Source organism: Equus quagga, chromosome 4 (assembly GCF_021613505.1).
Source record: "Equus quagga isolate Etosha38 chromosome 4, UCLA_HA_Equagga_1.0, whole genome shotgun sequence".
Lineage (NCBI taxonomy): Eukaryota > Metazoa > Chordata > Mammalia > Perissodactyla > Equidae > Equus > Equus quagga.
The window spans coordinates 48,849,409-48,993,587 of NC_060270.1; the positions used below are offsets into that span (position 1 = coordinate 48,849,409).

The window sequence follows — 144,179 nt, forward strand, 5'->3', positions numbered from 1 at the left end:
GCTTTGCTTCCTCAGCTCCCTGTGCCTCCAGCCATTTAGTGGTTACGGTGCTCTTTGTAGAATTCTGATATACCATAGCATTTTTCTTTTTTACTTATGTAATGAGCCCCATGTGCCCATCATCCAGCTTCAACAATTATCAGTATTTACCGATCTTGTTTCATCTCTACTGCATCACCTATTTCTTCCTGTACCCTCTACCTTTTGATTATTTTGAAGCAAATCCCAGATATTATATCACTTATTTCATCTGGAAATATTTTGTCACACATTTCTAAAAGATAACTGTAAAAAACAAAGTCAAAATACACTATGGCTCTTAAAAAAATTAATAATTCCTTAATATTTTCAAATATCAATATACACATTTTCCTAATTGTCTTTTTTTTTATTTTTTTTTTATTGATTTTATTTTATACTTTGTCTAAACCAGGACCTAAATAAGGTCCACACATTGAAATTGGCTAATGTCTCTCTTAAATCTATTTTAATCTATAGGTTCTCCTGTCTCATATGTGTACTAGGAGTCTCTCTCTCTTCCCTCTCTTTCTCTCTCCAATTTTTTGAGGAGACTAGACTTTTCATCTGTAGACTTTCCCACAGTCTGTACTTTGCTAATTGCATTTGCTTGTTGTTTAACACATTCTTCTCTCCCATGTATTTCCTGAAATATAATCACATGTAGAGGCTTGATCAGATTCAGTTTAGATTTTTATTTTCATCCTCTTCTTTCTTTAACAAGAACTACTCCATAGATGATGGTCTTTGCACCATTAGGGAAATAAGTCTGATTGTTTCTCTTTTTGTGATGTTATTAGATATGTGATAGTTGCCTCAATCCATTAATTTATTAGGAAAGACAAAATAATCTGTCATGCCTTCATTTTTTTTTTTGTTTTTAGCCAGAACAATTCTATAAAGAGAAACTTCCATTCATCAGTTTTTTTTGTTTATCCTGTGGTACAGGAAAGGCAGTACAAATGCTTGATTCCTTCCCTTTTAATTCCAGTTTTCAAAATGAGTTGGTTCCCTAGTATCCACTAAAGATGAACAGTGAAATGTTTTTTCACTGTGAACTCAAGCATTTAAATATATTTGTGTTTCAACCCATTGTAGTCATTATCCTTATTGATTCTCAAATTGTTCTGTCTTTGGTCAGGCTTACCTTATTCAGGGTAGGTCCTGAGTCCCTTTAATATGAGCCTGGTGATCTCTGATAGCACCATGCTTTCTAATATAACACTGGCTCCAGCTTCATCTTGTATATTCCAACTCTGGACCTGAAATTAGCCATTTTTCCAAGGAGCCCATGGAGAGAAATAGCATCCATGGGAGAAATAGCATCATACCTTGGGTTCTTTTAGTAGGAAAGAGTAGAGACCACATTCAGGTACTACTATTTTTCAGGTATAATGTAATTTCGTTTGTCATTCACCAGCTTGGTACACTATTGCATGCCTAATACCTCTCTTACAAGTTTTCTGACCCTGCCTTCTTCCATCTCCCTATTTGCTATTAACAAAATGATTACTCTCTCTACCAAAAAAAAAAAAAATTGTTCAAAAGCATCTCAAAGTTACCAAATGAGTAGATTCGTTTAAAACTGAAGGATCAGAAGGAAATATTTAGAATTGACTTAAAATGTCTCCTCACCATGATCTCCTTCCAACTCTGTAGAGTCAGAGAGAGCTTTGATAGAAGATCGAAAAATTTGTGCAAAAATATGCTTGAAAGTCGGCAATGACACCATTAGGTTTTTTTTTTTTTAAGATTGCAAATTACAAAAGGGAAAATGGTACCTTTAGAGTGGAAAAATCTGGCAGAGATGACCTTAGCCAAGTGATCAAAGTTAATAACACCCGTAACAGCACAATTGACATCATTTGCCACCTCATGTGGTACTCTGAGGACACGTTTATGTAGTATTCCTCCCAAAAGGGCATTATCTGAATCATGAGGAAACAATCAGACAAACCCAAACTGAGGAACATTCTCTAGTACAGTAAACCTGTGCTCTTCAAAAATGGCAATGCATGAAAGAAAAAGGGTGAGACGAAGGGTCTGTTCTAATTAAAAGAGACTAAACTGATGTGACAGCCAAATAAATACAAAGTTTATCCTGGAGTTGGAAGGAAAAAGTTGCTATCAAAGACAATATTGAGACACTTGGCCAATTTGCGTATGGACTGTATATTGAATAATACTTTAGCAGTCTTGAATTTCCTGATTTGGAAAAACAAACTATGATTATATAAGAGTATGTCCCTGTGTTGGGGAAAAACACACTGAAGTATTTATTGCTAAAGAGTCATCATGTTTGAAACCTATTCTCAAATGGTTCCATAAAAATAAGAAAAGAATAGGAATGTGTATGATATGTCTTTTGTATATTCCATATATACAGAGAGAAAAAAATGCACACATGGTTAAATGTTAACAATGGGTGAACCTAGGTAAAAGATGTGGGATTTCGTTGTATTATTTTTGCAACTTTTCTGTATATCTGAAAATTTTCTTAATTATTTAAGAAGATCAAATAATTCATTTTCACTATTTAATTTTGTTTTTTTATAACTTAGTTTTATTTCTAAAAAACTTCATTTTATTTCGTATAGCAATTGATTTTAATGTTACATTTAGTGTATATAAACACATTGTTCTACGAGGTGTTTTATGTCTACATATCTTTGTATTTGAAATGCTTTATATTTTATCCCACAGTTTATTTTATGAATTCTTAACTCTTAAAACATACCACATCAGAAGAAAAAAAAGACAAAGATTGGCAACAGATGGGGCCAGCCCTGTGGCTGAGTGATTAAGTTCGCCTGCTTCGCTTCAGCAGCCCAGGGTTTTGCCAGCTTGGATCCTGGGTGCGGACCTAGCACCCTCATCAAGCCATGTTTAGGTGGTGTCCCACATAGCACAACCAGAAGGACCCACAACTAGAATAGACAACTATGTACGGGGGAGCTTTGGGGAGAAGAAGAAGAAAAAAAAAGAAGATTGGCAACAGATTAACATCTGCTCAGGGCCAATCTTTAAAAGAAAAAAAATATACCACCATCATATAAATAAATATCAAAATACCAGTATTATTATTTGGCTTTTATGTTTCAGTCAGTAATGGCAGTGGGAACCTTTAACTCATGAACTAGACAAGTTCCGCTTCAGGAAATTGCTGAAGTAGTGGAAATCAAGAAGATCTGACTTGTAAGCCTATGGTTAATTGTTTAAAAGCTGCACTTCTACTTCCACCTCCTTGCTTCCCACTCCTCTACCAACGACCTCTCAAATGTTTGAGTGACGTAAAGATTAATTAAAAGTGTTTGTGGTTGCTTTGTAGGATGGTTTTTCGTTTTTGAGATTTTAGATGCGTGCAAACACTGAAGTCTCCCGTGGTAGTGGGGTTTCTGTGGAAAGCCAGAGCCAGGTTTGTTAGTGCCACGGGAGAGCTTTGAAAGTGCCTCTGGGGTACGCCTGCGTACCAGCGGGTCAAGGACCAGGTCTTTGACTGCTTTCGTGTATGTCAGCGCTAGCATCTAGTATTCTGGATAATTGCCTTTTACAAAACCCCTTAGAAGTCTGGGCACGGTGATGGTGTACATGCTTTTAGAATACACGAGTGCAGCCTGGCTCTTTCTTCTTGCCACAATAAGAGAAAGTCGGTGATATCAAAAACTGCCTTTTTATAGCTTAGGTTAATGACTGGGTTTGTTTCTTTAATGTCATCAAGAAGCTAGTATTTGTCTTTTTAAAAAATCTAGTGTGTTAGCAGTTAGCTGGAGACCAAAAATTTTTCGCTTAATTTTGTTCATAATCAAATTTTAAAACACATTGTTTGTAATCATGAAAAACCTAAAATAACTTTTATGCCTATTGGTGGGAAAATGATTAAATCAGTTACAGTATATCTGTGTGGTTGTGAAGTGATTAAAGAGACTAAGGTAGGTCCATATTTTCCAATTTGGAAAGATTTCTAAAACATATTAAGTGAACAAAAACTTGCTGAAAAATACTTATAATATCCCTTTTTTTTTTTAAAGCAACTATATTTGCATTGTGTACATAAATGTACATGCTCCAGTATGCGTTAATAAAGAAGCCTAAACTGTTTAATAATGCAGAGATTTGGGGTGGGAGGAGTGCAGGCAGGAGGGAACTTACACTTTTAGTCTATGCATATTTTTATACTTTTGTATGTTTAGCATTTTTAAGCACCAAGAATATGTTAAGGTATTAGTGTATACTTATACAAATTAATTTGGATTGCAATTTAACTATGAAAAAATTACAAAGAGGATGTAATCTAATCGGTGCAAATGATATAATTTCTTTTAATAGCTGATATGCATTCAGGATGGTTACCTGTCCCTGCTGACAGAAACCGGTGAAGTCCGTGAGGATCTGAAGCTGCCGGAGGGTGACCTAGGTAAAGAAATAGAAGGAAAATACAACGCAGGTGAAGATGTACAGGTAAAGACCCATGGGAAGATTGTTCTTTTTAAACATTTTTGAAAAACTTTGGCCTAAACTAGTTAGCATAAAATACTAAATGTGAAATGTAGCTTTTAAATACTGCAGAAATGTTGGAAATGATCTGTATAGGGCAGTTTTCCCATCATACCTTAGAGACCCGTTACCAAAGAAAGTAACAAAGTTCATTTTTTGCTACATAGACGTTGTCAACCCCAAATTTGTTTTGGAGATCAGCCTCGGAGCTGTTTTTCAGGATGAGAAAGGATGCTCTGGGGGTACTAAAGAGTGAAAGTGATTGACTCTGTCTTTGTTGTAGCTTTCAGAAGTGTAACATCTAATAAGTATCGAAACATTTATAGCTCTTCTTCTGCCTGTTTTCTGCAAGTTTTCTTAAAAACCACAATTTGAGAAATTTTGCTTTGGGAAACTGTAAAGAAAATAGATTATTTGGTCTTGGAACACCCCTTTCCAAAGTCAATATGTATAAAATATCCACAAATATCTAGTATATAATAAATTAAATATACCCTACATATGTATTGCCTTCCGAATAACTTTTTATCTGCATTTTTCCCTTCTAGGTGTCTGTCATGTGTGCAATGAGTGAAGAATATGCTGTAGCCATAAAGCCCTGCAAATAAATGGGAACATCAGGCGTGAGCAAACTTGAGGTCTGGATCAACTGCAGATCTGAAGTTTGGTTCTAAGTTGTCACCAAAGCTATGGCCTTCATAAGCAACCTCATTTCTTTTTTAATTGTTCTGAAATTGTGCTGAGTTAATTTTGCAGGCAATTAGTAATTTAGAAAAATAATCAAGATGTATAATTCTTTTTTTTAATTTTGTAGGTGTCTTTCCTATAACATTCCTGTGGTTTTCAGTATTTGAGTCCAAAAAAACAGATAAGATAGCTTCAGCAGATGTGATTTGTCTGAGCAAATCATTCCTGAATTTTAAAAGATAAATAAACCAGGGTTTTAAATCAAGCGATGTAGCATCTAGTGGTATTGAAGTACCACATTTAAGTTGAATCGCTCCACATTAATTTCAGACTTGGGAGTTTATGGATTGGAATTGTCACAGTTTCAGCCTGTGTGTGGTCAGCACAAATCTTGAAACAAAAATCATGTTGTCAAAAAGTGTCAGTGATCGTGGTAGCCATGTGCAGCCACCTGTATTACCTCAGCTGTGCTGTTCTTGGACACATCGCTGGCAGCCTTACTGTAATGTTGTGTATCGTGATTTTGGCACCTGCTTGTGGTTGATGGAGAGGCCTTGAACTGTTGGGTGACTGTTAGCAAGTCAGACTGCAAAGAATAGATAAGGGACAGTGGCAAAGGGAGTTGATTAAAGCTATAGGTTTTTATTTGAGGCCTTTGTAATCAGCGTAAAAGTGGAACGTTTCTTTCTAATTGTGTTTTTGCTTTTACTTTTGTTCTCTCTCTTTCTCTCTCTGTATTTAAAGGAGTGACCTGCTTTACAGGATACTATGCAGTGCTTTTTATCAATTATGTTGAATAAATGTTGGTATTTATAGTAGTCACACCTTTTCAACCATTTTTAAGTAGATAATTTTGATGTTCAAGTATTTATTTGTCAGAAAAAAACTGGAAATCCTAACTTTAAATTGATTTGGAACATTTGTTAAATTTATGTACATTTTTTATAACGTGAAATGAAAGTCAATCATGGAAGAAAAGTTACTTTATGTGATAATTATTATTTTACTTATTTTAAGAAGTATATGTATTTTTTATCTGATTGTCATGTACTTAATTCAGTTACTGGTGTGAGATATAACCAAGAAAGAATTCTAAAAACTGAATTGTTTTAAACAGTGTTATAGGTGACATTTCTGCCACATTTCTGTTTAGTCTTTTGGATCATATATAGCTTATTTCCAGAATTCTAGACATTATCACAGGGTTTGTGAGGACCTTTGACTAAATAACAATCATTATATTGGAATGAAACTTAGAACATAATCACTATTTCAGTAATACCTTTGTTCTCTAAGACTGATTATAAGACCACTCCCATCATGCCTTGACTTCTGAAAGGCCTTTGTTCCTATCATCTATGATACTGTAACTGATCTGATCAGTGACTGGAAATGGCATTAGGAACAGAAGATCCCAAAGTTTTAGTTACTTAATTTGTGCACATTTTTGGATTTTGTATTGGCCTCAGCAAACCCATTTGGAGAAGAAGCAAGATACTTTAAGAGAAATGCAACTCGAATTCTAAAGCACAAGAAATATTGAGGTTGTAATTAATCATTGTTAGTGTAACGTTTTAGCTTTTGCCCATCTAAAGCACAATTAGGAATTAGGCTAAATTCTTTCCAGTATTCCATTTAAGTATCTACTGCATACTGCTCTAGATTTTTAGTACTCTGTAAAGTGTATCTTACTTGTTACTGGTTGGCATTGTTACCCACAGGAATTATAGAAAGTTATCAATCTATGCTGCTTGCTGGTCGATCATATGACCGCATTTAACCATACTAGTGTTCTGGTTTAGTATTAATTCTGGATTAGCATGCCTTTGTTCTTCCTGACTTTGTCAAACTTCACATAGATACATTTTCAATTGTGAGGTAAGCATATATAAATCATAATAATGCATCTCTTCATACTTTGAATAGCAAAAACTATTTATGCATAAATATGTCATTTTAAGTACTATAATGAAGTGTAAATATTCTTCTGATGTATAATTATAAGTATAGATTTTAAAGATACAGGACTGTTTATTTTCACATAAGTCAATACATGTTTCTCTAGAACAAATATTTCATTTCGTAAAGCTTTATAAATTGTATTAAAAGGAAGCAGGAAAACATATTTTTTAACATAGAACAGAAGTGACTTCATTCTTTTTTGACATCAGAAATGTTAAAAGTTGATTCCTAGTATTTGTTGTACTTTTTTGTAGCAAATGTTAAATGTCACAAGTTACCATGTATAGAATGTAGACTGTCACGTTGATAGATTATACAGTGATGTACCATTTTTGTCAGCAGGCATTTCACCAATTTATATACAATACTGTATTAACAAGTGGAATATTTGTTGCTTTCTAGAACAACATTTTATTTCTACTGTGAAGACTTTCTTATACCTTACTTCCTACAAAGTTGTATACCCTCTGAAATTGATCAAATCGTTGCTGCTTTGACTTAGCATTTGCATCATAAACATAGTTATGATATTTCTTTCATGCTCCCCTCCAAGGGCTGTCAGTCACTTGAAATTGTTGCTAACCAAGCTCTTGAATCCGTTTCCATTTATGGTACAAAATTCTGTACCAGTGCTTTATTACAGTTACCAAAACTCTCCTGCAGCCAGAGCATGATATCTTTGAGATGCTGCAATAAAATGTTTAGGCTAGAAAATTTGGGGACACAGTTTTTCATTATAGCACAGTGTGTGTGTGCGCATGTGCACACATAGCTTTGAATGTTTGTTCTTTTTACAAAGTCCTTCCAACTCTTAAAAGTACTGTAGTTTGGTAGTGCCTCAAATGTTGGTAACATTTTTTTTTTAATTTACAACTTTTCCAGAATTTGTTTTTGTACTTCAAAGTTTCTCAATTAGATTATTTCTAGTTGAGCTGTAATTTGAATGCATTGTTCTCAGGGCTGTTTGTGCTAAGAGCTAAGAAGTTTCATTATTTTAAAGCTAACTGCCTGAAAGTGTATTGCAAAATTTTACCAAATTGTAGTACAGTGATACATATAAATAAAAAATGCTTAATATCAACATCCTTAAAGCATATGCTAAGTATTCAAGAAAAAAATGGGAATGTTGGTAACATCTGTACTGGAATCTTGCCATATTTTTTTCATTTTAGAATAGAATTTGGTACTCTTATCTTAGAACCCTATCCTTAATGATATATCTGAAGCATTCCTTTGCATGGACCCCAAAGATAGTTTCAGAGCCAGACATTGATGTAGTGATTCTCAAACATATTTAGGGACAACGGATCGAAAATTCATAAAGCTCTTTTTGGGTTCATTAAAATGTTTACATTCTGAATTCTGTAATACGAACTAGGAACAAATTTGCTATGAGAAAATATGGTTCTTGAGCAGTAGAGCAAACCATAAACATATGTCCATAAACAGTGTATTATACTGAACTGATCAACAGTTTAAAATTTTCTAATACCATTTAGGCATATTTCATAGTTTTCAAGCCTTTTTTTTCTCGTAGCATTCAGACAAGTAATAGGCAACCAAAGCTTAAGAAAAATTTATTGTGGAAAACCTTAAAATTGAGAAAATTCAATCTATCAACTTTATTAAATTGTTTCTCCCTGAATTGGGTATGTGGCATCATTATTTGATTTTAGCAGGGAACATAGCTTACGGAACACAGATGTTCTATGGGAACATGGCTTGAAGTCACTATATAATTTAATGTTTTTCCATTACATAAACATCTGAACATCAACTTAACTACCAAGTGAGGTCAAGTGCCTGAAAAGTGCTGTATCCATCTAATTAGCACGTTCTTCTCTGAAAGACGCATCTTCTAGCAGTGCACATCAGACTTCTCACCTGCTAGAAACAGACTTGTTGCCAAACTTTAGCATCCACCACTATTCTTCTCTCCTTAGATCAGGTTGGAATCTATTTTACAATTGAAAGAGAGGTTCTTTTATTTCTATAAAGTCCCTAAAACTATTTCTTGGTATTGGGAGACTTAAGTTTATCTTAGTTCAAGATTGCACTTTTTAAAAACTCTGGACACCAATCTATTTTCAGTGATGACTGTACATCTTGTCATAAGTCATAGTTGTGATCCTTCTTGAGAGAAATTCTTTATTGTGCTTAATATGTACTATAAATAAGCACTCTTGTGCTTGTTACAAAGTATGATGCAAATTACTAGTTCTATACTAGTATAATGAAAATGACTAGTTCTATATTGTTCTGTACTTTTGTCCTCCTCTCCAAAAACGAAATAGTTGAAATGGTATTGTCTTATCCAGTGGCACTTTAGTAGTAATACATTTTATTTGTCTTAGGTATAGGAGAACTCTTGCTTTTACCTGCAGATACTCATGTTTTAGCTAAAACTTTAAAATTGTAAGATATGTAGTATGGGTATCATAATTGTGCATTTTACATTTCAAAAATGGGTAAAATTCAAACGTTATATATTTGTTGATTTCATCAGTTATATTAAATAAAAATAAAGTTAATTTAACAGCTTGCACTATTCTTGTATATATACATTCCTAAAAACATTTTCATACTAGAAAATTGTATGAATTAATGTGTATATCACTGTTAAAAGAAAATCTAACTTTTGTTTTTATTGTGCTTTTATATTCTAGGTCCTTACTAGAGAGCACCCTAGCTTTATGGCTGAGATTGTTAATTTCTAAATTTTAATTCCAGATTTAGGTACAATTTTATTTCTATTTTTAGATTTCTAGTAGCTTTTTAAATATGTAAAATAGTCATATGGTTCAAGATTCTATAGGTACAAGAGTAAAAACATCTTTCCATCTTTATCTCTTCCTTTGCATCCTTCCAGAAGTACTTAACGCAAGAAAGGTTAATGGTCCCTCCCCTCCCCTGGCCTCCCGGGCTCTGAGTTCCTTCCTTCCCTACCAAGGTTGCTGTTCTCTTTCCAGAGCAATGTGAATGGTGTGATGAGTCCCCTGCAGCAAACCCTTCATCCTTTTTCTAATCCTCACTAAGTCTAGTCAATACCATCTGTAAGATTCATCCCTAGATGGCACAGTGGTTTTTTTCTTTTACACACTGTTCTATTCTAGAACATCTCTCTCACTCCTTGATGTGAGCCATGCCAAGACTACCATGGCAGTTGTTGCCTCATATCGATGACCAGCATTACTGATATCTATAGCCTTCCACATGCAGCAAACATAATGGGCAGTAAAAGAAGCCCTTGATTGGAGTCTTCAAGCCCTCAGCCCCACTCTTTTTGCCACTTGCAAATACCAGTAGCCCAGTTTCCCAGAGGAAGACATGGGAAGGAAAAAAGAAGACTGAAAAGGGGCTAATTATTGTGTTACCTGTCAGCTTGTCTGAGTCTTTTCTCCCCTGGCCCCAACCTCATAATTTCATTCTCCAAATAGGAGCTGTCCTCTGGAGTTGCCACATTTAGAACCCATGCTGCCAATCTAGAATGTGTGTTCCACACTTTGTGTGTGGGAACTTAACACATCTATTCCCACAATACATTCAGCAGCATCAGTTACAACCACTGGGTGTGTACTGGCTCAAAAGGACCTACCTACAAGGTTATATCAATCTGTTGCCCAATTTGAGAGTTATTTCTGGATCCAGTTAAAATAATGTTTTGGCCACACCAGTGGGCACTTGACTTCCAGCATCACAAGGACTTGTGTCCCAGTGTTTAGAAGGGTGAGTAAAGGCTTGGCAACCCCAGTTGTCATCAGCTTCCCAACACAGATTCTAGTTAACTAGCTAACTAGTTAATTCTACCTAACACTGATAGTGTATCTGCCTTTTTTTTAATCACAGTTATGTTTGTGAGTTTCACTTAAATTGTCACTCTAGTTCATTTTAATTGCTGTACAATTAATGAGGTAAATCTTTTGGAGACATATATATCACTAACATTCTGGTATTAGAGAATATACTTTTCTTTCAAAGGCAAATAGAATTTTCAGAAAAAAGGATATTTAGGGCACAAAACAGTTTCTATAAAGTAGAAATATTAAAAATAACACTGATACCAACCCCAAATGAAAGCAAAACTAGAAAATAAAAAGACCCTTCTACCTGAAAATTTAAAAACCTATTACATAATTCTGTGATTAAAGGGGAATGACAAACAGAAATTAAAGAACTCCTGAAAGATAATGATAATGAAAACACTGTATATCAGAATCAGTGTAAAGTGGTAAAGAGGAAAATTCATAACCTTAACATCTATATTAGTAAAAACGAAAGAATAAACATAAGTGAATTAAATTCCTAAATCAAACAGCAACTAGAAAAATAACAGCAAAATAAACCAAAAGAGAGCACAAGGGAAGAAATGATAAAAGCAGAAATTAGTGATGTGAATAGAAAAATAGCAAATTTTAAAAAATTAAACCAGTAGCTAATATATTTATGGTAAATAAAGGAAGAAAGCACAAATGTAAAAAATGAACAATGATGAGGAATGACAAATAATAAAGAGGAAATAGGAATAAAACAAACTTTATGCAAATAAATTTGAAAACCTAGATGACATGATTTCTTAGGAAAATATTGTTATTAGAATTGACTTCAGTAGAAATAGAAAGCTTAAACAGAACAATTTTCATAAAAGAAATAGACAAAGTTATCAAAAAACTGTCCCACAAAAAAAAGCCCAAACTAACCAACCAAAAACCAAAACCAGGCCAAAATACTTTCACAGGAGAATTCTACCAGACCTTGAGAGACCAGAAGGTCCCAAAGTTACATAGATTGGTTTAGAGCATAGACAATGAGAACTTCTAAATTCTTTTTATGAAACAATAGTGATACCTAAACTTGATAAAGATAAAAATAAATATAAATATTCATGTAAATATCCTGCTATACTATTAGTGATTAGACTCAAACACCATATGAAGAAAATAATACACATGCCTACATGAGTTTATATCAGAGATTCAAGAATAGTTCAACTAGGAAATCTATTAACATAACTCACTCCCATAGGAAATAGATTAATATCTTAGGAAATCTCTCTTAATACTATTCAGTGTATTAGTAGGTCTAAAGGGAAAGATCATATTTTCTCCATAGATACCGGAAAAAACTTTAGATTAAAAAAATCCATCCTCAAAAAGTCTCTTGACAAAATAGAGGTGAATGAATAGTTATTTAACATAAATATCTATGTTTATATATGTTAACATGGTATGTACATAACATTATATGTGTGTGTACATATATGCATGCATGTATGTTTTGTGTACAAAATTCCAAAGTTAGCCTTTTACTTAATGGAAAAACACTAAAGGCATTCTCACTAAAGTCAAGAACTAGGTAAGAACGCCCTCTCTCTTGACCACTATTACAGTGTTCTGGAAGTATTAGCCAATGCTATTAGACAATAGAAAACAATTAGACACATAGAAATGTAAAAGTAAAAGAAAAAATAAAACTTGTCTATTTTCAGATGATCTGAATAGTATACCTGGAAAATCCAAGATAATCAATGATAAAGCTAACTCAATAAAATTATTTCTCTAGGTAGCAGGATATAAGATTAGCATGCAAAAATCAGTAACTTTTATATACGAAAATAACCAATTAAAGGTAAAATGGGAGGAAAACCTTTTTTACAGGAGCAACAAAAAGATAAACTATAATGAAGAAACATAGAAAGAAATTTTCAAAACTCAAATGAAGAAAACTATAAAACCCTCCTGAAAAATACAAAATTGACTTAAACAAACAGAAAGACATTCATTATTCTTGGCTGATAGCTCAACATCTTTAACACGCTAGTTCTACCTAATTTAATTTATAAATTTAATGCAGTCCCAATAAAAATACTAACGAGCTTTTTTATGGAGTTAAAGAAATTGCTAGAAAGTTCATAAGGGAATATAAACATGCAAGAATAGCTAGGAAAATACTGAAAAGAAAGAGCTATGTGTGGGGACTAGCACTACCAGAAATTAAAACCTACTACAGGGGCCGGCCCTGTGGCATAGTGGTTAAGTTTGGCGTGCTCTGCTTCAGTGGCCTGGGTTCATGGACAAGATCCTGGTCATGGACCTACACCACTCATTAGCCATGCTGTGGAGGCAACCTACATGCAAAATAGAGGAGGATTGGCACAGATGTTAGCTCAGGGTGAATCTTCCTCGCCAAAAAAAATCACCAAACAAAACCTCCTACAAAGCTTCTATAATCAAAAGAGTGAAGTTCTGGCAAGTGAATGAACAGACCACTGGAATGGAATAGAAAGTCCAGAATGAGACCCAACTACATATAGAAATTGAGTATATGATAATGGTGGTATTCCAAATCACTGGGCAAAGATTAATTTAATTACATTGTGCTGGGACAATTGGAAAAATTAAATTTGGAAAAAATAAAATAGAACAGATTCTATACAACTTACACAAGAATAAACTCCAAATGAAGCAGAGGTCTAAATGGAAAGGATAAACTGTACAAGTCCTAGAAGAAGACATGGGTGAATTTCTCTATAACTTGGCTTCTTTTCAGCTATGACTAAAAATCCAGATACAATAAAGAGATTTAGAGATAGAGAGAGAACAAATGATAAATGGAGCAAAACATTAATAATAGGTAAAAATAGGTACTTAATTTATGTATTTATCTGTATACATTTGTGTGTTCTTTGGACTATTTTTACAATTTTAAGTGTTTGAAATTATTTCTAAATAAAGTTTTTTAAAATTTGAAAAAGTACCATCCAATTTTCATAAATGCATGTAATTACTTATGTAATTTAAAGGATATGGATATACACACAGTCACAAACATGCATGCCCCCAAAGCATTAAATAGCTGTTTATAAGCACGTGGGATTTTAGATATTTTTATGCATTATCTTCTTTACTTCTCTATATTTCCATTCATGAGCATTTCTTTTGGCATAGGAAGGTAATAATTTTGTTAATTTAAAAACTCTTCAAAATATTATTTATAATAGTGAAAAAATGGAAATAATCTAAATGGCCACCAATAGGTGAATGACTAAGCTAAAAATGGCAAGTAATAAAATTAAGCAGTGAAAAAAGATACTTGTTCTCATTTTAAAGGTTGACCAATTATTCAGAACTCCTGTGGCACTGTATAACAAGAAAATCTTACTTCTGAAACTGAAATTATTAAAAATAATAAAAACAAATTAAGTTTTCCTAAATACACACTAAAAGATACATTAAAGCAAGCATACATTTTTTAATCATAGTTTTTAATGCTGTCTAATCAAATTAGTAAAGAGCAAGTGACTTCAGTTCCTATTTCCCCTTAGTTTTCATTTATGAGTATCTAACAAAGAACATTCATAGGTTGGAAGAGTTAAAAGCAATATTCTTAAGTGGTAATAAGTTTCTCCTCAGCTCCCCATTGCCATTTGCACAGAAGGGCTGGAGCCCGTCCTTTGCCAAAGCTGTGCAGTTTGCTTCCACAGGACTGTTTTTGCTGCTGTGTCATTTGAGTATATTTTTCTGGAGATGGGTAGTGCCATGTCTCCTGACATTCAACATGCTCCACTTTGTAGCACATGGCGCAGAAAGAAAAAATACCATAAAAAATACTTTCAAATGGTATTTTTACTACATATACAAAATCTTATTTTTTTTTACAATGCTTCAGTGGTGATAATATTGATGACTGGGAAGTTTGGGTAAAGGGAAATTTACAGATTCCTGTTTTATAAATCAGCTTCTAGCAAATGAGATAGGTTTTTTTTTTCCTGAGGAAGATTTGCCCTGAGTTAACAGCTGTTGCCAATCTTCCTCTTTTTGTATGTGAGCCGCTGCCACAGCATGGCCATTGACAGATGAGCAGTTTAGGTCTGTGCCCAGGAACTGAACTCCAGCCGCTGAAGTGGAGCGCTCTGAACTTAACCACTAGGCCACCAGGGCTGGCCCATAAGATAGGTTTTAATAATTAATAAGTAAACCTCAGAGGTGCAGACATTGTGTACTTTTAATGTAAGAGTGTGATCCTTTGTGATGTTAAAGCTGAGGTTTTCCAAAAGAGAAGACTGTAGGAATAAGGAATACCATCTGATCCTCTAAGAAACTGTGTAATGAACAAACCCAGGACAGATAGAGAGCTGGAGCAGGAGCCGACATGTGAAATACAAATGCAACATGACACAGAACTGTGTTCAGGGCCTTGTTTGCCTAAATGTCATAACATTTTTTCATGGTTCAAAATACATATTGGTACTTATATGGATAAATGTTTATTAGAATATTACAGGTGGCATAGTGGTTAAGTTCATGCACTCCGTTTCAGCAGCCCAGGGTTCACAGGTTCGGATCCCAGAAGCAGACCTAGCACCACTCGTCAATCCATGCTGTGGTGGCATCCCACATACAAAATAGAAGAAGACTGGCACAGATGTTAGCTTGGCAACAATCTTCCTCAAGTAAAAAAAGAGAAAGATTGGCAACAGATCAGGGCTGATCTTCCTCACCAAAAAAAAAAAAAAAAAAAGGATCGTAATTAGTCTTTGGGTGGTGAACATGATGTAATCTACACAGAATTCGAAATATATTACAATGTACACCTGAAATTCATATAATATTGTAAACCAATCTTAAAAAAAAGAAAAAAGAATATTACAAACATTCATTAAAATATCTATAATATTTCCAGTACAAAATAATAGTGTGGATTTTAAAGTTTTGTGTTGACTACAAGGTTTATGTTTTTGCAGGTGTGCATTGATTTGCATATTTTCAATTAGAAAAATAATAAGGGTTGTGAGAATTGTCTCTTTCCCCACTGTTCTGAAGTGCGATTTGCATGCATCTGTTTCTCCACTCTCTATTGTATTGGTCTGTATGTCTAAACTTGAAACAATAACCAACTCTCTTAATTATGGTATTAAAATAATCTTAATCTGTAGAGCAAGTCTTCCAACTTTATCTTTCCTTCTTCAAGTATATTCTGGCTATTCAAGTATATTCTGGCTAGTTATCTGTGTCTCCATACAAATTTTCATTTTTTTTCTTAAAGATTGGCACCTGAGCTAACAACTGTTGCCAATCTTCTTTTTTTTTCTGCTTTTTCTCCCCAAATCCACCCCCCCACACACACCTGCCGCAGTACACAGCTGTGTATTTTAGTTGTGGATCTTTCTAGTTGTGGCATGCAGGATGCTGCTTCAACATGGCCCGAGGAGTGGTGCCATGTCCGCACCCAGGATCTGAACCGCTGAAACCCGGGGCTGCCAGCGTGGGAACTTAACCACTCTGCCACAGGGCAGGCCTCTCCATACAAATTTTCAAATTGTTTTGAAAGAAAGGAAGGGAGGAGGGAGGGAAGGAAGAAAAGAAGGGAGGAAAGAATGGAGGGAAACATCTGTTAAGCTATTGTTTGTGATCCCATTGAATCTATAATTCAATTTGAGGAGAACTGATATTTGCATTATGCTGGGTCTTCCAATCCAAGAATATTGAACATCTTTCGATTTACTTGGTCTTCTTTAATTTCTCTCAATTATATTTTATAGTTTTGCATAGAGGTTTTGTACATCTGTTATTTTTTTCCTTAGGTATTTGATATATTTATATTATTGAAAATATCTTCTTTAGCTTTCATCTTCTAATTTGTTGCTAGTTTATAGATATGCAATCGATTTTTGTACATGAACTCTGTATCTAGCAATCTTGATAAATTCACACATTAATTCTGAGAATTTATCCATGGATTCTTTTAAATTTTTTTACATACACAATTACATATCAACTACAAATAATGACATTATCACCCAACTTACTGCATAACATATTGCTGGATGTGGTTTGCTAATAATATATCTGTGATTACAACATAAAATATACAAGATGTGTGATTGCTGGATATGGTTTGCTAATATATCTGTGATTATAACACATAATCACATATCTGTGATTATAACATATATATCTGTGATTATAATATGCATATCTGTGAGTATAACATATAACATTATAACATAAATCTGATTATAACAATTTCATGAATGAGATTAGACTATAATTTTCCTTTCTCAAAATGTCCTTGTCAGGTTTTAATATCAAGGTTATGCTGGCCTCACAAAATAAGTTGATGACTGAAGGAATTTGTGCAAAATTGGTGTCTTAGCCTATTGGCTGCATGCATTTGGTTTATTTTGGGAAATGATTCTAGGTAACAGAGTAAGGAACTGGGAAGTGTAAAACTGGGAGGGAGCAAAAGCAAAAAAAAAAATGTGCTGGGGACAAATAGGTTTAGTCCTGCTGAGATCTTCCATGTAGTGATGTAGAATGTACTTCTGAACTGTCCACTCAACAGAAAGAAGAAGGGAGCAGCAGCCAGTTTGGGGCAGGTGTGACTTGACAGCATCTCCCCACATATTTTTCACCTACCCCATGTCTTCTCTGACCTGAGGCATGGGATGCTTGTGGGAAACTCCCCATGAACACTCACTCACATGTGTACAACCTGGAAGTACAAGGGAGTTAACACCCATGGACAACCACTGACGAATAGGGGACAGGAAACTAGGGATAAACGCTCTCCTCTTCTGGATTAAAAGATAAATTGGAAGAATGTGAGTTTGAGCATAAAAGGTATTTGTTACAATTGGCATTATTTCTTCCTCAAATGTTTGGTAGAATTCACTGGTGAAGCTATTTGGATGTCTTTCTTGTGGGAAGGTTTTAATTACAAATTCAATTTATTTAAAGGATATAGGACTATTCAGATTTTCTGTTTTTTCTTGTGTAAGTTCTAAGTTTTATTTTTCTAGGAATTCATTCATTTCATCTAATTTGTCATATTTTGGCATGCAGTAATTTAAACTATTCTGTTATCATTTTTAATTGCCATGTAATGTATACATATATAGAAAATGCACAGATTATAAGTTTACAGCTTGATGAATTTTCACAAACCAAACATATTCATGTAACCATCAGCAAGATCAAGAAACAGAATATTACCAGCACTCCAAGCCCACAAAATAAACATGATTGTATGTTTAGATTTACTCACAAGTTAGCCATTTTCTTTGCTTGCTAGTTCTTTTAGCATATAGACCTTTCTGGGATCGTTTTTCTTCCTCCTGGAGTATATCTTTCAGAATTCCTTTACTAGGGGGTCTGTTGGTAGCAAACTTTGAGTTTTGTTATCTAAAAATATCTTAAATGCATCTTTACTCTATAGTTTTATACCTTGTAGCTCTAGGTAGACAACTGTTTTCTCTGAGCACTTTGAAGATGATGATCTTCTCCTTCTGGCTTCCACTGTTGCTGATGTGAAGTCAGCTGTTAATATAACTCCTGTTAGTAAATATTTTGCCTTTTCTCTCAGGATGCTTTTGAAGTAATTCTGTCTTTGTGTTTTGAAGTTTCACTACAATGTGTTTAGGTGTGCAATTCTTTTAAATTATCCTGCTTGAGGTTTACTGGGCTTCCTGAATCTGAGAATTCAGCCAAATATTTCTCTAAAATTTGCCTTTCCCCCATTTTTTATATTATATCCTTTTAGATCTCCCATTTGATGTAAGTGGAACATTGTTATTCTGACATTCTTGTCTCAACCTACCTTTTATATTTTCTATCTCTTTGCTTTTCTATTTTGCATTCTAAGTAATTTCCCATTCACTCATTTTCTCTGCAGCTCTATCTACTCTCATGTTTAACTCATTTACTCTTTCCAAGTAAAGTTTTTCTGCTTTTAATTTCTAGAAGTTCTATTTCATTCTTTTAAAAATTCCTGGCCAATTTTGATTGTCCCTGGTTCTCTTATCATGTTTTAAATACTTTTAGCTTTTAAACATATTAAAGATACTTATTTATATTCTGTATGTTGTAATTCCAATGTGTACAGTCTTTTATTTGGGTCTGATTTTACAGGTTTTTTGGGTTGGTTTTCATTCATGGTGGCTTGTTTTGCCATGTATTTAGTGATTTTAAAAATATTGCCAGCTCATATTTCTGTAAGTTTATCTCAGGGAATACCTTGTGGTTGGATTTAAAGTACATTTCTCCAGAGAGCATTTACATTTGTTTCTGCCTGGCACTACCAATCCAAGCACACTTTAAACTACATCTTTAGGTTTCAGCCTTTTCATGCTATTTGAGCAGAGCTAATTCTAGCCCAAAACTCATATAAGCATGAGGGCTTGTCATTTCTGCCTCCAAAAAATTCTTTCACTTTTCCACCAGCTTAACCATACATTAGAAATTATCTATAAAACTTATTTTACCCAGTTTTTTAAGGTGGCTACATATGGAGGGGCTTCTCTGTGAATCTAATCTGCCATATTGTCTTTCTATATTTTATTTTACTGATCTATTCAGCTCCAGTATCATGTAAATTCAATGACTGGTGTTTATAATGTAGTAGAAATATATCATATTTTACAGTATCTTATACTTGAATAGCTGGAAAGACAACTTTCCCTCTTCTAAATTGTCTTGGCTGTGTTGAGACATTTATTATTTCATATGTTTTAGAATCTGTTGTCAAAATAAAAAATACCTGTGGGGTGTGGACAGGCCTTGTGTTAATATATACTTTGTGTGTATTATTTGGAAAGAATTGAGTTATTTATAATATTTAATCTTACCATCGGCCCATTTCTGGTGAATATTTTTCTTAAGATTTTTCTTTCCTAATTAAGAGAAATCTTTTTTTTCCACTATAGTTTCTAACTACTTATTCTGAGATTACTAGTTATTTTGAAACACATATGTTGTTTTTAATATTCCCTTTGTACCAATGGCTTTTTAGTTCTTAAGGGGTTTTTTGTCATGACATGGAAGGCTGCCAAAAACAAGCAAAATAAAATAATAAGTACCTCAGTTAATGGATTATTTTCAAAATATCCAATAGTACAAGGATCATTTCTGCTCTGCAGCCTGGGCAGCTCTTGAGGAGAAAATACCAATTGCTCTTTTTTTCCCTTAATGTTTGAAAAAGAAATGAAATTATTGTGATTCTTGACGCAACCAGCCAAAAAATCTTCTTGAAATGGATTTCTTCTAGGAACTCAACACCTCTATTCAGACCCTACACGTCATATACTTCATTAAAGCATAGTTCCCACTATTCCTAATTGCTGTCATAAAGGACACACAGTTTTCACTTTCTAGGGTCACTCTCCAAATTAACAAAAGCCCACCCCATCCTCATCCCTGCCCCCTGCTATGATAATTTCACCTCCACAAAAAATATTGCAAAACGCTGAGAGGCATGCCACTTTTCTAATCAAACGTCAGTTTACAATCCTTCAAAGCTCAAAAGCTATTTTTTCCTTTTGTCATCAAGACTGTCAGCACCCCACATCCACCCTTGTGTGCCTTGTACATTTTAGTATTTAGGTCTTAGCAAATATTCGTGGAATTTTAATTAGGAGGCATTTTGGATGGCAGTCAGGAGTCCTAGGGTTAACTCTAAAACCCATGATAAAATAGAATAAATTATACCCAGCGGTGAACAAGTGAGCAGTACGTGTTTTTCTCTTAAAGGTTTATTTTTTCTTTTCGAGAACCCAGTTTATTTTGATTCCCCCGAAACACGGGTTTCCCTCAACAGTCATCTAGAAAACAAGACTTACAGACAAAACATAGACATAGAAATAACTTTTTCGCTGAAGTATTATAATTGCAATATAAGCCAGCCAATCCCAAAGCAACCCGAGACACTGCCTTGCCCGGATTGGAAAGAAGATCCAGGCGATTAGTGAAAGATGATTTGTGCATCCCTCGGGTGTGTGTATCTGGGAGGGGTCTCCCAGTAACAGCAGAGGCGACTGTGGTCAACGGGCGTGTACCGTCACCAGCGGAGAACCGAGAATCCTTTCAACCACCGCCGGAGGCGAGCGCTCCCAGGAAACCTGACAGCCTACCGACCCGACGCTCCCCAGCCACGCCTCCGGTTTCCTCGGCTACTGGCCTCCGCGCTCCTCCCCAACGCCTCTTCCGGGAGGCGGCGAGCTTACGCTCTCGGCGCGTGACGCAGCACGCTTCGGTATAAATAGGGGCCGCGCGCCGCCACTTCCTCTCTGCTCGCACGGCCGGCTTTCAAGATGGCGCCGGTGAGTGAGCGGCTGCTTGGGGGGCGTGTCTTACTCCGATGTGGATGGGTTTTGTAACTAACGAGTTGAGGACGTCGCATTCGAGATATAGAAAGGGTAGAAATGCAGACTGGGTCAGGGACGCGACCAAGATGTAAAGATTCTGAGTTCTTTCTCCGAGATTCCTGGGGCCTGCCACGAGGTCTGGTGGAGCTGGAGCTGGGCCCGGAAGTGGTTTGGGGGGGCGGTCGTGGGAGCGCGGGGAGGAGGAGGCACGACGGTGGCCGGGGCTCGTGGGCCAGCGTTCTGCCTGTTTCTTTGCTGCCTCGCGCCTGGTGTTGCTGCTGCTCCCCTCTTTGTTTGCACCAGGAAGGAACTGCGGGCTCCCGGGCGGCTCTGGCCTTGCCTGCGCGGAGGGCGCCGCGGTGGCCGAAGTTTCAGAGAACTTTATAGCAAGTCGCGACTCTTAGGCCTTTATAAAAGCATACTACAAAGACTTTATTTCCAATATTAATAAGGGAACCAGTAAGATGTTAAAACCCGTCCAGAGAGCATTTGAAAAGTTAGGTGTTAGCTGTGTCGGCAATTTACCAAAAAATGTTAGGTTAGAACTGCTGGGTTACATACAAAGCTAGATAATGTCCAAGAGAGCCATCAACCCTCTCGGGTTATCTGTTCACCGGGCAGAAATTATTTCCGTCTCCTAAATTAACTAATGCTCCCAACAGAGCTGTAAATTGCTCAGTCAAGCCCAGCTCCTAGTAATCTCTTACCAGTTCTAAGTTTTGGATAGTTGTTTTTTGGCACAAAGTTACTCGACTAACTGAGAAAGGTAATTGGTATTAGTACCTGGTAACCATTTGGGTGGATCTAATTGGAAGATGACGTTCTCAGATAAATACAGATTTTCTTTTTTCACTACGTTGCCTGCACGTCTATTGTTAGTGGCCACAGAAACATTTTACTTGTGTAGCCTTATTAGGTCCTATTGGTCTAAAAAGTTTTGGGTGTGAAAAACAAGTTCTGTATGTTTTGAAAATTAAAAAAGTCTTGACCAGACTCAGGTCCCCCTCCCCTCCCATTCCTTACATAAATATAGCAGCATAAGGATTGAGTTGTGGGGATGTAAGTGGGTGAAATATCATAATCTGGCATGGGATTGAATTGTATTAGGTGGTGTACTGGTGTTCTCCAGCTGCAGTGGGGATAGCAGTAGAAAAGCAGCGCCTGGCCTATGGTAAACAGTACCTGGTAATTTAAAATTGAACATCAGTCTGGAAAACAATAAACAGCCATAAAGCTTCTCTTGAACAAAATGGGTTTGATTAGAGGTTCAGACCAACCTGGGTGGGTGTTTTAGTTAGCTTGCTGTGGAAAGTAGATTGGTCCCCTTAATCTTTTCCAGTTGTAAAAATAGGATTCCTTGGAATCTTCTGATGAAGGAAACTAACAAATACTTTGAGCTCAGAAGTTTTGCATTTGTGAGACACTGTTGGGGTCAACAGGGAAAATTTTCATCGGATTTTGAAAAAACTTAGTATAAACCAAGTTAAGAAGGTACCTCTCCCCTTCTGACAGGCTGATTAAAAAAAGGTAGTGTATGTCCTTTATCAAGCAATTTTTAGAATTTTGCACTATTACATATATATAACCTCACAGTACATTATGCACCGTTGCACTGGGACAAATTTTTAAATTTTGTATATAAAGTGGATAAATTGTTTTAGAATCCTAATTATGTTAATTTTCTGTAGCAGAAAGACAAGAAGCCTAAGAGGTCAACCTGGAAGTTTAGTTTGGACCTCACTCATCCAGTAGAAGATGGAATTTTTGATTCCGGAAACTTTGTAAGTATTACTCTACTGAGCTTGTTTTTATCATTGTAGTAGAGTTCTTGATAATGATTTAAGTATGTAATACTTGAATTTAACCTAAGCTCTGTTCCTAGGGTACCTTCCCTAGTGAATATCTAGGGTTTTCTTCCCTAGTTTTGCATTTTTTATGTTTTAAAATAGGAACAGTTTCTCCGGGAGAAGGTTAAAGTCAATGGAAAAACTGGAAATCTTGGGAATGTTGTTCACATTGAACGCTTCAAGAACAAAATCACAGTTGTTTCTGAGAAACAGTTCTCTAAAAGGTTGGTATTTATTTTCCATAATTTGGTGAAATTATGGTAGTTGTGGACTATTTTATAGACTAATCCTGATATTCTTCATATATAAGAATGCATATGTTGATTAGGTTAGTGAGACTTCAAAAGTGCTTTGAACTTAAAGACCTACATGAATGGAAAACATATTCAGTAATAGTGCCAGTTACTTAGGCTGGTTGCCAGTGTAATTTATTGCTGAAATACAGGCAAGTTATGTCCTGGGCTCCTGTCCAGTGAATTATAGGCTCTGTACTCTAAATCGTATATAAGCTTTAACAATGTTAGGTGCTGTAATATTAGAATATATTGCTAGAAACGTGTCTAATGTGTAACATGGGAGTAATGTTCAACTTAATATAAGCATTTATATTTTTAAGGTTTGGTTGTTTCTTTAGTAGAGGCAGTCAATGAAAGGTAAAGTCTCTAACATTGCTGCCAGTTTCAGTTCATTCAGTTTACTCAACAAGTGTGAAATACTTTACATGGCAGCACTGTTGTAGGACTGGGTAGCTCAGTGAACAGCAAAGTACTCACCACCAAGGAATTTAAATTCTAGTGGAGAAATGAAACAATGAAATGCATTGTAAGTAGTTGATAAGTACTGTGTATGTGCATAAAGAGGGTTGCAGGGTTGATGTTTTTAGATGAGGTGGTCAGAGAAAGCACCTAAATGAAATGTAGTGAGCAACGCAAATTAGGGAATTGATCATTGTAGCTGAAAAAGACTGGTGGTGGAAACTGAAGATTTAGGAGCCTATTGTGGTGAGATGGTGGCTTGGACTAAGGTGGTAGCAGTGTATTCTAACTGTATGGTCATGGATCAGTCACCAGGGATTTGGAGATGAAAGGTCATATCTGTCCTCAAATAGACGTGCAGATGATTATAAAATTCAGTACTCTAATTGCTGTATTGAAAGTAGAGATAGGGAGGGCACGAGAATTTGCAGAGAACCTGAGAATGAGCATAGTATTGCCAGTGGAATGAGGTATTCCTAGCAGAGGGAGCAGCATTAGAAAGGGTAGGGAGGCTCGAGAGGAATGCTTGGTTCAGCATTACTCTAAAGTGTAAATGGCGCAGAATGGCTGGAGTGATGTTTTTAGACCATGCTGAAAGCTTTTTTATAAGGTCTGAGCCGTATGCTAGTTGGGAGGCTGTCAGTAATCTTGAACTTGTAAGTGGATTCAGCCCTTTTGACAGGTTGCCTCTTGCTGATCCAACGCAGGATTGAGGTTAAGGAGGTTGATCCTGGTGAAGGGAATGTTGACATTTAGTATATAAGATACTTTGAGAATGAAATTGTATATTGTTTAATTTAAAAGTGTTGTGGATGTGGCAGTAACACTAAAAAGGAAGCTACTGTTACTGCTCTCCTGTGTACTGGCTTCTAACAAACAGTATCAGTTTATTTTGGGGAGGTGAGAGAATAAGGGTTTTATAGGGCGTACACTGATTATAATTGAGGTTGAGAGGTTACCTTACTTACACTGGTATCCCTGGCAACCTTGCATAATACTTAATACAAATGAAAGAAAATAGTTGGGAGGGAACTGAGGACACAAAGGATGAATATTATAAATGCGTTTCTTCTATCTAATAAGCCTTTACATAGTAGGTATTAATGAAATTCATGTTTTTATTTTAAAGGTATTTGAAATATCTTACCAAGAAATACCTTAAGAAGAACAATCTTCGTGATTGGCTTCGTGTGGTTGCATCTGATAAGGAGACTTACGAACTTCGTTACTTCCAGATTAGTCAAGATGAAGATGAGTCCGAGTCTGAGGACTAGATGAAGCCCCTCCTTGTAGAGCTTTGCTGACTAATAAAGCAAATGAATCCTACAAGAGAAAGAAACACTTAGAAATGGACATTCAGTTTATCAGTGAATAAAAAACATACTGTTTAGCTTCTGTCTCTTGTTTAAATAATTTAAGTATATGCTGTTTACAGGATGCTGGCTTTCCTTTGATAGTTTCTGTAAGCAATATTTAAATAGCTTATAGCTAGTGGATTTTTTTCCAGGATTTCTAAAATTTATTGCTTTTATCAAGTTAAAGTGTTATATAGGAAATAATGAAGTACAATTTTGGGTATAACTGTATAATATATAATTTACTTAGCCATTTGGAATCCTTCCTGTCTCCTTTCTCAATCCCCCTCACTGATCATTCTGAACGTGTTGGTCATTTATTGCTTGAAGCTTGTCTGGATGGACCTTCCCCCCAGTAAAGTTGCCTTTGAGGGCTTGTTCAGAATGGTTTGGCACAGTCCCAATTGCAGGTGGGAGGGGAGGTCCTAGAGCCAGATCAATTTCTTGGTTTCCCAGTGGTCCCAGGTTACGTGGTGCCTTTTTCTACTTTTAATCTGAAAATGGTGGTATCAGTATCCCAGGTACTTAGGTGGATTAGGTGGGCCCTGATACCACTAGACTCATGTCGCCAAATAGGTCTGGACCATTACCACTTAATACACAGATTTACATAATTGGTTTTGGGAATGTGTGAAATACTGATTTCATTAAGAGTTTTAATTCTCTTGATTATTTTCTCAAGAGCTTGTTTTGATGGTCTGCAATGTTATGTACTGCTGTGGTGTAGCAACTCCTTGGTTCTTTCCCAGACGATTGTAATAACTTACTAACAGCTCTCCCCCATTCTTTGAATTGTTCATGTTTTCCACCAGTAGTCACCAAGATCCTACTGTGCCTGCTCTGCTGAGCATTAAGAATACAATGGAGTAAAACTCAGCCTCCTCTGGGATGGTGAGGTAAACACTGACCAAATAACATAAAAGCTGTTCAGTACAACAAAGGAGGGGTTTATAAAAGGAGTTTGATCTAGTCGAGGAAGGTTACTGAGGAAAAGTCTAACCTGATCTGGCACAGGAAAGGTAATACCTGGGTAAAGAGCAAGGATGTTAGAGCTGGAACGGCATAGGTCAAGTTCTCAGGACTTGGGGAATCTGGTTGGCATAGAGTACCTCTGCAATAGAGTGATTGGTTATGTGAAATATCTGGAAGGTAGGCACAAAGGAGGCAGTGCAGGACAGAAGTCTTATGTTTTAAGAGGCTACTTAATTTAAATTGGAGGGTGATGTGATCCAGTTAGAGGTGCATTTTGGAAAAGATCGGTTACTGTGTTGTGGAGAACAGTATTCAGTGGGGTCACATTGGATGTAACAGACAGGCTATGGCAGTATCCTGTGGATGATGGTAGACAGGACTGGGGTATTGGAGATGGGGAGGAGTAGGTTTTAGATTTTTCAAAGGATAAAATCTGTGGGACTTGGGATGGACATTGGTGGTGAGGGAGAAGTGTCAAGGATAGCATACAACTAGCTAGATGGTGGCGTTGGCTGAGTTGGGTCACAATGGAAGAAGGCAAGTACGTAGGGAAAAAGTTCAGTTTGGGCCCTACTGAGTTTGAGGTCCAGAAGATGTCAAGCATGCCGTTGAATATATAGGGCTAGAGTTCAGAGTAAGGATGTAGGTGGCGTCTGCCCGTCTTCTGCACATCGGAAGTAATAAACAGTGGTGGGGGTGAAATTGCCCATGGAGAGTGTAGAGTGAGGATCCAGTGTTGCAAATATCAACTGCTGTCTTCATTCCTCTTCTAGAGTAATCTTTCAAATAGATCTGGTTGTGTTATTCACGTGTTTAAAATTCTTTAAAGTGCTATAACATTTATTTTGTGTGCTAGGGCCTGGGTACACTATGCCAAATAAGATATGCATGCCATTAAGGAGTTGGCAGGTTAGTTGAGACAAGCAGATTCGTTTATGTAATTTACTGAGAGCCAACTGCATGCTAGGATTTGGGATACTCCAATATAAAATAGAAACACTTGTCTTTGTGAAGCTTTTACTCCAGGGGAGGAAGACAGACAATAAAGTAAAATGTATGGTCAGTGGTGGTAAACGCTATGAAGAAAAATAAGGGAGTTCGGGAGTGTAGGGAGGAAGGAGTGTTGCACTTTGAAATAGGGTCAGGAAAGACTACTGAGGAGGGCTCATTTGAGTAAAGACTTAGAGGAGCTAATGGATCCAACTAGATATCTGGAGGAGAAGCACCCAGGCGTAGAGAACAGCAGAACAAAGGCAGGAGTGCTGCTGGTATATTCAAGGAACCACAAAGAGGCCTCTGTGAACCTAGCTGAGTGTGTGATGCAGAGTGGAAGGAGGCGAAATTAGAAAGGTGTTGGTGTGTGTATGTGCATGGGAGGTAGGGGGTTGGGTGTATTAGTTCCATTACATCAAAATGTGGCTTAAAACAGTCAACTTAGTCTTAGTTTCTGAAGATTGGGGATCTAAGGAGCAATTTAGCTGAGTGGTTCTGGTTCAGGGTTTCATGAGGTTGCAGTCATGCAAAAGTTAGTAAACTGCTGCCTGTTTTTGTAAATATAGTTTTGTTGGAACGCAGTCATGCCCGTTATTTTTCTTAATGTATGCAACACTAGAGTTAAGTAGTTGCAAAAGGGACCATATGGTCTGCAAAGCCTCAACTATTTACTATCGGGCCCTTTAAGAAAAACTTTCCTTTAGTCTTGACTGGAGCTGGAGGATCAGCTTCCAAGCTCACTCAACAAGGCCACTGGTAGAAGAATTCAGTTTCTTGGCAGGTGGACTCTGCGTGAGGCTGCTCATGATCTGGCAACTGGTTTTACCCAGAACGAGCAATCCAAGTGAGAGGGAGAAAGCAACCAAGATGGAAGCTGTAGTTTCTATAACATAATCTCAGAAGTAACATATCATCACTTCTGCTTATTCTATTGAACACACAGACCAACCTTGGAACAGAGTGGGAGGAGGTCACATGAGAGTTGAAGACCAGGAGGTGGGGATCATTGGGGGTCCATCCTGAAGGCTGGCCACTACAGGGGTGTCAAGTAGGGAGAGCCTTGTAGGCCCTTCTAAGTGCTTCAGCTGTTTTTCTGAGTACTATGGTGAGCCACTGATGGACGTGAGCAGAGAAGTCATGACGTGACATATTTAAATGAAAGATTATAGTGGAGGACTTTGTTACTCTAAGAAGTTATAGAAATTCAGAGCATCTCAATCAGACTAGGCGTTCTGGGCAGGTGCCTTTACAGTTTGGAAGCTGACTTTATTCTGAGGGGCTGAGAGATTCTCAGATTTTCTTTGCCTTGCAGGGTCTCTGTATCAACTGGAAAATTTTGTTTTTAACTTTTTTTATTTTTTTAACTTTTGTTTATCATGGAACATTTCAATTATATTAAAAAGTAGAGACAACTTGTTTAACTTTTTTTTTTTTTTTAGGAAGATTGGCCCTGAGCTAACATCTGCCACCAACCCTGCTCTTTTTTGCTGAGGAAGACTGGCCCTGAGCTAACATCCATGCCCATCTTCCTCTACTTTATATGTGGGATGCCTCCCACAGCATGGCTTGACAAGGGGTGCCATGTCTGTACCTGGGATCTGAACTCCAGGCTGCTGGGGCAGAACGTGCGAACTTACCCGCTGCGCCACCAGGCTGGCCCTAAGAAAACTTGTTTAATCTGTATTCTTATCTATTCCCCACATCCCCAGGTTATTTTATTATATTTTTTCCTCCCCAAAGCCCCACTACACAGAAATATATCCTAGTTGTAAGTTGTTCTAGTTCTATGTGAGCTGCCATGACAGCTTGGCAACTGACAGATGGGTGGTGTGGTTCCGGGACCCAGAAGTCAACCTGGGCTGCTAAGGCAGTGAGTGCAACAAACTTTAACCACTAGGGCTTCAGGGCTGGCTCCTGCCAGGCTATTTTAAAGCAAATTCCTGACATACCATTTCATCCATAAACTTCTGTTTCTCTATATTTTAGTTTCTAAAAGAAAGCACTCTTTAAATTTAACTACCATACCTTTATTACACCTATAAGAAATTAACAATATTATTCAGTCTAATCAGTATTCAAATTTTCTCAAATATCTCGTAACTTTTTTTAAAATTTCAGTTCATAATAGTTTACATCATTGTGACATTTCAATTGTCCATTATTTCTTGACTGTCACCACATAGGTGCTCCCCTTCACCCCCTGTGCTCACCCCTTAGTCCCCTTCCCCTGGTAACCACTGAGCTGTTTTCTTTGTCCATGTGTTTGTTTATATTCCATATATGAGTGAAATCATCTGGTGTTTGTCTTTCTCAGTCTGGCTTATTTCGCTTAGCATAATTCCCTCCAGGTCCATCCATGTTGTTGCAAGTGGGATGAATTTGTCTTTTTTTTCCCTGGCTGAGTAGTATTCCATTATGTATATATATATACTGCATCTTCTTTATCCAATCATCGGTCAATGGGCACTTGGGTTGTTTCTTTGTCTTAGCTATTGTGAATAGTGCTGCAATGAACATAGGGAACATATGTTACTTTGGATTGTTGATTTCAAGTTGTTTGGGTAGATACCCAGTAGTGGGATAGCTGGGTCATGTGGTAGTTCTATTTTTAGTTTCATGAGGAATCTCCATGCTGTTTTCCATAGTGGCTGCACCAGTTTGCATTCCCTCCAGCAGTGTGTGAGGGTTCCCTTCTCTTCACACCCTCTCCAATATTTGTTATTTTTAGTCTTAGTGATTATAGCCATTTTAACTGGCAGAAGGTGGTATCTTAGTGTAGTTTTGATTTGCATTTCCCTGATGATTAGTGATGTTGAACATCTTTTCATGTGTTTTTTAGCCATCTGTATATCTTCTTTGGAAAAATGTCTGTTCATATCCTCTGCCCATTTCTTGATAGGGCTGTTTGTTTTTTGTTGTTCAATTGTGTGAGTTCCTTATATATTATAGAGATTAACCCCTTATCAGTTATATGATTTACAAATATTTTCTCCCAGTTGGTGGGCTGTCTTTTGGTTTTGATCCTATTTCTTTGCCCTGCAGAAGTTCATTAGTCTGATGAACTCCCACTTGTTTTCTTTTTCTTTTGTTTCCCTTGTCTGAGAAGACATAATATTTTAAAAGATTTAAGTTCGATGTCAAAGAGTGTACTATCTATATTATCTTCCAGGAGTTTTATGGTTTCAGGACTTATCGTCAAGTCTTTGATCCATTTTGAGTTTATTTTTGTGTATGGCCTGAGATAATGGTCTACTTTCATTCTTTTGCATGTGGCTGTCCAGTTTTCCCAACACCATTTATTGAAGAGACTGTCTTTACTCCATTGTATGTTCTTGGCCCCTTTGTTGAAGATTAGCTGTCCGTATATGTGCGGTTTTATTCTGGGCTTTCAATTCTGTTCCATTGATCTGTGTGTCTGTTTTTGTACCGGTACCATGCTGTTTTGATCTGAATGGCTTTGTAGTACATTTTGAAGTCAGAGATTGTGATGCCTCCAGCTTTGTTCTTTTTTCTCAGGATTGCTTTAGCAATTTGGGGTCTTTGGTTGCCCCATATGAATTTCAGGATTCTTTGCTCTATTTCTGTGAAGAATGTCATTGGAATTCTGATTGGGATGGCATCAAATCTGTAGATTGCTTTGGGTAGTATGGAAATTTTAACTATGTTTATTCTTTCAGTCCATATGCATGGAATCTCTTTCCGTCTCTTTATGTCGCTGTCTATATCTTTCAATAATGTCTTATAGTTTTCATTGTATAAGTCCTTCACCTCCTTAGTTAAATTTACTCCTAGGTACTTTATTCTTTTAGTTGTGATCATAAATGGAATTGTATTCTTGAGTTCTCTTTCTGTAAGTTCATGATTAGAGTACAGAAATGCAACTGATTTTTCTAAGTTGATTTTGTACCCTGCAACTTTATTGTAGTTGTTAATTATTTCTAATAGTTTTCTGATGGATTCTTTAGGGTTTTCTATATATAAGATCATGTTGTCTGCAAACAGTGAGAGTCACTTCTTCACTCCCTATTTGCATTCCTTTTATTCCTTTCTCTTGCCTAATTGCTCTGGCCAAAACCTCCAGTACTATGTTGAATAAGAGTGGCAATAGTGGGCATCCTTGTCTTGTTCCTGTTCTCAGGGGGATGGCATTCAGTTTTCCCCGTTGAGTATGATGTTGGCTGTGGGTTTCTCATATATGGCCTTTATTATGTTAAGGTAATTTCCTTCTATCCCCATTTTGTTAAGATTTGTTATCATAAATGGCTGTTGGATCTTGTCAAATGCTTTTTCTGCATCTATTGAGATGACGGGGTTTTTATTCCTCATTTTGTTAATGTGGTGTATCACATTGATTGATTTGTGGATGTTGACCCATCCCTGGAATAAATCCCACTTGATCATGATGTACGATCTTTTTGATATATTGCTGTATTCGGGTTGCCAATATTTTGTTGAGGATTTCTGCCTCTATGTGTTCATCAGCAATATTGGCCTGTAGTTTTCCTTTTTTTGTGTTGTCGTTAGGCTTTGGTATCAGAGTGATGTTGGCCTTGTAGAATGTGTTAGGAAGCTTTCCATCTTCCCTAATTTCTTCGAATAGCTTGAGAAGGATAGGTATTAAATCCTCTCTGAAAGTTTGGTAGAATTCCCCAGGGAAGCCATCTGGTCCTGGGCTTTTATTCTTTGGGATGCTTTTGATTACTGTTTCAATCTCTTTCCTTGTGATTGGTCTATTCAGATTCTCTATTTCTTCTTGATTCAACTTTGGGAGATTGTAAGAGTCTAAGAATGTATCCATCTCCTCGAGATTGTCCATTTTGTTGGCATATAGTTTTTTGTAGTATTCTCTTATAATTCATTGTATTTCTGTGGTATCTGTTGTTATTTCTCTTCTTTCATTTCTAATTTTATTTATTTGAGCTTTCTCTCTTTTTTTCTATGTAAGTCTGGCTAGGAATTTTTCGATTTTATTTATCTTCTCAAAGAACCAGCTCTTTGTTTCATTGATCCTTTCTACTATCTTTTTAGTTTCAATATCATTAATTTCTGCTCTGATTTTTATTATTTCTCTCCTTCTACTGACTTTGGGCTTTGTTTTTCTTTTTCTAATTCAATAAGTTGTAGTTTAAGATTGCTTATTTGGCTTTTTTCTTGTTTGTTAAGGTGAGCCTGTATTGTGATGAATTTTCCTCTTAATATGGCTTTTGCTGTATCCCATATGAGTTTGTATGGTATGTTTTCATTTTCATTTGTCTCCAGATATTTTTTTGTTTCTCCTTTAATTTTCTCAATGATCTATTGCTCATTCAATAGCATGTTGTTTAGCCTCCACATCTTTGTCCTTTTCTCAGCTCTTTTCTTGTAATTAATTTCTAGCTTTATAGCATTGTGATAGGAAAAGATGCTTGTTATTATTTCAATCTTCTTAAATTTATTGAGGCTTGCCTTGTTTCCCAACATATGGTCTATCGTTGACAATGTTCCATGAGCACTTGAGAAGAATGTGTATTCTGCTGTTTTGGAATTCAGTGTTCTATCTATGTCTGTTAAGTCCATCTGGTCTAGCTTTTCATTTAATTCCACTGTCTCCTTGTTGATTTTCTGTCTAGATGATCTATCTATTGATGTCAGTGGAGTGTTGAGGTCCCCTACTATTATTGTGTTATTATTGTCTTCTTTTAGATTTGTTAATAGTTCCTTTATGTACTTTGGTGCTCCTATGTTGGGTGCATGGATATTTATAAGTGTTACTTCTTCTTGGTGGAGTGTCCCTTTGATCATTATATACTGCCCCTCTTTGTCTCTCTTTGCCTGTCTTATCCTGAAGTCTACTTTGTCTGATGTAAGTATTGCAACACCTGCTTTGTTTTGTGTGCCAATTGCTTGGGGTACTGTCTTCCACCCCTTCACTCTGAGCCTGTGTTTGTCAATGGAGCTGAGATGTGTTTCCTGGAGGCAGCATACTGTTGGGTCTTGTTCTTTAATCCATCTCACCACTCTGTGTCTTTTTATTGGAGAATTCAATCCATTTATGTTTAGGGTGTTTATTGATATATGAGGGCTTAATGCTGCCATTTTATCACTCGTTTTCTCGTTCTCCTGCATTTCCTTTGTTTCTCGTCCTGTGTATTTTGGTCTACCAATCAAGTTATGTAGTTTTTTATGTTGTGTTTCTTTGTTTTCTCCTTATTTATTGTGTCTCTGTTCTGCTTTTTTGTTTAGTGGTCACCCTGAGGTTTATATTCAAGATCTGTGGACAAGATAGTCCCTTTCCTGATGGCCTCTAATTTCCTTAGACTAAACTGATTCAGTCTCTTTCCTCTTCCCCTCCTAAGTTGTTTTTCTCACATCTTATTCCATCTTGTGTTGAGTTTGCAGTGAAAATGATAAGATTATCTTTGTTTTTGGTGTTTTCCTTCCCTTTGTCTTTAATGCTATATTTGAGTATTTGCTATCCTGCTCTGATTCTGTCTACCTATTTAACTCCTTACTCTGTGCTTTGTAACCCTTTTCTCGCCACTCCCCCCCCTTTTTTTTCTGGTATGAGGTCCGTCTTGAGGATTTCTCGTAGGGAAGGTCTCGTGGCTACGAACTCCCTTAGCTTATGTTTGTCTCGGAAGGTTTCATTTATCCATTGTATCTGAAGGATATTTTCGCTGGATAGAGTATTCATGGCTGAAAGTTTTTGTCCTTCAATGATTTGAAAATGTTATTCCAGCTTCTCCTAGCCTGTAATGTTTCTGCAGAGAAATCCCCTGAAAGCCTGGTGGGGGTTCCTTTGTAGGTTATTTTCTTCTGCCTTTGCTGCCCTTAGTATTCTTTCTTTGTCATTCAGTTTTGCCAATTTCACTACTATATGCATTGGAGTAGGTCTTTTTACATTGACATATTTAGGAGATCTGGCAGCCTCTTCTACATTGATTTCCTTCCCTAGGTTTGGGAAGTTCTCTGCTATTATTTTTTTTGAACAAGCTTTCTACTCCATTCTCCTTCTCTTCTCCTTGTTGGATACTTATAATTCTTATGTTGCATTTCCTAATTGAGTCATATATTTCTTGGAGACTTTCTTCATTTCTTTTTAGTCTTAGTTCTCTCTCCTCCTCTATCTGGAGCATTTCAATATGTCTATCTTCAATTATGCTGATATGCTCCTCTATGGTGTCTGCTCCAGCATTCAGGAAATCCATATTTTGTTTTATTTCTTCCATTGTGTCTTTCATCTCTAATATTTCTGGTTGATTCTTCTTTATAGTTTCAATCGCTTTTGTGAAGGAGCTCCTGAACTTGTTGAATGGTTTCTCTACATTCTCTTTTACCTCGTTGAGTTTTTTGTTGATAGCTGTTTTGAATTCTTTGTCACTTAGATTACATATTTCTGTGTCCTCGGGACTGATTTCTGGGTACTTGTCATTTTCTTTCTGGTCTGGACATCTAATATAGTGTTTGATGTTGCTAGAGGCTCTGCTTTTTCCCATCCTGGCATTATTAGGTTGCAGTTACCACCTATTGCCACTGGGTGTGGGTCAAGAGCCCCATATTCTGAGCCCTCTGCCTTCAGCGGAAATCCCAGGGCCTGGAGCCCCTGAGTGGGTGGGGGGAGGGGTAGTTTCTCCTGCATGCTCCCAGAGTTTTCTCCCTCTGCTCTCCTGGGGTGTTGGCTTGATGAGGTCACCCCTGCCCGACCCCCCACCCCCCTGAAAGCTTTCACCCTGGTAGAGGGCTTCCCTCTAGGCTGCAAGAGCCCTAGGGAGTCCTTGAAGTTCCCAGGAACAACTGTCCTCTCCCCTGTTCCTTCCCTCTTGGAGGCCTCCCACTGTCCCAATTGCAGTCTTTAGGGGAGGAAGTGAAGATTTCTCTTACCTGGTTCTACCTCCTCTGAGGGGGGGCTCCAGCCTCTCTGCCCTCTGTCGTATGGCTGTGTGGATCTCTCCAATGTTTTTTTGTGTTGAGTTTGGATGTCCTCTGTTGGAGTATGAATTTTTTTTCACTGTATATTAGAGGGGGAAGATTTATGCAAGACCTCACTCTGCCATGATGCTGACGTCACTCCTCTCATAACTTTTTAACTGTGCAAATCAGGATTGTAATAAGTTCCATGTGTAGCAATTAAATGGTGTCTCTTAAGCCTCCTTTAATCTAGAGGCTCTCTCCCCTCTGAAATTCATTTGTTGATCAAACTGGGTCATTTGTCCTGTAGCATTTCCCACAATCTGGATTTTCATGATTCTCCACCTACCAGCCCCAGTGATGTCATTTAACATATTTCTCCATCCACTGGGGTTCCTGTGAATTGCTAGTTAGAAATAAAAACTTGCTCAAATACAAGATTCAAGTTTGATTTTTTTGGCTAGGATATTTATAGGTGTCACTGTGCACATCTGTTAAGGGGTATGTAATGTTTATTTTCCTCTTTTGTCACATTAGCACCACTGATGACCACGACCTAGATTCATCATTTCCCTATGGATTGCCAAGTGATGATACTCTAATTCTATCATTCTTTTCCAATATTAGCTGGAATGCCCCTAAAAGAGGTACTTCCCCTCATCAACCCTTAGGTACAGTTCCTATAAGAAAGATTGGATAAGTGCTTGCTTCTTTTCCTTTATGTACTAATTGTTCAAGTTAATTCCCGAGCAGATATCCTCTAAAAAGGTGATCAACGAAGGGTTTTGTTTGTTTTCTGGTTTTGTTTTGTTTTAGTATTATACTGAACCCATAGGGTAAAAATGTCTGGTATGTTCTAATCTATTGTAATTACTTTTATTGATACTCAAATGGTCCCATCTTTGGCCAGTGGGAACCTCTTCAACTTGACTCCTGAATGCTTTTGACGTGACCTCATTAGTGGTTTATTGCTTCCTTGATTTCTGGTATGCTAAGATGTTCCAGGTTCTTTCAAATTTCCTTCCCCAGATCTGGAATCGTCCGTTTCTCCAAAGAGCTCTGGATCATGTTCTAGGTGCTAGAGGTGTGCTTTGCTACCAGGTTAGTCATTGTTTCTTGGCCTTTTCAGTAGACAGAAAAAGTAAATACATTTTTGTTTTTCAAGAGAAAATACTTAATGAGTTTATACTGATGTTTCCAATTCAAATTCAGCATGACTGGGTTTTTACCTCATCTGTTTTATTGCTGGATTTCTTTTTTCCAGGCTGAAAATTTCAATGACACCAATGCAAGTACTCATTTGCTTTATGTCACAATACACACATGATAGTCTCAAAGAAGTATTACCAAGGTTACTACCTATAATATCCTTACTTTGCAGTTTAAGATTTTTTTGCAGTTCCTTTTGTCCTTGTGATATATTCCACTAGGAATGAACAAGGTCCCATGTTTTAAAGTTACCAGAAATGAGTCATCTCTCTGTGATTATGGCACAAACTTCATACACAGGTTCATTTGTTTCATTTTACTTTTGATTTTTAAAGTTTGTTTAAAATCTTTTTGTATTTTGTAATTCTGTAAAATATTTACAAGGTTCCAAAGTCCAAAAAAAAGTATATGTAAAGAAATCCGCTCCTGTATTAGTCTCTTCCATTCTTTTTCCTCCTTTCCTCTGTAGGGAGCCATTTAAAAGGAAAATTGTGGTTTATCCATCCATTTGTGTGTGTGTGAGGAAGATTGACCCTGAGCTAACATCTGTTTCCGATCTTCCTATTTTTGCTTGAGGAAGATTGTCGCGGAGCTAACATCTGTGCCAATCTTCCTCTACTTTATGTGGGATATTACCACAGTGTGGCTTGATGAATGGTGCTTGGTCCATGCCTGAGATCTGAACCTGAAAATCCCGGGCTGCCAAGTGGAGCGTGGGAGCTTAACCACTACACGACCGGCCCCTGGATATGGTTTTTTTAAGACACATATGGTCCTTGGGAGTAACATATGGCCCCATGATGAGGTACTTTCTAAAGCTTTTTTCTGCCCTAGAGTTCTATGATTCAAAGAACTAGACTGAGAATCAGGGATGTGCTATCTCAATTATGATTGATTGAATGTTTTCTCCCAAGGCAGAGAACCATTAACGTACAACTGCTCTTTCCCTATCACTCTGCTGTGGGAAGTGTGAATTACACAGCTCCCACACATGGCACAAATGTGTGGTCATTTATTTCTGTTCTGCCCTGTCCTGAGAGCTTATGAGTGACTTAGATGTGCTCTCTTCACTCAAGGAGCCGGCAGTTCTAATGGGGGAGGCAACTTTACAACTTAGGTAAGTGTAGTTAGTGCCACAGTAAACATATCACAAGATGCTTTGGACCTGTACCATAATGAGTGGGAAAAGGCATCCAGGAAAGCCTTCTGGAGGAGGTGGCTGACTCTGAGCCCTCTTTACGGATGAAGGGAATTAATGGGGCAAAGAAGGAGCAAGGGATTCTAGGCTGAGGAGGGATGGTGATGGTGGCTGCTGCTCATTGAGGGCCTTCTGTTATAGAATCTTTACGTATTATATTTCATTTAATCCCTACGGCCATCCTTCAAGTTAGCTATTATTTCCCTTTTACAAATCAGGAAGCCAAGGGTTTAGAGTGATAAATAGTCTACCTATGGTCACAGAGCTAATAATTTCCAAATTGGAATTAACCCAGGTCTATCTGACTTCAGTGCTCATGCTCTGTAAATGCCTTAGTGTAAAAATGTTTCTAAACTTCTTTCTGCCAGGCAATCTTTTCTCACAGTGATGCGCATTCAGTTGACTCCATTCAGCTTATTAGAAGAATCAAGGATTTTTTTATCTGCCTGAGATCCACAAACTGGCTTAATAGAGGTTACCTGGTACACATCTTTGTTCTAATAAAGTTAATCATGGGAGCTGGCCCACTGCTTTCTAGAAACAGCATGGAAGATTCTTCATTTCATCACTCCTATACTTTTCGTTGAGACGTGAAACAAGCTTTTACAATGGCACTTTTTCTCTCCTTTTCCATCTGAGGTCCCAAAACTGAAAACAAAACTGAAGGTGCAAAATATTCCCACTTTCCAAAGTGAGGTGTTTACAATCTCTGCAGAGCTCGCGAAGGAGGTGCTCAGGTTCCAGTTCTGCAAGCCTTAGTTTACTATCTTCTTCCAAGACATATGAGACGTTGAAGACTCCTGGGTGTTTGACTCATCCTTGAGAAATTAAGGCCAAAAACAGTGGCTGGAGCAGTTTACCTCCAGCAGAGCAATGAGAGGTGCATTTTCGCAGATGCAAGGGTGAACAAGTGTTTCTCCTGGGCCAGGAAGGGTCCATGGGGAAGGACCAGGCCTGGGTCAAGTTTTTATCCACCTAAGAGGGCTACTTGGAAAAGAGCTGGGATCCCAAACAAAAAGAACTGGTGTGGGATGGACCATCCAAATACTCAGGGGCTATGGGTAGTAAGTGGAAAGTCTGAGAAAGGCATTGCCCATGTCACAGATGTTGCAGCTAAAGATTTTCGGTGCTAAATCTTTGAGAAATTCAGAAATGTATTCTGAGAGAGAAATAAGCCTTGAACTTTCTTTTTGTCCAGAGAGCCACTCCGCCAAACTGTAGTTCTTAAGTCAGACCTTTTCTGCCCTTTCCTTTTCTCTCCCAGCCCCTCCCTTTCCAGCCCAACCCTCGAGGAGCCAGAGGCAGCTGCTGATGTTGGGGGCGTGCTCACTTGGAATTCCCTGGGACACATGTTAATACCACCACCTTTTCTTTTTGCTGAAGCTGCTGCACTGCAGGAGCTCTGACACTTTGACAGAATTTTCTGTTTAATTGTTTTACTCACTCACTGGACTGGGGACTACCTCAAGGTCAAATTTATCTCTGTGTGCATTGTTGGGTAAACAAACCTACATAACTGCAAAAGAATCCCAAGCCAGATAATTAACATTACCTTTCATCCATAAACATAGAAGGAGCAATCAAGGATCACCCACAATGAATAAAACAAGCAACATCAAAGAAAAACTATTGGCATGAGCAAATTGAAACAACTGATCCAGAAACAGAAATGCAAGGAACGCAAGAAAGTTTTCCTCAGCCTAAGGAAACTTGGATGTTCATAGTAAAAAAAGCTGACTGTAAGCCCGGCAGAATGAAGGGGAAAGCTCATATTTATGATACCGAACCTCTTACTGTCAAGTTCATGTGCCTGGTGCACAATAAGTCAATCACTGAGACATCAGGTGCTTGGAGATGGAGAAAGGTTTATTCAAGTTGGCCAAAACAAGAAGGTAGGAAGACAGGTTCTCTCAAATATGCCTTAACGAAAGAAGAAAGCACATATATTATAAAGCTAAGGGGGTGTGGCAGGAGGAGTTTCAGAGAAATGAAGGGGAATTGTGTTGCTTTCACTCAAGATAAGCCCTTAAGGCAATCTGACTTCTGGGCATCAATGACTGCTGGGGGCTGGTTATCTGGTGATCATAACTTCCTTGAAGACCTTTTTCTTCTGAAAACAAGCTCGTAAATCCTTGTGACCCTTGAGTCACCCCTCAGGTTAAACAAGAAAACAGAAGATTAACTTCTTTCATCTACATCTGTTTGGGGAACAAGGTCTAAATGTAATGTAAACATGAATTTGTACAGTAATCCTCAGGTACCTGGGTTCACTTAGAAACATCCTGAAGAAATTTCAGAACTCCAAAGGATAAAGAGAAAATCCTAAAAGCTTCCAGAAGGAAAATAAAACAAAACAGTTTACCTACAAAGAAATAATCTTGAATGGAACCTAACCAAGGTCTCACTAAGGTTAGCAGCAGGAACATCTGAGTTTCGGTCCTAAACTATCCTTCGTCAACTGTGAAAGTCCTTTACTCTTCCTGGGCTTCATGTCCTCTTTAAATGAAGAGATCAGACTGAATGATTTCTCGGGTCTTCTTCAGCTCTGACCTGCTGCCAAATCTTATTGCTAAACTCCAAAGCGGACCTGGCCATTGGAGCTAACCTACTGAATCCCAGCGGGCCACTCCACTCCACGACTCTGCAACACACACAGTTGATTTTTTACTGCCTTATGCATTAAATGATCATGGGTGTTTTCTTCCTGGACACCTGCTAATTCATCAACTCAATCTTATTTCTTGAAAACAGGAATTGTTTCCAAGAATAGTACTATGTAAGTAGAAGACACACAAGAATACCTGCTGAATCAATCTATCGGCAAACTTTTATGAGCATCTGCAGTGTGTTTTGCACCAAACAAAATCCTAGCATTCTGAGAAGACCATTCAAATCTCCTACTCTAGTGTTTATCAGAGTCTGTGAAACAGGACTCTAGTGCCATGTGATAATAGGTAGTAGAGGAGCAACAAAACACATGGGAAATGCACGATTAAGCAAAATTAAACAACATTTCCTCACTTTGGGACTTTTCACATCTTTATTTGTGAATCTCCATGCATTGGTTTAGAAAAAGATAGAGCATTTCCCAAACATACTGCGTCATAGAGCACTTTTATTTCCCAACTCGAGAAAGCATATTGAATCTCTAGGTCCATCTACTGGCTTACAAAACTCCAGTGGATAAGGAACATGTTAAATGACACCAGGAGGCTTCAATCAATCAGCCATATCCAGAATGTGAGAGAAGTTCTACAAGATACAGTCACACACTGTATAACGTTTCGGTAAACAAGGGAGTGCATATGCAAGGGTAATCCCATAAGGTTATAATGGAGCTGAAAATTTCTATCACCTAGTGACAGTGTAGGCATTGTAAGGTGGTAAAGTGTAAGGTGCTATATTGCTCACATGTTTGTGGTGATGCTGATGTAAACAAACTTACTGTGCTGCCAGTCATATAAAAGTATAGCACAGACAATTACGTACAGTACATAATACCTGATAATAAATGACTATGTTACTGGCTTATGTATGTCCTATACTATACTTTTTATCATTATTTTAGAGTGTACTCTTTGTACTTATCAAAAAAAGTTTGCTGTGAAACTATGTCATGTTATGCCAGCAGCAGCCTCATGCATCTCGTGTTTACCACGTTTCTTGATTGCATCATTTTTTCTTGTGCTTGATTTAATCTCATTTTGTCTTGTTCATCATGGCCACTAAGTGTACAAAACCCACTGCTAATGTTGCCAGTAAGAGGCCACATTGAGTGATTGACCTGGAAATGAAATTAAAAGTGATTAAGGACTATGAAGGTGGAAAAGCAGTGATGGTTATCATTCACCAGTGAGGCGTGTCCCATTCCACCCTAGCTATGGTCATAAAGAACAAGAACAAAGTGACAGAAGCTGTTAAGGGGTCTGCTTCATTGAAGGCAACATGATTAACAAAAGTTTAAGAAGGGCCTGTATCAGACATGGTGAAACTTCTAATGACCTGGATTGAGGACCAGACACAGAAGCATATCTCTCTCAGCACCATGACGATCACAGCTAAAGCAAAATTTGTTTGTGATGTTGAAAGGAAAGGCTGGACTTGACTACAATGTTGAATTTACTGCTAGCTCTGGGTGGTGTAAACAATTCAAGAATCATTATTCATCACATAATACGAAGGTGAGTGGTGAGTCTGTGAGTGCTGATGTGAAGGCAGCGGAAGAACTCTAGATAAGCTGATTGTGCGGTAAAATTACTTTCCAGAACAAATATTCAATGTGGATGAAACCTCCCTATTCTGGAAACGAAGGCCTGAAAGGACTTTAATTCATGGGGAGGCCAATACAATGCCAGGTTTCAAGACTTTTAAGGACAGGATAACAGTCTTTCTTGGGGGCAATGTTGTAGGCTACAAATTGAAATCCTTTGTGATCTGGCACAGTGAGAAGCCCAGGGCCCTCAAGCATATCAATAAGCACACACTGCCAGTGTACTGCAGGAACAATTAGAAAACATGGATGACCCAGCACCTCTTCCAAGATGCCCTCCTGAGATGCTATGCCAGCAAAATGGAGAAGTACTGTGTGGAGAATAACATACTTTCAAGATTTTTCTTATTGTTGCTAATGCTGCTGACATCCTCCTTTATTGGTGATCTTCATCAATATCAAAGCAGTGTTTCTCCCTCCAAACATCACCTCTTTGTTCCAACCTATGGATCAAGGAGTTACAGCAGCTTTTAAGGCCTACTACCTGAGGATGACCTTTGCCCAGACTATTGCTACAACTGAGGAAGACACTGAGAAGACACTGATGCAATTCTGGGAGGATTACAGCATCTATGACTGCATCAAGAACCTTGCTTGGGTTTGGAGTGATGTCACCCAGGAGTGTATGAATGGCATCTGGAAGAAGACACTCAAAAGGTTTGTCCATGACTTTAAAGGATTTGCCAAGGATGAGGAGGTTACAAGAAGGCTGTGGTTGTGATGGCAAACAGCTTTAACCTGCGTGTGAATGAGGATGACATTGAGGAACTCCTAGCAGTGGTTCCTGGGGAACTGTCTAATGAGGAGTTGTTGGAATTTAGAACAGGAAGGCATAGCTGAAGAAGAGGCAAGAGAAAAGGAAACTGCAGGAGAAGAAAAATAAGATCTCCCAAGAGAATTCACGGTGAAGCATTTAGCAGAAGCTTTCGCAGACTTCAAGAAGCTCCTTTAAAAGCTTGAAAACATGGACCCCAACACCAAAAGGTTTTCATTAATAGAGAAGGATGCTCATGGTGCTTTGTCTGCTTACAAGCAAATCTATGATGTGATAAGAGATTTTCATATATTTGTTGGCACCATTCGTGTAAACACTAATCTTTACATATTAAAGATTTTGTTCTTATTATCTTTAAATTAATTCAGAGTATGGGGCATTGCTCTGGTCTCTGATGTGTATCCACTAAAGCAAAAGATTATCAGGAATGAAGACCAGATGTCTGCCCCACCCAGAGACCAGCCCCTGTATAACTGGCCTGTAGTCTTCGTTCTGTAAGATGGGCTTTAAGGACACTAGTCCACCATCTTCCATCTTTGCTGGAAAAGATGAATAAACCCTTTCTATTCCACCAACTTGCCTCCTGATCTTTTGGCTAGACTTGCAGCAAGCAGAGTGAGCCCATTGCTTGGTAACATATTGAGGTATATGGGTTCAAAAACTGATTTGGCTTGAACTAAAGAAGCCTGATTTATGGCCTATAAAACACACATTGCACATGTGCTTTAACCATTAAAATAAGGAATGCAGTCTATTGAGATAAGAATGCATACTTCCCTTTCAATGCCCTGTTAATCCCTTTCTGGACATCAGGATCATGTTGACCTGCTGGTTTGCAGCTGAATACCTCTTTGAAATTTTGATGACTATGTATCCTGGGCATGTGTAATGTACCTCTTTTTTTTTTTTTTTTGAGGAAGATTAGCCTTGAGCTAACATCTGCCACCAATCCTCCATTTTTAGGCTAAGGGAGATTGGCCCTGAGCCTACACCTGTGTCCATCTTCCTCTACTTTATATGTGGGACGCCTGTGACAGCATGGCTTGACAAGTGGTGCATAGGTCCACACCTGGGATCCGAAGTGGCAAACCCTGGGCCACTGAAGTCGACCATACAAACTTAATTGCTGCACCACCGGGCTGGCCCTGAGCATGTGTAATATATGTTCTCTGTTCTAAAAAGGTGTAAGACTGTACTGGAAACCATGCTTCTCCAGAATGCTTTCTTCCTTTCTGGAAAAGCCCTTTCCAGATGGTAATCCTCACTCTGGCTCAAGTAAAACTCACCTTCTCTCTCTTATCTATAGAATGGTTATCGGTTATTTTGTGTCAACAGATGAAAAAAAGAAACAAACCAAGCAAATCACCATGGACATATTTCTGAAAAGAGTGGCACCTCCTCAAGAGCCTCAGGCAGGTCCTTCAGGAGTATTCCAGAAGAAGGCATTGTTACCCTAGGAGATGACGAATTCATGCATTTTATTGCCCCTGAAGACCTTCCAGTGGGACAAGATGTGGAGCTGGAAGACAGTGATGTTGATGATCCTGACTCTGTGTTGGTCTAGGCTAATGTGAGGGTTTGTGTCTTAGTTTTTAACAAGAAAGCTTTACAAATAAAAAACAACAACAACTTTAAAAATAGTAAAAATCTCATAGAATAATGATATAAAGAAAAAATATTTTTGTACATCTGTACAATGTGTCTGTGTTTTAAGCTAAGTATTAGCACAAAAGAGTCAAAAAATTTAAAAATATCAAAAAGTTTAAAAGTAAAAAAGTTACTGTAAGCTGAGGTTAATTTATTCTTGAAGAAAAACATTTTTTTATAAATTTAGTTTAGCTTGTGTACAGTGTTGATAAAGCCTACAGCAGTGTACGGTGATGTCCTAGCCTCCACATTCCCTCACCGCTCATTCGATGACTTACTCAGGGCAACTTTCAGTCCTGCAAGCTCCATTCATGGGAAGGGCTCTATATAGGTGCGCCATTTTTAAAATCTCTTATGCTGTATTTTTACTGTAGCTTTTCTATGTTTAGATACATGAATACTTAGCATTGTGTTACAATTGCCTACAGTATTCAGTACAGTAACATGTTGTGCAGGTTTGTAGTAGGAGCAATATAGCCTAGGTGTGTAGTAGGCTACACCATCCAGGTTTGCGTAAGTACACTCTATGATGTTTATGCAATGATGAAATTGCCTAACGACACATTTCTTAGAATGTATCCCCATCGTGAAGCAATGCATGACTGCAAATGACCACTTTGTCCAACAACAAAGCAATAGTATTAACCACAAGGGATGGGATTGTTACAGAATAAAAAGACTTCAGAGAAAAATCAACCAAATATAATATGTGGACCTTTTGGGATTATGATTCAAACAAATCAAATGTAAATAGATATTTTTGAGGTGAGCAAAGAAAACTGAACATGAATTGAGTATTAAAATATTTAAGCATTAAATATTTAAAAATTTAATTATTGTTAATTTTATTGGGTGTGATAACGGTATTATGTTTATGCTTTTATCTGTTCAGAGAGTCAACCTAATAAACAGGTAAACTGAGGCAAGCTCAAATTACCAGAAATTGAGTTTATTTGGGAATAGCAGAGGAGTTGCAATTCGGGACACACAAACTGTAGCGAGCTACAAGCGAGTCTGGCGAGGGTGTGGGGCAGGTTGTATTTGCCGGCCAGGAGTGCAAAGACGGGGACGTCCAGCCAGAGTCCAAGCAGTAAGCTCATTCGCTTGAAGATGGGGAGGGATTCTTGGCAGATGTTTGTTCATCGATCAGAAGATGAGTTTCCATCTTCTGTAAACCCGCCATTTATGGGAAATCTGTCTCTCAGTTCCTAAGTGTCATTTTCCTGAGGGCACATGAGTGAGATTCCCCATTTCATATCCTCCAGTTCCATTTTTGATTAAAATTCTTTCACAAAGGACCCTTACTGAAATATTTACACATAAAATGATAAAACGGGGCCGGCCCGGTGTCGCATTGGTTAAGTGCGCACGTTTGGCTTTGGCCGCCCGGGGTTCGCTGGGTTCGGATCCCAGGTGCAGACATGGCACCACTTGGCACACCATGCTGTGGTAGGCATTCCAGTATAAAGTAGAGGAAGATGAGTGAGGATGTTAGCTCAGGACCACCGTTCCTCAGCGAAAAGAGGAGGATTGGCAGCAGTTAGCTCACGGCTAATCTTCCTCAAAAAAAAAAAATAAAATAAAATAAAATAAAATGGCTGGGGTTTTTCTTTTAAATATATACCTGTAGTGCTTTTTTCCTTGATGTGAGTTTTTGTTACATGGGTATGTTAACTTTGTAAAAATTTGTTGTCCTTTACACTTATGTTTTATGTGCTTTCTGTCTATAAGTTCTACTTCAAAACTTTACAAAGCATTTAATTTATTGGATTTTTGACTTACAGATAATATGTAAAGATGGTTAAAAAATCTATTTATACGTAAAAGGGTATACAGTGAAAAATATGTTTTCCTCTCCCTGACCCATTTCTTTTCTCAGAGTCAATGACTATTACGAACATTCATCTGGAGGTATTTTTATGCATGTACAAGTATGTACGTGCAAGCATGTCTTGGAGATAATTCCATGTCAGTATATATAGATATTCTAAGTTTTAATAGTTACATGTTATTTCATTGTGTGTATTATCATACTTTATTTGACTGGTCACCTAGAGCTGGACAGTTAAGTGGCTTAGTTTCTGTGATTGCACATAGTGCTTCCATGACTGTCCTTGTCTATAGGTCTTAGTACTCGTGGGTTTTGAAGTGTTAATAGATGTTGCCAAATTATTCTTCAAAATGTTTGTACTAATTTGCCTCTGTTTCCACCCACTGGCATGTATCAGAGCACTAAAGTTTATAATATATTGATGCATAGATAGTAATGCCCTCAAGAGGGAGATATTTTCCAAATAAATTGACCTTTGATTATACTAGTTCTTATTCAAGTACCTGAAACAAGGAAGACATGGTCTGTTTCTTTATAAAATTAGTATTGAGTAATGTCAACTGAAGTGCTTCCAGAACAAAAGATTCTTCCCTTCTAAATGGTGTGATAAATAAACATAAGTTTGGAAAAATAAAATCAGTAAGAAAACTTTGAATTATTCTTATTTAACAAGAAGGCTAAAGAGATAAACTCAAAATTTTGAAGGAATAAATTTTTTATTTGATGCCATTTCTCTCTGACTCTACTCTCAGCCCCTCATTTCTCTTCTGTTATATCGTGCCATTATTTGTTTAAAAAAATGCATGGAAACCTCATGGGCAGGCTTTTTTTGTTGATGGTGAAAGCTATGTTTTGTTCAGGCTCAGTTTAAGTGCTGAGTGGAGACAGCAGCTGAGAGAGCACTTCTGGCACAAGGTTAGTTTGGGCTCATTCTGGGGAAAACATTGGAGCAAAGGTCCCTAGTCCTTGGGGGAAAGTAGGTGGCAGTACACAGAAAGCTTCGTAACCTTTAGTGGGTCACAGCCTCCTTTAATGAGGATTCTCAATCTCTCCCCAGAAAAATGCACACACCCAATTTACACAAGGTTTTGCATACCATTTGTAGGGGAGGAAAACTTTTCCCTTCTTTCCTTTCAGGTTCTTTGGCTGTCCTAATAATTAAATTGACATAAGACAGATTAACAGGAGAAAAACAAATTTAATTTTGTATGTATGGGAGCCCCGTTAAATATGAGATTCAAAGAAGTTACAAAGTAGGAAGCTTTGATACCTTTTAGATAAAGAAACAATAAATTGGTGAAGAATTGACAAGACGAAGGGGCTTGAGATGGTAATTTAGTGAAGAAGTAACAAGATTTGTTTATACAGTCTTCTCAGCGCTAGCTTCCCCAGCTCTGCTGGTATGGATGCCTCCCACCCTCCTGGTCCAGGGACGGCACCTTTCACATGGGAGATTTATTTCCTGCTTTCAGGGGGACAAAGAAGGATCACGGTGGCCTTTCTGCACCAGCTGTTTCTCAGGTAATTCTAATTCAAAATAATCAACATGGCAAAGTAGTGTATTTTGGGGTGGCATATTCTGCTCCCCTTCAAATTCATAATTCTTTATAGGCCTATAAAGCCCATGGCCTGGAGGGCTTACACAGGAAGGACCGAGGACATGCAAGAATCTCTGGCCAGAACTCATAAAAAGAATAGCTAATGTTTTTGGGGGCTTTACCTGTAATGACTTAGTTGGTACTTTAATTTTCCCATCTGATAAATAAAGAAAACCATGCACAGAAACTTAAAGTAACTAATCAGGAAATGGAGAAGCCAGAACACAAAACTGCTGTTTGTGGTTTGGCTCTAGAGCCTGAGTTCGTAATCACTTCGAGAAACACTTTATAGAATGTTGACGCCCATCACTCCAAGATGGCTAGAAACACACCTGTCGTCCAATGCATTTGGATTTGGTGGCACACAGCAATGAGAGAGTCTGCACACCATGAGGCACTATGGGGGCATCTTGGTATAAAGGTCTTGAAAGGGGTTTATTACAGAATCGCAGCTCGTGTTAGGTGATTTAGGGAGGGTTTAAGGCAGCAGGAGTTTGCTCAAGGTTGAGTGCTATCAGGAAGTAGGAGTCATTCTGTGATTGGGTTTGTTTATGAATCTTACCTAGGAGATGGAAAGAATAAATTAGGGCTGAAGTCGTAATAATAAAGCAACAGTAGTCCCTTATATTAGCCAGAAAAAGGGACTATTTAATCATTTTTGTGGTTTGGACAGTGTTCTGGTTTCTGTCTGTGCTCAGACATGATTACCAAATTGCCTTGATTTGTCTTGCTCTTTCACGGTCACAGAGTGACTTTGTCTGATGTTAATGTTTTGTGAAATTTTCTGTGTTTAACAGGATACTTTGGTCTGCCTGTGAGTGCCGGGCCAGCTCCTTGCTGCTTTTCTCTTTTTCAAGAGGTAGGACTCACAAGGTTGCAGATGACAGAAAACCCAAACCAAAATGACTTAGGCCAAAAGGTAACCCAGGGCTACATTCCCTTTAATTATATATAGCATATTTTTATAGATTAATTAATTGAGGGTCAGAGCGATTAAGCAGCTGAGCTAGAATCTAAACCACCTACTCTCTCGGTCTGATTCCACGGCCTCTGTTTGTTCCACTACTTCAAGGCACTAAAGTATGAAGGAGCAGAAGGAAATGGAGTTATGAACATCGTGTGAATGGAAGGGACTGGGGCACAGTGAGGAAAAAGGTCGGATGGGTAGGGTGGGGTGAGAGTAAGGAAGAAACTAAAACATAGACCTGTGTTTTTGGGCAAGGGAATGAAATGGTAAATGCCATGTTTTAGGAAAATTAGTCTGAAAGTAACATGCAGAATGTATTAGTTGGGAGAGAATGAAGACTAGGAAATCAGCAAAAAAGAAATTAGCAAAGAGACCATAACAGTCACCGAGGCAGGAGGAACTGAAGGTTTGGTCTGAGAGGAAGGAGTAGGTGGACCCAAGAGACCCTGGTTTCGTTTATTTAGATTAGTAAATATTTATTGATGTGTTCCCATGAGCCAAACATGGTACTCAGTGCTAGGACTACAGTGGTAAATAAGACAGACCCAGTAGCTGCCCTTGCAGAGCTCACAAAAGCACCAGCCGGTCTGATGATGGAATGGAGAGAGGGATGAAAGAAAGCAATTTGAACCTGGAGGTCAGATTCTCAGAAGTGAAGACAATTCTTATTTCTGGTTTGATGTCATTGAGTTTGAGTTTTTTTCCTGCTATATCTTCTTAGATGAAAGTTTAACGGGTGGGTTAGAACACCATGATACAATGAAAAGAAGTGTGATTTCTTATATGTCAGAGTCTCTAACATCATAGGTTAGAGAATCACTTCCCTTCAATGGGGCCTGGTTTCCTCAAATGTAAAACATGTGGACTGTCTTAGGATTCACAGGGGCCTAACCCTGGCTGCACATTAGAATCAATGGGGGGAGTTACTACGCAATTCCCAAGCCTGGGCCTTACCCAAGATCAGTTAAATAAGAATTTCTGTTGGTGGGCCCAGGCAGTAGTATTTTCTAACTTTCCTGGATGATTCTACTACTCAGCGAGGGCAGAGAACCATTGGTTTAGATAATCTCTAACGCCCTTTCCGTCTCTGAAGAGGCCATGATCTCAAGGGCAGAAAACGAAACACTTTCAAGGTTACATTTTGTAGCTGAATAGGGCATAGGGTAGGAATGAGCTTAGGATGCTGGTGGTTATGTATTTACACTTATAAATATATTTATTCCACAGTCCAAATCTAAGGAAAAGAGCAGATCTTGCAAAAACTCTGACTAAGGACCTTTGAGTTCTAGTTGACTTCAAAAAAAAGGAGAGGCACAGAAAACCATCTAATGTGTGTGTCACCTACACACACTTTATAGTTTTACTAACACTTGTAGAAATACTCTTAGCTCCATGAAGGGCTGTAATTGGATATTTTTTCCATTAGATGGAGCTATATCTTTGTTACAGGAGAATTTTATGCATTTTATAAAAGGAATGCTTTATAGATGATGAATTTTAAGGTGGAACAGGAAGGAACTGCAAATTAAAACTGTTTTTCAAGTAGTCATGTTATTTCTAACTTTTGAAATATCTTGACTTGTTAATATGGGTGCCTTTGCATTGGTCTTATATTTTACACACTATTAATATAAAGAATATTTAATAAAACTTTGTTTTTTGTGTCTTTCTTCAAAAGGCACAACCCACGCTCTCCTCCTAGAAGAGTAGCTGTTCATAGTATTTCAGTTAGGATATTTCTAGATGGAGATCCACAGTCACTTGTTTCCAATTCTGAAATCCAAAAAGCCAGATTTTGAAAATAAAAAAACCAGGAAACTCAGTTGAATTTGAATTCTAGATGAACACTGAGTTAACTTTTCTGATATAAATGTGTTCTATGCAATATTTGGGACATATACTAAAAAATTAGTTGTTGTTTATCTGAAATTCAGATTTAATCGGGCATTCTATATTTTGTCTTGCAACTCGTTCTGAAAACCAGATTTGTGTAATTTGTTTGATGGGAAAATGTAACCTAAATTGATGTGAGATTATTTATAGTCTTTACCTCACACAGTGTGAATATTTGTATCTATCACTGCAGAAATATTAGTGTATTTGATTATGGATACTGCCCCGAATGCACTGGGAATGTTACATAATAAATGACATTTGTATCACATTATTTTTTAAAATCAGAAAAGCAGCGAATTCCAAAACACAGTTGTCTCCAGGGCTTTCAGAAAAGAGATTTTGAACCTGTGATAAATTCTTTTTTAGTAAGCAAAAAAAAATAAGTATGCAAAAAGTTATTTCTGAAGTTACTGTAAGAAATAACAAAAAATTCCAAAATTAGTTCATTGTAGGTAGTATGACTGGAAATAAACCTTCTAATTTCCTTTTGAAAAGAATGTCTTGGTTTTCTGCTGTCTTCAACAAGTCAGAAAAATAATGTAGAGGACAGGGCACCTACAGCTCAAACTGAAAAAACAGTGGAGAAATCATTCAGTCATCCCCAGGCAACACAAAATCACCGCGGACTCTGAACGACAGGCTGCCATCTTTCCTCTCCTTCAGACAAAACAAACCCTATGGAGGGAGACTGCCTCACTTCCTTGGCATTATATTCCAGAATGTTGTTACTTTGCTACTTGGGAAATGCCTTGTAACTTGTCTTAAATCTGTCTGCTTTCAGTAGATATTTAAGAGTCAGTGTTAATGACCGTTAAAAGAACAGCTCATCAACATTTTACCTTTACCTTGTTAAATAACTAATGATTTTCTTCTCAGATTTCTATTCCCAGCTTAAATCATTTCAATTCCCTTCAAATTTTTTTTTGATTGTAACCATTTACTAAACTTCATAATTATTATATAACAACTAGCCTTAATCTTGTATGCATTGATGTATTAAAGGCATCATATATAGACATTTTAAAAATATATACATACATTTTTTAAATATATACACGCATCCAAGAATTATGCTCCAGAACAGTCTCAGTGTTTATAATGTGTCTGCTGGGTCTTTTCCTGCTAGCTCTTTTTATACCAAATCAATATCTTCCAAAAATGTTGAAAATGGGTTTTTGCCAAATGAATTACCTAGTGTTCCTTTTATATATATATATAAATATGTTTTGCCTCTATCTTCCAACTTTCCAAAATCAACTTAAAATGTTTCAACATGCCCTCACGTTGTCAGCAAAGTAGTGGCAGTCTGTGTCATTAATTAAAAAACAGTACTAATCCTTTGGTTGTACATTCATAACGTGAATCATATCCAAAGGGAAAAGGTCTTCTTTAGGACCATTGTGTGAAGTGGTCTTCTCACAATGGATGTCCAAATATGTACAAAATAAATATTATATAATATAGATACATTCAACAAAGTTTTGATCATGCTACATGAATAATTTTTTATCCTTATTTTTTAGTTAATATTGTATAATCCCTTTCCCAACAAACACTTTTTGTTCAATGCCTCATACAGATTTACCATAATTTGCTTAAATCATTTCTCTGTTATTGAACATGTTGGTTCCTTAAAATTATTTACTACTATAAACAGTAGGGCAATGAACATAATGTTTTGTTTGTAAACATTTGGGACTTTTTAGCATAAATTTCCAACAGTTGAATTGCTAGGTAAAAGAATGAGGGACAATTTAAGGCCCTTGACACATATTGCCACATTTCTTTCTAAAAGGATTGTGTCAAATTATATTTTAACTGGCAGTATAAGAAAGTGGGTCCTAAGGATCTCGAATACAATTGTCAGATGCCTAAACAGGATGTTCCCTTTCTTAATACTTTTTGATATGACTCTTTACTCAAGATTTTTATTTAAAGATGACTAAAAGCATTACCTGGAAACGATTGAATCCACCTTGGTAAGGAAGAATATGCAATTGACTAAGCCTAACGTTGTTATATGGGTTTTAGTTAGTATAGAGTTAGATGTACAGAGAATTTCTGATGTTGATTCTAATCTCTCTTCATTAAAGAATGGTGAAACTAATCCAAGATGGCTGATGCATTGCGTGGGGGCCTGTGGACAGCCTTTGTGGCCTTCTTTGGAGGCAGAGAAATTGATGGAGGACAATCTGCCACCTCTCCCTTCTTAAATTAGCATTGAGGTTCCTTGTGGTAGTCATTAGGCCTGTTCCCAAACATTCCACTTCTCCTCTTTCTGGGCCATGGTGAGAATGCACATTTCCAACTCCCGTTGAAGCTAACCACGACCATGTGACTTGCCTGGGCCAATGAAATGTGAGAGCAAAGTGACAGATGTCACTTTTGGGTGGAAGCTTTAAGAGGCAACGTATGTTTTACTCCTTCCCCTTTTCGTGCCTGGGTGATTGTGGAAGCGTGCATTAAGATGGTCTCTCCATCAGCCTGCATCCCTGATCACTGAGTGAGCAGAACGTCCTTGCCAATCTGCGATCCAGGCCTACATGGGAGCAAGAAATAAACGTTGCTGTTTTAAGCCCCTGAGATTTTTGAAGTTTGTTTCTGCAGCAAAATCTAGCCCATTCTGACTGATACACCCCTTACAATCCAGCTGCATATGGGAGAGTGGCCTCTTTCCCCATCTACCTGAGTCAGAGCACATGGAGGTCTCATTCCTATAGATAAGTGCCTAGCAGCTCCCACTGCCAGTGCAGCCACTATGCATAAGCTAGCTTTCCCCCTCACCACGTCATACCTAGCTTTTGCTTTGTCAAATGTGTTTCTTCTGTTCAAAAGCAAGAAAAGGGAAGCATTTTTGGGTTACAGGCAAGGATGTAGAACAAACTGGAAGCATGGTGCAGGGGAAGACGTTGAGAGTTTGCCAGAAGACGTATTTTGACCAGTATTTCCCCAGAGCCGGGCCTGATCATTTTTTCCGCTTCATTCAGGTTCATCACTGTTCTCCTTCTGTATCCCATAGTTGCTCACGCCTCAGGCGAGTCACCGTTCCCTTACTTGATAAGGACTAATAATGAGGGTGCAGGTTTCTCTTTTATTAGTCTCTCTTTTTTCAGTTCTCAAGTCCAGATTGTAAAGTGTAGAATCTTCACCAACTGTATTTCTATTTCTATTGCCCCATCACACAATTTATTTACTACTGCATGCGTCTTTAGAAATGTTGGAGGTTAAGAATGTGTGGCTTAATGTTACTCTGCATAAATGCTTGATGCCTGAAAATGATTTCTTCTTCTTATGTGACTGATACGTAGGATATATAAGCTGTCCTAGCATTTTTTTTAAGGGAGGAAATTTCAAAGTTGGACTTGAACTTGAGATGTTTTCCTTCATTATTAAAACAACGAGACAAATAAACACAAATATAATTAGGAGGTTATTTCTTGCCTTGCATCATAAAAGCCATCTCTGTATTTGTATCTGTCTGGATTTTGAAGTTTGGGTATTTCGCACCCATTTTTGTGAGGGTTCTACAGACATCTTATGATTGTACAAGGAAATAGACATTGTATAGTAGTTTAGAATGAAGCTCTGGAAAGAGAACGTGGGTCTGTACACCAGACTTCCCTCCGTATAAACTGGGGATGATGAAACCCATCATGAAAGCTTGTTGTGAGCACTTAATGTGAAATAACAGGAGAAAATAAAATTGTTATTCATAATCCCCCTTCACTTTTTAAGAAGGCTTTTAATTTGCTGACAACTGGGTATATAATAATGCAGGTTGGGGGTGAGAAGAAAAGGGAGCTGGTGGGGCTGGGGGCCTCTGGAGGATGGAGGGTGACAAGGAAAACCCCAGCTGGCACAGAGCTGGAGAGTGGGGGAAGAGTCAGCTCTGATTTGGATGTTGGTAGTAGTTAACTGAGGATGCGTAATGTAAGACCTCTTTTCTGTTTCCCCTTTGAAATCGGTAGTAAAGTCTACTTTTTAAAACAAATCTCAAAATGTTAGGAATGACTGTATTTCTTGTATAAAACAGGGCAGAGGCCTAAGTACTTACTGGCATTGGGCCGAGACAGAGTCAGCCTGTAAGGATGAGTGACAGCCTATATCTTCATTATGAAGGAAAACAGTGCGCTGCCTGGCAGGTCCAGGAGTCTAAAAACCCCTCTGCACCCGTTGTCTGAGAGAGAAGAAGGTGTTTTGTAACTGGAAACAACAGTGGACATTTATGGCATTTGAACAGAGTTGTATCTGCAAAGGTCTGTGATGCAGCCATTAGAGACCATAGTAGCTGGGGATCAGCAATGTAATTAAAGAAGACATTGTTTCTTAAAGTCTAAGACTGAAACAATTGGAGACAGAAAGACTAGGAATTCAAGCACAATATAAAGAAATGAAATGTTTGAGTGAGGACTGAGACTAGCACGTGACGTGGTCCAGCCAGGGGCACAGAGAGGGAGCCGCGGCAGAGAGTGAACGAGGCTGTGAGAATACATGAATCTGGATGGAACTCAGGCGTTGCTAGTAATTTCTCTAATCATTTCTGATTCATAATTTCTTCCGTATCCGAGAGAGAAGAGTTTGGAGACAATATGGTTTTATTTATATGGTATTATTTTTGTTTTGCTGTTGGGCTTTGTTTAAATGTTTGTGAACTTTATCACAAATCATTTCTTAGCGTGGGATTGGTTCTTCTTAGTCGAACTTTTTATAAAGTTCTTAGAAAAGACACTTAGATGCCTAACCTAGATGGATACAACATTACACTTATGGCTATGTTTCTGAATCCCAGAATGCAGAATAGGTAAGTAGCCATCCTTATGAAAACCTATCTCAACAAAACTTGTTTCTTCATCACGATGCCATGCGCTTGTGGACTACTTCCATGTGTGTCTTTGGCCACTCAGGATTTTTTTTCAATAACCTTTCCCCAATTATGAAAGTAATAAACACTATAAAAACAAAAATAAACACTATAAAAATGATACAAAATAGGAAATCATAAAGAAGAAAATGAAAACAATACTTAATCCTACTAGCTGGAAATAAACATTTGGTGGCCTACGATGTTTAACTTTGAGTTTTGGAAATTAAATTGATGAGCTCTATAAAGAAAAACCCTGGAAATCAAAGATTTGCCCTTAGCCAAGATTGAAGTATATGTGTCCTTTAAAAATTCTTGCTTACAGGGGAAATCTTCAATTATTTCTTAAATATCCTAGGATTTCAGTATTTGGAACTGCAGACATGAACATTTGATGTATTAAAATAATCTTTAATTACTTCCTTGCTTAATTTGTTTAACTACCAAACTAGAAGGATATTCATTGCTCCAGGCATTCCATCATAGCTGATACGTGTATGTGAAGAAACAGAGAAAAGCATCCATTCTCTTTCGTACTTTCATTAAAAAAGGGGACTTCTTTTCTCCTTTTGCTATCATATAAATTCTATTGCAATAACACTGTTTATTATATGCTCCTTAACCTCTATACATGTCTTTATTCTCAATATTACTTTTCTGGTTTTTCTCTGAGAAATAAGACGGAAATGAATGAAGAATGTAATTTTAAATAATTTGGACTTGATATATTGACTCATCTCATCCTGTAGTCATTTGAAAATTATTCATTTCTGTGGGCAAAGTCAAAACAGTGAGCCTATTAGGGAACCTGTATACAGGTCTGCTTTGGGGTGTTGGATACAGTATTTTGGTGATGCAGAAGGACTTGCCTAGAAAGATAAGGTTCCGGAGGAGCAATGTTTTCTGGGGATGTGTTAACCCCCTCTAGTGGAGAGGAAGAAGTGTAGGGGAAATACCTCAAATATTTTGATTAGCCTGCAAAATTTATCTAATTAGATGATTTTCTTCTAGCACGTTCAACTTGCTATTTACTTTTCACTTAATTTAACAAGAGAAAGCTGGTCACCATTAAAAAACCCTCTTATTCTCTACACACTTATAACCTAGATCATCTTTATGGAGGTGTTTAGAAATTGACTGAAATGTCATCCGCATGGTTCAAACCAAACCAAACCAGTCAGATCCAATAGAGAAAACGCACTACTTCATCTTGAGCTAAACTGAAAAAAACCTATCTTCGACCAGATTTCCTCTTAAATCACTATTTTAGGACTATTTTAGGTTTATCATTTCTAACAACAATCATCCACCAAAGAGGGAAAAAATATCTGTGATTTCGTAAACACCCTTGCTGCTGCTGTGTTTAAGAAGAAAAATGCATCTTATTAAAGCATCATCAGCTGGCATTTTTCATGAATTGATGGACATCTGTTCAGGCTGGGCATTGTGCAGCTCCACACACATTTATTCTCTCGGCATTCTTGAGGGACTCTGTGCACTTGCTGGATGCCAAAGATAACATCTAGATCAGCCATTTCTCATAAATCATTGGAACACGGAACATGAAACAAGAAGAAGAAATCAGGAATTCAATAATAAATATGGCAAGGTGCACAAACAAGAGAATTGAAACCAGATGAAAAGGAGCCTTTCAGTACAGAAGGTCAAGAAACGAGTTCCCTGCTCCCTCAAAGCCTTAGAATAATCCCTCTGATTGTGCTTTCTCTCCAGCCGTCAGCTTTCTGCTCTGAGTTGGTTTTGGAATATTTATGTGGCGGATTTAAGGCTTTAACATACAACTGAAAAATTAGTGTCGTTTATTTTAGTTTGCTCCAGGCCCACGGCCATTATGCAATGAAGAGGAAAATAGTGTTCATTGTACTTTAAGGAGTACTGTGCCCACATGCCTTGAAATAAATTCTGGATATGTGTATATAAATATAATTCAACTTATACAGTAGATTTTTTAAACTTGCAGTTACATATGTGATAATAAAGTAATGTGATTAATTTTGTTTTTAAACAAAATGTCAGAATTTCTCAGGAGCCATCTTAGGAAGATGTACTTATTCCAACAATGTTGACATTACTATGTTATGGGAATATCTCTTTGCGTCCTGAAAAGCTGCAATCCATTTTTAAAAATAGCCTCCTTAGTGGCAAATCATCATCCTTTGTCCGTGAGTTTGAACTTCTGGAAACATAGTCATTTGGTGACAAGTATGGTAAATGATGTAGGTGAAATGATTTTTTTGTTAAAAACAATGTAGATTAATAAATGAATAAAAGTGGTTTTGAAAGTATTTCCAAGGAAAGGTTACAAAATATGACTGATGTCTCCTCACACAATTATTCAATATATAAGCTGAATGTTGGGGTTTTTTTGGACTTTTTTTTGTCTTATAACAAAGAGCATTGTTTTACTCTTTTATTTTGAGTATTTTAATTTAAAAGTGTACAATGAGAGCTTACTTTTAAAGGACATTATAAGCAATCATTATAGACTAAAGAAATTATTTATGATGTGAATTAATAAATAAATAGTTGATCACTTTGCATGTTCAGATTTATAAATATTTGCATGTTTGTTTTTAAATCCAGACAATTTCATGGCATATTTTGTGATTAAATTAAATTATCTTTAAGATGCTGTTGATTTACGATACTGTTGATTCATTTTGGTCCCTTCCAGGTGTCCCTAAATTTATTTGTTTACCCTTGCTTTCAAGGATAAATCAGCCTTATCAGAATGGAATCCTTGTAGCACAGGCCGACGGGCCTTAGAATCACCTCCCCCAGTGCCCCTCTGAACTGTGTTTAGAAGATAACTTCTTTCTATGCAGAGAAGCATTTTCTCCCTGCGGTCACCATTCAATAACAGCCTAATTCTGTTTTGTCTCCTACGTGTCTGGATACATAGGTAGGCATTGTCACTTGTGGTTAAATTAGGCATGTGGGTATAGCCAGAATACCTGGGTCCAAGCCTTCCACTTGCCAAACCGTGCCATCTCATCCACGTTGCTCTGTGCCTCAATTTTCTCGTGAGCAAATTGGAAAAAATCATAGCTCCTAATTTTTATGAGGTTGTTGTAAGGTTTAAATGAGTTAACATATTTAAAATGTTGCAAAGAGCATCTGGTACATGGTGAGTCTCAGTAAACATTTGCTGTTATTATTGCATTAAAATAAATATGCAGAGTAAGCCTTTTTGACGTTATAATTTTTTTAGTTTAGAAATTTATGGAGAACAGTTTCTCATACCTGTAAACATGAGTTATAGCTGATAGCATTTCAGTTTATGGGTGCACCATAATTTGCTACATTAATCCCTGATGTTAAATACTTAGATGGGTTCCATTTTTTGCTGTTTTAAATAATGTGATAACTTTGTTCATCCTCGTTTTCTCAAAATAATAGGAATTTCTGAACAATTGCACAGGGTGTGTACATTTTTAGTCCTTTTGATATTTTTTTCTTAGTTGGCCACTAGAAACATGTCAACTTACATTCGCATCTGTAGAGACTATATTGATTTCTGTAGCTTACTGTGCACACTTCAGTCTGCATATCCAGCATAATCCCTCTTCTACAGCTTTAATATATTAGCCACCTCTGCACATTTACCAGACTCCTCTCATAGAAAAACAGCTGTTCCTGGATCAGTCATCCAAATCATCAATGATCGATGTATTTGGGATATATTATCCAAAATATTTAGTTCTTTCGCATTGTGTTTGTCTATAATTTTGCCTCCATTTCCCGTCGTCCCTACTCCTTGCTCCTGACATCCTGTTACATGTCTGTCTCTCCAGAAAGGTACAGGCTCTCAATCTCAGGAATTTCCTGCAGACGTACTATTACCGGAGTTCTTAGAAGCTTAGGGTCCCTGCAGCATGGAGATCTGATCTTCTCCCTTCAAGTAATATGAAATTTAAGAGGAATAGAAAAGAAAGCTTACAACAAAAGCAGAGAGAGAAACCATAAAATAAGGAAACAAACAGGCACAGACAAGAGCAGTTAGAAGGAACCTCTATCATGGGGCATAAGTTCAAGGTGGGGATCACGTACGGAGAAGTGCTTTATATAGCGAAATGAAAATACATTCAAGAGACATTGTTAAGTGTGGGAAAAAAAGGTGTGGAACAATGTGTATCGAACAGCGTGTTCCTATGTGCATTAGAAAATAGGGTCTAGGAATATATATGTATTGCTTGTTTATGCATAACGTACATCTGACAGAACACAAAAGACTCTGGTGGCTCTCATTACCCCTGGAGAGGAAAACTGGGGAGTGGAGATCAGGGATGAGAAAAGATTCTTTCCCTCTCTATCCTTTTCACCAGCTGAATTTTGAACCATATGAATGTCATGTCTATTCAAAAGCAGATAAGTAAAATATGTTAAAACTTCTCTCTCACAAGTGAATATCTTGTACTTACATAATGGTGCTTTTCTTTTTAGAACCCGCTTCCTGCTTTTATCCAAAATTGTCCTATTAGCATACCCAAGACAGGACCCCTGAGACTAAGAGGCATCCTTCTGACAAAATTGTTAACTGTAAATTTCATTTATCCACAGGCTGAATGTGACAAATCTCTGTCACATAAAATCCCTGCAGGTTGTCCTCATTTCCATTTTATGTTGGGTGAAAACTAAGGGCTTGATGAGAGAGGAACAGCACTTACTTCCAGGTTTCATAGAACCAGTGGCAGAAAGAAAACTAAGCTTTTCTTCCTTTTTCTTTTCTTTTTTTTTCAAAGGAGGAAGCCCATTATGTTTGAGCTCACACAGCTATATATTCTAAAACATTTTGGCTTTTGTTTTTGAGATACTTTAATAAAATGCAACTCAAAATGATTCACTTGGACAAGTGGTCTTAAAAGCAAGGAAAACAGTGGGGCTGGCCCGGTGGCCGAGTGGTTAAGTTCGCGCGCTCCGCTGCAGGCGGCCCAGTGTTTCGTTGGTTCGAATCCTGGGCGCGGACATGGCACTGCTCATCAGACCACGCTGAGGCAGCGTCCCACATGCCACAACTAGAAGAACCCACAACGAGGAATACACAACTATGTACTGGGAGGCGTTGGGGAGAAAAAGGAAAAAGCAAGGAAAACAAACGCTTTATGAAAACATCTATAAGCCTGAGCCTCCTGTCTTTATCTTTACTATTTTCTCTGAGTCTGGCATGAAACAGACAACACAGCAGTCTCCACAGGGGGTTAAAGGGAGAGCCCTCCAACCATCACAAAGCGCCACCCAGGATTTTGATGACTTCCATTCCCCGACTCTGGTGCTCAAGGCCTGGCCGGCGGTACAGAGACCGCGGTGTCCTGCCCAGGACAGATACTCGCAGTGCGTGCCAGAAACAGCAGTTCTCTTCAGCCCCCAGCACAAGACGCACACGTCTCAGAGGAAGCTTCCATCCTCCTTCTAGGGAACTGAGCACAAATAGCTTGCTCCACATCTGGCTCAAAGTCTGTTTCTGTTCAATTTCAGAGTAGGGTCTTGGCTCCTGCCTTGTTTTAGGTCAGCTTTCAGCGTCTACTTTAGCTCACTTGTTTAATTCATTAAGCTCCTGCTTCTGTATATTATCAAACGTAGGGATGGAGGGAGAACCGGAGGATCGGGATACCTGCTTTTTAGAGATCAGGACAGAGCTGGGGGCTGAGACATTAGTTCCTGGGTCCTCAGATCTCAGAGAAAGGAACTATCTGTATTAGAGACTACAAGGAGCCTTTAAATCCAGAGGGTTTTACATAGGGGGAAAAATACAGAGCTACATTAAATGCTAATAGTGGTTGTTTTGAGCGGGGTTGTGGGTAATTTCCATGTTCTTCTTTATAATTTTTTGTACTTTTCAAATTTCCTACTGTGAGTCCAGTACTTAGTAGGTCTGTAAGCTTGAATAGTGACATTATCTCTCTCTTTTTTAAAAAAAATCTTTAAAATAGAGACAAGAGTAAAACTTCTTAGGGCTTATGGAAGGGTGAAATGAGATCATAGATATAGGGGGTCTAACGTAGTTGTTGCTCAATGAACACTAACTTCTGCATCCTTACGCTCTTCCTCGCACTCTCCTTTCATTGCAGGATCAGGCATTTGATTTAGGACCAGCTGGGAGGGTTACTTCTGCGAGACAAGATCTGTCCACAACAGCGCTCAAATTTTACTATCATCAGAATCGCCTTGAGGGCCTGTTAAAAACAGACTGCTAGGGGGCTGGCCCCGTGGCCGAGTGGTTAAGTTCGCGCACTCCGCTGCAGGCGGCCCAGTGTTTCGTTGGTTCGAATCCTGGGCGCGGACATGGCACTGTTTCATCAGACCACGCTGAGGCAGCGTCTCACATGCCACAACTAGAAGGACCCACAACGAAGAATATACAACTATGTACCGGGGGGCTTTGGGGAGAAAAAGGAAAAAATAAAAAAAAAAATCTTTAAAAATAAAAACAAAACAAACAAAAAAACAGACTGCTAGGTCTTATCCCTGAAGTTTCTGGTTCAGCAGGCCTGACGTGGGGCCTGAGAATTTGTGTTTTTAACAAGTTACCAGTGATGCTGATGCTGCTGGTCCAGAGAAGACACTTTGAGAACCATGGATCTAGAAGATGCACAACAAAGGTTAATTTCAAATTGTTCTGAATACAAATATCGGATCTCTTCTCTGTCTTTCCTCCTTGCCTTTCTCCCCTCCTCCCCACACCCACTTTTTTTTTCTTCTCATATTTGGAAGCTGGAGAACCCACTAAACTCTGTCTTTCTTACCTCTGTATTTTTTGTCAACAGCTCAAGTCTCTTCTAAAACCAGGAGGGAGCAATGATGTTGTTTTGCTTTAAGTATCTTGTTTCCTTCAGACACCAAGAGAAAGACAAACAGGCATTCTCTGGACCTTCACTAATCTGAACTGATATTGTCTACCAATAATAGAAAGACAGTCTCTTTGATGACTGATGCTTAAAAAAAGTTGGAAGCTCTATAGGCATCCTGGTGCCAGGGAATATTTTTGACATTTAGGGTTTGTTTAATCTTTTATCAATATAAATATTTGAAAAATAAAATGGTCAGGAAAATGGCTAAGGAAAACATTTCAGGTCAGTGCTTGGAATAGCAGGTGGTATTGAGCTTGAAGCCTGAAAAAGCCTCTTTGTCTTCCTAGACTCTGTAGGATAGAAGTTCTTTGCTTGGGACTCATGAACCCCCTGAAGTTGAATGCAAGATGGTGTGTTGGCTTATGTACATTTTTCTATGAAGAGTATCCATGGCCTACCATGGGTGATCAAAGGGATTGTGACTCAGAAAAGATTAATACTGCCATGGAGACTTGCCTGATAAAAAGCCACATGTTAATTTCTTGATGAACAAAGCAAATTCCTAGCATGGGAGAAGGATCTGGGAGCACACGCTGGTGAGTGGCCCATTGAAAGATAAGTGAGTAGCCAACTCTACCAAGGAACTCTGTTGGAGAACCATTGGTGAAACTTTGCTCATCTTTAGTTTCCTCATTTGTAACATATAGATAATAAAAATACTTACCTGGCTGAGTTGCTGTCAAGTTTAGTGAGATGTTTGCAAGGCCCTTCGCATAGTATCTGGTCCATGGGAGATGCTCAATGAATGGGAGCCGGGAGCAGTGGAGGTCCTGGTTGCTTTATGGTGCTCACTACATCAGAGTCAGAAGCAAAGATCTCCGGCATGTCTTTGGTTCCAACCAAAGGATCAGAGGTCTCCCTCTGTGAGGTAGGGCTATTACCCTCATTTTACAAATAATGAAACTGAGGCTCATTTCCAAAAGGACTTAGGGTGGGTTGTTATTTTATGTTGCACTCATTTATTAGAGCCATATTTTCTGCCAGTAAAGTTGTATCATAACATCATGTAAAACATATAAAGCTTTCATCCATGTGCCTTGTAGGGAGCCCCATGACTTCCAAGCACTCAGCCTTTCCAACAGGTCTGAGAAGCACTGGCCAAGGTGGTGTTTTGGAAAATAGCTTGGAAGAGGCTGGGAGCCTCAATCATCTGGTTCTAAACTCTGCGCTCTACACGCTGAACCGCTGCCCTGGCTGACAGTAACACTTGTCCCCCGTATCATGCTCCCTGGAATTAGTTTTGTATTTAAGCAAAAACTTACCTAATAAAATGGAAATGTAACTGACACACACAAAACAATAGCACACACATACTTCTTAAAATATTTTTTTTTTCTGAAAAAAGGTGAAAACAAACAGACTCTCAGTAAGATAATATTTTAACTTAACCTACACTGTTGAGGTTGATAATAACACTCAGCAGAAGTGCTTACTGTTACTCCCAGCTAATGAATCTCTTGTGTTCTTACAGTTCCTTCTCTTAGCTGAGGACCTCACAAACAGAGAAATTAGGTTCTTGCTACTCAAAGTGTGGTCCATGCATCAGTAGGCTCAGCATCCCCAGGGAACTTATTAACTATGCAGAATATCAGGCCCACCCCAGGTCTGCTGAATCAAAATGTACGTTTTGCCTTGAGAAGGAGCTCTGGGACTTTGCAGCAGAAAGTCAATGGGGTCTCCTCCCAAGCTTGGGGAGGTTAAGTGATTTGGTGGAGGTATGGAGTTAGAAAGGGGCAGAGCCGGAACCAGAATCAAGTTCAATGGGTTCCTTGGCTTGGAAAAATGGTGTGCTTCTTAAGCTTTACTTGCCCCAGAAGCACCTGGAGGGCTTGTTGAAATGCAGAGTGCTGGGCCCCACTCCAGAGTGTCTGATTCAGTAGGTTTGGAGTGGAGTCTCAGGGACTGCATTCTAACAAGTTCCCAGGCAATGCTGATGCTGCTGGTCCAGGGCCACACTTTAAGAACCACTGCTCAATTGGCTCCCCCACTACTGGATAGACAGACAATACTGATACTGCTTTCTTAACAGGCCATTACCACTTTCCTAACTTCCTAACGTGTGATGTCTGCTGAACTATCACAGAGAAAAATATTAATGTGTAGTAGGGTCGGGATGATCAAAGTGTACATTTTCAGATTTCTCCTCCCTTCTCCTGTGCCTGCTCCTCTTCCCTTTCCCAGTGTCTAGTGGGGGAAGATTCTTGCTTGATGGCCAACTCCCAGGTTCTTTTCTGTAGTGCTGAATCCTGGAACCAGACAAACAGAGAAACTAAACTAAGCCTGAGAGGCTAAAGTGATGTACACAATAAAATGTTAAAGAAAAGGACATAGAGAAAAAGCTACCATGGCTGGGCATTGGGAAGAGTCACGGAGGAGAATAGGGAGTAAGGAGTTTTAGAGAGTAAGAAGCTCTGGAATAGCCACAGGAGGTGAGAGAGCAGGAGAGGAAAGGAGAAAGTTTCAGGGGGCTATGGACCAAGTGCCTTACATATCCTTCAACAGATGTGTTTAGAGATGGAAGCATCTTTTTGCTCCTGAACTGTTTCTTTGAATGTTATGTCATGTGAGTCTGGGCCCCGTGGGTCTTGGGGTTGATTTGGGACACAGAATTGGTCTTGCAGTAGTGATGATGGCTTTATTCTGACTTGTCCACATCTTATCCTCCAGTTCTTCTTATAACAGATGGCAAGAAAGCAAGCTGGGAAAGCCATATCAGGATGCCCAAGGAAAGTCAAGAACACTGATGTTGCAGATCTAATTCTGAATGGTTTTTTAATCGGTGCTACGATTCTTCTTTTCATGTGTGTGTGTGTGGTTTTTATTCTTCATTTTGTTAATGTGGTGTATCATGTTGATAGATTTGCGGATGTTGAACCATCCCTGCATCCCTGGGATGAAACCCACTTGATCATGATGTATGATCTTTTTAACGTATTGTTGTATCCAATTTGCTAGTATTTTGTTGAGGATATTTGCATCGATGTTCATCAGTGATATTGGCCTGTAATTTTCTTTTTTTGTGTTGTCCTTGTCTGATTTTGGTATCAGGGTAATGTTGGCTTCATAGAATGAGTTAGGAAGCCTCCCCTCCTCTTCAATTTTTTTGGAAGAGTTTGAGAAGGATAGGTATTAAGTCTTCTTTGACTGTTTGGTAGAATTGACCGGGAAAGCCATCTGGTCCTGGGCTTTTATTTTTTGGGAGGTTTTTGATTGCTGTTTCGATCTCCTTACTGGTGATCGGTCTATTCAAATTTTCCACTTCTTCTTGGTCCAGTTTTGGAAGGTTGTATGTTTCTAAGAATTTATCCATTTCTTCTAGATTATCCAATTTGTTGGCGTATAGCTTTTCATAGTATTCTCTTATTATCTTTTGTATTTCTGAGGTGTCCCTTGTAATCTCTCTTCTTTCATTTCTGATTTTATTTATTTGAGCCTTCTCTCTTTTTTTCTTGGTGAGTCTAGCTAAGTGTTTGTCAATTTTGTTTGTCTTCTCAAAGAACCAGCTCTTGGTTTCATTAATTTTTTCTATTGTTTTTTTAGTCTCTATTTCATTTATTTCTGTTCTGATTTTTATTATTTCCTTCCTTCTGCTGATTTTGGGCTTTGTTTGTTGTTCTTTTTCCAGTACTTTTAGATGCGCTTTTAGATTGTCTATTTATGATTCTTCTTTATTACCTCCAGACATTCAGTAAAATCTATTACATGAAACAGCCTTGCCTTGGAGAATGAGGAAAGGGGTGGTGTGTCCACACTGGGGACAAAGTGAAAAATAATGAAAAGAAGAGCAGCTGATAAGATGGGTGAGAAAGAAAGCAGAGTGGATGCAAATGAGACCAGGAGTGGAGGTTTGGGGTGAGAGGTGACAGTGAGCCCCAGGATAGTGTGAGCTCCCCCAGGAAATTTGTGGAGGAAACAGGATTTCTTAAAGTTATAGTAATTCTGTTTGGATATTAAAGCAAAGATGATACCGAAGACTGGAGAATAGTGGTGCCTCTTAACATTGAAGAGAGCTGGATCCTTTATGCCATTTTTACAGACTCTCATAAGTAATTTAAACGCACTTATGATCTGCATTGAAACAAGTGGGCCATTATGCTGGGAGACAAGTCACGGGGAAGGCTCTGACTTAATAGGAACCAGGATGTGATGAAGGAAGAGAGCAACCTCATAGGAAAGCTGCATTTTGATATGTTCCCAGGTGGATTCACCCCAATCAAAGAGATTTGGACAAGGGGTTAACCATCTGGATTATGAGCAATATTTTAAAAACGTTGGTATTCTCAAAGGACCGCAAAGCCTGATTTAATTTAACCAGTTAGTTTTTAGGCTAAAACTCATCTGCCTGGCTCTGCAATACTTGGAGATCAATTTTACATTCAAATGCACAGCAGCCTGACGCAGGATCAAATTCCCATGTTTTCTGAGGCTCAGCCTTCCATAATTTCAGTTTTGCCGTCCTCATTGAATCCTATCTTTCCAGACTGTAGAACTGAGAGCAGTATCCTAATTTTACGATATGTCATAATTTTATATTCCTTATTATATGATTATCATATATATCATTATTAAATGATATATCATATATATCATAAAAGTAGCCTGGATCAGCAGCCCAGGATGCCCAAAGTGACCAGGCCCAGAAGACAGATGACCACGTGTACGGTGTTATTTGCATGCTAGTTCTGTTAATGTGCCCAAATTCCCCATCAGGCTAAAGGCCATTTTACCTAGGAGGGTAATAACATTCGACAATTCAAGTAGGTTGCAGGGTGAAAATGCTCTGGAGTCACAAAATCTCAGTTCCACCATTTACTAGCTTAACCTCTCCAGCCTCAGTTTTCCTATGTGTAAAATGGAGATAAGAGTATTTCATAGCATATAGGAACTCAGCACAGGCTCAATAAATGTCACTGTCCTTCTCCCTTCGGCGGTAAAGGCAGTTACCTGGGAGGGTTTCTCACTAGCTCACTGAGAAGGCAGGATGGGAAAACAGGGACTGATCTCATCTCCAGGCCTTGAGAGGATAGGACAGACAGATGCTAGGCAGGTAGAGGGTCCGGACCAGTCTTTGAAAACTTATATGTGTCCAGCAATGAGTAGATTGCACAAACAAAATGCCTCATGCATTCCATTTTTCAAAGGTTTGTGGATACTGTTATGGTTCTTAAAATGCAAATTCCTTGACAATCACTTTTGAATTTGTGATAGCTTTGGTCATTCTGCGTGTTCTCAATCAAGGGAAGCTAAAAGCACAACCACTCTCATAGAGGGCATGCTTTCCTCTCCACCCCTCTTCCTTTTTTTCCTTTTTTTAAATAAAAAAGCAGTCTCAGATTGGAGACGGCTGGGACTGTCAGACCTGGGACCAGAGTCTTGTTCTAAACTGGGGAGGCCGGAACGGTGTGAGTCACCAAAGAGCCGCAGGCCCCTGGGCCTTGGGACTCAGGAGGGAAAGGAAGCCCACAGCAGGAGAATGTGGCCCTGAGAAATGTGATGGGGTCAGCTTTGCTCAGGCTGTCCCAGAACAGATGCAAAATGTCAGAAAATGCCCACATCCTCAAAGCAAGCCTGGCTGTGTGAGGAAAAACCAGATTCTGCAGCAGACTGGGAGATCTGAAACGCCTTCAGCAAACTGAAATGTAATGTTGTTTGCTTTTCTCCCCTGCCCCCCATTCTCCACTTCCTTTTGTTTTTTCCTCTGCAAATCTTCCCTTCTTTCTCAGTTCCTCTCCTTTTCACACCCACAGAGAACTTGATTCCAGTAGTGAGAAAAACTTGTGAAACAAATATTTTGGTTGTATCACAAATCAGTTGTCATTTGTTTTCCATTTCCGCTGACTATTTACATCTGTCTCCCTGCCTGGCTTTTTTTGGAGAGGAGGATGCACAGTCCAGCCCTAGTGCACGAACCAAAACGGGGATGACTCCACAGCACGGTACCATGCTCCGTCAAAGCGTTTGCTGTTAAAAGATTTTGCTTTTGGCAGTATACTTTTAACCGTTTGAAGCTTGCCCTCTGAAGGAGATATGGCTACAAATGGAGTCCCGCCAACAGCAGTCATCTTTGTGATGTGACAAGTTCTACAGCTCTTTGCCATTCTTGGAACTTTGAATCACACCATAGACACCATTTTAAATGTTACTTTGTTTTAATTAATGTTTTATAATATAAAATTTTCCTTGGCATGAAATTATTCATGAAGGGAGACATCTGTAATGGTTGCTTTATACTCTAGCATACAATGTAACAACGTCTATGTCATCACCAGCCACTTGTCGGATGTGTAGGTTAGTCCCAGTTTCTTACTAATATAAGCCACGCTGCAATGAAGATCTTTGTGAACAAAAGCACCATCTGCCTTTGTGGCCCTTTCATGGGATAGTCACCTTGAAGTGGAATTCTTTGGCCCAAGAATGTGAATATTTTGAGGGCTTTTGGCACATATTGCCAAATTGTTTTCCAGAAAAGCTACACTATCTTACTACTCCATATCCACTACCCCTAACCCTTCTCCAGCCTCCACACAAGTATCGTCAGAATAAAATGTGAAATGCTTGGCACCTACTGTTCACTCAGTAAAAAGTAATTGATGGTGTTGAGGATGAACAAGTTTATTATCACATTGCCCCTCCTCCCCTCTCCCGACTCTCTGTAGAGATGCTGCGTTTCCACGGCGCTCTGGACTTTTCTCTGTTGTACATCATCTGGATGTCCAGCATCACCTGTTGTGTCCCTTCCTGCAGTGCACTGCCAAGGAACTGATGAGCTGATGTGACAAATTTCTTGAAACTGGGATCGTTGGAAGGAAAATGACTTACAGCTTTACTCGCCCTGGATTTTCAATAGGTGTCTTAGACGGTGACTTGGTTCTGACCTCAGGCTTTATGATAGAAGTACTGGGGAGCTCTGTAAACAATACCAAAGCACGGCCTGGGCTGGTCGAGGATGAGGCCTGGTCTTAGGCATTTAAAAAATCCTTCCCAGGCAATTCTAATATAAGCAAGGGATGAGAAGCCCAACCCAGGAGATGAGAGGTTTAGAAATTCCAGGCACCACGTGGCACCTGCAGAGGGACTTATTTGGAAGCTGGATGCCTGTTCTGCTGTCTCTCAAAGATCAGACCAAGAACACAGGACAGAACCCTGAGAGGCCTTCACGGTCAACATGTTGGCAAATGTTTTCTAAGATTCTGCCTGTTTGAAATGGCAGGTAGATCAACTAACTCCTTCTTGAAAAGTTGTATTTTTCTTTGCGTTATAGTAACTTCTGGAGTACTTCGTGAGGAAGAAACTGGAGCTCAAAGTGGTTAATTAACTTGCTCCGAGTCTCTGCCAGCAAGAGGCCAGCTCGGGAATCAAACCCACGACCTCAATGCCGCAATTTTTTCCCCACATCATGTTGCCCTTAAAAGAATTGCATTTATCTTTTTGTGCTCTTGTAATTGATTTTGATTTTAAATTTTTGGCTGTGTGGGGCTGTCTTGGTTCCTTGTTTTCAAAGAAACTCGCCTATAAAAGTGTCCCCCTGCCCTCCACAAACGACTGTATTTTGATCAGGTATTATGGGTGTGTTCTAGGCATAGCCCAAGAGGAATGTAGCTGTGTCTGGTCAACACTTTATAAATATTGATGAAGAACGGTACAGATGTTTTAAAGGAAATTTGATCTGAAGGAGTGTCTTGGAATTCAGCTATTTCTTTTCATGTCTTTCAGACCTCCTACCCCCGGCGCTGAAACCAAACAGCCAAGGGTGGGCCGCATCCCAGTGTTTGCTCATGATTGTGGCACCAGTGATTCTGGAGCCGGTAGGTTTCAGGGTAGGGTTACCCAGGGATTGCATTGGCACGCCAAGTCATTGTCCCTCAGCTGTGACAAATATTTCCCAACACAGTAGCTCCGCAGAAGGAAGTACTGAGTTGCAGATAACTTTATGAACTCCTCCTATTCTAAGGATATGAGAAAAGAAAAGGTCTATTTTAAAGCAGAGAAAACGGAGGCAAAGAAACCTTGCTCAACTTGCCCGAGGACGCATAGTAACCTCGGCCTCACTGGAAGGGAACTTGCATCTTGGATGTTGTGCTACTGGGCCTGCTTCATGACCTTTGTCAGTTTCCTCTATTAGTTGCTCATTTAAAAGTTGGGGATGAAGAAGTATACACGAAGAAGCTTATCACTGCATGGGTTATCATAACAAAATTGAAAACAGTTTAAATGATAATAGGGGAATGGTTAAGAAAAAAGGCCTATTCATTCTCTGAAATACATACATTTTAAAAATAATAGTTAAAAATAGTTTTTAATAACTTGGGAAAATGCTTGAAACATAACATTTTTCTGGTTCTTCATCTTCTTGACCTCTAGGCCTGTGGCACTCAAAGTGTGGCTCACCAACCAGTGGATCGCCTGTGAGAAACCCAGACTGTCAAGCTCCACCCCAGCCCTGATGAATCAGAATCTGCACTGAACATCTCCAGGTGACTCATGCCACATCAACATTCGAAAAGTGCTGATCTAAGTAAGGAGTTCTCACAGATTCAGTCCTCAGACATCTTCTCTACGCTAAATACACTTGTGCCCCGAGTTACTGATCTGGCATCTGGTGGCATAGGAAGTTTCTGATTTCACCAGCCTGGGACATGGCCTTGGGGACTGGTGTTTCAAAATGCAGACAAGTTCAAGATCCACTGTCTACATGGTTTCCCTATGATCCAATTTTAAGTAGAAAATGCATGATACCAAAGAGCATATTCTCTGTGATGCTAATTATGGAAAAATACATAGAGAAAAGACTGGAAGAAAATACATCAAAATATTAACTGTGATACAAACAGAGGTGAGTTTTTTGGGGGGAGTGGGTTTCTTTACATATTTCTCTATATAGTGGTCACAAAGGTCAGACCACAGATTCAGATGTGCAAGAGACGAAACTTTATTTTTATGTACTATGAATTAATTTCTACATTGAATCCCAATCTGCTTGTGATGAAAACTTTTCAGCGAATTCAGTGGGATCTCTGTCAAATCAAGTTTTTCCGAGTCAAGCTGCCACTAGCCCATGACATCATTGTGCAAATTGGGAGAAGTACCCCTCCAGGCCCATGCAGCCCCACCCCAGCACACACGTGTGATGGCAAAGCACAGACCAGATTTTGGCCTCTACCTGCTTCCTGGGCTGGGTGTCTCTGTGTAATGAACAACCTGTACCCCTGTGAAGAGTGGTCCCGGGCTCAGCTAATTTAGGACCCCACTTCTTTATCCAATGTTTTAGGTGACTCCCAGGAAGGTTTCATAGTGGCACTCGATTAGGAGAGGGGCAACAAGGCATGAAATCCTTGCAATCTCATCACTGACGCTGTCCTTGCTAAGATGCTCTGATTCCTGTCTGGCCTCCAAGGGAGTTGGTTGACCAGACTCTTGGAGCCTCCTTACTGGTCCAAATCTTCTCCAGGCTGGGTTCTCTGTGAGGACTGCTAAGCCCCTCTGGGAACTATCCGGCTGCTCCTTGAGCTTCATAAGAAGCAGGGAACTCGTGAGGCCCTCTCAGCCCCAGCTGCCTGCATACCCCCATGTCATGTTTGGGGTTGCTGGTAATGCTTGCTGCCCTCCTGAGCTCTACCCAGAGGCCCCAAATCCTCCTCTGGGTTCTTGCCATCTCCCCCTGCCTGGGACCGGCATGAGGCTGGGGAAGGTGTGGGCAGAACACAGAGCCCCTTCTCTGTGCTATTCTTTGTGTTTCTACCAGAGACTGGTTTGCTCCTCTGGGCCAGGCACACCGCCTGTTAGCTCACCTCACATCTCCAGATCTATGGTTTATTCATGGGCTTCCTGACCCCGTCTAGGATTTACAAATCAAAACTTTGCCTTCAGTCACCAAAGGCATTTCTTCTTCTTGTCTCCAGTTTCACCCTGCCCTGGCTCAGGGAGAGCCGCCAGCTGAACGGGGGAAGGGAGGGGTTCTTGTAAGGAAACATAAAAAAAAAGTTGATTAACATCTTAAAATACTATCCTGTAACGTATACTCTCATTTTTTACAAAAAAAGCTGCAGAGAAAAATCTTGTAAGAATTTTTTCTGTAGAGAAGGTTAGACTTTTGAAACAATTGCTTCCCCTCCTCTTAGTCCTTTCCTGTTGGGAAGACAGCTACGGGCTAACACTTATTGAACAACCGAACTCTTCTGTGCTGTGCACTATGGAAAGTGCTTTGTATATATAACCTCATTGAATCTTCACTATGATATTATCATAACCAGTTTTAAGATGGCAAAACTGAGACATGAAGAGGTCAAGTAACCTGCTCAAGGCCTCACATCCGGTGACTGGTGAACCGCAATCAGGATTCAGGGCCGGCCGCTCTCGATGAGCCCATGCCTAGGACTCGAGGCTGTGCTGCTCTCTGCTCTCACCCACGTGCCCTGCTTCCAAAACCAAAGATGGAAAGAGTCTCATGGCCCACTTGAAGTTCAGAGGCCACAGCCTTTCCTTCCTCACAAATCTGTAGTGAAGATTTATTTTTTAAAAACGCGTTGGTACTGGTGGATATGTTTTTGCAGGTGGTCTGATGTCTGTTATTGAAGGGAAAGATCAAGGTTCACCATGAAAACCTGACGCTGGTTTTTGGCTCCTTCCTCACAGGAAGCTGGGGTTTCTCACTAAGTTTTGTTGATCAAAATGGAACGAACACCATAAAATCCAACGCGGCATGAGAAACTCAGCGTCTACTTGTGGGTGCTCGCAGCCCTTCGTGGGGACGTTTAGCAGCAACATCTCGGGGGACAGGAGAGTTCCTGCTGCCTGATTCCACCTCACCTAGTAAAAAGTTGATTTCAAGCTCACATACCCATGAAATCACTACCAGCCAGCAGTTGGGGGAAAGATTGAGGGGATGAGAAACAACACGGGGGGAAATGCCTCCCCCATGAATGTTTGGACCAATGCTCACAAGTTTCCCCAGGAGAGCTTGTTAGATAAGAAGACAGTTGGCGAATTTCTCTGAGAACAGTGCTGCCACACACAGCTCTCAAAAATATTAGTTTCTGTCTTCCTTCCTTCTTTAGAATTATGGTCTGGTTGTAGGAATTTCATTAAGGAGCTTTCCTTTCTGTACAAGTTGGCTCAGGCTGCCGTAACGAAATACCGCAGACTGGGCAGCTTAAACAACAGAAGTTTCCCACAGTTCTGGAGGCTGACAGGCCTAGATCATGGTGCCAGGATGGTGGGTTCCTCGGGAGGCCTCTCTTCTTGGCGTGTAGAGGCCGCCCTCACTCTGTTTCCTCACATGGCCTTTCCTCTGTGCCCATGAGGAGAGGGAGAGACCTCTGGTGTCTCTTCCTCTTCTTATAAGGACACAATCCTGTTGGATTAGGGTCCCACCCTTGGACCTCATTTGACATTAGTTACCTCTTTAAAAGGCCCTCTCTCCAAATATAGTCACATTGGTGGTCAGGGCTTTGACATATGCATTTCCAGGGGGACACAATTCAGTCCATAACGTCTATTGGGCCCTGTGCTGAAAATAATAATTTATGGAGAAGTTTCAGTCTCTGCCTTATGGGGCTCCTAGTCTAGGGATTGACTCTACAGCCATTAGAATAGTGGAGTAGACAGCGAGCTGTGGGCACCACTGGAGACAGACTTTTATATTAAGTGGTATTTCCTGAGTGGCTTCTCCTATGGTTGTATCTTGAGCAAGCAAATTCCACAAATATTCCGGGTGAGTGGTGGTAGAGCTATTTTCTTGGTGTGGCAAAGTGGTACATTAAGGCCTGTAAAGGATCGATGAGAAAAATTTCTGGGAAATCCAAAGCAAGAACTGGGAATGAACTTTGGCAACTGGACCAAAGCTTAAACACAGGACTTTCCTGGGGTCCCAAGGTTTTGACCGTCAGGGTCAGCCTCTCTCACGTGTGCTACCCCATTTCCTTCACCATAGCTACAAGTTAGGCTTGGCAGAGAGGACGGGGCAAGGTCTTTGCAGTGGGAAAACTGGGGATGTTGCCAGAGGAGGAGGCTGCCAGCCCTTCCCAATGCCAGCTGTGTGGAGAAAGGGAAACTCCACAGAAGATACATCAAACGCGGAAAGCTGTATGCTCCACAGACCCAAAGACTTTTAAGTTCTTCACTAGCTGCAGCTAAACCTCTACACTGCAGCCCAAAAATGTCCTTGAATTTGGCACTTGAGATTGGCCACAGCGCTGCTGCTAAAACTGTTAGAAAACAGGCAAAGAACAAAAGGCTGGGAGTGAAATGACTGTCCTTGAACCACTAAGGGGCGCACACGATTCCTCTTGCCTCAGAACAGGGGAAAGGGAAGGACCTGAATTGTGGGAATATGGTGGTAGGGTGGAGCATTCTCTGTGGTATTGGGGGTGAGAGTTAGAAACTGTTGTGTTTTTTTCGGGGGGGGTGGGGCGTGGTACATCAAAGACCTAGTTACTTAAGAAGTAATATTGTGTGTATTGACCTTAATGTGTGCAAACCCAGCAGGCCAATAGACCAGCTGGTGAAGAGTTCTGAGGTGTGATATCCTAAACAAATAACTCTTCACTTTAAGATAACTCACTCACGTGTGTGAGCATGTTGTGCATCATGTGGGAGAATACGCATGCACACACACACACACACACACACTAACAGACGTCCTTACTAACAAATACATTAACACACTGTGTAAATATTGCTTCAGGTTGGAAAATATGTTGTTTCCAAATTGTGTCAGCTTTTCAAAATAGACCTGGAGAGAGAATGCTGCTATATTTCAGAGAGCTTTGTATCAGCCTAGCCTGCCAAGAGCTAGGAGGATGTGAGTCACTAAGTTGGGGACACTGATGACAGGTAACACCAGGTCCCAGTGCCCTCGCCACCCCCTATTCTCTCCTGGCTCCCTACACAAATTTGTGGCTCATGGCCAGAATTTGTTGCTATCCCTCATTCTCCCCGGGCCTGCCTTCCCCAAGGTCTCCCAGCCACTGTAACCGCTTTCTTCTCTCATGTACTTAGGAGAGAACCCCTCAGGGCCTTCTTCTTTATATTTGGGATTATGGGATAAAACCAGCAGAATTATGGAACCAGGTTCCCCCAGAGTGTTCTCAATCGGGGTTTGCCACCCCCACCTCATCTGCAGGAGGTGATAGTCATAAGCAGGGGTAGGACCAAGAACAAGGGCCCTAAGGAATTTGTAGGGTAAGGGAAGGGAAGTTTGCTCCCTACGGGCCAAGGATTGGGCTTGATTCTTTCAGGGTCGTTATCTCATTTAGTTTTCACACCAATCTGCAAGTTTGCTATTACTATTCCATTTTACAGACTAGGGAACAAAGGACCAGAGACGCTAAGTACTTTCTAATGGTCAGACAGATCTGGGATTTGAATTTAGACATTCTGAGTTAAAATCTAGCATATTTTTTAGTCCTGGCTATAAGGTCACCATCTACTTTACCAGAACTACATGAAAGCTCCCTGCCTATTCTCTGGCTTCTCCGTGTAACTGAGGATCTCATGTACCATGTGAATGATGATGACAACGGCAGCTAACTTTTATTGACCACTTATTACAGGAGAAGCAATGTGCTAAGCACCAAGCCTTCAATATCTTCAGTTCTCACAACAACTCTACCGTGACACTTAGGAAAGGTAAGACACTTGCAGAAGGCCACACAGCCAGCAAGTGGTAGAGCTCGGATTTGAACCCACGTCCGTCCGTAAGTCCAAGTCCTCAAGCCACTGCGCTGACCCGTGCATCTCGAGAGTATTCAGTCTATGGAGGAACACTCAGGGCTACGGAACTACTCAGAAGATCCTGCAAAAATCCAAAATAATAGCAAAAAGGGGAACAGTTCTATCTTTATGTGGCATAGTACAGTGATACAGCTGGAAAAAATGCTATAATAGGAAGCTTCCTAACCTTTTCTGCTTAGAAAAATAATCGACTATGATTATTTTTATTTCTTCTGTTCTTGAATTGGAAATTCCTGGAATCTGGTTTTAATTGCAGGGATGTCAGCCTGGGCAGATATTGTTTGTCAGGAGCCCCTTTCATCATCTCTATAAGCAGTCGATGCCTTACTAGGATCTAGGGGATCTGGTTCATGGGTGTTTCTGGTCCAATGAAGGTCTTGAAGTATTCAAGGTTCGAGGAATGGATGGCTATCTTGTTGTCAACTACTAGCACCTGGCTAAAAAATAATGAAAGGGGGAGTGATCAGGGGAAAGTGGAAGTGTGGTTAACAATGATCTTGAGTTAACAGATCTTGACACATTGAACCTGAGTCAGTTGGTCTACTGTTCTCCAGCCTGCAACACTGAGGATAAAGTAGATGAGTCCCTCCTTGCTAGCACCTTGAAAAGGATCAGATATCAAGTTGGGTCTCAGCAACTAGTCAATACTCCCTGGAGCAGTATTTTTAAACCCCAGGGTTTGGATATTTTCCTAACAATATTTCAAAGAACACAAAAGGATGTGTTCATCAATTAAGGTTAGATGGGTATTATCTGACTATCTGGGATAGGAATAATTCTAACTGGTGAGCTGAGCATTAAGGATGATTTGTTAAGGAGATAGGCATTGAATAGGATGGAGGTCCATGGCTGCTGTCCCAAGGCGACAACCCAAGGAGAAGAACTCGTTTTAATTCCCTAGGTGGCAGCAGCCAACAAGGATTTAGAAGTCCCCAGGGTGTGGCATCTCAGGGAAGGAGTACCTTCCAGAGATGCAAAGAGAGGCTGGATTTGTGATTGAGTTTAAGATTGTGATGTGGGTGGAGAAGAGTGTGGGAATGGAGGCAATGTAGCACAGCAAGGAGTTGGAATCTGGAAGCCTGCATCTAACAGGCTCTGCCATGAGCTGGGGCAACTCTTCTGTCAACAATACCACCTGCCCTGTTGTTTTCCTCATCCTCATGCTCACCCAACAAACGGGGCTGGATGAGGTCATCTCTAAGTACCTTTAGACTTTATCTGACTCAATGTGATGATGCCCCTGGCATTTTCATTGCTTTCATTACAGGGGGTTATGGAGGGGAAGGAGTATGTGTGTGGTCGAGAGAGATGCATTATGCCACTATCTTTTTAACAGGATTCTGTGTCCAGAGAATATGTTGATCTTCAGGAACTAGGACAATGTTGTTGTCCTGCCACAGTGAAGGTGGTTTTTATGTGGTCGATGACATCATGTGGCCCACTTGTTGCCCCCCTCACCTGGACCTCCTTGCAGTCCAGCAGCTGTGCCCCAAAGGGACAGAGCTTTTGAGCACTGTCTTCCAGCCATCTGACCTTTGGCTGTGCCACAATAGTTATAATTTCTTTGTTCTTTCCCTATGTGCCGGGCACTGTGCTAAGCCCTTGGCGTATCTCACATAGTTATATCTCTTTTATTCTACCTTCAAGTAGATTGAATTATCCTTGTTGAAACAAACCAACCTCTTAAGCCAAGTTCACCTTAATAATAGCTAATTCGTACAGGGCTTAGTGTGAACCAGGCACTGTTCTCAATGCGTTACATGTGTTATTTTATTTAGCTCTAAGATAACTCTATGGATTAATACTAGTACTTAATATTATTTACGGATGGAAATTGAGGCACAGAGAGGTTAAATAACTTGCCCAAATTCACACCACTGAGACAAAGCAGAACCAGGGTTTGACCCAGGTAGTCTGGCTCTGAGATTCCCCAAGACACCACACTTCACAAAGGACTACTGATCTATGCATATTACTTCTATTTGTCTTCCACCAGATTAAAAGCAGGGTTTTTTTTTTTTTCTAACTTGATAATATACTACAGAGACATTCTGATTTAACTTTTTTCTCTTCCTAGGATTTATAATTTGGGAATGTAGTCACAATAATAACTCCCGCCACCACTCCACCAAGACAGTGTGACTCTCCTCTGGAGTGTATTTTTATTTATTTGTATGTATGTGTGTGATTAGAAAGGAAATAGTTGTTGGAAGATGGAGAAACACTGTGAGGAGAAAAGAGGCAGATGCCTTCAGACAGGATTCTCTGCAGGGGGAGGTTAAAAGGATAAAGGAAAGATATTCCTGGCTGGGAGGAGTTCTTTACAATGGGGTGCAGAGATGAGAAATTGTGAAGACACCATGTCTGAAGTCACAGGAATGCCAACTGTGGAGTCAAAGGTAACTCCAATTGCTCTTGAAGGAACATAGGTGGAGTCTAAGGTCACACTGGAGGAGCCCTAGGGAATTTTCCATGTCCAGTAAGCTGAGAACACTCTGACCATCCTTCTAAGGCTTTTAATCCTGACTGCAGGAGAATCGGTCCGCTTTATCAATGTCTCTCACTTAATACTCTTGGAAGGATTTCTCTGTGGAGTTAGGCTGGTGTCCCAAATGAGTGTCTCCAATTTTTGAGACGGAGACATGAGTTTTGGAATGATTCAGCTGCTGGTCTGCAGCTCACCACAGCCCTCCACAACCAGGAAAACAGCTCAGCATTCCAGTCAAGCTGCCTTTCCTCGCAATCCTGTCTCCTAAGAGCAGACTCAAGTGTTTATGTGATGTCTCTCTAGGGCCAAGGTGATCAGAGAATACAGCTTCTGCATATTTTGTTCAGTATTTATGCCTCTCAGAGGTGCTCCAAACCCAACCTCAGAGCCAAATTGGCCATTGGCCATTGACTTCAGTTTCCCCAGAGGGAGGACTTGCGGAGCAGCCAAAGGCTTTTATTCCTGAGGAATCTAAATCACAATTGATCTCTGTTCCTTAGGGAAGAAATAAGCAAAGGCTAATCTCAGGACTGTGAGAGTTTATTACTTACATGATACTGTTGGAACACATTGTCCCAGTGATTTTTGGCAAATCAACAAAGTTTTTCTTCAGCATTAAACTGTTTGGGTTTCAACTATATTAAGACTGAAGGCTCATGCTCTATGCTTCCTACATAGAGCCTCTCCCAGAGTTGTACCCTGGAGGATGTTGGTAAAAAGACATATTAATCACAGCAGCATCTGTAGTGCCAAAAAGGAATAGAATTGGGAGCAAGTGTCACTTGAGATCTTTCCTTGACTTCCCCTGTGTCTTGTCAATGCCTAGAACCTTCGGCGTGGGAGGGAGATATCAAACGGTTTCTGTTGATTTATTCTCTCCCAAGTGCCGAGTGGAAAACTCCTGTGTTCTATGGACAACTGACCTAACCTCTTCACTCCAGGAGACATCGCCTAACTTTCCCCCATAGAAGAAATCTGGACTCATATGGGGTGCTTTGGAATACCTGGTGAAGAAACCCGATCATTTTCTCATTCATTATTCTGAAGTTATTTGGCTATTCACTTCACAAATGCACATTTCACTGGTATTACTTGAATAGGTAATCCTAGGAAACGCTGTTAATGTTTCTCCAATATTCCCCACTACTACAAGGCTCCTCTGAATCCACATTTTCTTGGAGTTTCACAACTACTCTCTTTTAACTTATCTGGAAAATAAAGATTAAGGAAGTTAAATGACTTTCCTAAGGCCCCACAGGTGATAAGCAACAGAACCTGGACTTGAACACAGGTGTTCTGACTCCAAGGCTTAAAGGCTTTACTCCATACAGTGCTGCCAATCATCAACCTAGATTAAACACACAGATGGAAGTTTTCTCTATGACCCTTCCTTCTATCATCTTCTTCGATTCAGGGAACAATCACCTCAAGTTCCTGACTGTCCCTGAAAGCTAACTTTCAGAATTGCCTTCAACTCCGTCTTGATGCGTTTATCATACACACCTGGTTTGAAGCCATATGGTTGGGTGGGTCTGTAACACTTGAGACGCATTTGAGAACTCAGACAAATCCTTTCTCCTGTTTCACTGGGAAAATGAGGAGGGTGGCTCAGATGATTACGAAGCTTTCATTCAGCTCAAATGTGTCAGATTTGCTGCAAGTGTGGAGCTGCTCACCTGGCCAGGGACTTATCTCTCCCCTGGGTGGCTGCTGTCGTGGTCTCTCATTGAGCCCCATCAATTCCCCTCTCTGGTCTGCCCAAGGACTCCAGCTAAAGCGACCTCAACTGCCTAGCACTTTGACAATGTTAAGGTGAGCTCCAGGGTCCTCATCTTCCAAATCAAACTCTTCTCTTCCAGCTCAAATCCCTCCTGTTTCCAACCTACCTACAGCTTCCTCATTTCTAGCCCACTGATTCAGTGCAGGCAGTGCTGTCCCTACAGGACATCTTAGAAACTTGGGGAGTGATTTCTATCTTCTAGCGTAGTTTGTCAAGCAATGCATATTATTTCATTATAAATTACTTTCCTTTCATTTTTCTCTTATGAAACAATTAGGCCATTACATTGGTTTAAAAAACATGAATGCAAGCAAGTTACATTATCTATAAATTTCACTTTGGGATGGTAAAGGGACTATATAAAATAATAATTATAGAAGGGGGCTTTGGCTCCTGTAGGGTTGAAAACTACTGCTCTAGTCTCGATTTCTCCCTATGCCTACCTCAAACTTTTTTCCCATCGTGCACCATGAGCTTCCCATTCTTGAATTTATTTCTCTTCCAAGCACACTGGGCCAACATTCTAGCTGTTTCTGACCACCTCCAGGAAGTTTTTCTGTAATAATTGGAAGGATTTTGATGGCTTTGTCCAACACCATGGTGACCACACAAGCATTCGTTCCCCCATAAAAGAAGAAAAACCATCCTTGTCTTGCAGTGTGATTATGAAGATTAAATGAGATGAGATAGTAAAGTGCCAGCAGAGGGACCCGTGCATAGTGGACATTCAGTAAATATTACTCCTGGCCTTGCATCTTCTCCTTTTTAAAAATTGCTTCCTTCGCCTAAATTCCTAGGATTGTTATTACAAGGACATAAAGTTGGAACATTTTCATGCTTCCTTCTTATCTATAGCCAAAGACTTTTAAAAACCACCTGATCAGAATTCCAGGAGTGTATGAATATGTCAGTTTTACTACAACCTCCCTATTTGGATGCCGTAATTTAAAAAATATGATGATTTTAATAGGTATTTCTTTGGTAAGCATGTACTTGTTTGTTACCTGGCCTTCTCCAATGAGCTCTTGGTTCTTACAGATATTCTTAATGCTGATATTCAGCAGTGAGAAATGTGTATCTTTATCCAACTCCATGTCTGTAAGATGCTTGTGGGACAATCACCTGCCATTCTTCTTTGTTAGTACCACTGTTTTTAAGTGAAACATTGTGCACATGGCTAAGCATGGAGCCATGTGGACAAATGTTCAGTGAGTACTTTTATTTATTTATTCAAAAATCATGACTCATATTTTTTTACCCACAGATTGCTACTGTGGGAAAAGGGAGGCAAGTACTGGAGAAAAATCCCATATATCTTTCATATGTAATGGTTGTTGAAAGATGAGTTTCCTCCTTCTTGAATACTCTTTGCTTGATTGCTTGAAGGATCTTGCCCTTCCCTTAGTAAAAATTATACGTATTAATGTCTCTTTGGGTCTGAGGGATTTAATTTTTATTTATTTATTAGATTTTTTTTATTTTTCATTTTATTTTTTCCAGCTTTATTGAGATATAACTGATACATAGCATTGCATAAGTTGAAAGTGTACAACATGATTATTTGATATATGTATATATTGCAAAATGATTACCACAGGAAGGCCAGTTAATACATCATTACTTCACATAGTTGCAATTTCGTGTGTGTTGAGAACCTTTAAGATCTACTCTCTTAGCATCTTTCAGATATACGATACGGTATTGTTGACTAAAGTCACCCTGCTGTATATTACATCTCCAGACCTTATTCATCTCATAACTGGAAGTTTGTACCCTTTGACCATCTTCACCCATCCCCTCCCCTGCCACAATCCCCAATCTGTTTTCTGTTTCTGTGAGTTTAGTTTTTTAGATTTGAAGGATTTTATACCAGGGGGAGGCAGAATGACATTTGGGAAAGAGGGGAAGGTTCGAGGATGGGTAGAGGGAGGGTGGGTGGAGACCTTCATTACTGACAACTCCAGGAGGTCAGCACTCAAAGGAAGAGTTTAGCATCCCATTCAGTCCTACTTCCTCGTCAGTTCTTAAGGTGAGCTGTAGGTGACAGGGCTTCCGCAGACAGGGAACAGGCCTCTGGTGAGAGGATCCAGAGTGAGAAGGACTCCTTGTAGGAGGGACAAGTCAAACAGAGCCCTTCATTTAACAACTCTTGGAGGAACAAGAGGAAGCTTCGGGGATCACAGGACTAGCCCCTGAGAGCACACGTGTGCAAGAAAAGTCAATCCTGCGGCCCAAACTCAAAAACAGGCGTTATTCCCCAGGGGTACACAAACCCCTTGAAATCAAATGCAAAATTGTCTGTGTGTGTGCATACATGCAGGCATGGGGAAGAGATCCTCAGAGACATCTGTGACTCTACAAAGATTAAGAACAGCTATAAATGTGAGTAATAAGATTCAATTTGGAAGGATGGGAGGAAAACTTGCATAGCAAACTGATATTATTAGTTAACTCATTAGTGGAATGGGATTGATCAGAAGGTGAGGAGTCTGTGAACTTTTAAAGAACGGCTTCTCTGTATTGTTTGAATTATAAAAATGAGTATGTGTTACTTTCATAATTTAGAAAAGTTGAAAAAAAGAAGAGAAAAATCTCCAGTTGTAACAAAGAAGAGACACTCTAGCCTAGATAAGATATAACTGTCCTTTCCAAGTGGCTAGTTACAGGTACAACACATAGGAAAGGACCCATCCAGGGAAGAGATGGGAGCCTGAGTCGAAGGGAGTTCAGGGCAAGGCGAAGAGAACTTTTGCTGTGTGGGGCAAACTTACCTGAAACCAGGGATATTTCCTTGGAGGGCAAGCAGGAAAGAACTTTCCTCATGTAGAGAAGCTAGAGCAATTGACCTGGGAAGGAGATAAGGGGTCGACACTGGGCCGTGGGGAAGAGCCATCCTCAGACTAAAGCTAGGCAGTAGCTCACAGGGCTCAGAACTTTGTTTTAATTTTTACTTTAAAAAAATTTTTTTTGAGGAAGATTAGCTCTGAGCTAACATCCACTGCCAATCCTCCTCCTTTTGCTGAGGAAGACTGGCCCTGAGCTAACATCCGTGCCCATTTTCCTTTACTTTATATTTGGGACGCCTGCTACAGCATGGCTTGACAAGTGGTGCGTAGGTCCGCACCCAGGATCCGAACCGGGCAACCCCAGGCTGCTGAAGCAGAACATGCGAACTTCACTGCTAGTCACTGGGCCGGCCCAGGGCTCAGAACTTTTACAGAGCTAGCCTGGGGTGCGTGATCCAGTCTAGCACGCACCATATTCTAGGTGTGATGCTCTTGAGGAGGTTCTCTGGCCGTCTGGGAAGCAGGAAAGATCAGTGAGGATGTAATATGAGCATTTAAGATCCTTTTGTTACTCACTGGCTGCTTCTCCTAACTGGTTGCTGTTAGCATCCTCACATGAAAGAGGCCTAAATGTTTATTTTGAGGGTCAATAAGGAAAAGGAGGCTGGGGAGAATTTGTTCTCTGTCATAGTTATCTTAATGGAAGAGGAAGCCCAAAGTGGAGAGGAGGAGACAGAATAGGTAAGGCTGAAGAGGAAATAAACGCAGGCTGAATCCCTGGGACTCCTGGGAAAGAAGAATGGAGAACAGAGGGGCAGGTAGAGGAGCACCTGCTGGAGGCCCCTTGACTCTCTAAGGAGCCAACTCGTAGGATCCATGTGGGGTGAGGTGGAGGGTCAGAGAGGAGCTGAGCACCAAGGGCGCTGGGCCAAGCCAAGTGATGGATATCTCTGTGTTTAGTCACTTGGATTCTTCTGACTCCTGTTTCAGAATGTTGAATGAGTCCCATGCCACTGCGGTGGTCTCTGGGTCTTGCCCAAATCCTTCCAGTATTTAATGGCACTGAGATGATTTGAAAGAAGTGACTCAGAAGTCTTCTCAATCTCTCATCTTGATCCAGGCAAAGTAGTGTTATTTTAGGCCCCTGGGGAGATTCACCGCCTCTAATATGCCATCATTTCTCTCTGCCCTTGGCCCTTCCTTGGCCCTCATCTTCTCCACCCCCTGGATATTCCCCTAAAAGAATTGGAAGCTTGTATTTTTAAAGTTAAAATCGTATTTTTCTAGCTTACAACTCTAATCCCGGTTAATGAAACTGATGCTTTTAACTCTTATCTGCCAAAGACAGATTCATTGTTACTGTTTGCTTAATGCGCTGAGGTTTACAAAATACTCTTTTGTGCATAATCTAGTTAAAACTTTACTCCCAGCCTTTGAAGGTATATTTTACTGACAGACAACTGAGGCTGCAAAAGGTTAAGTCAGTCACTGGAGATAACAGAACTAGGATATGGTGGAGGCAGGATTTCAACACAATTAGATTCCAAATATCAGATGTTCCCACTACACATCTGCTTGTTTATAGGTTACCACTCAGTAAGTACCTGGATTCTGGAACCACATCTCTTGGATTCAAACCCCAGTGAGACCATTGACTATTGAATGACCTTGGACAGGTCACTTAGCATCTATTTCATTAGTTTCCTTGCCTGTAAGCTGGTAATGTAATAATATTGCCCACCTTCCAGGGTGATGGTGAGGATTAAATGAGTTAAAATATATAAAACTCTTGCAACAGCTTCTGGCACATGTGGGACACTATATGAGTATTTGGTATTATTAAGAAATCTCTACTGCTAAGAGTTTTTGTGGTAAAACAATCTTATTCTTTATGCATCTCATTCTGCCTTGACTTCTTTCTTGGAGAGCAACAGGGAAGAAAATAGCTGCTTCCCTGAGATAAGCCCTGGACTGAGCCTCTCTGGAACTTTCCATAGATTTCCTCCACAGTGAAGAGATTAACCTGTGAAATTATAGACCTTCTGGGCTGGAAGTGAACTTAGACAAGTGTAGCTCCCTCCTGCTCTGAGGAGGGGGCTGAAGGCCAAAGGGTCCCATAGCTAACTGGTGTCTGAGCTGTCTCCTGACTCCTAATCTAGGGCTCTGGCTTTGAGCTATAGAACACAGACATGGCACCTTTTCTCAGCTCGGAGGACAACACAGCCATCTTGTTCCTTTGGAAATAGTCACTTTTGCACTGCAAAGTCTGTTTGAAATCAAGTGGGCAATTGTCATAACAACATATGGTTAAAAAAAAAAGATGGGAAGAAAAAGATGATTACCTGTGTGGAAGGTACACTTAGATTTTTGATAAAGAGGCCATAGTAGGTGCTTTTTAAATAAGGAAAATATTCTGAGCATTAAGCCTCAAAGGAGAAAAAGAAAATTCAAACACACTGCTTTATTTATTTATTTCCCTTCAAGGCAATCAGGAAGCAAACACAAACTGAAGCTTTAGCCAAATGTAAAGAAAAAAATGGCTTGAGATTGAAACTGAATTGAAATTGACATTTCTAGTCACCTGGCAAGCTCTTAAAGGAAGGAAAAAAATGTTTCCCATGCCATCCTCTAACATAAATGTGAGCAAGCTTTGGATTATTCATTTGAAAATTTTTTCTTAATGCCATTAAAAGGCAAGTCAGTGATTAGACTTTCAATTCGTGTACTTTAATGTGTGGATGATGAAAGGAACCATGTTTGGCATGCAGCTGTTTCATCAAAAATAAGGGAACATGTAATTTGTGAACAAAAGACTCTCGTTTTCTCAAATTGGGATGGAAGGCAGAGACTTAAAGGGACAAAGCATAGCTGACACCCAGGGAGCCCCTGCAAACCCTACAAACCATCCCAAAATGACAGGTCCCCAGTATGAACGTGAGGACATAGTCTGCGTGATCGGGAAAAGAGGTCCTTTCCAGGGTTTTCCTCGAGGGAACAGAATTAAAATGGTAGATAGATCAGACAAATTAAGGGCAGAGATTATTTCTCTGAGTCATATGCCCTGCCTTCTTTCTTTCTTTCTTTCTTTCTTTGAGGAAGATTAGCCCTGAGCTAACTGCTGCCTATCCTCCTCTTTTTGCTGAGGATGACTGGCCCTGAGCTAACATCATGCCCATCTTCCTCTACTTTCTATGTGGGACGCCTACCACAGCATGGCATGCCAAGCGGTGCCACGTCCGCACCCGGGATCGGAACTGGCGAACCCTGGGCCGCTGAAGTGGAACGTGTGAACTTAACCGCTGAACCACTGGGCCAGCCTCTGCCTTATTTCTTTAAATTACCCTCGGACTAGGCAGGTGGGGCATGAGCAGGCCCACCACTAACTTATGCAGGACCTGAGCATCAGTACAAATGGAGGCCCACATACCAGGAATCTCAATATTTATAAGTAATAAATTAAACTAATAAACTGTTAAACAAAATATCTTTTATCTTCTTACCTTGACAAATATATCTTCTTGTCTAATGCCCTGGAGTAGGAGTGTTCCTGTAAGGGAGTTTGTTGTCTTTCATGATAGAGTCCAGAACACAAGCCCTGGGACTGGTCTATGGCTAAATTAGCACATGTTATGACTTTTCGGGGATAATCCTCATTTAAAATACTCTGTTCTGTTGTCTGACCATGGATCGGACTATTGTGTTGTCTGACTGTGGATCAGGCGACAGTTTTTGGTTTTAGTTTTTAGTTTGGTCACTACACACATTTGTGTGAAGGTCTAGGGTTTCTTAAAGATTTGCATTTATGTTGGGATAATTCTTCCTTGTATGGGACTGTCGTGAGCGCTGTAGGGCTTATCTTTCCCATTAAATGCCAACAGAAGACCTCAGTCACTGACAAGCAAAAATGTCCCTACTTGTTTTCAGATGCCCCCTGGAGAGGGTGTACTTCCCCTGGTTTAAAACTTCTGGTAGATTGTATCTTCAGTATTTCCTATCACCTGCAGTGATTAACTGTTATTGAACACTTTCTACATATAAAACACTCTCTTGGGCTCTGGTTGAAAACAGAGGCTTGACCTGGTGACATTGTGTTGTCAGTGGTATCTCTAGGACAGCTAAGAAGAGGTCTAAAAATTATTACTTCTTAAATGTGTATTGTCGCAATGGTTTGGAGCCCTGTAACAAGAAACCAAATTTCTAAGAATATTGATGCTTTCCTCATCCTGTATTTGGTCTGTAAAGAATATGCTTGTGATTTTTCATTACAAGCATTGTGTTAGTCAGTTTTCTTGGTAGCAAGAAATGCGCACTTCCTCAATTCACTTCAAATAATAGAAGATTTATTGTGAGAATCCCCTTGGTAGTAATAAAGATTGGACCATCAGCCCACGGCCGGGCGCTGTGGGAACCCAGGAATAGTTGCTCGATCAGGCCTCACAGGGAGAGGAGGGAGCAGGGTTTGTGAACCAGGAGGCCGTCCTGGGTCCAGTGCTCTTCTAGAGGCTGAGTCACCTGGATGTCCTCTTAGCAGCTGCAGTTGTCAATCCCTGCTGAGGTGCTCTGCAATTACAGGGACTCAGCTCTTCGACTACTATTAATTCTCCAACCAGTCCCAACCAACCACCTTTGTCTTTAATACATATGTCCTTTAGCTTCTGCTTACTCAAGGCTCTGTTTTGTTCTTGTTCTTCTTGTCCTCCTCCTCCTCTTCCTTCTTTAATGGCTGCTGCCTTCTGATTCCTCTATGGCTTTTACTTGCTCATGTCTTCTATCAACTCATGACCTCTGCTGCTTCATGGCCGTTGCTACTGCCGTCTTTCTGCTTCTGCACCTCTTCCTGTGCCTCCAGTTCAAATTCCTAAGAAAAATAATCGGATTGGTGCAGATAGTCACTAACGTTTGATAGGAGCAGATCTCTCATGCCCAAGTTTCAGCTGTTCTTTAGCTCAAGCTTGGTACACAAAATGGCATCAGGGTGCTCCCTGGGGCTACTGTCCTCTCCGTAAGTGTGGTGTGTATCTAAGGCTGGCAGACAACACTCCAGGACAGCGATGTGAAGTGCTATAGATTGAGAAGGTGCTTTGTAACTTGGATGGAAGAAATGCTTATGGACAAATTGTGGAGTGATAGGAAATTCCTATTTCCAGGACACTGAAACCCAGGTTTAACTTTATGTTCTATTTTTTAGAGTTAAAAATGAGAAAATTATGCTTTTTTTCTCCTTTAAACACACTCTGTATAATTTGATCTGGTTGACCTTGAGCAGTTGATTTCAGTGGTCCAAACTTCATCACCTTCACAATGGGGTTGCATGTCACAGAGCACCAAATGAGAGTCCCATGAGATAACAGCTGTGAAAGGGCTGTGTGTGTGCTAAAGCTGCAAATGATTCTTACGATTTTTCCGCTTTAAAAATGTGTGTAGATTTGCGACAACATGGATAGTATTATGCTAAGTGAAATAAGCCAGACAGAGAAAGACAATTAACTGTAAGATTTCATCCATATGCAGAAGATAAACAAACAAAGAAACAAACACAGATACAAAGAACAGATTGGTAGTTACCAGATGGCAAGGGGGTGAGAGGAAGGGGGTTGGGGGAGGGTGAACAGGGTAAAGGGCCATGTGTGTATGGTGACAGATGGCAACTAGACTTTTGGTGGTGAACACGACGTAGTCTATACAGAAGTAGAAATATAATGATATATACTTGAAATTTATATAATGTTATAAACCAATGTTACCTCAATAAAAAAAAGTGCAGAAAACTGTGTGTAGAAATAATACAGATCATTCAGTAATATGTTGAGCCCTTTAAAATCCCCTCCCCCACAATTTACTGAATCCCTCCTATTGGTATTTGTTGATGCTTCAATTGGGCAATTTTGCACAGACAGCGTATGTGCCTTTTAGAGTGGCAATCATGTGGGTGCTGGAACCTCACCGACACTATCTTCTCTAGAAAGTGGAGTTCAGTAGAAGGGGCTGCTGGACACTGTCCCTGGGGCTTTTCCAGGAGGATTTCTATGTGCTGGTTTCAGTCCCTTCCAACCCTGGGCACAAAGCCCGAACACAGGCTCCTGGGATGGCTTTGGAGGATCACAGTCATCCCATGCCTGGGGTGCAGTGACCTGGCCTGAACCAGGAGGGAAGCAAACCATGAGTGCAGAAGGACACTCTAATCTCCTGACAGATGCTCCTCTGAAAAAAATAGACAAGGTGAGGGAGAGTCACCGCCGAAGGATCTTTAGCACCAGTTCTGTCGCAAAATCCAATCTCTTCTTTGTGATTTATAACCCTCCTGGTGTGAGGAACTCAGACTTAATGCCTGGAGGGAAAAATGATTCTTTAGCCTGAGACATTACTGTGCAAGTGATGCAGGGAAGAGGAGGGAAATGAAAGAGCAGAGCTTGTGGATTCCCTAGCTGTTTGCCACTGTTGGTTTTGCTGCTATGATGCTCAGTGTTCTATTTCCAACTAATGATTCTCAAATTAGGACAACAAGGTGTGGTTTAGGGTGGTTTATTTAAGAAATCTCTTGATCATAACCTGAATATACTTGGCTGTGAGACATGCCAGAACCTCCACAAATTTGGCCATAAATTCCTTGACACTCGTTCCAGTGAGAAGTAGGGTCTATTTCCCTTCTTCTTGAATCCAGGCTGGCCTGTGGCTGCATTGAGGAACAGACTATGGCAGGAGGGAGGCTGTGCCAGTTTCAGGCCTCACCTTTAAAAGGGCTGGTGGCTTCTATTGTGGTTTCTTGGAGCTCTTGGTTATCATGTAAGAAATGTGACTAACCTGCTGGAGATCACATGGAGAGGCCCTGAGACTACCTGGAGGTGAAGAGGGCATCCACTGCGCCAGCCTTCCAGCCATCTTGGACCCTCCAACCCAGTCTAGCTGCTGACTGAGTACCACTGAGTGGCCCCAGGTGACACCATGTGGAGCAGAAGACCTGTCCAACCCAGCCCTTGCCAAATTCCTGACCTACAAAAGCATGAGGTATAATAAAATGGTGATGTTTTAAGCCACTAAATTTTGAGGTAGTTTTTTAACGTAACAATATAACAACCAACATATTCACAACAGCATGAAAGGAAGCTGGGGTGCGCTTGGACCTAAGGGAAGTGGGTAAAAAAGACAGAGTCTAGCAGATGAGGCCTAAAAGGACTTCTCAGCTTGAGGAGGGTATCATGAGGTGGGGTCAAAATGATTAAAAGTTCAATTAATTGTGCATCTAATGGGGCTTTGAAAACTCAAGACCTATTTAGGCAATGACAGTGTCAAGGAGGTGAGGGCAAAAGATTCTAAAGATTCTCAGAGTCAGGTTGGGGGGACATTGGGGTTCCTTGTCTTCTGGCTGGTTCGCGCATGGCCCAGCCCCAGAATAAGAGAGCTTAAGTGGGAAGGGTTTCAGAGCCTCAGACGAACAGCCTGGAAGTCAGGAACAGAATCCATCCCCACAGGGGCCCTAGAGGACAAATGGAGAGAGAAATGCAATCATGTGAGTGTGAACGTGGAGGAGGACTGCATTGAAGGCTGTGGCTCAGCCTCCGGTGGGGCAGGGGCAGGGGGCCTTGGACCCTCCCTCGTCCTCGTGAGTCTCAGACCTGGGAAATTCAGAGCAAAACTGAAGAGAAAGGTAATGAGTTTGCAGAAGTGACAGCCTGACAATTTATACATATGTATGCACAGATGCATCCGTAAATAGATAGATGTAGCTATTGTTTTGTATTAGTTACGGTCTTAAGAGGAAACAGATGGTGCACTTAAAAAGCCTTAAATGAAGAAATTATTTATGGGAATGTGGGCAGGTGTGCAGAAAAGAGTTCACATAGTAGACTACTATCCTTAGAAAGGCCTGCTTGCAGTGTTGGCCCTTGGCTGGCATCTGAGAACCTGGATTTGAGGAGGGTTCCTGCTATTTCCTGGTAAGAGTGGCTTACCGTGCGTAACGTGTATATGCAAACAATATGGCTTATGCTGAACACCTACTTTCCTTCTAGGAATCCCGGTTTTGGTATGTGCTAGACAGAGGGTGCCTATGTGACGGGCCCCCAATAACAACCTTGGGCACTGAGTCTCTGGTGAGCTTCCCTGGTAAGTGACATTTCACGTGTGCTGTCACAACTCATTGTGGGAAGAATTGAGCATGGCTTGAGTGACTGTACTGGAATAGGACTCGTGGAGCTTGTGCCTGGCTTCCTCCAGACTCCACCCCATGTGCCTCTTACCTTTGCTCATTTTGCTTTGTATCCTTTTGCTGTAAGAAGTCTTAGCCACGAGGAGGACAGTATGTTGAGCCATGCGTGTCTTCTTAGTGAGTCATCTAACCTGGGGATGGTCTTAGCCCCCCCCGCCCCCCCATGCAGCAGGGTAGAAGGAGACAGTAAGGGATGGTGAGGCATCCAGTGACTGGCAGCAGCAGGAAGCCAGCACGACCCTCAGACCTGAAGGGGCAGGAGGAAGAAGGAGTTATCAGAACTGGACAAGAGCTGTAGTTGTAGAAAGGGGACACTTCATGAGAGATAAGGCCTTGATGGAGGACACACCCTGACCGAATACACCCCTCCCCTCCTGACCTCCAATACCCTGCTGGTGCCTCCCACTGGCCACATCCTTCTGGAAGGCAGAGGGTAAAGAAGCCCGGTGAAGTCAGCCTCCTGGGTCACAGAGCAGGAGAGAGAAAGTGAAGAATCGATTGGAGGAGACACACGGAGAAAACTAGGACATATTTAAAAGCAAATCATTTTTAAATGTTACTGAGCTAAGCTGATAAATCAGCTTATTCCTGAAAGGTAATATGTCCCAACATTGCTTTATTCAACAACCCTGGACAGATCCTCATTACACATACAGAATAAAGTCCAAATTACTTAGCATGGCACTTCAAGGCCCTTGCTAATCTGGCCCAAGATCTCAGCTTTATCTCCCACCCACTGTCTCTTCACCCCATAGCTAGATATATTCCACGCTCCTGGTCCACCATCCAGCCATTGCTGCACTCTGCAGCATCCTCCAGCCTTCAGATTTTGTCCTCTTCCTTGTACTTTGTATGCCCATTCCTTGTTGCTTCTGCTTAATGAAGTCCTACCAATCCTTTAGGACCCAGCTTAACTGCCATGCTGCTTGTAAAGCCTTCTCAAGCCCCAGCAATTCTCCCATTAGATAAATTTGCCCCACTCCGTGGTATTAGGCAAGCTATCCCAGGTCAGGGTTGAGTTGTATCCTGCTTTACCAGCCCCCCTCAGTGTCCAGGGCAGAGGCACCACTAGGAATGCCTAGGTGAGCCCTGCCCTGTGAATTCTCTCACACGTTGGCTTCCTTTGTATGGTAACCCACTTCGACTGTTACTCTGGTGCTACTTTGGTACCCTGATGCTGCTGCCCATCTTAATCACTCCTTTTGTTTGCATTCAACCAATGTGGGCTCTAGACTTGGGTTTCTGCAGACCCTAGAGCCGGCGCTGGGGCTCTACCCACTGGGCCTGGAGCCTCTCAGTCCCCTGCTTCTCTGGAGACTGACACTGGATATTGTGCACATGTCCATTGCTTCACTAAGTTAGGGCCATCTTGAAGACAGTGACTGTTGAATAGTCATCTTTACACTCTCCGCAAGGGTTAATAGAATGACTGTGCAATGAGAGTGTTCAATATACATTACTGAATTGAATTAATTGGAATAAAAATAAATTGAATAATATCAATTATTTTTACCTTCTAATCTCTGTCGCTTGTAGAAGTCAGGAAAATAGATTGTTCCGGTTTCTAGTTTTGAACCTGGGAACCCTAAGAAATAAGGAGAAAAGGAATCCTCTCTGAAGGAGGACCTCTTCTGTCCCCTGGAGTTTTCGTTTTGGAGATACAAGATGAGTCAGCCGTTTCAGAAGGAAGGAAAGGTTTCTGTGATAGGAACGCCCCTTGCACTTATGGACAAACTAATACATAAAACTTGCAATATTAAAAATAAAGTCAGGTTTTTCAATTTTTAAATAAAAAATGAGTTTAGAATTATTACCAGGGATATGAGTGTGTGGACCTTGCTTTCTTCTTTTCTTAAGGCCATGCAGAACAAAAAATTGATTAGAAATAAATTTTTGATATTCCAATAGGTTGACATCACCAAAAAGTGGTATCCTAGCAACAAGAAGTGAGACAGCACAGTGAATAGATGCAAACTGTGGATAGATGTTCCACCTGGGATTTTTGTAAAGGTAGTCGATAAGGTGACCGGCTCATAGCCATGTCTGATCAGGCATTAAATTACATTCTTGAATAAAAGATCCAGTGGAGAGAAAATTTTCACTCAATTTGGTGATGTTTTATGGCTTTATACTCAGACAGATTAAAGGGTTTTTGAAGTAGCTATACTGAAAGCTGGCCATTTAAATTTTCCATAGGATTTCAGAGAATAAACCAGAATTTAATTCTTCCGTACACTTAACTCTATAAGCTCTGTCTAAAGAACACATCAGTAAGGAAAATGTAGCGAGCTTTGCCAAATAACAAATCACATAATCTTTGTGGAGTAGTTAGGGAATGGGCTGTAGACTTTCGATTTGTTTTAAAACACAAATCAAGCATTTACCTGGTTTATTTAACTCGACTATATATTCCTAGAAATGGTAAGTATGCTTATAATCCTCTGGAATCTCTGGGATAGTTTAATAAACTATCACCACACTTTAGCTATTGAGTTTTTGCCAACCCAGCCAGAGTTGTTTTTACAGCAGGTTCGTTGAGACATAATTCACGTACCATAAAATTAACCCTTTTAAAGTGTACAATTCAGTGGTATTTACTAAGCGTACAGAGTTGTGCAACCTTCAACACTATCTAATTTTAGAATATTTTCATCTCCCTAAAAAGAAAGTCCATGTGCATCAGCAGTCATTCCCATCCTTCCCACCACCCAGACCCTTACAACCCAAATCTTTCTGTTTCTATGGATTTACCTATTCTGGGTGTTTCATATGAGTGGAATCATACAACACATGGCTTTTGTGTCTGTCTTATGTCACTTAGTATAATATTTTCAGGGTTCATCCATGTTGTAATATGTATTAATATTTCATTTCTTTTTATTGTCCAATAATTCTCCATTGTATGGATGTATATTTTGTTTTTCCATTCATCAGTTGATGGACATTTGGGTTGTTTCTACCTTTTGCTATTGTGAATAGTGCCTCTGAACTTCAGTGTACAAGTTTTTGTTTGAATGCCTGTTTTCAATTTACTGGGTATACACCCAGGTGTGGAATTTCTAGGTCATATGGTAATTCTATGTTTAACATTTGAGGAGCTGCCAAAATGTTTTTCAAAGCAGCTGCACCATTTTCTGTTCCCACCAGCAATGTATGAGGGTTCAAAAGTCTCAGCATTCTCACCAACACTTGTTATTATCTGTCTTTTTTAGCACAGCCATCCTAGTGGATGGGAAGGAGTACCTTATTGCAGTTTTGATTTGCGTTTACCTAATGACTAATGATGACGAGCATCATTTCATGAACTTATTGGCCATCTGCAACTCTTCTTTGGAAAAATCTCTGTTCAAATCTTTCATTCATTTTCTAATTGGACTGTCCTTTTTATTGAGTTGTAAGAGTTCTTTATATATTATGGAAACAAGTCTCTGATCAGATATTTGATTTGCAAATATGTTCTCTCATTCTATGGGTTGATTTTAAAAAATAGGCTTTTTAAAGAGGAGTTTTAAGTTAACGGCAAAATTGAGCAGAAAGTACAGAGTTGTCATCTACCCTTGCCCCGACACATGCAAGCTTCCCCGGCTATCAATGTCCCCAGTGCCAGAGTGGTACATTTATTACAGTTGATGAACCTACATTGACACATTATTGTCACCCAAAGTTGATAGTTTACATTAGGATTTACTCTTGGTTTTGTACCTTCTATGGGTTTTGACAAAGGTATAATGACATGTATCCACCATTACGGTATCATACAAGACAGTTTCACTGCCCTAAAACCACTCTGCATTCTACCTATTCATCCCTGCCTCCCCCTAACTCCTGGCAACCGTTGATCTTTTTACTTTCTCCGTAGTTTACCTTTTGCAGAGTGTCATATAGTTGGAATCATGTAGTATGTGGCCTTTTCAGATTGGATTCTATCACTTTGTAATATGCATTTAAGTTTCCTCTATGTCTTTTCACAGCTTGATAGCTGACTTCTTTTTAGCACTGAATTCTATTCTGTTGCCTGGAATATAACTTTTCACAATTACTTATCCATTCACTTACTGAAGGACATCTTGGTTTCTTCCAAGTTTGAGTGATTGTGAATAAAGCTGCTATAAACATATGTGTGCAGGCTTTTGTGTGGACATAAGTTTTCAGCTCCTTTGGGTAAATATCAAGGAGTGTGATTGCTGGATCATATGGTAAGAGTATGTTTAGTTTTGTAAGAAACTGTCAAACTGTCTTCCAAAATGGCTGTACCATTTTAAATTCCCACTAGCAATGAATGAGTGTTCCTGTCGCTCCACATCCTCTCTAGCATTTGGTGGTGTTAGTGTTTTGGATTTTTGCCCAGGTTAGCTTTTCACTCTCTTGATGGTGTCCTTTAAAGCAGAACATTTTTTAATTTTGATGAAGTAAAATTTATCTATTTTTCGTAGTTATTCTTGCTTGTGCTTTTGGTGTCATACATAAGAAACTATCGCCTAACCTGAGGTCATGAAGATTTACTGCCAGGTTTTCCTCTAAGAGTTTTATTGTTTTTGTTCTTACATTTAGGTCTGTAATCTATTTAGAGTCATTTTTTGTATTTGTGTGAGATTTGTTTTGCATGTGGATATCCAGTTGTCCCAGGACCATTGTTGAAAAGATGTGTCCTTATTGAACAGTCTTTGTATCCTTGCTGAAAATTAATTGATCATAAATGCAAGATTTTATTTCTGGGCTCTCAATTCTATCCTTATAACACCATCTTTATTACTGTATCTTTGTATAATGTTTTGAAACCATGAAGTGTGAGTACTCCAATTTTGTCTTTTTTCAAGATTGTTTCAGATATTCTAGGTCCCTGACATTTCCATATATATTTTAGAATAAGCATGTCATTTCCTACATAAAAGTGTACTGGGATTTTGATTAGGAATGCACTGAATCTATAGCTCAATTTATGAAAAATTGACATAATAACAATGTGTTCTCTCATCCATGATTATGGTATACCTCTCCACTTATTTAAATCTTTTCCAGAATATTGGGTAGTTTTCAATGTGCAGGTTGTGGACATATTTTAAACTTATTTCTAAGTATTTAATTTTTTGTATGGTATTAGGGAAATACTAGACACATAAATCAGTGAAACAGAATAGAGAGCCCAGAGATAGACCGATGCAAAAATAGTCAACTAATCTTTGACAAAGAGAAAAAGGTATTTCAATGGAGAAAGGATAGTCCTTCCAACAAACGATGCTAGAACAATTGAACACCTATATACAAAAAATGAACTTAAACACAGATCTTACACTTTTCATAAGCATTAACTCAGAATTGACCATAGTCTTAAATGTAAAATGCAAAAGTATAAAACTTCTTGAAAAAGTAGGGGAAAATTTACACTGCCTTGGATTTGGTGATAAGTTTTTAAATATAATGCCAATAGAAAGTAAAGAAAAAATAATGAATTGAACTTTCTTAAAAATAAAAACTTCTGCTCTGCAAAACACACTGGTAAGAGAATGAAAAGACAAGCCACACACTGGGATAAAATATTTGCAAAACACGTATCTGGTAAAACATACTTGGACCCAAAACATACACAGGACTCTTAAAAGCAACAGGAAAACAAACAATCCAATTTAAAAATTGGCAAAAGATCTGAACAGAAACTTCACCAGAGAAGACACACAGGTGGCAAGAAAAGCACACATCATTTGTCATGAGGAAATTTCAAATTAAACAACGATGAGAAATTGCTATACATCTGCTAGAAAGGCCAGAATCCCCCACACTGACTATACCAGCTGCTGGTGAGAAGGTGCAGCAATAGGAACTCTAATCTATTGCTGGTTGGAATGCAAAATGATGCAGCAACAGTGGAAGGCAGTTTGGCCGTTTCCTACACAACTGAAAGCTTCTTACCATATGATTCAGTAAACATGCTACTAGGTGTTTGTCCAGCTGATTTGAAAACTATGTCCACACAAAAGCCTGCAGGTGAGTGTTTACAGCTGCTGTATTCATAATCTCCAAAAAACTGAAAACAATGACAATGTCTTTCAATTGGTGAATGGATAAATCGACTGTGGTACATCCACTCAATGGAATATTATTTATTGAAAAAAAGGAATGAGCTATCAAGCCACACAAAAATATAGATGAATCGTCAATGCATATTACTAAGTGAAAGAAAAGGCTGCATACTGTATAATTCCAATTATATGGCATTCTTGAAAAGGCAAAACTATAGTGATGGTAAAAGATCAGTGGTTGCGAGGAGTTCAGCAGGGGGTTGGGGGAGTTGGGGTTTGAATAAGTAAAGTACAGATGATATTTTAAAGCTGCAAAACTCTTCTGTATCATACTGTAATGGTGAATACAAAATATTAAGCATTTCTCAAAACTCATAGAACTTTACAGCACAAAAAGAAACCTTAATGTATACAAATAAAAAAAATGATTTAGGAAGTCAGAGAATCTGAGGATGGAATGTAGAAGGCGACAAAGCAATGTAACCCTATTACGAGCATATGAAACAGCCTAACCAAAGGGGGTGGGGAAAACGAGTGCTGATCAAAGTAACTTTGTAAATGAGTGCAGTCTCTAAAAACCAAAGACAAAATAGACTGTACGTAAGCACAGCACTCCAGTTGATAATGTTTCCCACAGAGGAAGAAGTTAGTAATTCTGAAACCACTGTATGAGTGTACTGGAATTAAATAATTAAGCAAATGGATAGCAGCTGGTGGGAGCCAACTGTCTCATTGTTGGAGTTGGAGGTTACAAGGGAGAGGAGGCTACAATGATCTTTGTGGTAACGCGTTAAGTTGGAGACATCAGTATGAACTTACATTTAGCTTATATAGATATACATGCTTTACATTGGAAATATTTATAGTTATGTGTATATCCACAAGGAAGTACATACTAAGGAAATATATCCACATATATATCTCCTTGCTCTATCAGCTGAGAGGGGCTGTCAGCAATGACACCTCAAGAGCAATGAACACCCCTTATGCCTAGATCTTGGTTTCTAGTACTATCGTCTAAGAAAAGAAACAGGTCTCCTTGGAGAAATGGCTGCTTCTAGAACTGGAGCAGGAAATATACAAGATGCTCCTGGAGCATCTTGTAGTGCCAAAAAATTAGAAAGTGCTCAAAAATAAAGACCCACAATGATGGGGATATGTCAAAGGGACATAGGAGTCAGCTGAAAGAGCTTCTGGTGGCCAAAGCTGGAAAAATCTGAGCAAGAAAATAAAGTAATATTGGATTATAACCCAAAGTATAAAGTAAATATCCATGAGTCCATACTGATTTAAATAAGTGATTTAAGAAGTAAATGGGGGAAGAATAGATAAATCACTTGTGCAGAAGAATTCCAAATAATATATGTAGATACTGAATGCTTAAGGAGGTGGAGCATAACCCCTCACTCCTTCGTTACAGGTTATACATAGAGACTCTCTTCCAAAGAGTACAGATGGAAGGCAGGGGCTCAGGAGGAGAGAAACTTGACAGTGGGGAAACAAATACGACCTCAAGCAGGTGGTTAACATCCACAGTGAGAGATCATGTTGATAGTGTGTACCCTTGACATGATATGATGGAAATGACACTTCATGTCTACGGTCTTCCTCCCAAAACCCATAATCCCAATCTAATTGTGAGAAAAACATCAGAAAAATCTGTTGAAGGACAACTACAAAATACCTGACCAGTATTCTTCAAAACTGTCAAGATCATCAAAAATAAGGAATGTTTGTGAAACTGTTCCAATCAAGAGCTGCCTATGGAGACATGACTACTAAATGTACTGTAGTATCCTGGCTAGGACCCTAGAACACAATAAATAAAGAGGATTTTAGGGAAAAACTGAGGAAATCTGAATGAAATACTGTATGGGCTTTAATAATATATCAATCAACATTGGGTCATTAATTATGACAAATGTACCATACCAATGAAAGATGTTAATAATAGAGAAAACTGAGCATAGGGTATATGGAGAATCTCTGTACCATCTTTGCAATAATTCTGTAAACCTACAACTGTTCTAAAATAAAAAAGCTTATTAAAAAAAACTCAAGGGGCCTGCTGGGTGGTGTAGTGGCTAAGTTCGCATGCTCTGCTTCAGTGGCCTAGGGTTTGTGGTTTCAGGTCCCAGGCGCAGATGTACACACCATTCATCAAGCTATGCTGTGGCAGTGCCCCACATAGAAAATAAAGGAAGATGGGCACACATGTTAGCTCAGCGATAATCTTCCTCAAGTAAAAAGGTGAAGAATGGCAACAGATGTTAGCTCAGGGCCAATCTTCTTCACCAAAACAAAGAAACAAACAAACAACTCAAGAGATTGAGTATGTGTAGGTGCTGAAGAAACAATATTGGAATAAGATTGCTAGATTGGATATAAAACTGGTTAATATCCTATGGGGAAATAAAAATGTGCTAATAGTCTGAATACTTGTGTCCTCCAAAATTCATTCATTGAAATCCTTAGTCCCAAGGTGATGGTATTAGAAGTAGGCCCTTTAGGAGGTGATCAGGTGGTGAGGGCAGCGTTCTCACCAACAAAGTTAGTGCCCTTAGAAGAGAGACCAAGAGAGCCCTCCCTCCTTCCACCATGTGAGGTTACAGTGAAAAGGCAGCCGTCTATGAAGGGCACCTTAACCAAACATGGGGTCTTGGACTCCCCAGCCTCCAGGACTGTGAGAAATAAGCTGTGAGTTCTTTATAAGCCACTCAGTTAATGTATAGTGGCCCAAACAGATTAAGACAAACTGCAACCTTTTGGGTTATCTTTTCTACAGGACAGAAATCATCTGCAACATATCAATCTTGCACGTGTTAATATATAGCTCTACAGAATCTGACCCATAATCAATAGCAAATACGAAATCAAGCAGAAGTGCGTTCCCCCCCAGCAGGGTTGGCAAACTTTTCTTAAAGAGCTAGATAGTAATTATTTTAGGCTTGCAGGACATTTGATCTGCGTTGTAGCTACTCAACTCTCCTGTTGTAGTGGGAAAGCAGCTGTAGACAATGTATCACAAATGGGTGTGGCTGTGTTCCAATAAAACTTTATTTATAAAAGCAAGTGGCCAGAGCATGAGCCATAGTTTGCCAACCTCAGCCCTAGAGTATTAAACAGTCCTCAGTGGGCCTGTTAGACAGTGCTCCAATACGACATTCAAAGGACATGCAGACATCCATTTGCCTTTTCTCTAAACTTGGATATATTTTCTTACCAGTCCCCAGCCGACGGCCTTCTGAATTGAGCAGTCAGCTCCAGGCTGTAGCTTGCCACAGCTGAAACAACCTCTTTTGTTTCCATGATGTCTTATAAATTCAGTCAGACCTTGCCTCTGGACACTGTTGTCCACTTGAGTCTATGTCTGGAGCCAATGCTGTGTCCTTCGCCTGTGCTGAAGGGAATCCTGCCTCCAGAGAGGGTGACTGGGCCATACTTCCTTGAGCCTCCCCTACCTATTGTCTGGTCCTGCCACTAAGGTCAACTAGGACATTGATTTTGCTCCCATGGAATTTTCAGTTTCCTATCTGCCTTCCACCAGAGAAGTATTAGAAACCTTTCAATAAACGTTCTGTCTTTTTCACCTTTGGGAAGAGCATGTCCCTACACACATTCTTGAATCTGTCCTTCTGGAGGAAGAAGTGTCTGCACCGTCTTTAAGAGTTAATAGGAGTTAAAGTAGAGGACTTTTGGTCATGTGACATCCTTTACCCCTATTCCACCTCAAGCTCTCCTTCTCAAGACAGACAGTCCTAAGTTCTCAATATATGAAGTTTTATTAGGTTGTAAGAAATTCTAGATCCCAGGGTCCAAAATATAAGCTTTGCTTCCCTAGTCCATATGGCTTTAAGGAAAGTTTTCGACTCTTGAGTCCTCACTAAGCATCATTATTAGAAGACAAATCCCCCTCCTCTCTTTGGGTGTCCAAGGATCTCCCATTCTGCCTTGGGGTTCTCGGCAATTGTTTGAGGTAGGTGTTTTTTCTCTCTTACTTGCGTTTCTCTGATCCACAGAGCAGTGGTTCCTTTCTAATCCTGCCTAGTCTTTGTTACCACCTCTTCTTGCTAATGTTTCTATTTGCTGACTCCACATTGCTATTTTTAGAGTGCAACAAAATAGGTAGACAGCCCAGGAAGGGCAATGATTTGTCAGATCTTCAAATTGATAATCCTTAGACATTTGTTTGAAAACTTGCCCTCTAATATTTGGGGGGTAGGGGAGGGGGAGGTTGAGTGTTTGATGGAAGAAAGGGAGGTGAAGATGGAAGATCCCAGAGACAGTACTTGGCTAAGCCTCTGTCATCTGGAACAATTCAGCTCTGGCCCTGAGCTTGCAAATTCCATTCAGCAAAATAAAGTCTCTCTAGTTACCCAGAGCCATCCTCTTTAGAAGGCAGTTGGAAACTCACCCCACCCCTGCCCATATCCTTCCTTCCTTGGACGACTTCTGCACATTATTCAAGACTCAACTCAGGTGCTGTATACTCCAGCTTAGCCTAGCATTTGTGTACTCCAGAACCCTGTGGATGGCATTTACCTGACTCTTGAAACCAGCCATTTATATGTCTGTTCTCCTATACTCTGAATTTCTCAAGGGCTGGGATCTGTCTTAATTATCATTGTACCCCTTGAACCTAAAGCATTGTGCCTAACACACAGGTGAAGTTCAACAAATGTTGGTTGAATTAAATCAAACTAAACACTTATTATATTATTGAAAACTTAAACACAACATTGTAGTAGATTGGAATAATTATTTTTAACTTAATAGGCATCTTTTGTTCAAGATTCTCTCTAGCTTGACTCGTGTTATCTTTAGATATAAATGATGACTAACTGTATGAATTCACGTGCTTTCTGGATTGAACTAATCTCTCGCTGCAGGGTCTGTGGCTAAACTTTTTTTGAGGTGCTAGCTTACTGTGCCTATGCCTTCCAAAAAATGACAAGGAAAGAACATCTGATAAGAGTTTTACTAATTCTTTTAAGCTTCCATTTAGTGTCCTGATGCAGAAAATTACTAAATACTACCCTGGGATTTTGAAGGTATAAACATAGCTCACAAAGAGCCTTGTGAGTTCCTTTGGAAGAAACTCTTTGTGTCAGGAGAATGTGGTTCATTAACTGGGATAATGGGTCAAAGGAGATGGATATGCAAGCATTTTCACAGCAAGAGCTCTGAATTTCTGCAAATGATGCATGGATTAGAAGTGGGTCTAAAAACACTGGTGCAGTGTGGTGAGGGGAAAAAGTGGGATCTCAGGAAACGTGTGAGACTAAGGTAGTGTTTCACAAATAGTTTTGATCTGACCCCAAGTAAGAAAATAATTTTATATCATGATCCAGTAAGTGTATCTATACATGTGTCTTATGTATAACTGAAATTAAACACTTGCTCTGATTATGTGTGTCTCTTCTCTTCTATTTTTCTTTACTTTTAAAAAATGCTAATCTAACCCATTAAATTGATTTTACCTCCCACTGAGTCAAGGTTCACAATTATTTCCCCAAAATTTTATAATGAAAAGTTTCAAACGTATAGAAAAATTTAAAGAATTGTATATTGTACAATGTTGTTGAACAATTGTGCATTGAATGCTCATATACCCACCATTTAGTTTCAACAATTCAAATTTAGTTTTAGACCCTTAAATGCTTCACATACATATTATAAACTAGGATTCAATATTTTTTATGGTTATCTTTTTGTTGATTCTTTTCAAAGTACCCCCTTGGCCTTTGTTAATTTTTTCAATTGTTTATCTGGTTAGGTTTTCTTTTTTTTTCTTCTGAGGAAGATTCGCTCTGAGCTAACATCTAGGCCAATCTTCCTCTATTTTTCAGTATGTAGGCCACTAACACAGCCTGGTTGCTAACAGAGCAATGTAGGTTCGTGCCCGGAAATCAAATCTGAACCGCCAAAGCAGAGCTCACTGAACTTAACCACTAGGCCACCAGGGCTGGCCCTATTCTGTTTTTTACTCCACTGATTTCTGGTCTTATCTTAATTATCTCCTTCCTTATTTTACCTTTTTGGCTTATTTTAGGCTTACTTCATCCCTTTTTTCTGGCTTCTTGAAGTGGAACCTTAGGTCATTGACTTCATGCTTTTCTTTTTCCTAATGTAGATATTTAAAGCTATGCATTTTAAATTTTATTCTAAGCACTAATTTAGCTGTATCCACAAATGTTGACATGCTGTATTTTCATTAGTTTTTGGTTTGAAATATTTTCAACTTTTCCTTATGAGTTATTCTTTAACCCATAGGTTATTTTGAAGTACAGTGTTTAATTTCTCTTTATTGAGGGTTTCCTGGATATCTCACAATTGTTGATTTCCAATTCAATTTCATTGTGATTAGAGAACATACTGTATATGGTTTAAATTATTTAAATTTATATAATACTTCTCTTATGACCCAGTATATGGTCTATCTTGGTGAAAGAACCACTCGCACTTGAAAAGAATGTGTATTGCACAGTTTTCGGTGTAGTGTTCTGTAAGTGTCAATCGTCAAAATGGTGGATAGGGTTGTTCAAATCCTCTATGTATTTAGCATTTAAAAAAAAATTGTTCTATCCATTGCAATGTTAAAATCTTCAACTGTAATTGTGGATTTGGCTATTTCTCTCTTTAATTCTGTCAATTTTCCTACATATTCTTGATGAATTAACCCATTTATTATTATGAAATGTTTCTCTGTATCTCTGGTAATACTGTAATAGATTTTTTCTTCCTTAAAATCTACTTTATTTGATACTAATATAGCCACTCTAACCTTCTTAAGATTACTTTTTCTATCAATTTACTTTCAGTCTATATGTCTTTATGTATACATTATGTCTTTTGCAAGACAACATACTGTTGAGTCTTTTTTTAAATCCAATTTGACAATCTCTTTGTTTTAGTTCGAGTCTTTTGCCTAATATCTTTTCAGGTAATTACTGATATGATTTGGTTGGATCTATAAGTTGTTTTCTATTTGTCTTTCTGTTTTTTGTCCTTTATCTTCCTTTCATTCTTAAAGTATATTTTCTCTGTACATCAAATTTTGGGTTTGCAGTTTTATTCTTTCAGTATTTTAAAGATGTTCTACTGTTTGCCATAGTTCCAATGAAAAGTCAATGGAAATTCACATCATTATTTCCCTGTATGTAATGAGTTGTTTCCCTGAATGCTTTCAAGATATTTTTCTTTATCTTTATTTCTATATTTTGACTGGGATGTGTCTGGATGTCCTATATTTTGTATTTATCTTATGTGGGTTAACTGAGATTCTTGAATCTATAACTTTATTTCTTTCACCAAATTTGGGGAAAATTTGGCCACTATTTTTTCAAATATTTTTTCTCTCTACCTGTTCCCTTTCCTTCTGGGACTCCAATTACACATATGTTAAACCAGTGACATCATCTACCTGCTCTCCTATCCTTGGCATAGAATCCTTGTACTATGTTCCTTCATGTTTCCAAGATGGCTGCCCAGGTCTGGATACCACATTAAGATGCAACATCCCATAAAATAAGAAGAACTGGGGCCAGCCTGGTGGTGCAGTGGTTAAGTTCGCACGTTCTGCTTCTCAGCAGCCTGGGGTTCACCGGTTTGGATCCTGGGTGTGGACATGGCACCACTTGGCACGCCATGCTCTGGTAGGCATCCCACATATAAAGTAGAGGAAGATGGGCATGGATGTTAGCTCAGGGCCAGTCTTCCTCAGCAAAAAGATGAGGATTGGCAGTAGTTAGCTCAAGGCTAATCTTCCTCAAAAAAAAAAAAAGGAACTGTTTCTGTTTTGTGTCTTTTTAAAGAGCTAAAAAAAAAAAAGGCAAAAGACTTTGCCAGACGCATCCTCTTCAGTAGAATTCCACACACATCTCATTAGCCAGAACAAGCCTACTATTGAGTTAATCAGTGATCGGTGAGGAGGGAAATGGCACCACCATGGTTAGCTCAGTCCAATCAGGATCTAACATTAAGAGGGTGTGGAACAAAATCTGGCTCTCCCAGTATGGCAAAGGGTCTTAGCTATGGGTTTTGAGGAGACAATGAACATCACCACCTGCACTGGAGACCCTCTCAGGTGTTTCTATTACTGAGTCCTAGCACCACATCTCAGGAGCAGACCGTCTACACGCTCTTCCCTTCAGGGGCTTTAAAGCTCCCACCTCACACTCTATCCCTTGATTCCTGGCTTTGGAGTTCCCAGTTCCTTTTATCCTTCATGCAAATGCACAGCTCTTTTCATTGTCAGGACCTCGTCTTTAATATAGGAGATTGTAGGAAACAAACAGTGTTAAAAATTAACTATGGAGAAATTACAAAGCTTTAGAAAACTTTCACAATGTTTACTATTATGGTCCCTGAACCGTAGTTCCCAAGTTCCTTCTGAGATGGTACTGAAATGCCTGTTGGATTATTGTTCTCAGCCTCCCTTCCATTCCTGAAGTTGCCTCTGGCTGAACCTGTAGTATTTTGCCTTTTAGACGCAGGGCAATCCTGAACCCTTTATTCATGAAGACTTTTCTTGGTCTGTGCTGCAGAGGCCAAACCCTTCTTTTGGGTGAGAAGTAGCCTTGGGAGCACCCCTTGACTGGATGACCGTGATATGCCCTACAGAGCAGCCTCTTTGGGCACTTCCTGCCAGTCATGCAGGGCTTCTCCTCATTCCATCTTCCCGCAAGGAGGAAGACTGCTCTATCTGGGCTGTTATTTGGGGAGTTTATACTTGAAATGGTCAGTAATGAAGTATTCTCTAGAATCAAAACTCTTTGCTAGTAAAATGACATCTCTGAAACTTTATGCCATTTCTTGGCACTCCATTTCTAAGGAAAAGCCTCATCTCAAAGTCCTTGAAATAGAGGCCTTAAGCTCTGGTAGATTCTGTTTTCCAACCACACTTGTAAGATGGAAGACCTGACAGTGTGAACAGGGCCGGTGCTGGTTGTGTGCCTGATATTCTCTCTCTCTCTCTGCTCTGGAAATAAGTAACACAGGGCTGAATGTTCAGAAAGAGACGAGAGGAGAGGATGAGGACAATAGGAATCAGGATTGGAGTCAGGTGAGTCAAAGATTCAAAAGCCTATGTTATATAGTAGCCCGACAAATGTCCAGAGGAGAGGGTAGAAATCATGTTTGAACATCTTGGTGGTCAAAAATGTAATAAGGGTTTGAGACTAAGTTGGTGGGGCAAAGGCCAGGGGCTTTGTGGTTCCCAGCAGTTAGAATATGGGAGGGGGTTTGGAACTTAGGCAAAGGATTAAGAGAAGGTAGTCAGAGAAGTTAAAGTTGCCAGGATCAGTTATCCAGAAGGTTAAATGGTGAACACAAAGGAATTAGTGGCCATGGGCTAGGAGTGGGTCTGGCCCAGAGGTGTTGGATGGTTTATCTTCTGAGCTGAAGTATAATTTCTGCTGGACATGGGAGGTTCTGGATCTGCAGGTGTGCTCAGGGAGTCCTGGTGTATCACAGAAAGCTTGCTGGACAAGAAGCGCAAGACCTAGGCTTCTGTGCTGGCTCTGCCCCTCATCAACTGGATGGCCTTAGGCAGGTGACTTAGCCTCTCTGAGCCTCAGTTTCTTCATCTGAAAGACTTTGGTGAAAATGCATGTCTTCTGTGAGGATGAAATAAGATAACATGTAAAAATTACTTTGAAACTTTAGAATGCTGCCTACATGTAAGTTATCACTGTCATAATTACTGGGTGATATTTGAACTCTCTGGCTTAAAATAACATTCAAGACCTGGAGAAATTATCCATATGCCCATAAATTACTTTTTTTCTCAGTAATATGAGAAGTTCTCACACTTCTACTAGCAAGATCATGCTGACAGCCTATCATCTTGCATGTTAGTCAGGACTCTTGGCTTCAAATGACAGAAACTTAAATGCAAACCGGCTTAAGTTAAAAAGGAAATTCATTGACTTACAGAACAGGGGAGTGCAGGCATGTAGCTAGATTCAGACAGGTCCAATTTAAGGGCTCAAGTGGGGCTGTAATTTCTCTCTGTCTCTCTCCCTTCTCAGCTGTTTCCCTCTTCGTGGCCTTGTTCTCCCTTACGTTGCTTCCTCCTCAAATAGTTTCAACCTCACCACCTCAGTGGGAGGAGAAATTCCCTCTCTTTCCCACCTTCCATGTCCTGATCCAAGGAAAGACGGGGATGGCCACGAGCACTGCCCTCTCCCCAAGTTATGGGTGACATGCGCACCTCTGAACAAATCAGAGGTGTATTTACCGTGAAGCCAATGCAGCTCAATTGTACAATTTGCCAAAGTCAATATTTTGATTGTATCTCTTTTCACTCTGACTTCCCCTCCATCACACTGCTCTTGTGTCCAGCGATGTTGAGTGGCCACAGGTGTTTGTCTAGAGGCAGGTGAGTTGAGTTTACATTTGGTTTGGCCTTTTTGGGATATATTTACATGCTTTGCAATGCCTTCCCTGTATGACTTAGATATTTCTAGCCGTTCTGGTGTAGAAATGGTTCCAGAAACACTCCTATAGGACTTTGGCCCAACTTCCCTGACATCTTGACATGAAGACCCGGTGTCAGAGATCACACTGTGAACAAACGTGTCTAATTGGCACCCAGGATGTGGGGGTGGAGAGTAGAGAAAAAACATGGTTTGAAATGTATGGAGCCAGAAGCTACTCTTTGGAAATTCTTCCAAGCATCAGATGTGTAAAATTATACATGAAGGAATCCATTCTCATTAACATTAACACTTGGTCACACCAGAAGTTTTCTCCTATCAAGAAGACTTTTGATAATACAGCAGCTACCATGATAAATGCACCCTATATTTTTTCCTTCTTTTGATGACAATTACATGAAATCGAATTTATTAAAACTCCTGAGATTGTAGCCTATGCCTGTGATATTTTTAGAATTTGTCATTTGTTTTAATTTCTCTTCTCTTCACTTAGCACTTTATGTGCCAAGTGCTTCTCTGGTCACCGGGGATATACAAGTAAACACAGCAGATCTCATGGAGCTCTACACAGGAAATTGTCAGATCTCCACCATGAAATCAAGAGGGCCTTCAGCAGACTTCTCTGTGGACTTTTGGGCAAAAACCGTAGCTGCTAATTCATGCTATGCTTGGACTGATTTAAAAAACACAACACTGGGAGATGGGGTAGAGCAGTCCAGCCTCTCAGTGGCAGGTTTCTGAGCTGCAGAGGTTGCGTGGGTTGTGGCTAGGTGGTGGCAGCTTGATGGCCCCTGGGTCAAGATGAGTGCCACAGTGTTGGTTGGGGGCTCGGTCCCCCCAGTGTCCTCTGCGCTGCCACGTGGGCCCTGCATGTGGAGCTGCTGTCTCAGCAGCGGTGTCTTAGACATCTTCAGAACATTGCTGCTAAGAATATATTAATAGAAATGGCCATCAACTCCTTGACACCTACTTCACACTTCATTTGTGTAATACTGAAAAGATATATAAAGAATTTTATAGAAGTGAAGCAATTAAGAATTCCTTGAATCCAACATGGCTGAGTCTGGATTTTGGAATAATGCCAGATCATCTTGATACATGTTGTTTCCTGGTGAAGATATGGGGTGGGAAGGAGGACATCTATCAGCTCTTGACTGAAGGAAAGTCTGGATGGGCTGAAATACTTGAGTCAGCAGATTCACACATGCAACCAAATGAAATAATTTGGGGGCTATTATGGTGCTCCATTTGAACATAGGGGTTGTTTGAATGCTCAGAAGAATATTCTTATTCAGGTGGATCAGAACTGTGTTAACAATTCTTATGATGTCTTCTCTTTACTGTGATGAGCAAACTGAGGCTTAAAATAACTGACCTCACAGCCATAGATGGTGGATATTGGAGGTGGCATCATGTGAGTCCAGTGAAGGCCAAAGGAAGGCAGGTGTTGACTCAATGCTTCACAGAGCCCAATGTGCAATTAGACAGACTCAGGTAACTGTTTAGAAGATTGGAAAGGAAATTGAAGAAAAACCAAGACTCACATCTACAAGCAATGAGCTGAAAAAAGAAAGGGAGCGCCTGCAATTAAAAATTTTGGTGCTTCAAAATGAACTGGAAAGACAGAAGAAAGCTTTGGGACAGGAGGTGACATCACCACATAACCAAGAAATTGCATTACAGGACAAAGGCAGTGCATTTTCAACGGAGCACCTCAAGCTTCAACTCCAGAAGGAATCCCTAAATGAGTGTACTGTGAAAAGAGAACTCTTTCCGAAGATTAATGCTCAGTTGACAATTTGTTGCAGGCAATTACTATCTGAGCTTTCCTACATGTACCCTTTTGACTTGAATGAGCATAAGGGTTACTTTACATATGGTTTCAAGTTGCCCACTTTTGAGGACTTCCAAGCAAAAGATGACCAGAAGCGTTGCTGTTGCCCTTGGTTACACTGCACATTTGGTCTCCATGATTTCCTTTTTCCTTCAGGTGGCCCTCAGATATCGCATAATTCATGAGAGATCTAGGACCAACAATCAAAGTTAATATCAATGACAAGCTGATTGAAAAGGAGAGAAAGTTTCCATTATACTCAAAATGTGGGGAGAGGTTGCAATTTGATTACGGTGTCTATCTTCTGGAAAAAATATAGCACAGCTAAGATATCAACATAGACTGGGGACTCCAGACTTGAGGCAAACCCTTCCTAAACTGAAAAATGTTACGGAAGACATCACATGCGCCTCCAGTGCAATCCCTGCTCCAAAGAGACAAAGCTCCACATTTAGGGGTGTAGATGTAAGCTTCTCTGGGGGGATCCCTTCAACAGACAAAAGACATCGAAAACAGGCCAGATCAGAGAATGAGAGACTCCAGTACAAAACCCCTGCTCCCAGTTACAAGTCAGCATTAGCCCAGCCTGTGACCACCATACCCTCCATGGGACAATCCGAAAGACAACATCTCTGTCCTCCTTAGATACTTCCTTGGACTTCTCCGAAGAAAAGAAGAAAAAAGGAGTAGACTTGGGTGACAGCTTAAATGGAGGCCATGTGAGTGTGAACACTAGGCAAGAGCAAGGAAAAGCCCTCTCTGGGCATCTAGCCACTGTAAATGGCACTCTCCCACCCAGCGAGCACACTGGCTCCTCCAGTGTCCAGCTTCTAGGTGACTTTTACCCAGTCTGAGAAGCTGAGCTCTGCTGTGTTGTGGAGCATGCAGAAGAGATCCTTGGGATGGAAGCCATAGGTTCCACCTCAGGAGACCCCGTAGAAGCATTAACCGCGTCCCAGTGGAAAGTGCCGTGGCAGTGGAGTATGACGAACAAGTCCTGGGAGAATTCAAAGGGTTCTCCGGCAGGATCTATGCACTGAATGAAAACATATCCAGCTTCCGCTGGCCACGCAGGAGCTCTGATAAGTGAAGTCAGCAGACAGACAGTAGGACAAGGACAGGGTCACTGCCTAAAAGGAGGATAAACCTGCACTGGTTACCCTTTGTAATAATCATGGCACAAAATAAACATTAATGAAGAATATTCCTCAGAAAAACAGACGGCGAATCGAAGAAGGACTCAGGATCGTTATGTATGAGTGGGCCAAAGTTAGACTGTGCAGGTAAGGTTTGCTTTTCAGGCCTGACGACTGTTTTAAGGCAAATGTGACTCTTTAGCTCGAGTCATCTTATAGGTGTTTGTCTGCTTTTTTATTTACACTTTTATGTTATCCTCAGAGGGAAGATGACAATATATTAACAATAAAATGAACTTATCTTTAGTTTCTCATAAGCATTTACTCTCACCATAGTTCATAAAAGTTTGAGAAAGTTGAATATTCAGAAAAAGCTTTCCACCATTTACTGAAGGCTCCTTGGCCATCCATTAGGTGGATGAATAAGAAGCACAATGGTCTCCTGATCCCCAGGCCTATCTGCCCCTTCCCCAGGCTCCACAGTCAACCTATAGACGCCACTGTTGCCCCGTCTTCACGGCGGATGCGTTGTGCATCCCGAACACTGAGGCCATCAGATTCACCGGTTCCTTAATGCAGCAGCCGTGACCTTCCACCTCCTCTAATCAGCCGGGCTCTTGATGTAGTCCTCAAATTAGAAGAAAAGCCTCACCTCTGGTGGATCCCGGGGAACCCTCAAGGACCCCAAGGCTACTACAGTCAGACGGCATCCAATCCCCTTTGGGGGCCAAAGTTTTTATGTGGGCAGATGCTGCAGTCAAAAACTAGGCTTGCCTTCAGCAACGAACTCACCAGACAAAAATCCCTATATGCAAATCTCATGTTGATTTGTTAAATTTCATTTAGAAAGGAAGGCATTGTACACAGTGAAATATATGGAGTCAGGCTGTCCAATGTGCAGACTGCAAGGCAGTTGAGACAGTTGGATTAAGAGACTAGATGAGGCACAGAACACTACTGGTATGTGTGCAATTGCGTAAGTATTCACTTATGCTTTTGAAGTCCAATTGTCATTCCTGGAGCTCAGATTTCATTTGCTATTGTTTTATACGTTATATACCCAAGCTTCAGGGTTGCAAGCTGCTTAAGGAATATTTATCTGTATATCCATGTGTTCCATAGAAGAATAAAAATTGAGTTTTCTTCAGATTTAAAAAAAAATCCAAGTAACCCAGTAACCCAGCATTGAAAGACATAAAACCAAAAGACAACCATGTTAACCTCTATTAATAAAACAGAAAAAAACAAAAACAACAAAAGCAAAACTACAATAACAGCAGAGACTAACTTTCTGTGATTATTTGAGGTTGGACCTTGAAATGGTTATAGCTAGTTCTTGGAATTTTATTTCGGCATTTATGTCTTAATGAAACCTACATAATAATGGCCAGGAAATGCATAAACTGCAAAATGCTGCTTTTCTGCACACAAGAGGGATATTCAATGGAGTGAATCAGGAGGTATCGTAAAACCCAGGCACTATTATGCTGGGGAGACATTTTAAAGGGAGAATCAGCCTAGGATTTGTCTCTCAGCTCAAAAGGCACCAGTTTATAAAGCTCTCCCTATCACCACGTGCAGCAGCACAGAACAAACGAGAGTAAAAATCTCAAAAAGACACGGCAGGGAGACGCTGGGTAATTTAAATAGAGACAAGACATCTTCCAGATAATAAACAACTTCAGCTGGCATTTAGTGGAATGTATTAGAGAAGCATAAATCTTCTTAATGTAATGAACACTTAAACAATGAACTTTAAACATCATTGCTGCCAAGAGATTCATGAATTCTCTAAACCAGTATCAAAGTCCCTGCTATAAGGAAGCAGCCATTTCAAATGCAGATGGTGAGGGTGGTGGAAGCCGGCAGAAAGAGAAAGAATCTATAGATTGACAGTAAATGAAAAAGAGACTTTTCCCTTGGCCATCCTCGGCTAAATGTTTCAGCAATTCCTAGTTAAGACGGATTGAAGAGTTGGAACTCATTACTAGGCCTGTGCTGTTTATTATTCATTTTATGTACACATTCACACACACTCATTCTTAAGTAATCTGAATGGTAAAGTATATTTAGTTTTCATTCCACTGAATGAGTTTAGTTAGTTTTACTTAACCTCCCTGTTGTCTTTACGAAGTCCCGGGTTCAGTACCCCTTCCTGTGAAGTGAAAAGATCTTGAAATGAGACCCGGGGTTAAACTCTGATTCTTCCACTTGTCAGACATGAAACCTCCAGAAGGTTGTTTAGTCTTCAAGCTGGTAAAATGAGCAGAATAAAACTGATGCCCAAGGCTTCTGTGATGATTAAATTACTTAAAATATGTAAAGCTTCTATACCAGATATTTGTCACGCCCACAGTCTGAAGGGAAACTTTCCACCTAAATTTCCCGCTGCCTGGGACTAGTCTGCCATGCTTAGCGCTGCATGGCCTCCTGTATGAGTTTTGGCCCTGGGTGGCAGCCACCTGCTGGAGCTGAGGAGGAGATTGCCATGCTGCCTAGACTTGTGCCCTCTAGGCCCGTGGAGGCTGTGGCAGCCCTGCCAGCCTCAGCATCCATGGCTCTGCCCTCAAAGTCATTCTTCCTTCATTTCATCCCTTCTCTGGCCTGTTCAGTCCAGGTTGGCAGTGTTTCTGTTGATAGAAAAATTCTCAAAAAACTTGGCCTCTCATGCAATTCACGAGCCTCTAAGCCATCAGACGAGAGGCTCCTCCACAGATCTTTCCTGGAGAGCTGCACCTTTATCCCTAGCTTCTGCTGAGATGCTTGATTGGATCCGTGAGTCACATGCCTAATCTCTTTAGCAAGGGGCTGTCCACCCACACCCTTGGCTCTGTTTCCAGAGCAGGCTATCTGGATAGGCTGAGAATCTTCCAAATCATCAAATGCTGGTTTCTTTTTGCTTAGCAGTCTCTTCTTCAAGTTATTTCTCTCCTCTTGCATTGTGCTATCAGCAGCAAGGAGAAACCAGCCCGCATCTTGGAAATCTCAGCTAAATGTTCTAACTTCAATGCTTACAACTTCTACTTTCCATCCAACAGAGCACAATTCAGCCAAATCCTTTGCCACATTATAACAAAGATCACCTTTCCTCCAGTTTCCAATAGCATGTTCCTCGTTTCTGTCTGTGACCTCTGTTATGGACTGCATGTTTGTGTCCCCCTCAAAATTCATATTTTGAAGCCCTAATCCGCAACGCGATAGTATATGGAAGTGGGGCCTTGGGAAGCAATTAGGTTTAGATGAGGTCATGAGGGTGAGGGCCTCGTGATGGGGTTGGTGTCCTTATAAGGAGAGGAAGGGAGACTAGAGCTCTCTCTCCACCTTGTGAGGACACAGCGAGAAGGTGGCCATCTGTGAGCCAGGAAGAAGGCTCTCACCAGGAACCAAATCTCCTGACACCTTGATCTTGGACTTGCCAGCCTCCAGAACTATGAGAAATAAAGGTCTGTTGTTTAAGTCACCCAGTCTATAGTATTTTGTTAGCAGCCCAAGCTGACTAAGACAACCTCACAAAAAGTACCTTTCATGTTCACATTTCCGGCAAGATTCCGTTCTTGGCGTTATATGTATTCTCTGAGACAATGGAAGCTTTCTCTGCAGCTCTCCTCATTTCTTTCTGAGTCCTCATCACAATCTCCTTCAACATCCATGTTTCTACCAAGAGTCTCTTCAGGGCAGTCTAGGCTTTTTCTATTATGTACTTCAAAACTCTTCCCACCTCTACTCATCACCAAATTCCAAAGCCACATCTACATTTTTAGGTATTTGTTACAGCAGTGCCCACTCCCAGGCATCAAAATCTGTATTAGTTTCCTAAGGCCGCCATAGCAAATTACCACAAACCAAGTGCCTTAAACTATGGAAATTTATTATTGCACAATTCTGGAGGCTGGAAGTCTAAAATCAAGGTGTTGGCAGGGTTGGTTCTTTCTGAGGGCTGTGAGGGAGGACCTGTTCCAGGCTTCTCTTCTTGGCTTGTAGATGGCTATCTTCTTCCTCTGTCTCTTCACATAGCTTTCTGCCTGTGTCCAAATTTCCCCTTCTGATAAGGTCACCAGTCACACCGGATTAGGCGCTCACTCTGCTTCAGTATGACCTCATTCTAATTTAACGAGTCACATCAGCAATGACCTTATTTTTAAATAAGGTCACATTCTGAGATACTGAAGGTTAAGACTTCAACATTTGAATTTTGAGGACACAGTTTAAATGATAACAGCTCCTTCACTCTGGTGGCAGCCGATTGGTCCAGGGTTGGGCACTTGATCTATAGACTACCAATTTACAGTTGGCTATTGGCTTATGACATTGCCTAGACTGGAAAGGTCACTCTTGGGCATTTGGCTCGAGAAGTCTAGAGACGATCAGAAGTTTCCAGCAATAGCTGAAGCTGAAAGAAACACAGAAAGAGAGTCCCTGAGGTAGACAGGAGTCCCTGAGCAAGCCAGTCATGTGGAAGCAGCAGCTCTGAGTTTTGAATAAGCTATGGTTAAGATCTGTGGTTAAGATAAGCACAGAGGTCAGAGAGAGGGAGCAAAAGGAGACTCAGTAAGCCACACATGGAGAAGAGGAGATGGAGAGAGAAGTGGAGTTCAATGAAGGTGGAGCATTAGGGGAAAAATGGGCGAGATCTTTCTGATGAGGTCCCCAAGGATAAGCAAGGTGTGGTTCCGGGCTCCATGAGGCCAGGTCCTGATTTGGCCTCTACTCTTGGAGTCCTGTATGATCTCTGTCTTCACCTGAACTCTTGTGTGTCTTCTACACACATACACACACACACAACAACAACAACAACAACAACAACAACAACCAAGAAACCCACCTGAGCCAGCCCAAGTCCAATTCTAAGAGCCCAATTAAACCAGCACCCAGCTAAAGCATGGCACAGAGCTGGTCCTCAACACTGTTAGTTTCCATCTCTCTCCATCAGCTGATAATTGGGTCAAGATTCGGTGGCATAAAGATACCAGGCTAATTGAGCAATGGTCCTTCCAGAGTTATTGATGCCTGAATCTCTTTTACTCCTATACGGGTTTTAATGAGTTAAGGCACCATTAGAATTTAGCTTTTCTTAGTAGTAGATACTTCAGACTGCACAAACCTTGGTATAAGCATTAGGGACCATTTCACTTAAACAACCCTCATTTTTCTGTTTATGAACCCAGAAGAGGAGGTCATCAAAGTGCAGGAGATTTCCTTGCCTTTAGTCTGCAACAGCAAAGGCAGGAGAGGAAACTAATGAGAGCAAAGAGATGGCTGACTGTTGCTAAGCAACCTTTGTTGGCAAAAAATATAAAAACAAGACTCAGAGAGCTTCTAATTGGGCAAATATCTTAGAGAATATTTATAATTCCTGAGAGATTTGTTTTCAGACCATTCCTTTTTTTTTATTGAAGCACTTAATCACTTATTTTAGAGATGATTGTCATAATTACATAAAGTTTTACCACTTAAAGCTAATTTTGGAGTGTCACTGATTGATTTCCAAGTGTGTACAGAAGACACCTCAAAATCTTTTTATTTAAATAACCTTCAGAGTGTATATAGTTTATGCATGAGTACCACGGCTCTCTGTACCTATAGCCAAGTAAACATCTCCCTGGAGCTAGGATTGCACTGGAAATGGAAATGAAAGAGTGGCCCCTAACTGACTATATGTAAATATGGTCTCTGATTTATCTTGATTTGCCCAGACCTTTCCCAAGTCCTGCATCCCAGGAACCCTCTCAGTCCTAGGCACACTGGGATAGTTGGTCACCCTATCTCTGATTTTATTATTGTACCTAAGATGGTTATATTTGTTTTGGGATGGACCCTGGGGCTAGGGTGGTCTTGGAAGATCTTTTCTGGGCCCAGCTGAATTTCATATCTGGGTGTTCCCCTGGGCACCTGGCTGGTTTGGACTTGATGGGGCGCTAATCATCTTGGTGGAGTCCCAAGAGAAGGTAGTTTTGATAGAACTCATTGGAACACCTTTGCAGTGAGATTGAAACTGACCTCTCTTCCATTTTAGTTTCCTTAATCTGTGTTCTTGGCCTATATCCAAAGTCTGAAATTTCCTCTGTGTTAGGCCCCCAGATTGTTTATATATGTGATGGGTTCCCATCAGGAACATTTATCATTATACAAAGCAATTCCAACTGGTATGCATGTAGCCAGTGTCCAGCATGCGGGAGGGCAGCAATAGATCATGTGCATTTTGGAAGAGAAAGCCACCAGGATGTTCTTATGTTTCCTGGGAAGGGGCACTATTCCCTCTATAGGAGTAGTTGCAAGCTCTGGTACAAATATGGAGGAATTCTCCCAAACCGCCTTGGCCATCAGAGGTCAGGCACAGTAAGTTGACCAACTATGGATCTACCTGTCCCTGAGGTTCTTGGTACATAGTCAAGTTGGCTATGTAATCAATTGACCTGCATCCCATTGTCTAGGTCACAGAATTTTAAGGTAGCAATTGGCTATGGATCACTGCAAACTGAGTGCCATGTGGAGGCCCAGGGAAGAGGTGTCCAAGGTGAATAAATGGATGGGAAATGAGATGGCCAGAACGGGTAATTTAACCTACTGACAACGGACTTGAAGGGTAACAATCAGTGCTCATGTAGATAAGGATTATCTCAGGCACGAGGTATCTCTTTCACTGAAAGAGCACAAATAAGAGGAATTGTGTGCAGTCCAGATATGCCAGATTTAGGTGAGATATCCTGATATCTGACATGTCATGATTCTATCCATGTAAACTGGCAACACAGGGGTGTGCTATGTCCATGATTAACAAAGGATTACTCAAGGTTCAGCCCGGTAATTCTCTATGTTATCAGTTAATATACTGCAGGAAAGACTCTAACTGAATGTACCACATGGGTGTCCCTCAAACAAATCCATGGCAACTCTCACTCCTGGAATGGATGTATGAAGGCTCTGCAGTGATTTGTATTATGTGAGCTGATGGCAAAGAGGCTGATAGATGAAATAAGGATGCAGACTTAGCAGCTAGATTTACTAGCACTACAGTTACGTTGTAAAGATGTGGAACGTAACTCAGTTGACAGCCATTAATACATGCTCAGTTGAAGGAATAGGATTATTTTTTAGGCTGATATTAAGGAGGGATGATGCTGTTGCATTTTTAACTAACAAATGCTGAGGAAGTTATAAGTGCATTGAAAAGAGGATATGGGATTTTGCAGGTGGAGAAAGGTAGATAAAAGCTGAGAGAGAAGCAAAATAACAAGGGACCCTCAGCACACACTATTTTGGAAAAACAAGGTTGCCAGCTTCTGGGCTGTCTTGTTTGAAGAGTGCAATCCATACACAACATCCCTTAACAGGGAAGGAAGAGGTGGTACTATCACTACCAAAGAGATTCTAATCAGTGAGCCAGGCAAATACACAGAATTCTGAAATTCTGAGTTCAGTTCTTTGGAGTCAGGGGATAATCCTACTCATACTGAGTCAACAAGAGATGGGTGTGGGGGTTGGTGTGCAGTGGGGGGACTTGGTGAAGGTTCAGAAATAGCTTTCTATTCTGTCCGTCTTGTCCCCAGATCCATCTGTAGACACGTGGACTTTGCTCTAGACTCTTGGGGACTACCTGTGTTTAAGTTCTCAGTCAGTAGAGCTCATCCTTCCTGCACCGTCTTCCTTGCACCGACACACACACACACTCACATGCACAGTCCCTTGGCCCCCCCCCCGCCCCCCCGCTTTTTTGTTCATGAGAAAGATTGTTGCTGAGCTAACACCTATGCCAATCTTCCTCTATTTTCGTGGGACACTGCCACAGCATGGCTTGACAAAGCAGTGCTAGGTCAGCGCCTGGGATCTGAACCTGTGAACCCCAGGCCACCAAGGCAGAGCACACAAACTTAACCACTATGCCACTGGGCCGCCCCCCCCCCCCCCTTGGCCCTTTCAAGCCCTTTTGTTATCTGCTCCTTACTCCTCATGTCCTGTCTCTTCTCTTATCTGATCTCTGTTATAACACACCAGCCAGCCTCTGCTCCATGGGGGGCTATGAGGTGGGGACACACTTCTTCAGATTCTGATCTTGGAGAGTCCCTACAAACATAATTCCTGCTAAGATATCCTGCTAGGATAAGCTATAAAGCTTATCATGCTAACAGAGTGTCTGCTTCTCTCCCAACCTGGAGATCCCATACAAAAGCCTTCCTTCTAATCTCTCAGCCTCAGGAGCCACCAGGTTCCAGAAAAGGGAAACTTGTCCCACTATGAAAGTATTTGAGGTTTATCATCTTTAGAGCACTTACCAGAGCAAAGGGGTCGGAGAGGCTTATTCAGTAAGCAAAGGTTTGGACCAGGAAGGAAGGAAGAAGTCAGGGGTGGGGAGAAAAGGAGGAAGACAAAGGAGAGGCAGCACCCTTTCTGCTGGCCTGTGGGATGAGTCTGACACACAGGCTGTACAACAGGATGGCTGGCGTTACATAAACTCCTCTCAGCACTTTGCCTTTGCTGTCCCTTGTCCTTGGAATGCCCTTCCACCAGACTCTGTGTGCCTTGCTCCCTTGCTCCCTTTAGGCTCTGCTCAAATGTCACCTTGCTCAGAGAGGCAGTTCCTGACTGCCTCTGACCTCTCATCCTGCTTTCTTCTTCATCTGTAGACTTATCACCGCCTGACACATTTTGTAGTTATCAGCTTATTGTCTATATTCTTCCCACACTAAAATGCAAGCCTGTGTGAGCAGGGACTTGCCAGTTTTGCTCAGTGCTGTCCCCAGAACAGTTCCTGGCAACATAACAGAAGTTTCATAAATGTTTGTTGGATGAAAATTAGGGATACAAGCTTCTGTGGCGCTTTCTTGATGTCTCCAGGATTCACTCTTTTGGTTTAAAGCAAGTACGATGGGGACTGAGGCATTAGGGCTATGATGTGTGGTCTTCTGCTAAAATAATAAACACCAAGAGCAAGCCAGGCCCTCCTTGATTTGTATATCTCCAGATGCTCCCTGGCAGATAAGTTTCCTTCATATCGTAATCAATTAGGGGGAACCTCTAACACCTGGGTGTCAGTGACCAAGGACTATGGTCTTTCAGACACTGCAAGCCTTTGGATGGGTAGGAGATCTTGGAGAATACTAGTTAGATGTATATAGTGCAAAGCAACTGAGAGTCCCGTTCTTTGGGCCTCAACCCACCTTCTTCACCTCCAGGTAAGTGGACGTCTCCATTTGACAGGCTGCAACTCACTTCAAGTCTCTGCAATAATGTGGACAGAAAAATATCTGCTCGAAAAGAGCTTCAGATCCTAGAATAAAGCAGATGACCCAAGATTAGAAAAAGGGGAATATGGGCGTGGGAGAATCAATTACGTAATTTAACGAGGGGAACATCCCGCTTGAGGTCTGGATTCATCTGTAAAATGTGTCTTGTTCCATCTTATGGTAATTCCCCCTGACTGCCACAGAGAACTTGCATTTTATCCAAAGTAAATATTGCAGGAGATGAAATCTAAGCAGATCGCGTTAGCACTATAAACTTGAGTTCTAATGGGTTTCTCCCACGCTGTGATTTGACACTTTTGTGGTGGAGGGAGACTGTCGTAGGGGTTCAGATCTGTACTTTTGAAGTGAGCAGTATCTTCTCTAAATTGGTTTTTAACAGATCTACACCTCCAACCCAATCAGTTATGTCAGGCTGAAAAATAAAAATTTTCCTTGGCAATAGTGCCCCCTTCCACCACCTGATATAGAACATCTGGCCTTTTTCTAGCTGTTGGTATCATTTTCCCACTTTATCTGCACACATGTGTATGCACTTGTCCCCTCTCATCAGCCTGCAGGATTTGCATTCCTTTTCCTTAAACTTGATGGACATCTGAGGGAACTTTGGCAGCTCTGATGCGTTCCCTCTCAAGAAAGTCACGTCCAAGACAGAAGTGTCACCCAAATCAAAGATGCGCTGAAGAGCTGACAGTGAAGGTCAATGGCTTTAGAACAGACGCACTTTTTTTTGTTATTATTTTAAAAAATTTACCTTTCCCATAAGGTCAAGGAGAAAAGGTCATACTTCTATGCAAATCCAGAGCATCCTCTTTGTGCAAAGCCATATGACTGCTGGATTGAAACCTTTCCGTCATTGTTTGTGCTAGAGGTTTGAGTCAGAACCTTTTCCTGAGTGCCTGCTCCATGCCCAGGACTCAGCTGTGCAACAGGGACAGGGGCTCACAGGAAGAAAAGATAGGACACAATTTTTTGGCATTCCTGAGTGGCTTCTGTGCGGCGGACTGCTCACGAACATCCTTAAACACCTATTCCTAACTCAGTCTTGCTCCCCACAACCTCCTCCATACAGCAGCCTGAGGAGTCTTCCAAAAACAATCAGATGGGGGTCAGTACCCTGCTTGAAGCCCTTTAGTGTTTTCCCCTGTGTAACATGGGATAAAGTTCAACACATTTAATATGACTTACCCCTGCCCACCTCTCCAGCTCCATCTTTCACCTCTTAGAACTTCAGCTGTGAGCAACATTCTACCTTCTTCAAATACACCTGTCTCCTTGCTCTCAGACTCTCCAATCTTCACCTCTGGACCTTTGCATATGCTATTTCCTCTGCCTCATGTTCCCACTCTACTCCCTTCCTTGCCCCTCATCACCTGGGAAACCCTATTCATCCTCCATTCTCCAGACCAGGTTAGGTCCTCTTTCATGTGCTTCTGCACAACAGTCTTCAACTCAAATGTGTTTGGGTACAAGACAGGTAAGTCAAATGGGTGAAACTTGCCCTATATGAGACAATTAGGAGTAGTTGAGGGTCTAGTGAATTGGAGAGCGTGTGCTTCTCTAAATAAACAGCCACTTCTCAGCTCTAGACAAGTGTTGCCATTGGGGAACACAAGCCCACTTTTGCCATCTTTACTTATTTCTAAAGAAAAGTTAGAAATGTAGATTTTTATGGGAAATGCCCTGATGTTAAACATGCTGCGTAGGCTCGAATGTGATCCCTGGACCATCAGAGGAGGCTTCTGTTTAATTATCCTAGTTCTTCCCTACTGGACTAAAGGGCAGTGAAGATGGGGGCAAGAGCCTGTCCTGAGCCAGCCCTAATGACCTAGCAGTTAAAGTTCGGCATGCTCCACTTTGGTGGCCTGGATTTGGTTCCTGGGTGCAGAACCACACCACTCATCTGTCAGTAGCCATGCTCTGGTGGCGGCTCCCATAGAAAAACTAGAAGGACTTACAACTAGAATATACAGCTTCGTACTGGGGCTTTGGCGAGGGAAAAAGCAAAAAAGAGCCTGTCATTAATTGTTCTACAGTATTTACAATGTCTAGTATGGGATCTAGCACATAGTAGGAGCTTAAGAAATACTGGTTGACAGCTGGGCCTTCACTTCCACACCAGGCTCTAATAGGGCCAATCCAAAGCCCAGACTGGGTGGACCATGGATCTGAACAACAGGGACATTTATTCTGTTTTCTAATAATCATTACGGCAGAAAAAAACCCACAAAACTTTTTTCATGTGCAACTAAACTACCCATTTATTACACTGGAAACAGTAGCATAATCCCAGTTATAAAGTCTATGTTTCAGTATGTCACAAGAACATGCTGGATTACAGAGATAACTGAGACAAAAGCAAAAAAAAAAAAAATACTGGTTGAATGAACAAATGGCTAAATTGAAATATCAAAGCTGGCTATTTTGCAAGCTGTTGCCTCTCAAATCACCAAGCTCTTATTACCAAGATCTGTCTGAAATGAGTTGAGAGGAACTGACTCCTACTACCACCACTCCCTCTCAAATTTCCTCCGTTTCATTTTGTGGAATTGATGTTTACCCACATGCGGCACTGGCTTAGGTAAAATCATGGGCATTTAGAGGATTGTATCTTCTTCCCTGACCAGTTTAGATTCTCCCAGAATCAGCTGCAGAGGAGAGGTGGGTAGTTTGATAGACAGAAGAGTGAAGCTCAGAAGATGGACTGTTGCTGGGCCAGAGAGGGAATGCTTGGCCCTTCCTGAGATTTCTTCCCCTGGGTGTGGACTTCAAGGCGTCTCATATGTATGAAGGCATGCCCACCTGGGTGGTAAATAAATGTCCTCTTGAGCGGACAGCCTGGAGTCCAGCTGGGAGACAGCCATGTACAGGACCCTACACTGAAGATGAGAAATCTCTCTCTTGCAAACCAGATGTTTTAGTTGTAAGCTACTCTCTGCTTGTTTACCTTTTTTTCAATTCCAGGGTCTCCAGCACAGTCTTGTTGAAATGTTTCTGCCTTGTTCTGAAGGGGAGACACTCGAGTAAGAGCAATAAATGGGGAACAGCGCTCTGCAGAAGGCACCCAGTGGCAGCAGCAGTAACGGGGACATGAACCTAAAGTGTGGTCTGAGGGTGCTTGTTAGAAACGCAGATGCCCAGGCATCCTGCCCTTCCCCAGACCTCCCTTCCTCTAGGAGGGAGGCCCAAATATCTGCATTTTGAAAGAGCGATCACTACAGTTTGAGAAACACTCCCTAAAGGGAAGGGGAATAGAGGTGGATCTTTCCCTCCTTTATGGTTACCTTGGAAGCGCGGGGTTTGATTTTGTTAAGAAAGATGGCGGTTTCCTTTCTGGGGCAGAGGTCATGTTTATTTCCTGATTGTGTATCTTACATGATATCATAGAATAAAGGCGCATCTGGCTAAATGGTCCTAATGACTTGGACCCTTGCCTTGGCCTCCACTCCAGCTCTGTTGCTCACTTAGGCTCCCACCTAAGACTTCGGTGGGCTTATTTTTGTCAATGAAGATGTGGAGCAAGCCCCTTTAAAGGGAGCGATTTCACAGTCATCCCTCTCGCCTGTTTCCCTAGTAGCCAACAGCAGGAATGGACTGTTCAAGTGCATAAAAAGAGACATGTAGTGACACTCAGCAGGGAAACAGCTCTTTTCTAAATAAGCAGCCTCATTGTTTCCCTGCTCTGTGGTGTGTTTACAACGTGGGAGGATGACTAGCTCAGTTCACTCAGAAACAGAAAGAAAAATCAGAGATCAGGGAGCTGGGGAGTTGGCTCAGTCCCTGACTCACTGCATGGTCTGGTGAAGCCACCAATCCTCCCACAACCCCATCACCCCACAAAGAGAAGGAAACAGCATGACCCAGCTCTGAAAGCTGAGGATGACAGAATCACAGATTCTGGCTATTCAAAAGCAGTTTGCAAGTTCCAGAATGGGATGTGACTATATTTGGGAGTGGAGGTTGGGAAGGGGACTATAGACTGCTGTTGAGCCACTTGTGATATTGTGGGGAAAATGTTCTCCCAGAGCTGGACCAGGTTGTCAGTCTTGGCTTTACTGCTAGCTTAACTGTGTGACCCTGAGCAAGTCAACTGATCTCAGGCAAGTCACCTAACCTTGAACAAATCGTCTGCCCTTGGGCAAGTCACTTGACCTCATTTTCCTTAATGCAAAATGGTGAGGGGGCGGGGGTCAGGTGACCTCTAAGGTCCTCTTGACTTCTCCAGCTGTGTCTATGAGTTATTGAGAGGAAACTCGCCTTTTCTCAGGAGCACCATTTCTTGCTCTGACCTCCTTCAAGGGCCTGCCATAGGTGGGCTGGTTTCTTAGGAGATATTAAGATATTATATAGCAGAACCAGCTGGACTAACACCTCTGGTATGCCTCCGCGTATAGTCATGAGTTGCTTAATGATGGGGATATGTTCTGTGAAATGCATCATTAGGTGATTTCAGTGTTGTGTGAACATCGTAGAGTGCACTTACACAAACCTAGATGGTCTATGTAGACTACAACACACTTAGGCTCTATGGTATTAATCTTATGGGACCACTATCATACCTGCGTTTGGTCATTGACCCAAACCTTGTTATATGGTGTATGACTGTATAATTTAAATTTAAAACACTATGATACTATAAAGCAAGTGTTAGGGAAGTGCAGTGATGTTCTCATTTTTCCTACAATGACTGTTTTGAGATCTTTTCTTGGGAATAGTAACCAAATTGTTTAAAAACAATTTTTTTGGTTCCCCTGATTTGCAGGAGGCCAGAAGGTGTGTGTTCAGTCTGCCTCCTGGTTAACTCAGTGCTGGAAAGACAGTCTTGCTGTCTCTGCGGGAATCCCCCCATGGAGCCCCTTCCACAAAGAACTAACTCTGCTCAGAGAAGAGGAATTGGGGTGTGAGGTGTGGCGTAAAAAGGAATCCTGAGGAAAAAAACAGCAATTATCAACACTCTCTAATAAGCTGAACCCCATGGTCCCAGCTCAGGTTCAGCTCTCCAGTCCTTGTTTTGATCCAGACAGCTGGGAAGGGAGTGGCATGTGCCTCAGGGGCTCTCTTGGCCCTACCCAGACCCAAGCTGGCTGATTAAAAAGATGCCCTGAATTATTATGAGAAGAACTCTAAGGTCAGTAATGTTTTTGCCCTCATTAGGAGACATTTTGACCAGGTCCTTCAGAATACAGGACTGTTGGGTGGTACAAAGCACAGAACAAGGAAGGCTCTGTCAATTCACTTGAGCCCAGCACTTTCAGGATAGGGCCTCCGAGGTCCTCTTCTCTTTGCGTTGTCTTGTCTTTCTCTTCCCTCGGAAGTTCTGTCACTGCCTGAACACAGCTCCTCTGTCTCTGGGCTGGATGACTTACCCTTTCTTCTGAAGCAGAAAGCAAACAGCAGCTCAGTCATCTGCCAAGATCCAGCATCACAGGAAATGGCCAAGAACATGTCACTTTGCTCCATTCCTAGTTTCTGCTGTTTAGCACCCAAGGACAAAGGGTCAGATGGTCTCTCTCAGGTGGCTGACACATAAGATATCGATTATCCGTAAAGTTTGGGGTGGTGAGTGGGGTCAGGGGCTGTGACTGGGGCCTGGTCACGGAGGCCTTTTCTTTCTTAGGAGCTTGGGATGGAGACACACTAAATAGTTTTAAACAGGAAGGTGGAAGATCAAATTCATGTTTTAGAAAAATCACACAATGATGAAAAGATTAGAGGGCAGCAAAGTGGTCATGGGAAGACATAATGGTGGCTAGAACAGGGGTCATAGGAGTGGGGACAGAGAGAAATATACAGATTCTGCCATCTGGGAGGTGGCATTGACTACTCTTGGTGGTTTATTGAATGTGAGGGATTGGGAGTATTAGAGAAGGAGGAATCCAGATTTTCGGTTTGGACAAATGGTTGATACTGAAACCATTCGCTAAACTGGAAACAGAGGTAGAGGAGCAGGTCTTTTGTGGGGGTGGGGGGGAGGGGGGTGTTGAAATGATGAATTTAATTTTGAATGTATGAGTCTGAGATATCTATGGGACATTCCAATGCAGATGTTTATTAGACAGTAGTACACATTTGTCTGGAATTCAGGAAAGATTAGAGCTAGAGAAAACTATGGGGATAGTTGAGATTGTCCAGGGAGGAGATGCAAGTAACCACAACAGAGGTCCCAGGACTACACTCGAGGGAACACTTATGTTAAAGGTACATGGAGGAAGGAGGCCCTCCCTACAAGGGAGGCCGAGAAGGCCGGGTCAGAGGGGAAGAAGAAAGTCGGGAGATTTTCCAGAAGGAGTGGTCAACAGACACAAATGAGGCTAAAAAGGTAAGATAAACGCGAAGTGTCCATGGATATAGCAAAAAGGGAATAGTTTGTGACCTTGCTGAAGGCAGTTTTAGAGGTGTGGTGGGAGCTGAACCAGAATGCAGTGGGTTGAGGAGCGAGTGGGAGGAGAAAAAGTAAACCGGATGACTGTTTCAAAACGTTTGGCTACAAAGAGGAGGGAGACAGGGGAGGCTGGAGGAGGGCTGTGGCATCAAAGGAGGTTTATTCATTTATCTACTTATTTTGTTTCATTGTATTTTGCATTTAAGACAAGAGGTTGATATCATGGAATAAAAGAAAAGAAAGAAAAATAGCTATCACATATATGCAACAACATAAGTGAATTTCAAAAGCATCATGCTAAATGAAAGAAGCCAGACCCAAAAGACTTCCAATTGTTTGGTTCTGTTTATATGAAATTCTAGAAGAGACAAAACTACAGTGACAGGAAGCAGATCAGTGTTTGCCAGGGCATGGGGGTGGGGTGGCACCGACTGCAAATGGGCACCAGGGAGATATGAGGTGTTGGAAATGTTCAATACAGGCAGTCCTCATGTACTCGCTTTTGATCTGCCCAAATTTTGGTAAATCCCAGCTTGGTTAAATAACACCAGTCCTCCAACGACATAGTTCAAATTTCCGTCACCACAGTATCTTAACTATGAGTCATTGCTTAAGGCACAAACTTTACAGCTAGCTTTTCAGTCCGCAAATCCCCATGCAAAGTACAGATGTGCGTCATGATCAGTGACTGACCACATTGCTTTTTTCAGTCTGTTGATTATTGGTCCCTGCCCACCTGTTACCCAGTTTACTCACAGACAGCAAAGCATATCTTTGTATTACTTCCTTGTCTCCCAGTGATAGACCCAATGACATTTTCCAGAAACAGACAGTTGAAAGAAATAACTGGCCAATAAAGATGAAAGTGCAGCAAAGAAATGACAGGTGATAATGTTAGAAATGAAATTTGAATCGAATGAAAATGGCGTTATACAGACGAAACAGCCGACCCTGGGAATATTGCCACTGCCACCATTCAAGAGACTATATATTAGCAGCCAGAGGAATTTAGTGAAGGTGAGTGGATTATGGACATAAATGAGGAAAATGGTTGTGATGAAAAGGATGAAGATGTCCCAGAAGAAGTGACACTGGTAAAAACGAACCAACAAAACAAAAGACACCACATTAAAGGCATTCTCAGAGAGATGTTTCATGAGTCACATAACATTGAAAGTGCAAAGGACACAATGTTGGAAAGTGATCCAAACTTAGAAAAGAGTATGACAATTTTCCAAGATGTAGAAAGATGCCACTCTGTATTAAATAAATCACAAGAGGGAAAGGAAAGCATTGTTCAAACTACTCTTGATAAGCTTTTGACAAGTAAGTAAAATACCTTCATTCTCAATGTTTCTGAGGTTTTAAATTACAGTGTACTAAACAATTACTTGTTGTTTTTTTTTTAAAGATTTTTATTTTATTTCCTTTTTTCTCCCCAAAGCCCCCAGTACATAGTTGCATATTCTTCGTTGTGGGTCCTTCTAGTTGTGGTATGTGGGACGCTGCCTCAGCGTGGTTTTGATGAGCAGTACCATGTCCGCGCCCAGGATTCGAACCAACGAAACACTGGGCCGCCTACAGCGGAGCGCGCGAACTTAACCACTCGGCCACGGGGCCAGCCCCTAAACAATTACTTGTTTTACTATTTTTTATGTCTCTATTCATTTAGAAACTGACACCAAGAGAGTTTTTAATAATTTGCAAAAATTCTTGTAAGTCAAGGAACAATAAAAAATTTCCCCACTATTTATTAAGATCACTTTGTATGGTCTCAGCTTGCACAGTCATTTTCATGGTTCCATACTACCACGCAAAGCAAGGATTACCTATGTCTTGATTGAGGAGTGGTGAAGAGACTGTATATACTTGTCAAAACTCATCAAATTGTACATTTAAAAGAGGTGACTCTTATTGTATGCAAATTACATCTCAATAAAACTGTTAAAATAGCTATTATATATTGAAATTGCTATTTGACATTTTACACAAATCTCTAATCTTGCAGCAATGCTTCAGAGTAGTTATTTTTATCCCAATTTATAGATAAAAGAACAAAGCCTCAGGGAGGCGGCGTGACTTGCCCAGGCCATACAGCCAGCACGCGCCAGAGCTCTGCTCCAACCCCTCCCCATACCTGTGGTTCTCAAATGTGGCTGCTAATGATTAGAATCACTGGAGGAGATTTGAATCACCAATGTCCAGGCCGCACCCTCATCAGGTTAGAGGGTGCCTATACCACACTGTCCTCATCTGGCCAGCATGAAACAACATGTGGTGAGAAATTATGTGAATACATGTATTAAAATCTGGGTGGGGAGATGGAATGTCTAATTTCTATAAGAATTAGTGAGGTTCATCCCAGTTTTTCTCTATATAGAGGCCCAAACTGTAAATTAAACTTTATTTATGTAATTTATAATCTTCTCTAGACAGACCAAAAGATACAGGTAGAATTGAGATTTCCTTTGCCAGTAGGAGATTTGGGTTCTGAAAGACTTTTTTGTTGTTGTTATGACTTTATTTTTTTAGAGCTGTTTTAGGTCCATAGCAAAATTGAGCAGAAGGCACACAGATTTCCCATATACCCTCTGGCACCACACATGCACAGCCTCCCCCACTGGAGGGGTATATTTGTTACAACTGATGAACCTACAGTGACACATCCTTATCCCCCAGAGTCTGTAATTTACGTTATGGGTCACCCTTGGTGCTGTTCTGAAAGACTTTTACATCTCAGTTGTTACTGACTTTTCAATCCTCAATTTTCAACAGTTATTGAGTACCCACTATGGGCCAGGTACTTGCTGAGAACTTTTTATGTACTCTCTTTGGATCCTCAAACAACCGCATTATCCTCATTTTACAGTTGAGGTCCAGATTGATTAACTTGCTCAAAGTCTTACAGTTAAAAAGTAGCAAAGCCAACATTTAAACCCACGTCTGACTCTGCAGCCTGCAATCGTATGTGCATTTTCTCATTATTATTACTATTAAATTGTTATTAAGCAACATTACCTAAGCAAAATGTCTGGTAAAGTTCCCAGCTCATAGATAGCGCTCAGCAACCCTGAATTCCCTTCCCTGCGGATCTTGTCATCAAGGCTGGAAGGGACTTCCTGTGGCCCCTCAGGTGGCAATGGGAAGGCAGAAGACATCTTAGGTGGTCCGAACACTGCAGGTTGTGAGTGGGACTCTGGACAGATGGACAATAAAGCAGGTGGATCTGTGCCTTTGATGACTAAGGGACAAGGCCGTGCTGGTGGGAAATGATCAGATGATGTGACTCTGCATAGCTGGCTTGTACCTGCCTTCGTGAGGCTGACACCTAGGTAGGCATGGGGCGGGATGCCTGCTGAACTGTTGGAATGCACAGGACATCTGCCGAGGTCAGGTTCATTTTCTTTGGGGAAGACCGTTCGGAGCTAGTTGATGTTATGTTTACTGATCGTGAGACAAGATTTCACTGGCCGTAAAGCATAGGAGTCAAAAGTCTGGAGGTCAAGTCCATGGGCTTTGGAGTGAGGCATACATGAGGCTGAATCCTGGCCTGAGCACTTAACTGTATGACCTCATGGAAGGTGGTAAACCTAAATATCTTATCTATAAAAAGGGGATAAACATGCCTAGGACCTAAGCCTATTATAATGATTAAGTCAGTTCATATATGTAAAGAAGTTAGCACAACACGTAGCATATAGGAAGTTCTCAATAAATGGTGGCTATTATTTTTTCCCAGTTTTATTGAGATGCGATTGACAATATAGCATTGTGTTAGTTTTAGGTCTACAATATGATTTGATATATGTGTATATTATGAAGTGATTGCCACAATAAATTAGTTAACATCCGTCACTTCACATGGTTACAGTTTTTTTCCTTGTGATAAGAACTTTTAAGATCTACTCTCTTAGCAACTTTCAAATATATGACACAGTATTGGTAGCTATTATTATTACTATTGAAACATGTAAGCAGTAGAGAGGAAAAAGCTCTCATTCCTTGTTTTCTTTCTGCATAATTGTTCTTTTTTGGAAATCGACTACTAGAATATAATAGAATGACAACTGAGTTTCACAGTAAATTCAAAGATAGAGGATTCGTGCCTTTCTCCACATGTTCCTAAAGCACAATTCATGTGTTAACTTGTCCGGATGCAGTTCTTCCTTCCTTTGTGTTCCCTTAGCCTGCTTTCTAAATTTTATTTTGCCTTTATTATGACATGTCACAGGCTGACTGTTTCATGCAAATATAATAATATTAGGATCTATGTTAAGCTTCAAGGGGTATATGAGTGACCATGGAGAAAGTACTGGTTCTAGCATCTTTTTAAAAAAATCAATATTTAAATACCCGAATTGAAAGCATATCCTAAGTTTGTCAATGTTGGTACAAACCAACTAGATACCTCACAATTTGGAATGGGTGACCATAAAACAATCAGAAAAAAAGTTTGAAAGTGGAGGAAATGCCTGATGGTAAACCTAAGGCAGCTCCCCAAACTGCAAGCTATGAAGTAAGAGGAAAAATGGGAAACAGTTGTGGTTTGAATGAGGGTCAACAGTGTGAAGCTGTTTGTGAAATTTGCAGGAACCAGGGCAGGGCCAAAAATGAATAAATTAATAAATATCAATCTTCTGTAGTGTATATATAGGGCAATACCAAATTATTAAGGAGGGGTTGTTCTAAATGTTGAAGAGTATAAAGGTGTTGGACATAGTCAAGAAAAGAGCAGCAAAATTAAAGAGAAAATATGAAAAACAGGAGAAGGGACAAAGAGAAAAAAGGAGAGAGTTGACGCTTTAGATGCTACATAAAGAAGAATTTCTCAATAGAAAAGGGGAAAGTTTGTGGAATGGATGGAACGATCTCCTTGGGTGCTTCAAAGGCCACATTCAAAGCTAAGGATGGACGTAAAAGGACCTCATAAAGTCCCTTAGAGCGCTGTGATTCCGTGAGACTTGGCCTTCTGGCTTGTGCCCCTGAATACACCAAAACCTTACACCTTGCAGCTTGAGTGGCCAATGCATTCTTGAGAGGACTCAAACCAGATTTCTGGCTTTCTCACTCTGTGGTCATCGTTCAATTACACTTGTAAGACAGCCAACCAGACCAGGTAAGAGAGAAACAGTGGGTCAGCTAAAATAGTGACAGAGGCCTCTCCAACCGATTTGGACTTTATGTCAGGTTCCAGATGATTCAGGGTACACAATATGTCACAGCTGGAAAATGCTGCTCTTTATTGTGCTGTTCCTTTATGGAGACCCAAGGATGTCTGTTCACCTCAAAGTCTTGTATTGCATTGTCTTTCATTTCTGTCTATGTCCAAGGAATAGCCCCACATGGACACCATGGCAGCCTCAGTTCCCTGTGACAGAGCACTGGGACAGGGACAAATAACCATGTGTTAGGAATGGGACATAATTCAGTTCTGAAATGTTAAAGGGTCACTATTTCCTGCAAAGAATGGTTCCTGCTTCCTTGGAGTGGAAAGTGTGACTGACTGGGATACCTTGGGAGGAAATCTTACAGAAGGGAAATGACAGGACTGGATTCCAAGCCAACCGTTTGTCCAATTAGGATGGATGGAGCCACAATGCATGCCTAGGTATCTGTGGTACCAATGAGCTCATAGAGAAATCTGGCTTGTTTTTTCAACAATACCCCCTAGAATGCAATAAAACAACCCAAGGATCTGCACTTCTGAAAGAACGTGTTTCCAGCTGTGACTGAGAAGTTGTTGCCAGGTGAAACCCTCCCTGATACTAACTGAAAAATAATCTGTAATCTCATTATGTAAACTTGTGTTTTTAAAAAATTTTTCTCTGTGCTTATGTAAGGGAGGAAGACATTTCCTCTACCCACTCTGGGTTCTTCTGGCCAGAGAACAAATTAAATTCACATGAGATAAAATACTAGGAGAAAATTAAACAAAGCTTTATAACATGTATACATGGGAGAGGCTCCGGCAACCAGAGCAACTCGCCAAAATGTCTGAAGCCACCACCTTAAATATCACCTTCAGCTGAAGACAAAGGAGGATATTGTGGGTAGGGGGAGTCGATCATGGGAGATTACCACACAAGTACAGTAAACAAGAGTCAGCTTATTATGCAGACTTGAGTCCTTGCTTTACACATTGATAAGAGTTTCTAGAGACAAGGTCATCCCTCCTTCCTGGCACAGAGAGGGAGACACGTTTACAGATGGAGATTTCCTTTATAATGTAAATGTCTCTTAACAAAGAGTAAGTAAATTCTACTTTTCAGAGTTTCTTTCCTGTCTGCAGTTTTTAAAAGTAACCAGCCCCAAATAATCCTCATGCCAAAGAGACATATCTTGGGGTGGCCAATTCCAGTCCCCCACACTTAAGAATCTTCTATTGTCCTGCTACGAATCTCAGGAGTCACCCTCCCTCTTGTTCTCTTCATCTGTGCCTCTTGCCCCACCCCCAGAGCTCCACAAATATCATTCTCCTTTACCAACAGCTCCATGCTTTCATTGTGCCTCAGTTAATGGTTCTCATTTCCTTTGGTGGTCTCATTACCTCCCAAATTAAGCTCCCCATTACACTAATATGCAAGCTTAACGTGATTTGGAAACCGAGCTTGTTTTTCCACAAGGGCAAGAGCCTGTTGAAATAACTGTGTAAGATTGGGTCTCTTTGATGAATGCCTTTTATTAAGTGATTAGACTGAATTTTACTTCCTGCCTAAGGTCAACGTCAAAGAATCTCTCTGTGTGTTGCCTCACCATCTCTGTTTTTCCACCTAATCTGAAAATAATGGCCCATCTTTAAAGGGTTTCTCTCTCTGTGGTGTCTATTTACAGAGGGTCATCAATCCCCTTTGCCTCCCAGCTCCTTGGTGACTCATTCAGCTTTGTGTGGTGGTGGTAAAGGCTATTTTCCCAAGAAGAAATGCAGCAGCACAGAGCAGTGTCAGAGCAGCCTGATTTAGACTTTGTTTATTGACTGCACCACTTTATTTCTAGGAAAACCCTATGATCAGTATTCAGATCGTGTTCTGAGAAGTCTCATCACTGGGCTAGTGACTTCACACGCCAGAGAAATAGGAAGGCAAATTGGTTTCTTCTCTCTGAGCTTAACAATGTGGGATCTGGACAAGATGCTTCAGCCCACTGAACCTAGTTTTCCCTGCTTTACAGTGGAGGTAATCGATATACCTTATATCATGTGAAGATGAATTAAGATATGTGTATAAAGTGATTGCACAGAGCCTGAGAGGTCTGCATATTGTAGTGAGCAAACTGGAGCTGGACTGTCTTCTCCAAATTCTCCCTCAGGCTCTTGCTGTCTGTGTAATTTAGGGCAAGCCAAATAACTCTGTGCCTCAGTTTGCCAATCTGTAAGATGGGGCAATATTGAATCTACCTCATAGGGTTGTTGTGAGGATTAAGTGAATTGATGAAAACCACTTGGAACAGTGCCTGGCACATGGCGAGCACTATGGAAGTCTTTGCTATTATCATCAGAAAATACTAGCAGCATTCCAGCTTTTGAAGAAAGTTGTGGCTTTGAAAACATTGTCCTGAAAAACTGATAAAATCAAAGCGAAGCAGTAAAGGTTTAATCTTCAGTTATACATAGACTAAGATCTTTCATTTTTTTCTTTGACAAAGGGAAATAGAAAATTCAGAGATGATATTGTCTTGGGGGAGACCATGTGGGGAAGGAAGATGTCCCATAAGCTGGTCATCTTCACATTCCTCAGGAAGCCCACGGTCCCCGGAAGACCTCCACAAAGGGGAAGGCTGACCTCATAATTGAACAAAGCTGCTTTTTAAATCTGGAAAGACAGGGCTAAAGGGGTGATTATGAGAATTGTTATTTCCCTTCAGGGAAAGAACTTAATATAGCTGGAGGTCACAGCAGACAATCCTCAAGTCTCATTAACAAATTGGTATTTTGCTTATTTTAAAAAGAGTGAGGTCGGTTCAAAGCACGGTAGGGAATTATATGTTAGGCTGGTACCATTCTCCCTGATAAGGTTTGAAAGACCACACTTAACTATTGTGCGTCCCTATAAGGCCTTTGCTAAAGCTTATCTGTGCCAGTTTTTTTTCCTATACTTTTAAAATTCTTGATAGAACCTATAACCATCAAGTGAGAGATGCATGAGTATGTGATAAACAGGAGCAATGAAAAGCTGTTTCCCTAAGCCTATGTGCATTTTGTGTAACTTTTTAAAACACGTGCCCAAAAGAACCGCCATTAGCGCGGAGTTGTATAGACACTGAGTGAAGAGTCTTCCGGGTTAAGTGACTTTGGGCAAATCACTTCTCTGAATTTCAGTTTGTACATTCCCTGCTCATCCCAGAGGGTTATCATGGACACCAAATAAGGTGAAAAATGTGAGAAAACGCTTTTTAAATGTAAAAGTGGTATCAATGAAAAGATGTTATCAATGTAAATTTATAAAGCTGAGATTGGGAGAAGCAGGATGAGGAGAGGGAGAAAGACATCGATGAGGAGAAGAAGACAGTAAGATATGAGGAAAAAAATCCGTTTTCAAGACGTTAGCTTCAGGCCAAGAAGAAAGCAGTTTGGAAGTTAAAAGATACTTAGCAAATGAGCAACAATAGAAGGAAGCTAAAACTAAATCGTGCATACGCATGAGATGGACTGTTACGTGGGTATTAGAAGTTGTGCTTATGAAGTGTTTGATGGCATAGAATATATTTATGATATAATGCTAAGTAAGAAACAGGTACTATATTGTATGTATGGGGAGAATGAAGCCAATTGTATAAGAAAAGCATCAAAAAGATTGAAAAGAAATACGAGAAAATTGGTTGCCTCTGAGAAGTGAGCAATCAAAGGAGATTGTTTTTATTCTTTCTGGTAATTAAAACTTTCTTTAGTGAACACGAATTGATTTTTTAATTAAAAACTAAATTGACAACAAAAGGTGTGAGAAGAGCTACATAATCAAGGAGGAGTATCACCTGGGGAGCATCGAGAAGCATCCTGAAGCATCTTTGGGCCTAAATGTGGGATTTGCACCGAAAGATCCAACACAAGTACCTTGTTACTCTACTTACTAGCAGTCTAGGGTGTCAATAACAACAACAGCAATAATAGTAACAACAACAGCTTTCCATGCATCCTGCTGATGTAGTACCAGGAACCATCTTAAGTACTTTATATGCAACCGCTCATTGAATCCCCACTGAGATCCCATTGTATTACTTTGCTAAGGCTGCAGTACCACGAATAAAGTGGCTCAGATAACAAAAATGTGTTGTCTCACAGTTCTGGAGGCTAGAAGTCCTAAATCAAGGTGTCAGCAGGGTTGGTTCCTTCTGAGGGCTGTGAGGAGGACCTGTCCCAGGCCTCACTCCTCGTCTGGCAGATGGCCATCTCTTCACCTCGTCTTCCCTGTATGCATGTGTCTTTCTTTTCACATGGTGTTCTTTTTATAAGGACATTAGTCACATTGGATTAGGGGCCCAGCTACTTCACTATAAACTTATCTTAACTAATTACATCTTCAATAACTCTATTTCCAAATAAAGTCACATTCTGAGATACTGGGGGCTGGGACTTCCACATATGAATGTTGGAGGGACACAATTCAACCCAACCAACACCTGTGAAGAAGATAGCACCTTTATGCTCCATTTTGCAGATGTAGAAACTGAGGCCCAGAAAAGGTAAGTAACGTTCCAAGGTCCCAGAGCTAGTAAGTGCGAGAGCTGGGAGTCTAAGGCAGGCAGTCTGACTCTGGAGCCCACGTGGTTATGTTCTGCAGCTTCTCTGGCAAGCTAGAGGAGGATACTGCAGAAGTAGATTCCAGATGTCTTACATACCCCGCAGGAGAATGGCATGGGCTGGGACATCCGAGTCTGAAAATTCACTCCTGTGGGACCTAAAAATTACCTTCTAAACTAGATAAGGCTGGATTCCGTATGCAAGTTTTGCCCCAGTAGTCAACCTATCTATGTCTAGTTTATACTGCAAGATGCCTCTTACCCAACTGGTTTCACTCCTTTAAAACAGTGGTTTTGTCTTCTCTGACTTTGTACTGGGTCAGGCTACAAAGCAGAGGGTGTTGGAGCTTCTGAAGCATCAGCGAGGTTGATCTGCTGGTGAATAATGGCAGGAGGCATTCACAGGAGCAGGTCCCAGACCAAGGACCAGCACCGGAGTGCAGCCTGTGGTGATGAGTTTGAGGCTTTCTCTCGCATTTTCCACATTTGAGGATTATTTGTCTGGCGCTGTGTTAGCCTGAGAGATCAAATGGACACTACCAGGAGGTGGCCAGAGCTTCATCTGTTAAGACTTAGGGGACCTAGAGTGATGTTATGGCAGAGGTTAGAAATAAATGAAGAGGTTGAACAGCCATTGCTTTCAAAAGAATTCTCCCAATAGAGACGCTTTGCAGACACACCCATGCTGGGCCGTCTGTGCTTGCTGGCTCCCTGGGAAAATCCCTGTCCCCTGAAGTCCCACAGGCTCTCCTCCAGAGATCTGACAAGCTACCTATGGAGGGTTGGTGTGGTAAAGGAGGAAGGACCACTACTCTGGCTGGTGCAGGGTCACCAGCATCATGGGTCCTGTTGATACCCCAGGCCCGGGAACCAGATGACCAGGGCCATATCTGGGCCCTTGCGCTTTAGCTTGAGTGGAAAACCAGAGCCTTGTGTCAAGAGAATCTGCACAGTCAGTCTTGTGGCGTGTCTAACCTTGACTTCAGGGCACATCCTGGCTCCTAGCAAGTTCCCACTATCTGATCACTTGAATCGCAAGTTTCCAGTGGAATCTTTGAGCTTTAGGGCTGCGAGGTCCTCTGAGATGACCCAGTCCCCCTCATTGGTAAGGGAGTGGGTAGCCAAGAAGTACTACAGGGTCATCTGTAGCAAAATCTCCTGATACCCTACCCCACACCCTGTCCTGGAGGCCTGTGCTGGAAAGATGCCTGCTCCCGAAGGCTGCTTAGATGGTTTGTTTCATTTACTTGAAAACAAACCTCCCCATTTCACATTTCAATCACAATTGCCTTGTTTACTATGCCTGTTTCCTCATCTGTAAAATGAGGGGTAATAAATAGTAACTACCGTAAGACCAGTGAGTTAAGACATAGAAAGCACTTGGAATTGTTACTGGCACAGAGCAAACACACTCACTACGTGGGACACTACTATTGTTAAAATAGTAATAACCAGGACTTGCGTAGTAAAGTACCACAGACTGGGTGGCCTAAAACAACATAAATTTGTTGTCTCACAGTTCTGGAGGCCAGAAGTCCGAAACCAAGGTTTTGGCGGTGCCATGCTCCCTCCAGAGCCTCCAGAGGGGAGCCTTCCTTGCCCTCTTCCAGTTTCTGGTAACTCCAGGCGTTCCTTGGCTTGTGGCAGCGTGACTCCAACCTCTGCCCCTGTCCTCACACGGCTGTCTTCCCTGTGTGTCCCTGTTTCTTCTCCTCTTCTCATAGGGACACAGTCATATTGGATTAAGGGCCACCCCGACTCCAGTTTGGTCTCATCTTGACTAATTACATCTCCAACAACCCTATTTCCAAATAAGGTCACATTCACAGGTACCAGGGGTTGGGACTTCAACATATCTTCTTGGGGGGATACAATTCAACCCATAGCGATTGTTATCATTGCCAAACCAGCACGTTTTAGAATGGGTATTTTCATGTGGGATAAAAGGTAATAACTTCTTTCTTATCACAGCCTGCACACAGCTGCCTCAGAGCTGGTGTGTACTCATTTCAGTCTGAAAACTGAGTTCGAGACCAGGTTTGTAGAAGTGTCAGATCTGCTGAAGAGAAAAGAAAAGAGCATTTTTAATTTGTGAAGAAATTGCAAAGCCAATGCATTAATGCAACTCCCTTGTTTTCATTTATGGGAGCGATAAAGGAAGTCAGAGTTCAGCAGCAGAGTGGTTTCAGTGTGGCCATTTATCTCTGACCAGCAATGTCTTAGTATTTCGGGTTTGCATGTCTAATTCCTGCAGAAGTTTCCTAGGGGGAGAAAAGACAAAAAAACTTGAACAAAATGACTGTGGCACTCTATGTATATCTCATCCCAGTACTGAGACTCTCCAGGGCAACTCGTCCTCATAGCGTATTCAGAAGAAGGTACAATAAGAAAAGTGCACACATATGTTTTTATGTATATAAGTGTAATATATATGTGTGTGTATATATGCATGTGTGTATATATACACACAAATATATACATATATGCATATGTGTATACATTGCTTATATATGCAAAGGGTGACTCATTATCATCGTTCCCTAATTGATTTATCATTTGCCAGTGATAATGTAAGTGCAGGATACAAATGTTACCGATAAATTCCAAGGGAAAAGAGTCAAAGGAAAAGTAATTCAGTAATTTGACGATGGTTTGAAATCCCCACTTTTACTTGGCAATGTGTTGCAAGCTCTTGCCGATTGACTCAACAGCTGTGGGCCGTTTCCCCAACTTGTTCCCCGTGTCACAAACATCTTAAATTAGTCGTTATTTCTAAGGTCACTACTAAAAATCTTGTTTCAGCACCATATTGGAAGAATTCTGGAGATCCTATTTTTGTTCTAATTTGCGAGCTTTGAGTTGTGCATTATTTTCCTGTGAGTCGTTTTGAAACCCAGAATGCTGCTCGGGATCGCAAATTACAGTGATTTTATACACCATTGTTCGGTTTCTTCCACACGGAGAACAGATTCTAACGTGGATCTAATTGAGTTAATATAATAAGTGCACTTTTCATGCGAGCAAATCCCTGGTGGGCCGCTGCTTTCTCTTTGAACATGAATCACAGGTTATGAAATCTATAAATACCAAAGCAAATTTGCTTGTGCATCTAAAGGAGAAAACCACCTTATCATATCTTAGGTTATATTCAAAATTCCTTTTCACCGAAGATGAGATATTTACTTTCTAAATCTTTGACTAATAGTACTTCCATGAGGTATAAAATAAGATAAGAGAGCTAAAATGGAAGGCAAAATGTCCCAAACTCGTAAGGATAATGTGAGCCGGTTTTGAGTCTCAACCAAACTACATTTTCAAAAACACCACATGGGAGTCCTCGTCAGAGCATTTCCCTCTGATTTTTATTTTTCTCCATTAATGGTTTGCTCACTCCTGAATCTTGCTTGTTCACATTGAACGAGCGGCAGTGACAGGCAGGAATGACTCTATTCTCTCTCATCTTCTAAAAACGAGCTCAGGCAAAATATCATTTTTTCTTTCTGCTTTCTTAATGAAATCAGAGAGTGGGATGGCACCTGTTCCCAAAAAGAGGAGAGCAGCCTGAGGTGTCTGGTGGAGCCCAGTCATTCTGACTTGAATCTCTATTAGTCAGGCATCTGGAAGGGCACAGAAGCACAACTGCTACCAAGCTTTGCCCCATTCTCCCACCCATCTCTTGACCACCATGCTACTTGCACCAAGCTTTCAAAGTCCGTCCATCACCATGCATTCATTCATTAACCAATATTTACTAAGCGACTGCTATGTGTCAGACGCTGCCGTAGGTGGTGGGGACCCAAACATACTGTCCCTATCCGCAAGGAGAAGGTCTGTTGACCCCTTCATCCCTTGGGGCCCCTGGAACACTTCGGCATTAGGCCCTTAACACCCCAGCAAACCCATTCTGGGTCCCTTAGAACTGAAAAATCTAAAGGGAATGAGTGTTTTAATCAAGTTTCTATCTTCCAGCCTGGCTTTGTGGATGCAAGGGAAAGATCCACAAGAGGAGTGGAAGGAACACAGACGTTCCTCTATCTAGAGTTTTTACATACTCTATAACCAGCCTTGTCTGTGAGCATAGTAACTTTTGGGAGTGGCTGGTGCCACTTTGTTTATGTTGTTTGTTTTGTTCCATAAGCTTAAATTTTCTTTATGTCTCCTCAGCTGTGTCATCAACAACTGCAGAGAGGAGGAGGGACCAGACCTTCTATTTATTTGGAATCTGCAGATGGTATTGTGCACCCAGTAGGCTCTAAATACACGCTCTTGAGAGACACACATTTGCATGTTACTGATTCGTCATCAAACTTGTTCTCAGCGTGAATGTACAAATAGGTGCTGGCCCCAGCTGCTCGCGAGAGAGCTTCCTCCTTGCTCCCTAAATGGCTCCTGTAAACAGCAACCTGTTAAACCCCAGGCCTCTCTTTTATGCACCGAGCACGCCCTACTCCTCTGTGATACATGCTCATATCAGCAGAGCTATAACAACGTCTGGGGTAGTTCAAAATCAAGCCACCAGTAGGCTCAAGGCTAGGCACACAAGACAGGCTTAGAAGATATTTGGCGTTGAAGCCAATGTTCCAAGAGAGAAGTCAGGGGATCCTTCTGAGATTCAGATCCTGTGACCTTGACTTACTCCAGCTGCTGTGAGTGCCCTCGGTTGTATTTTGACTCCCAGTGGCCCTGGGGACAGCAGAGTGGAACTTTGCTCCGTCTTTCTGTGCTATCCTCTCACCTTCTGGCGCCATATCACATAACGTTCTGCTGCCATTCATAGGGTTTTCATGGTCAATTTTTTCTGAAGTGAGTAGCCACGTCCTTCTTCCTAGTCTGGAAGCTCCACTGAAACCTGCCCACCATGGGTGACCCTGCTAGTATTTGAAATACCAGAGACATAGCTTTCAGCATCACAGCAACACGCGGTCACCACAGTGTGACAACTGACAGACAAGGAAACGAACCCAGGTTGCAGCAGTTAGAGCTCGGAATCTGAACCACAAGACCACCAGGGCTGACTTGACTTATTCTGCCTCCCTTCCCCCGCTCTGAAATACACTCCAACACTGCTCTGCTCTCTCCTCTTCCCCACACTGCCCTGGAGGACACAAGGGGTGCTTGGTGCTGTATCCTGAGTGACTGGAGTTTACCTTCCTGGCCAACATTCCTCTGCTGCCCTTTGAAACAAAAGAAAATAAATACCTGGGGCCAGCAGACCAGGAGGCCAGCCAAGAGGTGTTCCTGCATATTGGTTACAGGCTCGAACTCCAGGGTCAGGAAAACCTGGGTGCAAATTCAGCCTCATTTGCCAGCTTTGTGACTTTGGACCAATTATGAAGCTTTCTTAATGCTCATTTCCTGATCTGTAGAATTGGGCTAACGATAGTGCCTACCTCCTCAGTTTATTGTGAGGATTAAGTGAGGAAATAATGGTAAATGTTTAGCAGAGAGCCTGGCACAGAGTAAGGACTCGAAATAAATGTTCCCCATGAGCCTCCCCCTTAGTGTTCTTTTCATGTGCTTCCTGGAGTCCATCCTGGCCATGTCACCTCTTCATAGCTCCTAGAACCCTTGTTCTTGAGGGTCTCCTTTGCTCGGCTGACTCTGCCGCTACACTTGCTTGCCCAGTGCCCCACGGTGGAGGTGCAGATTCTGATGTACCCGAGCCTGAAGCTCTAGTTCCCAGGAAAGAGTGTTCCCAGCCAGCATTTAGTGAGCAGAAGCCTTTGCAGGAATTGCTGAGAGTCAAAGGTCCCCCGAACCCAGATCACTCTCCACCAAGCTCCTCCCAGCTGGCTAAAGGCAATTAGCGGCCTGAAGGAGTCAGCACTATAAAGGATAATTTTGCTTAATTACAATTCGTAAATATGTTTTGATTTTATAGGTATCAAGAGCTATGAGTATAAGCTTTATATTATTCTTATTTAAGTAACGTATCATAAAGATAATTCAGGTGAATACTGCTGACCTGCAATAATTTCTCTCCTTTAAAAGGTTCTATGTATTCTGCAAGTTGAGAAAAACTGGTTTAAAGGACTAAAGTTACAGTTTTGTGGACCTTGTTTACGAAATATATAACATACTAGTATTCACTATATTAGAATTTATATAAATGCCTATTAGATTGTAAGTGTTTGAAATGGATTATATTTATGTATTTTCTACAGTGCCTACCACTGAGCTTTGCCTATAATGTGTCCTCAATAAATATCCCAGTCATGCAACAAATGCTTACTTACTGAATGTCTGCCATGCAGAAGCATTCTACAAGGCTACGAGGAACACAAAGATGAGTAAGACACAGGTTTGTGGTCTGGCAGGACAAGTGATACGTAGATGGCCAACTACAACACTCAGCATAAGGGGAGGGTGATTACAGAAATTAGATGCCCGAGGTTCAGAGAGGAAGCATGTGCCTCTGACTGAAGCCCTCAATGAGACTTCATGGAAGAGGAGGCATCTGGGCAGGGATTTGAAGGAGATGTAAGCTATAGACTCAATGGGATGGTGCAGGAGGGCTTCACAGAGAGGCATGACAGTCTAATCAAAGGCCAGGAACCACAGAGCACACACAGGACTTGCCCTGATTTTGGTTTGGTGATATACTACATAGGAGATAAGTTGATAAGGTAGATAGGGGTCAAATCTTAAAGAGCTTGAGTGCCAGGCTGTGGGGAGTTATTAATGGAAGATTTTTGACTAAATAAACAACATGAATGAATTATCCTGGCACCTCCCGTTTTCTCAGAGCAGAGAATAAGTATCCTGACAAAACGTAAGCCAGAATTATAAAGTTTTGAAGGATGTGATAAAATTGGGAGGGTAGAGAGTTTTCTGGGATCCACTGCAAAGGCCAGGGTGAGAATTTCTCAGGAGCTTCTGGCCTCCACGGCCCTTAGAGCTGAAGCCACACATTTTAGCTTGTAGTCATCCACGTTGTTGTGCTGTTACCGCTCAGGTCAATCCAGTCAGTTTCCTAGGACGTACTGAAAGCCTCACGGTCCATGCTAGCTGATAGAACGAGTAAGTCCTTCTCAAAGATGAGGAAGACACTGTTTAATGCTTGCCTTCAAAGAGATTTCAAGGTAATAGGAGGAATAAGACAATAATTCAGATGACTGTTGTTGAAAGTTTGTGCCTGAAGAAAAATGACACAATAAGAATGGAGCGAGCTGAGTGAGAGGGGGAAGAGCCTGGATGTAAAGACACCAGTGAGGAGGCTAACTCAGCCCTCTGTAGAAGGATAGTAAGGAACTAAATGTGAGGGCCCCCAGGGGGAATGGAAAAAAGGGAAGATGGGAGTTTAAATGTAGAAGTAAAACAAACAGGACTTGTCCCATCATTGGATATTAGATGAACAAGAGGAAGGAGGAGTCCAAGATGACCCTTGTACTTTGGGTAGTTAGATAGATGACAGTGCCATCACCCTAGCTGTAAAAGCATGTCAGGAAATAGGGGAGTTGATGATTTTAGGGTATTTGAGACATCAGTGTGACCAGATTAGAGTATCTTTATTTGGTGGTTTTTCCAAAGGAGCAGATTGTATGATGTTCACCTTAGTAGCTCCATCACCCAGTATAATGCCTGATATTGAGAAATTGCTCAATAGATGTTGTAGAGCTGAATTGTTGAATTGAAGGGCTCAGCACATGGATCTGCCAGCTTGGTGCTGGGGGAGGAGTGGATCTGCTGAGAGGTGAGAGTTGAAGAGGAAGAGTGTGGAGCAGAGGCAGAGGGCAGCACATTCCCTAGGGATAGCCAGACTGGAGATGGGGCAAGGAAGAGAAGCCCATGAAGGAAACGGAGATGGATTCTTACACAGGAGAAGAGAATTGAGAGGATGCAGGGCCCCAGAAACACTGAGGAGAAAGGACTTCAAGAATAAAGTTTAGGACACCAAAAGCACTAGCCATTAAGGAAAAGATTGAGAAATTTAATTAGGATTAAAAACCTCTGTCCTTCAAAAGTAACCATTGAGAGAGTGAAAAGGCAAGGCACAGAATAGAGAAGACACTGGCGACACCTATAACTGTTACTGGACATGATGGAGACTTTATGAAAAACTACTACAAAGAAATAAGATAATGAAAGACAACACAGCAGAAAAACAGACAAAGACTTGAAAACGTACTTCATTAAAAAACATTATCAAATGTCCAAAATGTGGCAAGATTACCGATTAGTAAT

The 144,179-nt window shown here is 40.5% G+C and overlaps 2 protein-coding genes and 1 pseudogene across 3 annotated transcripts in view; all 3 read left to right on the forward strand.

Moving 5' to 3' along the window:
• EIF5A2 (eukaryotic translation initiation factor 5A2) overlaps positions 1-9,706 on the forward strand; it is a 16,184-nt gene extending 6,478 nt beyond the window's left edge. Inside the window, exons 4-5 of the mRNA XM_046659328.1 lie at positions 4,345-4,476; positions 5,061-9,706. Coding sequence (XP_046515284.1) covers positions 4,345-4,476; positions 5,061-5,120 — 192 coding nt within the window. The 3' untranslated portion in view covers positions 5,121-9,706. The remainder of the gene's footprint in view (positions 1-4,344; positions 4,477-5,060) is intronic.
• Positions 9,707-21,218: 11,512 nt separating this feature from the next.
• Positions 21,219-25,290, forward strand: RPL22L1 (ribosomal protein L22 like 1). Of its 2 annotated transcripts, none has more exons than XM_046657868.1 (4): positions 21,219-21,253; positions 22,987-23,079; positions 23,248-23,369; positions 25,030-25,290. In XM_046657868.1, the coding sequence occupies exons 1-4, from the start codon at positions 21,245-21,247 to the stop codon at positions 25,172-25,174; spliced, it is 369 nt and encodes a 122-aa protein (XP_046513824.1). In that variant the 5' UTR covers positions 21,219-21,244; the 3' UTR covers positions 25,175-25,290. The 2 variants fall into 2 exon arrangements, with proteins under 2 accessions (XP_046513824.1, XP_046513825.1); XM_046657869.1 differs by having other exon boundaries at positions 21,224-21,253; positions 22,990-23,079.
• A 16,939-nt stretch (positions 25,291-42,229) lies between these two features.
• Positions 42,230-110,596, forward strand: LOC124238656 (UV radiation resistance-associated gene protein-like; annotated as a pseudogene).
• The last annotated feature ends 33,583 nt before the right edge of the window (positions 110,597-144,179 follow it).

What these genes read in the sequence shown, in the direction of transcription:
- RPL22L1 (XM_046657868.1), top strand. An exon ending in TTTTTGATTCCGGAAACTTT is followed by an intron (nt 23,080 to 23,247) that starts GTAAGTATTACT and finishes GTTTTAAAATAG; the next exon opens with GAACAGTTTCTCCGGGAGAA. An exon ending in GAGAAACAGTTCTCTAAAAG is followed by an intron (nt 23,370 to 25,029) that starts GTTGGTATTTAT and finishes TTTATTTTAAAG; the next exon opens with GTATTTGAAATATCTTACCA.